Below are 144179 nucleotides of genomic sequence, written 5' to 3'. Positions count from 1 at the left end.
AATTATAAAATTATATTTAATCATGATTTGATTGGAAAAAATATATGGGATAAAATCTTAATTAAACCTAATAATAGATTTAATTGTTATGCTTAAGATTAACTTCCAAAAAATAAATATACTCAATAATTCAAACATATTTATTAAAAACATCAAAAATTGAAAAAAAATATCGATCTAATTTTTTTGTTCTAGCTAACATATGATTTTTATTATATGTATATATATATATATATATATATATATATTTTATGTTCTAAATGCACATAGTTGATATACTGATTTCAGCGATAAATGTGATCTTCTACACAGAACATTTCCTATTGTGATTCATTTTTACACACGTCTCAACCATGTCACCAATCCTTGCAAAATTCATCAGCACATTAAACCCAATCCACGTCTTCAAGTGAAAACCTCGTTAGTCGCTGGCAAGCAGAAAACACATACACACAAAACACTGTTGTTAGTGCGAGACAAGACGCATTGAAAAACAAAACCACGTATCTCGGATAACATTGAGCACACGTACACAAGACTCCAAAGCAGGGGTTGGAAAACGTCACACAGCATGAAACATGCTCGAGGAATTAAACAATTGTGGTTTCAACAAAACTGAACTGGTGAGCGTAAAGGAAGCTTCACAAATTTGACTCCGGTGACGTAAAAGCTGCTCCTTGACTTGGTTTATCTCGCTGGATCCCCTTTTTGTCTGCTTCCCTCAGCCAGAAATAATTACACTTGTGCAGCTCGTGAAACAGTGTTCCAAACAACTCTCTTTCCACCGCCTACGTTGGCTAGCATGAAGACTGAGAGATCAGGTAACTAGTCAACATCTGTGCTCGGCGTTTGTGAGTGCATTCGGAGGTTTTGCTGTGATGGGACTGTAGTGAACAGTCCTTGGATCCTGCGTTGAACAGTGCCGAACTGTTGTGCAGAGAAACGTTTGTTGAAGGGGTGAGTGCATTCTGGTGTGGAGGTTGTAGAATGAAGGACTTGAGAAGTTATTGAGAGAGCCAGCTTGGAACAGCACCGTCTGTATCCATGGCGGCAGTTGATATCCATCAAGAATCGGAGGTTGAGCTCGGCGGAAAGAGAAGATGTTCGAACGGGTTTGGAGGATGGGGTTTGAAAGGACTGTTGCAACCCACCAGCGTTGTGGCGAGTGCGTCAGCGTTCGATGCTTGGCTTGTTGCTGCAGCTGGGCAGGTACTGGAATCGTCATTTCGACACTTGCACTCCGTTATTTTGCTTTACATCGGAAAATGTATGCAGAAGGATTTCGTTTCTGAGTACAGACCGAACGCCATAGTCACTGTCGTTCTCTCATGGAAATAACTATTTGCTGTACCCACAGATAGGCCAAGTGCTGGTTACCCTACCATATACGATGGCCCAAATGGGAATTGCCCTCGGTGTGGTTGCTTTCATTTTATACGGAGCTTTGGGTGCCTGGACTGTGTACCTGCTTGTGTGGCTCTACTTGGAGCACAAAGCCAGATATGCCGCCGATGGAAAGGTTCAACCAGAGAGGCATATTCTTCAGGTATGTATGTATATATGTATGTATGCAGCTCAGCTGTTTTTGGTATCTCATTTACCATCAATCTCATGATAAGCGTTCTGTAACCTTACTCTTCTATAACCAGACCATTGAAAAAGATGTTGTCAATGTTACAAAGATTTTATCTACCTGTGCAGTATCATGAAATCATAACAGGTCTGACGGGAAAGTTGGGCGGCAACATAACTTACTTCTTCATCGTTTTTACAATGTTCCTAATATGTATCGTTCAACTGGTTGCATCATCCAGGTACCAACAATGAGAACTCTCATGTAACTCCGTTTTCTTGCTATTATTATTACAGCACCATTGAATTGTCGAAATGGCTGGAATGCAAGAATCAAATTCCTTGTTGACAGGATTTTTAATAATGGCTGCAGTGATCTCTACTATGCAAATGACAACCTGAACAAGCGAGAGTGGCAATATATTGTCGGAGCAGTGGCATTCTTAACCGTTTTTGTCCCAGATTTCAAACACTTCCGTTTAGGTTCCCTAATTGGCGTCTTGACAACCTCCATCACGTCCGTCTACATGCTCATTGCAGCGATCTCTCAAGGCCAGGTCATTCTTATACATTGTGTGAAGCTAAGGTTCTACTTCTTATGTTATCAAGCTGTGAAAAAAGTAAGTGGTCCCTCGTATTAAAACTTTTGAGCTCAAGACAAAATTGTTGTGTAAATCTCTGAATGCCTCTGTCCACTTTTGCTGTACACAGGGAGCTGGAGTTACCCACTCAGGTGTAGCCGACAAAGTGGAGTTCTTCACCGGTGCCACGGTTATATTAAGTGCGTTTGGAGGTCACGGAATCACCATGTAAGAAATTCATATCAAGTTTCACTTACTCCATCGATGGACCACTAATACTGACAAGGTTGACGATATACGCAAGTCTGCGATAGAATCTCGAAGCATTTGTAAGCCTTAGTGAATACACTTACATGCTATGGAAGAAAAAATTGAGTTTCCAATCTAAGGCCCTATTTACACATTCTCAAGAGCCCTCTCAATTGTGTCGGGGGCAGCGAGATTCTGGAGTCCATGAAGCGGCCAGCGTCATACAAATGGGTGTGCATAGCAGTGACAGTGTACGCACTGCTGGTGACAGTCCCTAGCGCCATCGCGGTCTACTGGTCCGCCGGGGATATTCTACTTGTGCGCTCCAATGCGTTCGCCGTGCTGCCTCCAAGCGGCTGGCGCACAATGGCAGTCGCATCGCTCGTCATCCACCAAGTAAGATGCGCCAACAGTCCGGCTTCCAAAACCTCTCACAACACAATCAACACCCAACTTTTCTGAAACTCTCTTCTCTACTTCTGAGAAAAATTCAACACTTAGGCAGCCATTTCATTACATGCAGGCTGCAGGCTTTGTACTCTTCTCGCACCCAGTCTTCCTGCTCTGCGAAAAGGCAGTCGGAGTGCACACCAAAGCGTTCTTTCTACGAATCCTTGCCCGCATTCCAGTTGTCGCTGCCATGTGCTTCTTCGCCCTACTTCTACCATTCTTCGGACCCATAAACTCCATCATCGGGGCATTCGGGGTCGCCATCGGGATGTACATAATCCCCTCCGTGGCGTTCCTCTTCACCTACCGCTCCAGCTTCGCTCGCCAGGTACGCCCCCACCCATGTCATCGAATCTCCACCTTAACCTTATCCATTTCTCCGATGTCGGTACTAGCCTATCATGCTCGCAAAACACAAACACGGCCTTCAAAATGAGACTTTCGCATTTGTCTGTTTGAGTATGTGTGTCTAGATTTCGGCTGCATGATGATACTAGTATTTCAGAAGAACTCACGACCATGGCATGTGTCGTGATTGTGTGTGCTTTTGAGGTTCTAGAATTCGGCTGTGCGATTGCCAGCACTTCTTCCGAGCTGGAAGCTCCTGTTTCTTGTGAACGGGACCATCATCGTGTGGTGTTTAGTGATCGGCGTTGGGTTCGGCGGATGGGCTTGCATTGTTAACCTAGTGCGGCAGATCAACAGCTTTGGTTTGTTCGATAAGTGTTACCAATGCCCTCCTAATCCGTAAACAACATTTAATTCAATGAAGGTCCTACTTATATATATATATATATATATAATTTATATCACACTTCAAATTCTCATATGCCTGAATCATACAATCATCTTTGAAGAAAAGACAGTCTTCATAGAAAAAGATTAACATGACGTATTTAAATGTTTTATATATCAAATAAATTATTACTTCAAAACAAGGTTTTATAACCAAATTGACAATGATATCTTTTATCAGTAGAAGTGATATATATATATTCATTCACATTCACAAAGTTTGCATTAGTCAAAATGAAGACCATGAAAAAGGGTGAAAAGGTAACAGTTTTAGAGATGATAGGAGGCCAAGTTAATAATTGAATCCACTAACCAAATATCTCTTTGTGGTCAATAAATTCAATATATGTTGCATTTGGGAAGCCAACAACAATTCACATCTGACACCTCAATTAAAGTGTGCTTTTTGTAAACATATTTTATTTCAAGGGATCTTTAAAATAATAATTTTATGAATTTTAAATTAAAAGAGGTACAACTAGGAAAAGGGCTGAAGAATAAAAAATAAGAAAAAAAATAGAAAATCGCTAAAGATTTAGCAGGCTCAGGATACAAAAGTTTGATTCAATTCATGCAAAAAGATTTTGTTTTCTGGGACACATTATTTGGACAGCTATTGGAACAATAGATACAATGGTTTATTCCACAATAAAAATAAAAATAAAAATAAATATTTTCTGGTTGAATGTATATTTTTTTCATATTCTAGCTTTGTATTTTATTTTAATGTTCAAAAACTAAGTGGTCGCTGTCATCTTTCTTATGGAGTTATGGCTTGTTTGACCAATAAAGTCTTGAAACTGACTTAAAGCTCAAAAACTTTTTATGAAGAAATTGGATCTCAATGAAGTAGAGGTATGAGGAATGTTTAATGGCATGTTTGACAATGTTTAATTTAATTTGATTTTAAAAATAAATTAAATTAAAACCTTGTTCATTCCTCTATAAATTTGAGGTCAACATGACAAGATTACATGATGTACATATTGTTAGAGGATTTGTTAAACGTAAGTCAAACAATCAATATTGATATAAACATTTTTTCTATACATAATTGTACCTCCCAAAGTCAATACATAAATAAATATGGGTTCTTGTCTATCAATTTGGTTCTACAATTGTAAGTCAATATTTTTGATTTCTTTTACTTGGTATTCTAAATAGTGATTATCAAGTTACAAAGGTAATCTTTTATAAGAAGGGTAGTAGATTTCATTGTCTAAGCTAATTATTTAGAGTAGATTTTCTAATTTTTACAAGTACAAATATTATATTAGAGACTTTGCCTTTGCAAGACTTGATGACTTCTATTACAATAATCTGTAGGTAATTGATAAGTTGAAAAATTGGCCAATAAATTGGCCAACAAATTGGCTATATATTGCACATGTTGGCCACTTGTGATACAAGTTAGTCATGTGGAAAACATGTTAGAAACTTATTTTGTAAGATAGACACGTGTTAAATAATATATAGAATGTCACCACATAGCTTTTTTGTTAGATAGTATGTACAAAGGCAAGATTGGGGTCATCCTCACTCTTGTCAATGTCTTTCTTGTTTTCAATTTTTTTTCAAGAATTTCTAGCCTTCTTGTCTTTGGCAATAGCCATTCTAATTTTAATATTATAACTATCTTTAAATAAATATTTAATCATTTCTAATGACACAAGAGTATATAGTGTCATGGACATACTCATATAAGCCAGTAATTACATATATAAATATACAAAAGTAAGTTAATTCTATAGTATTTGGTATGGAAGCTTCCTAAAAGCTTCATAGATGGTGCTTTGACTTTATAGGTGTCTTTAATTGACTTTTTGGATTAGAAACGTGGTCAAGAAGTTAGCCATGTGCCACATATGTTGTTAGCTTGAAGACTAAGCTAACAATGTGGTCCACACATAGAAAAACTTGCCTTGTAAGTCAAAGCATGTATCCTACAAAGTCAACACATATTGAAGGTTCTATAGAACATCGCCACGTAGCTCCTAGTTAGATAGTATATATAGAGACAAGAGTGAAGCCTTCTTCACTCTTGTCAACTCCTTTCTTATTTCCAGTCTAGTTTCAAGAGTATTCATGTTTTCTAGTATTTGGCAATAGCCATTCTAGTTTCTCTTTCAATATACATACTTGTTTATTTATATTTTGTTACCTTTCTTTGAGTGAAGGCTCACTTGTGTGAATTGCTTTTTTCATCGAGTTCTTGCCATTGACATATAGACTCTTTAGTTGTTTTGTGATTAATGTTATTAACACTTCTACATTAACTTTGGAGATTCTTTAATTTGATGTCATGTTTTAAGATTTATACCTTTTTATGAATTAATTTTGAATTAAATTAGCTAGTTTGAAGTTCTCCATATATTGAATTTGAACCTAGATAATTAATTTGTTGTTACTAATTAAACTTCAAAAAATCCAAAAAATATAAGAAAGATGAGACAAAAAGTAAAAAGAAACAAGATTAGAGGGCACAAATAGTAAACTAAACCATGTCTCATTTTTAGATAAAAGTTGGACTTTATGTTTAAATTTTATGATATTTTTGTAAAAAAATTGAAAAATAAAAGACCTAATCAAATAGCATAATGTTAAAAAAATTCTTATTTGTCTCACACTATAAATAATTATTTTAAGAATAAAAAATAATTCTATAAGATTTTTTTCAAAAAATAAAAATATAATAATTATTATGGATTTTTTTGAAAAATAAAGTGTATTATTATTTCAAATTTTTAACTACTATTATATTAATAAATATTTTAAAACTTAAATCACTAGTATATATTGTAGATATGAATATATATAGATATATATGAATATATATATATATATATATATATATATACAAAAATATTTTGAATTTAATATGGATAAAACGATTAAAAAACTATTAGTTTTTATTAAAATTATTATTTTAACTATGCTAAATAAAAAATTTCTAATAGAATATAATCTTCTTATGTAAATAAGAAGTAATTTATAAAATATTAAAATTATCCAAAAATTCATGAAATTTTCGATAAAAGGAATTTTAAAAAAAATGAAATATAAAACATACTAACATCAAAATAAATATTAATAGAAAAAAAGCTATTATTGTCATTTAGAGTACGAACATGAAAACATATAGACTTCAAAACACCTTAACAGCATTGAAAATATTATGAATATTATTTCAATAGATAGAGTAAATTACTCTATATTTACTCTATATTTTGAAGTAATAAGTTTTAGATGATTTTTTTCTTAAAATAAAAATATACTTTTGATAAGACATTTTAAATAGTTAAATTATTGAAGAAAAGTGATAAGATGATGCATCTTTTATTAGGATCTTAATATAAGGTGCATCACCTTCTGATTTATTCATACTTTTAGTATAATAAAGTGGTTGTGCTTATATCAAAAATCTCTTTAATTTGAATTTTTTTTAAAAAAGTAGAAGAAAACCAAATTAAATGCCTATTGATTTTGAAGATTTTGAAATAAACAATTGATTAAAAATATTTCTATGGTATTGCTAAAGGTAGTAAATAGAATAAAGTAATATTGTAAAATGAATTTAGATTAAAAAATAGAGGATTAAAACGTTAAAAGTTTTGTTTGAAGTATAATTATATATATATATATATATATATATATATATTTAAAAGATCATAAATTCAATTCCAGTAAAATAACACAATATATTAATTAATGACATAATAATTAACAAAACTAAAAAATTAGTTCGATATTAGCCTTACGTGTTATAATTATATGTAAAATTGGAGATATGAAAAAACTACTAAAGTGCAGTATTTATAGTCTGAATAATATTTCATCACGTTTTGATGCATTAAAAAATTATAAAATATAGATACAAAATTAAAATTTTGGGCGGCAACAAGTCTATTAACTCTAAAATGTGTTCTAAAATTATTAAATCATTGTTTACTATTGTCTAATGTTGTCTATATTTTCTTCTTAATTTTCAAATCAAGAAACTATCAACCAATTTATCTTGTATTGTATATATTTTATTTAATCGGCATTGAAAAAAACTTGGTACTTAACTTATAAAACATAATTTAATAGAATAATGATCAATTTATCTAATATTAATTTATTTTTTATTATATATTTTTTATTTTATGATTATATAGTACATATATTAAAAAAATTATTATAATATTATTTATTTTTGAAAAATATTTTAAATAAAGAAATATATATTTAACAAGTTTTATCAATATAAATGAGATTAAAATTTAATTTAATATTTATATTTAAAATATTTTAAATTTAATTTAAAGATATTATATATCTATATATTTTTAAAATATTACATAATTTTTGTTTATTAATGCTACATCTCCAATTGATATTGCTACATCCTACATGAATTCTTTGTAGACAACTAGTTAATAATACGCATTTTTCTTTTGCTTATTTTTTTCTTTCTTTTCTTTTACAAAAGGTGAGAGTTAAAAGAGAGACAATGAAATTTTATAAAAAAATAGATAGAAATATTTATTTTTAAAGAAAAAAATATTTTCCTCAAATATTGTCTAATTTTATTTTTTTCTTAATATTATTATTTGACTATCAAAAATACAAAAAAAAAAAAAACTTATTTTTTGATTTATTCTATTTTTTGGATCAATAATGGAATTAAATATTGGGCTACCAAACCCACCTTAAGCGCAAAGATGCACTTTTTAGTCAATTTAAGTTGTGTAGAGGTCATATGGGTGTAGCAATATTAATTGGAGATGTAGCATTAATAATTCTCAAAAAGACACAATATCAATAATATAAAAAATAGTACAAAAAATATAGATACAATTTTAAATGAGGTTTTTTAAGCATGTCATAATATGTAATATTATTTTATTCAATGTGAAATAAGATAAAAAATAATTAAGCAATAAGATTTATTTAAATTTAAATATATAGATTAATTTTCATTTTACTGTAAAAAGTTATCAAGTTTTTTATTTAACAATCTCTTTACAATAATTCTAATACAAACATTCTTCAAAAAGAAGATAATCCTTTTAGCTTCCAAACTCTAGACAAGAAAAATCTCATATACTAAATCTCCAAAAAAAAACCAACATATACCATCATGTAAACATTAATTGAATGAATATTTGATGCTCTAAATAAAGATACATGATACGACTAGATAATGATTCCAGTAAATATTAATTCTACAATTTTTACAAGAAAAACAACAATAGTGTGAGGTTCAATGTGCAACCACCGTTAATCTTCTATAAATTATGTTCGGCCTTCTTCCATCCCTTCAGCAAATTATATACTTCAATGAATTCTATAATGACACAGTATTAGTAACCCCCTATTTCTCTAAAAAAAACTTTCACTCATGAATTTTCCTTAGCTCCTTAATTGATGCTTATTCACATCACACCTCATTAAACAGTTTTATACTCTGCATCACATTGGTTTCCATTTGAGTTACATACAGACAGAGCTCTCCTCCCTCATCTCCGAGCATATATGCTCCTTCACAAGGGTCTGGTATGCAGTGTAAACGCATCAGAAGGAACCTGGATACTAGTGAGAATACAAAGATGAGTGACTAAATCAGGTTCACAAAAGATTATTAATTTTTCAAGCAGTTATCCCATGGTTGATTATTTGTTAACCAGGGCACCTGATGGGTCCTCATCACAATCTAAACGTTCACATCCTTGTGATGGAACTGCCCAGTGCATTGCAAGGTTTGTAGTTATTTGATGTAGGAGCAGTGGCATTCGGAAAAACAGCAGTTTTGAGCAGTGCATGCCTCGTTTGGGTTCGTTGAAGAGGTAGTGAAGATTGCTGCTTTGTTTTTGATGGTGTGAAGAATGGCACCCAAGAAGCCCAAATTGTCGCCGAGGAAGTTGTCGGTGACGTCGCAGAAGTCGAAGCTGACACAAAAACCAGATGGAGCGTCAGTCGGTATCTCCCACAGCCCTATTGTGGAACCTCCCCTTGAGAAACCGAACCCTATCGTGTTCATTGACGTTAAGATTGGTGGACAGGAAGTGGGTAGATTGTTCGTGGAGCTTTATGAGCACATTGTGCCGAAGACAGCAGATAACTTCCTGAAGTTGTGTACGGGAGTGAAAGGTTTGGGGAAGCAGGGGATAAAACTGACATACAGGAGGACAGTGTTCTTCCGGATAATTCCCGGGGTGTATGCTCAAGGGGGTGATATAATAAAAAACGATGGAACAGGAGGGGAGTCTACTTTCGATGGAATTCCGTTTGAAGACGAGAATTTCAGGGTAAGCAATGCGAGGATTGGATCCCTGGCGATGTGTAACACGGGGCCAAATACGAACGAGAGTCAATTTTTTATCAATCTTGCTCCGAATCCAGACCTCGATGGTAGCCACGTCGTGTTTGGCCAAGTGAAGGAGGAGTGCAGGCCTGTCTTGAAGGCCATGGAAGCAGCAGGCTCATGGACTGGAAGGACACACCAGAAGGTGTCGGTTAAGAGCTGCGGCTGGGTAAATAAGCCATCCAAGGAGCTCTCAGGGATGTCTGAGGAAACAGCAGAAGCAGTAAGACTGAAGACAGAGGTGGCAGCAGTCGGTACAGCGGACGAGCACTAGAAGGTTGAGATGTCGGGCAGGGAACGAACAGCGTTGAAATCTGACGCGTGACTGTCACTTCAATTCGCCAGACCGAAAAATTGAGCAACATGTTCCTCTCAAATGTTAGTGCTGCATGGCCTGGTTAAGTCAAGATAATTACAGGATGACAGAAGTCTTGATATGCCTGTCATGGCCAAGCAGGAAAGCAGCCCTAACTACAGGTGGGAGAATAGGTCTCCTTTTTCTGCCTTAAGCAAGAATTTCTTCACATCATTCTCACAAGTATTCCAAATAGTGAAGGGGCGTCGTGCCCTCTTCACGCAGTCACTGCTTTGACGCGGAAGGGAAGGATTCTTCTCGCATCTATAGATACCCTCTAGAGAAGAGTGTGAGGGCGATCAGGCTCACTTATCTGTATGTGATATTTAATATTAAACAATTGCAATAGTTTTTAAGTTTCAGAAAGCAATCAGATTTGAAAAACACCACTTACAATCCACATCATGGACCTCCTTGTGACGCCATAAAACTGAAGGAGTCAGCATCGTTATCCTACATGCATATCAGATACAAAAAAATCAACCAGCAGACAGTCATAGAACCACAACCAAAGATCAATGAGAGAATCCATTTGCACAGCAATGTAGCTCACAGTTTCTCATACAATGAGTACAGAGTTCCTCTCTGCTTCTGGTTTTCTTGACTATCTGTTACGTTTGAAAGAGACGAAAGACGTATTGGTTTGCCGAAGTTCGAGTTAGACTCTGCCATCCATGCCGTCAAAAACACCCCCCCAAATACCCTTGATGGGTGGTAACTGCACAGACATAGCTTTCCAAGAAGGAATGCCGATTCCACTTCCACGGACCCTTCCATCTAATCGTAAGGATACATATCTGCAGAAAAAAATTGAATTTGAATGATTGTTGTTACAAGCCGTGAAAAGAAAACAAAATTGAAACCTCTCTTTTATAACACCCTGGTAAGAAGTGTTTTAGTATCGTAGTCTCTCTTCGATGATTAAGTCCGACTGAAAGTGTGTTTCTTGTTCAAATTTGACAAAACAAAAGCAGGACCTAATTCAGCAGACATTTTGTTTTAACTACAAAATCTGAGTGGATTCACAGGTCCAGGCATGAGATCACAAGGTGAGAACAACCAAAGTTATTGGGTTTAACACTTACACTGGTTGGTCAGGTGGAACGTTCGCGAGTTTCTTCTGATCATCTATCCACCTGCAAGATGTGCTCGCACACGTAAGAATCCTACGTACTGTCTGCTTAACTACATGGTTAAAAAGTGCGCAACCTCATAGCCATCCCCTAAACAATGCTGACGCAGCGTACATATCTCGAATGACATTATAAGGGCACTAAACTAAGGCGGGGATAAAACGAAACCGAAGTCTTATGTGCTTAAACCCTGCTTTCAGGACAACAGATAATTTTTTTTATCAGTGCCAGGAGAAATTCAGTGAAGGATGATACACTTCCAAGTCACTATATAGGTTATTTTAAACCTCCATGTGATAGGAGAGTGTGCAGTCATGACAGGCTGAAAAATAAAAAAAACAAAAAAAAAAACACATCGAGGCTCCTGGACAGCCGTGATGCCTACCTCCCCCATTCCGATGTATAAATCGGTGTTGCTCTCCATTTTTTCTCAAGGTCAGCTACAGCAACCGATTGGTTTGACTCGCTTGAATCTTGTTTGTTACCTGCACAAAAGAAGAGATTTTAGCTTCAACAATCGGCGGGATGAAGCTAGGACGTCGTCAGGTCCAGATAAAGACGCCCTGCGTTGTCCGTGAGTCGGCACTTCACTGTCAAGGATGTTATCAGAGTGAGTCACTGAGTTGAACTGCATAACATTGATAACTAAAAGTTTGTCCAGAAGAGACTAGTCGCACATGGAAGAAGTGAAATTACGAAGATAGCATCGTTCAGAATTGTAGAGATTTTTTGCAAAAATATCTCATCGTGCCTCCAGCAACTACGTAACCGCTCTCATCAATCTAGTGTTACTATCACTCATTCACTCGAGCTCATCACACAGTCACAGTATAGGAAGAGCAAGGTCTCAATGGATGAGCAGTACAATTGTGAGATTAAAGTCAGTGGTTTAGTAGTTGATGCAGCCCCAATGATCCGGTTCGAAGATATACATCGGTCATAGAAAAAAACCAAATGTTAAAAATGTTCGAAACAGTGGAATTTGAAGGCTTAAATCACATTCTAGATCTCGCCTCCTAGAGACCGACATGATCATAGTACTCGGGTAGGATGGATTTAAAGAATAAAAAGAACATACTGGATGAGACAGAGCTATAATCTGCAAAAGAGGCCCCATCTGTTGCATACGCAGCCACCAGCACCCCACGATCAAGAAGTTCCTGCTTGTAAGGCTCGCTTTGTTTGAATGCTTCCTCAATGTAGGAACCTGGACCAGCAAGAATGACAAGGCGAGCAGTTCCTCGCAGTTCCCCAATGGTCACTACTCTTCTATTGCTTAGTTCAAGTCGCAAATTCGATAAATTCTCTTCCCTGGCAATCTTGGCTAATGATTTATCTCTCGCCTTCGAGTCTGACCTGCAAATATAAGCTATGTGAAGGACTTGAAGGATCGATACGGGGACATATGAAATCAGCAAGAAACCAGTTGCAACAAGAGCGCCGTAAGAAAGGTCATGACGGATAGGAAACATGAAACGGATTCAAGTTTGCACAGGGGTTATCAATTGACCTGTACAGCAATGCAAAGATAAGTACTGCTCCGAAGTCAATTGCTATTCCCTTGGCGATCTCAATGGGATCCCCTGAACCTGGTGCGTTGTTCAAAGCTGCAATTAGACGAGTAATGGCGATCAGACCACCAACACCCCCACTTGCCATAAACGCGCCATAGAAAAACATCCGAAGCGCACGAAATGGGGCAATGACCTCGCTTCGAATTTTTGCGTCAGAGCTGCAATTCAAAAGGTGGACAACGTATGCTTAAGAATGATTCTCAGACACAACTTAGCCCATGATCCACTACCTTAAAAGGACCAGACAAACTGATTTACGTGAGTCTGATTCCCTTAAATCATTGCTTCTCAAATATAGGGACAGCATTTTCCTACCATCAGATACAGTTTTCAACAAAACATCCAGAGGCCATGACCCTGGAAAATGAAAGACACACTGACACCAAACAGAAGCAACTGCCAAGAAAAATACCTGTATTCAGGCCGAGGAGGTCCATTGTCGCTACCCTTAGCGCAGACGACTCTCACTAGTTTCCCATTCAATTTCACACCTCGCGCGCCACCGCCCCTACAAGCCAATTCCAATCTGTCGCTTCTCCTGACGTACAAAGAACTTTGAGACGAGAATTCAGCGAGTCCGCGCGGCAAAGGAAGCGACCTACGCGAATGAAAGCGGGACGATTTTATTACAGCATTGTTACAAGAGGAGAAGCTGGGGCTGTGTGAAATTGCAGAAACCATGTCCGGACAAATGCCCACGCCCCCCATTCAATACACGGCCTGGGACAATCGGCTAACACCCCGCGCTACGAGCAGAGTCCGTCTGGCTGGGTCTCCTCGCACAGGAAAGAATCCCAGATTCTCATTTAAGAATTGCAGAATTGCTTTGATGGGTCGATAGCTCGGAAGTCTAGGTAGGGTGTGCTCTGAATCTAAGAGACGTTCAACGTGGTGGCACCGAAACCCACGCTCGCAGGGTTCCCAATCGCTTCACGCCTTCGAAGCTCCATCGCCACTCTTGAGGCTCACAGACTTCGACAACAGGGCGCTGTCCGTGTGGTGCCAACACGGCCTCGGATACAAGATGGAGTTCCCCTCCCCCGTTCCCCTTGTTCCCTCCGCGCGAACCAGTTCCCCTTCCATCTCGGAATCCGGAATCTGGGGAACTAACTTCTCATTCATTCATCCAGCCAAGATTCTGGATAATTGCTTGAGTGTTTGTGAGCATCCTTTTATGCGCTTTGTTATTTTTTTCATCCATTTCAAAGCAAAAAAATAAAATAAAATAAGAATTCTTTCCATAGACTTGTGATGCTGAATGTGTGTCATTGATGGTTTTGTGAGGGTAAAGTATGTGCAAAGTTACCTGTCTTTTAAAGTTTTTTTTTTTTTTTTTTTTTTTTTTTTTTTTTTAATTTTGATTTATTTGGAATGGTTGAAATTATATTTTATATTAAATTTGAATATATGAATATGTGTTTATATTCATATGCAGGGATACTTTTTTCAAATGCTCTGCAACATTTCATAGGTTGTAAATCTTTGTTCATGAATTTTGTGCCTTATTTTTTTGTATGAATGATTTCAAATTTAAGTTGAAATGGAAGATAACTTGGTATTTATATTATTAATTTACTGATATTAATTAATTTTTTTTATTTAGAAATATATTCTTAAATATTTTATTTTTGTTTTATTAGGCTTATTATAGGGTGTTGCTAATGCCACCATATCTTTTGCTATTGCCATCATAACCATTTCTTACTTGTTTGATATATATATATATATATATATATATTATTAATTTTTTTATTGGAATAAAAAAACTAAATAAGTATATTAAGTAGATGAAAAATTATGGTGGCATTAGCACAATTCTTATTATATTTTATTATAAAATTTTCAAATCATATTTTATCCAAAATTGGTCTAAAATTTTGTGGGGTTTTTTTTAGCTTAGTTTAGAATGCTGTTGAATAATATCTTATAATTCTAAAAAATTGCTAATAGTGCTTCTTAAATATCACATAGGAACTTGATTGTAAAAATAATCTCTTATGTGTTGATGGATTAATTAAAAAAAAAAACCGATGGAGATTATAATAAAATATTTTAGAGAATTTTAAAGATATTTAAAATAACTCTTTGAGCACCTTTAATAGACTAAAATACTCAACTTGAGAATATTTTAGTAAAATTTAAATAATTCTTTTATTAATTAAAATTAAAAATAAAATAAGAAATTTAGTGAAAAGTAATAATATGTTAAATATTTTATTAGAATGGTATTAAATTTATATGTCACAAGATATGAATAAAAAAATTCTTAGCTTTGTATTATTTATGTAAAATTTAAATATTTATTAATTTTTTAAAAATTTATATATAGAAATTATTTTTGAATCTTAATAAAAGTTTATAGATTTATACAAAAAAAAAAAAAAAAAAAAAAAAAAATCCACTAAAACATTTACTTAAAATCTAAGTTTTTATGTATGCCAAAGATACTTATGAATTAAATAGATTTATGCTAATTTTTAAGTAAATTACTTCATATATATCTATATATGTATATATATATATATATATATATATATATATATATATACATAGTTACATATGAAAGATCACAAAAAATATAAAACAATTCTACTTGTTTATTGAAAGCAATACTCATATATTTATTACTTTAATAGAAATTCAAGATCCACTAAGTTAGTCGTTGTGTTTTCAAAACACTTTTATTTAAATAAATAGCTTTACTATATCTTAGAAACACATATTTAGTTAAAGTTACATACAATTGGTTATAAATAAATAAAAAGGTATAAATGTTTATAGCTACATCTTACAATGGTTGGTGTTAAGATTTATTAATGGATATTGAATATGTAAGATTCATTAGAAATTTCTACCATTGGATTTTAAAAACGAGTTTTTTGTCAAAAAAAATATACTCTTTTTTGAAAAAATATTAATTTGTTTTAGTCTCATGTTTGTAGTCTTATATTAATAAAAGAATTATAAACCTTGTAAAAACCAAACAAGAATTATTAAAAATGCAAAAAAGTCAAGAAAATATTTTTTATCATTATTAGATGACATCAAACTTTGAGTTCTAAATTTGATGGAGGTATTTCATTAGAATTTAACCCAATAAAAAATTCTACTGGATATAAACTTCTATTGTTTGATATATCTTTTGTTTGGATTGTATTTTTTAATTTTTTAATTATCAATATTTAAGAAAATAATAAAAACACTAATTGATAGGTATCATCAGTATTTTTATTTTTTAAAGATAATATTAATTAATTTTTAAATATCTAATTTATAATTCAAAATAAGTAATTCTATTTAAACATTTCACAGTTAATCGTATATGCATATGACTTGAAAAAATTACTTTGTTTGGTAATTGATTATTTATAATTGAACCAATTTTAATTTTTAATCAATTGGTTTTAAGATTTATTGACTATATAATTATAAAAAAAAAATATATATATATATATTTTACTATTAAAAAAGTGTAGCCAAAATATCTTTTAAATATTTTATTTGAAGTTGTGATCTTCTCATGTTTCAAATTACTTTAGTTTTTGCTTAATCTTGGGGTAGATAATAAATAAATTAAAAAATTATATTAAATTAAAATCAAAGTAAATTTAAAGATATTTATTGATAACTATAATGTTTGATTATAAGTTTAAAAAAAACGTTTTAATAACCAAATTTGGCTTTTTTTCAACAATGAAGGAAAGATGTGACAATCTACTTCAAAAACAAATTATGTTTTATAATATAAATATATCAATGTAATGTCTTTATGGTCTTATTAAAAGATAAAAACTTTTTTTATGTTCAAATGTGGTTTTTCCAAAGAGGCAACCAAAGAGTGCAAAGTAAGAATATTTTTCTTGAGATTGAGTTTAGAAAGCTAAATTTTGAGAGATTAAAATGAATGGAGTTCGAAGTGTACAAAGATTTTGTACAAATACAAAAATTATTGTAATAAATATACTGATAAATCTGATGGATCTTCTTGGCTCATTTAAATTGCATAAGGAATCATATCATTTACTCTTAAAATACTTTTTTCAATATAACTGTTATTTTATAAAACCAAAGGTTTTTTTTTTTTTTTTTTTTTTTTTGTTTAAGGAAAAAAATTTAGAATTAAAAAACAAAAGACCACAGCCAGTATTTTGTCAGTTTCTACAGAGATGTCTTGTTATGATTATATGTATACATATTAAGCTTTTACCGACCTAAAAAAATGAAGTATTTATAATCAAGTAGTAGTCATCTAATAACGCTTATAAATTTCTTTCTGTTGGTGCATGAAGAAGGTATAAATCTGTGCCCTATTTCATCACCATGAAAAAAAAAATCATTTCAAGGTTTGTCACAAGAAGCTATATATATATATATATATAAATATACTTTGATCTTTTTCATGAAGACGACAGTTTCTAGATTAGAATTTTCTGATTAAAAAACAGTACGGATTCAAACAACAAACATGTAAATAATAAACTTATCGCTTATTATTAATTCAATGAAAGCCCACTTCGTTATCAAAACATTCAAAGGTTTTTAAAACAAACCTGATCAATTCCACTAAACACTAACATTCACAAGCAAGTCTGAAACATCAGTCGGTAGTGAAAGCACTGATCACCGATCCATCAGCACATCATCGATTTAGCAGCAAACGATAAAATCAGTCACTGGAAGCATTCTTCAAAGGTGCGGTGGATTGCCAAACACAGGCGGCGCAACATGAATGAAGCAAGATAAGACTGATGTAATCAGCATCATGTGATAAGATTTCAGCACAGAAGTTAATATGTACACACACACACACTCTTATGGTCTTCTTGGTCTGCAGTATTTATAATCTGAGATCAGACTAAGACACCACCGACTAGCATATATGCTCGCTGCCTTTTGACATCTCCCACTTCGACGGTACCTTCACAACTTGTACTCTAACCTGCTCATAACTTCTTCTCACTGATAATCTAGTTCTCAGACACCGTTTCGTGATTGTGAATTTTCAGTCTAGTAATTAGTCGTGGTCCTGCGACGGCGCCCAGCTCCGGTCAGGCTGTACCTGATGCGGCGGAGGTAGAACATGGGGTTGATGTAGCTCAACATTGACCTGGTCCTCGTCCCTGGATACCCCACCGGGCAAGCCACTCTGCCCCTCCTACCGCGCAAGCCGGACATTGGGGTGCTCCGGCAGCATCACCAACACAAAACCACGATCAACAGCTACACTTGAGAGATGCATCCTTGCCAGCGCAGGCAAACGTCTAATCAGGAACGGAAGCGATATTTGGAAACGCAGGCAATGCGTCCGATGCATCACATGCCCAACCTCCAGGTAAGAGAGAAGTTCCTTCCCAATCTTCCAACGAAAGCTCAGCGTTGACTTTCAAGTGTTTCTTCGAATGAGGAATTTGAATAATTATTGCTTCTCTTATGCAGAATCCTGGTTCCTTCGATGTGATCAACATTCAAATTTATGAGTAGGTTTGCCAGTCACCTTCCGTCTTGAAGTACCTAATTTTTTTGTAAGATAACTAAGGTTACTGATTGGGTTCGGTTTGCCCGAGTCATGCGTTGTGCAAAGGTGGCTCACACTGATCCTGCTCTAAAATCGTATGAACTGAATGGGGGCTAAGACATCCACTCATCGTCCCTTCGAAGAGTTTTCGTATAATTTAAGTCAAGTAGCTGGATCTACCGCACTATGGAAGGTGTGTAGATATTTAGCCTTGACGCCGAAAACTTTGTGGTGTGTTGTTGCCACTTGTTATTCTGTTCAAATTTCAGCATCTTGCTCTTGCCCGCTGAAACTTCACTTGCATCCATGACTAGATTCAAATACTCGATAATCCTCAGGGAATGTTCATCACTCATTTCGCTTGTATCTGGTTTTTAGAAAATCTATCATTAGTTAAGTTTTTCTTTGCAGTGTTCATCTCCACGTTTTGGAAAGAGTTTAGGTAGGCTGATCGGAGTTGCAAAGTCTAGTGCCTTTATTGTGCGACTGAAGTTTCGTAAGCCATGAATACCATGAGGGGTGATAACACGAGAGTGAAGCCATGGGTCGACCCCGGAGGATGACCAGGTGATGCATCGGACGCATTGACTGCGCTTTCTGATGTCGCCTTTATTCCTGATTAGACGTTTGCCTCTACTGGCATGGAAGCATCTCGCAGGTTTAGCTGCTGACCTTGGTTTTTGTTGGCGCTGCTGCAGATGCAACCCAATGTCCTACTTTTGCTTCAGGAGGAGGAGCAGGGAGAGGACCAGGACAAATCTGAGTAAAATAAATCCCATATTCTACCTCCGCAGCATCAGGTACAGCCTGACTGGTGCTTGGCGTCCTTTCAGAACCACGGCTGTTTACTACAATGAACATTTGCAGTCGCCAAACGACTGTAAATGTATGTGAAAACTAGATTGTCAGAGAGGAGAAGTTGTGAGGAGGTTGGAGTGCAAATTGTGAAGCTATCGCCGAAGTGGGCGATGTAGAATGTCAGCAAGTACATGTGCTTGCCGGTGGTGTCTTGGTCTGAGCTGAGATTGTGAGATTGTAAATATTGCAGATCCAAATAACCACCACAAAATGTAAACATATGTATACTTTTCTGTAAACAGATATAAAACTTGAATGTATCATGATTTCTATTCGTAGGTTACCTCAAGTAGTTTCAAGTAGCTTCCAAATAGCCTGCAAAACGCTATAATTCGCTACAATATAAAATAAGCTAAAATTTTATAAAATAAAAATATTTTATAATATATTAAAAATATAATATAAAATTTTATATAATTAAAAATATTTATGTTTAATTAAATTAGGAAAAGGCACTTATCTTGGAGATCCATACAAAAATTTCTACAAAGAATTGCATCTCCACAACTAGCATATATATATATATATATATATATATATATATATATATTTCCTATTTATCTAAGACTTCTTACATTAATTCACACAAAATTATGATATTAGACACTATAAGTACAATTGTTTTCCTAAACTCATAAATAAGTCAATTTTGTGACTTCCATATTGTTTTGAAAAAATGATATTTTTTATAAAATCTTAAGACTTTTTAATGATATAAAATTTGAATAAAATTTGTCTTAAGATTTTTATAACAAACATATCACATTTAAAATATTTTTTAAAGAAAAAGCTTAGATTTTGGTACAAAGTTGTTAAAATATTAGATTCTCTTAACCTTATGTTCATAATCATAACTTTGTTTCTTTTTTAAAATATTTGTGAAATATTAATAATACAATAAAATAAAATAAAATAAACTCTGAGATTACGTTGATGTGACGAAATTAATACACAAAACTGTGCTCTTTGCTGTTGAAGAGGCGACAACTCTGAAAGGCTGCAAATGAAAGATCATTCATAACTTTGCTTCTGTGTACAATATATCTATATATCTATATATATATATATATATATATATAAATTTATGCAGAAGAGTGTTGGAGATTTCTGAAAGGATGATAGTGGAAAAGCGCTAGTGTAGCAGCTACGTGGTCAATTGAATCCTCTTCGAACACTGGAAGTTATAATCTCTCAACAAATGGATCTGGACATCTGTACTGCTCCAGAAGAATGTGCACACTAGTATACTTATCTTTGAAACTACTGATTTAGACTGTCAAAAACTGAAACATAGGTGATGATCTCTTCATCAATATTGACGCTTACAAATCGCGCTCCAAGTAGACAGCTTCTTGACAAAGGAACGGCTTGAACTTATAAATTAGGGGCCGAGGATTGTCTATTGAGCATGAGTCAACATCAGTCTGAATGCAGTCAAAAGCATGGATACCTGGCAATCACGCCAAATACAGTTATGTCTACAGCAGCGTAGTGCCGATGACAAGTTTATTAGTATTCATATAACAGTGGCATCGATACCAATCGACTTCCAGTCGAAGAGTTCCAGACTCCAAAAGTGCATGACCGGAGACGAACTGTGTCGTTTACACACAACACAAACGCATTTTCAACCAGGTTAACAATCCAAGTTTTGAGTCAATGCCAAGGATTCCAAGGTTCAACAAAGAAATAGTTGGCAAAAAGGGCAACACAACTAGATGTTAATTCTTGTAAAATTATTGATACACCATAGAAGTATATTGCATTTTTGCTGTATACTTATATTTCTATAGTCACATATACTTCTTTTAGATTTGTATATCACAAGATAACAATCTCTCAAGACTTATATATTAATTAATGAACTATTTTTTATGTAGTATGATATGCAAAATTATCATTTTTATAGTTGTAACTTTTATAACAATAATCATAATATTTTCATTTTTTTTAACTAAAATAATTAGAATTCTTTTGAACAACATATTACATACATATAAAAGATCTCTAAATTATTATATTTAAAAATAATTTGACATTAAAATTTCTTTATAATATATATATATATATATATATATATATATATATATATATGATAAGTTTTATTGGAAAAATAATTTAGGCCAATAAAAATGTCATTTTGAAGATAAATCTTGTATAATTACCACACAAATTACAATAATTATGTTTAATTAATCAGATTAAGACATAGATGGATGAAGATTAGAATGAATGAAGTTTTATTGGATGAAGATTAAAATGGATATAGATCCTATTAAAGCTGAAGTTAAGATTTGAATGGTGGCAAGGATTTGGAGAAGGATTTTAAAGGCTTTTAGTCCATTCTCTCTTAAGACTCTTATATGTGTCATTGGTATTATTTGTATTATTGCTGTTGTTAAAGAATTGTAGTACTGTATAGGATTTTTTAAGCTAAGAAAGATTTGCGATGCTAGTTTAAGGCCAATGTGTATTATTTATATTAATATATGTCTAATGTTGCAATCTTTAGTGTTTAAGAAAACAAAGCCTTATATTATTAGATCTTATATTGTATGGATAATTTTGGATAAATCTAATCTATGGGTATTATAAATTAGATTGTTGTAGATGAGAACTTGTATCAAATCTAAATAAAAAGGTGAAATTTGGTTGTAAATTAGGAATAGTGCCTAAGGCAATAATTCATTATTATGAAGGTTTGAAGGACAAGTAGTTGCTTCCACACTCTAGAAAGATAGAAAAAACTTTTTTTTTTTTTTTTTTTTTTTTACAATAGTAAAAAATTAAACTAAATCCTAAATCCTAAACTTTAAAATCTAATATATAAAAATATTCAAAATCAAATAATTGATTCATATAATAATTAAATTAATAAAGATAAAATTATATATATATATATATATATAGTATAAATTATATCACATAGGATTATAAAATAATAATAATAAAAATCATAAATTTATATAAAAAAATATTAAAGTGATTGAGGCTTTTATTAAAGCAACCCATTCCTATAGTAACTATTGTTATAATCATCCATACTTCCATTGTACTTAGTTTCTACTCCCTTCATTCCTAGCTTTTATTTCAACTCCCCTAAATTCTAATCCCTAAACCCTAAACCTGGTCTCAAAAACTGGAGTTTGAAGGTCAGTGAGAGTTACTAAGATCTATAATAATTTGTTAGTTGGATTGAAGTGAAAATTATTTGTATGGGTAGTATATTTAATTTTTAATATTTATGTAAATTTTACAAGAAATTTAATGGTTTAAAAAGGAAATATTGGCATTAGAAAATTGGCATTAAGGTTAGAAAATGAGATCCCTCAATATTCAAATAGATTATCTTACATTTCTCTCAATTGGTATATGCAATTGATCTCATTTTTCTTGTACTTATTTTTAATTGATTTGTTGAGAATTGTGCAAATTTTGAGTTGATATCAATGGTTTGATTATTAGTTTTTGAGGCTTCAATCTACTATTGAATTTATTAAGAGTTTATTTAGGTTTGATCTATGATTTAGGATTTATTTAGGATTTATTTAAGATTTGTTTAGGACTTGTTTAGGATTTGTTAGGATTTTATTAGGATTTGATTAAGGTTCATTAGAATTTCAATTAGGATTTCAATTAGAATTAAATTAAAATTTAATTTAGATTTAATTAAGATTTGGTTAGGATTTCATTAAGATTTGATCTAAGATTAAGGTTTTGGATTTCATTAGGATTTGGTTAGGATTCATTTAGGATTTTTATTTTTAAGATATTTTTTTAAAATATTAGATATTATTTTAGAATTTCTTTATTATATATATATATATATATATATATATATAGGATTAATTTATGATTTCTTTATATTTCTTTTGTAAGTATTTAAGACTCTTTTGGAATTTAATTAAAGATTGATTAATATTGTTATAATTTAATTAAAATTTATTTAGGATTCTATTAGAGTTGTTAGGATTTCTTTGTTGCAAGTTCCATTTTATCTTCCACAATCAAGTGCTTGGTGCAATTTCAAGAAAACTTCATGAAATACAACATAATTTGATAAAATCGACATGAAAAGCTTAAGGTGGAAGGTTTTTGGATTTTTTGGTTTATTTGAATTATAGAGAAAGAAGAAAAAATAATGGAAGGAGAAGCTTTTGGTGGTATTTCAATTAGTGCTTCAAGTGGAGTTGGAAGTAGAGCTATAAGTAGAAGATTAGTTATGTATTTTGATCCAAATTTTGCAAGCATGTTCAAGGCTTTTGCTCTATTCATACAACAATAATATATTAAAGATTACAAAGAAAATATGGCAAATAGGGCTTTACAAGTAATTTTTGATAAAATTGATTAATTTAAAGGAAAAGATATTATAAGGTATGTAAGTTATTATGTTAAAGAAATAGAATTGAAGCATATTTTTGAAAAGGAGGTGATTCAATTATTTGGATTAGTTTCTGATCCAAAAATAAGAAATCATATAAAATCCATTATAAGACATTTTGGAGGATTGCGGGAGAAATTTTCTCAAGCATTGAAGAATGAATTTTTCTTTGAAGATAGTGAATGAATTATAAAGAAGTTATTTTTTGAGTAGATTGAAAGATCTAAGAAGGATCTTTAAACAACAAAAATATTGAGAGAATTTGAAAGATAGTACTCTCATTTATCAAAGAAAGAAAGGTAATTACTAGATTCAAGCAAAGTGGAGCTTTTTTTTTCAAGTGACTGATAGAAAGTTACAAGTAAAGATGGAAATTTTACTTAAGGACAAAGAAGAAGAAGAAGGATTAATAATAAATTGGAAGAAAATAAAAGAGGCAATAAGACTATTTACAAAAAGAAAATAAAAAAATAAAAATAAAAATAAAAAGACAAGATAGGTATTTAAAAACCATTGCAAATATCTAAGATAAAAATACCTACTAACCATCTTATATCTATGGTTTAATCTTCAATAGCTACATAAAAAAAATGAATAATGATGAAATTATATGTGGGATGAAAGATTTGCAAATAAAATTTGTAAAACTTGAGGAGAAGGATCAAACATCAAGAGCATCAATAAGACAAAAATCAAAACTAATAGAAGGTATAATACATAAATATATGTAGTGTGATAGTATAATTCATTCAAGAAGGGTGTATAAAAAATTTACAAAGACACTACATAAAGGAGTTTTTTTTTAAAGATGGTATGATTGACTTAAAAGAAAGTGAAAAAAAATTAGAGACGAATTTTGATAAAAGAAGGTATTTGTGGGATATGCTTTTAAAAAGCATTTAGTCTCAAGCAATGAAGTATCAACATATTGGATGGAAGAAAATCCTAGTAAATGTTTAAGCATAAATCTTAAATTTTTAGAAGAATCTAATTTTTTTTGGTTAAATGTAATAAATTATACTAAATTATTTTTACTAAAGATGATTTAAAATACATTGGCAATAATATTCAATAAATTATTAAATGCAATGATCCAATAGATGGATTATTGATTCATGCTCATATTACAAGGAGTCAACATGAAGCATAAATAGAAGAAAAACAAAAGAGACATGAAAATAGTGAAGGGCCATTAAAAAAACTATAAGGGGACAAAAATCACGATAACAAAAAAATCCTATACATGAAAGAAAAATAGAGAATATTTCTAATATATATATTAAAGAAAAAATAAAGGCTCATACTTATAAATTACATTTTGATATTGAAGCTACTACAAATTTAAAGAAGATATTAAAAGAATAAATTTTATGTAAAAAATTTAAATTTATATAGATAAAATTTTAAGAATTATAAAACATAAATTTTATGAAGTTATTATTAATACAATAAAGAAAAAAAAAACAATCTATATGAAATATTATGATATCAAATGCACAAAAAGCAAAAGCAATGAAAAGTAATATAGATGAAGAGGATGAAATACAAGATTTTGGAGATGTTTCATGAGTTAGATTTACAAAAGAAGAAGATTAAATTTTAGCCTCTAGTCATTATTCTTAAAAGTTTTGGACAAGGCCTACTACAAAAACTTTGGTAAAATTAAAAAAGTTAGAAGAACCAATTGCAACATTAATTGATGATGGTTCTAAAATCAATTTGATATCAAAAGTATTATATAAATTAAAAAAAATGGCCTTTTAATATTGAAAATGGATAGGTAATAAGATCAAAAAATAATCTAAAGGGAGATTTATATAGAACATACTCAAATATTAAAATAATAATAAAAGATGCTATTTATGAATAAATATTTTTTTACAAGATATGTCTATATATCCTATTATATTAGGAGAATCATATATTATTGCCACACAAATAGAAACAAAGGTTATGGATGATGATTTGGCTTATGTAAAAATAAGAAGTTAAGACGGAAAAATAGCAATGCAATTTTTAACTTTTGTGCAAATCATGAAAGAAATTGGGATAGTTTAAGGGAGCATATTTTACCAAGGATACACAAAGAATTTAAAGAACTTGATGACTCGAAGAATTTTTATTAGAAGCCATTGTAAACCAAGGTTGCAATGGTAGAAGGAATGATAGCTTCTCACCTAGTAGAAGAAATGAGGCCATTACAAGATTATCATGGGATGCATATATTTTATTCAAAAATATAAATAACTTAAGAAGAATAGAGAAAAAAAGAGTCAAAAATATAAAACATAAGTTGAAGAAATGTAGAATGTTTGATGAAGATGAATACATATTAGAAATTTTTGAAGAATATTATTTTAGTGATACTATGGATAATTTAAAAATATTATTGGATTTAGATTTTGAAGGTAGTGATAAGATAATAAATGTGTATTCTAAGCAATTTTATAATAGGATGAAAGAATATTTGGATAAGTATGAAATAAAAGTGAATACAAAATATAAGATTGTTACAAAGAAAGTTAAACTAATGGCATTGTTACTACCATTAGATTTTGAAAAAAGAGTTGGAAAGGCTTTTATGCATTCTAGTTTAAGAGATTTAAGAAAAATAAGTTATGAAAGATAGATGTGAAATTTTTTTGACAAGAGATGAAAAGAAATATTTCAAAGAAATATTTTTATGACATAGTAAGATATTTGTATTTGAATTACATAAGATAAGGTGCATTGATCCAAATATTATAATATTTATGGTTATTTTTATAATTTTATATGAATCATGGAATCTAAGACCAATTCTAATTCTAAAGGCCCATTTGTCAAATCTAATTAAATCACTCAATGAAAAGATTAGAATGAAAATTTTTAAACCATCTATTAAACTATATTCTAATCAAAGGTTCACAATATTTAAGAAAAATAAGACATTGAGGTTTATTCAAGATATACAACTAATAAATAAAGTAACTAATAGAAATATGGATTTAAGTTCAATAATGGATAAATTTATAGAATCATTTGTATAGAGAGAAATTTATTCTATAGAGGATCTTTATTTAGGATATAATCAATTTTAATTTCAATTTTAATTGGCAATGCAAAGAAGAGATTTGAGAACTATGAAGATATCATTAGGATTAGTCAAAATGTGTACATTAGCACAAGAAGCGACCAATTCTATGCATACATGATGAATGGAATGCGTAAGATATTAAGGGATTTTATTTCAATAATAATAATATCATTTTTAGATAATGAGCCAATTAAGAGATGTAAAGAAGAAAAAAAAGATGAGACATTGGATTGAAAATAATGTTAGTAGTTTGTTGGAGATCATATTAATGATTGTAAGAGGATTTTGAGAAGGTTAGAAGATGTTTATATGACCTTATTAGAAAAAAAATGAATGTTTGGAATAAAAGTAGTTTTAGTGGTGAGACATATATGTGAATTATATGAACTTAAGTCAAGTATAAAAAAAGGTAATAATTTAAAAAAAATAAAAGAATGTGCAAATACAACTAAAGTTAAAAGATATCTAAGAGCATAAATTTTCTATCATATATAGATATATAATTTTTCATATGTAATAGATCTATTATATGAGTTGTTAAGAAAAAACCAAAGAATTTAATAAAATATAGAAAAAAGAAAAGCTATAGAAAAATTGGAATAAATTATTTTTTTCACCTCTAATTTTGAAGGAAATAAATTATGAATGTAGAAGGCTAATGGTATTAATAATTGATGCAATTACAATTGGAATAGATTAGACAATTGGACAAAATGATTAACATGAAATTAAATATGTAGCAAGATTTTGAACAAAGATTTTGAATACAAGCTAGAGAAAATATGCACAAATCAAAAAATAATTATAGCATATAATAATAGCTATAAAAAATAAAAAATAATAATTAATTGATGCATTGATAGTTATAAAATAGATTTTTTTTTTTTTATTGAGCATAATTATAAATTGTTCAATTCTTGATATTATTATGTTAAGGTAGATAGTATATATCAAATCTAAGATTTTAAAATTTAAGAATATTGTAAGAAAATATAATCTAATCATAGATATGTTATCAAAAATAAGATATTATAATGAAGAAGATATAATTGATTTAGAAGATGATGTGGATAAAAAAATTTACATTAATGCATTATAAAAGAAATAAGATTTATGTTTGAATATACTATTAGAAACATTTTTAAGAGATTTATATGAAGATGAATAAAAAGATGTTAAAAATTATTTAAATACATCAAAGTGATAAGAAGATTAGATAGATTAAGAATTTAAGAAAATCCATAAATAAGCCTATAAATATTTTTTTATAATAGATATTTATAGAAGCATTCAAAAAAGAAAAGAAAAATACCACAACAAATGATATGTGGTTTAAAAGCTCAACAAATGATTGTTAAGAAATTTTATAAAATTTCATGGATATGATATAAAAGAATTTGGATAATTTTTATTAAATTAAAGGAAAAATATTGATAGAAAAGTATATACAAAGATATTGCGGATTTTATAAGTTCATGTGAGATTTTTCAATTTTATTTTAATATTTAACATTGAGATGGATTATATCCAAGTCATCTTTTAATACTATATTATAAGTGGATAGTGGAGTAATGCCTATGGAAATTGGATAAATAAAGTATTTGGTACTTGTACATGAAGATTCATAAAATATAATTGAAGGACAAGCATTAAGATTAAAAAAATGTTGAAAGTATATGTCAATTTTTTTTAGAAGACATTATTTGTTGCTATACTTGCATTGAAAAAATCATTGCTGATAGAAGTAAATTGGATGCAAAAGAAGAAAAAAAAATAGTAGAATAAAAATTAAACTTTCTTTGATAACAACATCTAATCTAAAAAGTAATAGGAAGGGTGAGCATGAATATTCACCTATTATTAAGGCATTAGTAAAAGCATGTAATAACAAAGTATATCAATAGCCTAGACTACTACCATTTGTATTATGGAAAGACTAAACAATTCATATTATGGCAATTGGTTATATGCCTTCTGAATTAATATATAGACAATAGCCAATTATGCCAATAGAAAAAGTAGTACTTATATAAAAATATTGTCTTAAAAGGATGATCTTAATAGAGAAGAGTTTTTAGTATTAAAAATTTAATAATTAGAAAGAAGACTTGACGATATTGAAGTAGTAATAAAAAGGTTGAAAGAGAAAAAAAAATAATAATAAAGAAAGATTTGATAAAATGCATTGACTATGACTTGAACCAATTGAAGAAGGTGATTGGATCTTAGTCTATGATAATAGTTTGGATAACCAACATAGTATATTACAAAAAAATTCTAAGTATTGATTAAGACCATATGTTGTGATAGTAATCTATGATAATGATACAAACTTATTATAAGAACTTGAAAGAATAAAATTGAAAACACCTATAATAGGGAAGCGAGTCAAATTATTTAAATAAAGAGGTGTATGCAAATATTTTGGTAAAGAACAAAATCTACTAAGTGATATTGAAATGAGAGTAGAAGAGAAAATTAAAGATCAAGAATTTGACCAAGTTGAAGAGCGTCTTATATCAACATATTGAAGAATCATTGGTACATGTTAAAGGATGCACATATTTAAGGGAGGTAGATATCTTGTAGTAATAGAGCCATAAAGTGAAAGTATTTTATTATAAAAGAGTGTAATTAAAAAATATAATAAAAAATATAAATAAAAGATAGGCACATAGTGAAATCTTAGTATTAAAATTAACTTTTATAAAAATAGATTCTACTTATTTTATATAGCCATAAATAATCCAATATAAGATAGATTAAAAAATAAAGGATATAGGAATATATATATATGAACAAATTAAGAGTTAATTTTAGAAAAATTACCTCAAGAAAAAAAGAATTGATTTTCAAAGAAAATCAATTACAAACCAAACTTGATATTAGATCTCAAGACACAAAACCATGCACCTATACTATGTTTGAGATTCTTTGGCAAATCAAAGAGTGATGTTTGAGAGCAAACTAAGTTAACCTAATTTGAGCATTAATTTTGAAAGATTTGAATTTGTAATGACTTTGTAAGAGCTTTATAAAGTCAGGGTTGTTTTGGGTGACTCTAATTTTTATGAAATAAAATATGGTTGATATTTTAGGCAATTTTATAAATTATGTAATAGATTTTAAGTAAAAATTTGAAGATTCATGAATATAGTTGTGAAAAATATGTACTATGAATTTGAGCTTAATCAAATGGTTGAGTTGAAGATTATTGAAGTTCAAGTAGATTGAGGTCTCAAAAATTAGAATTTGAAGGACCATGAGAGTTTCTAAGATCTACAATAATTTTTTAGTTGGATTGAAGTAACAATTTTTTATATAGGTAGTAGACCTAATTTTCAATATTTGTGTAAATTTTGCAAGAAAATCAATGGTTTGAAAAGAAAATATTCGTACTAGAGATTGGTATTAAGGTTAGAAAAAGAGACCCCATAATATTCAAATAGATTATCTTACATTTCTTTCAATTTGTATGTGGAATTGATCTCATTTTTTTTGTACTTGTTTTTAATTAAGTTGTTGAAAATTGTGCAAATTTTGGATTGATATCAATGGTTTAATCATTAATTTTTGAGGTTTTTATCTACTATTGGATTTTTTAAGAGTTTATTTAGGATTTCGGATTTGATTAAGTTTGATCTAGGATTTAGAATTTTTTTAGGATTTATTAAAGATTTGTTTGAAACTTGATTAAGATTTGTTAGAATTTCATTAGGATTTGGTTAAGATTCATTAGAATTTTAATTAAGATTTTAATTAGAATCAAATTAAATTTTGATTAGGATTTACTTAAAATTTATGTATGATTTTTATTTGTAGTTTTTTTTAGGATTCTTTATTATATCTTAATTTTTAATTTTCAATATATTAAAAATATTAATTTTATTTCTTTAAATATATATTTTTATATTTCTTTAGGATATTTATTATTTTTCTTTAATATTAATTTATTACTTTATTTTATTTCTTTTGTAACTTCTTTTAATTTTATTTTGAATTAATTAAAGTTTGAATAGGATTATTAAGAATTACTTTAGGTTTATTTAAGACTTTATTAGACTTGATAGGATGGCTGTTATTTTCTACTTATTTTCTATAGCTAAGTGCCTAGTGCATTTTCAAGCAAGAATACATGTAATATGACATAAGTAGTAAAAGCTTGACATGGGAGATATTAGAGTTTATTTATTTTTATTTTTATTTAATAAAAAATGAGAGTAAGAGTTTTGAAGGAATTAAAGAAGGAGCTTTAAGTAGAGCTTCTAGTAGAATTACTATTAATGGATAAGATATGTAAATGGGTCCAACTATTACAAGTAAGTTTCAAGCTTTTATATTGACTTTGCAGCAACAACAAAGCAATGTTTGAAAAGATGCTTTGGCAACCAAAGCATTACAAGTAGTGGTTAATAAAATTGACTAATATGATGGAAGAAATATTTCAAAGTATTTAAGATATTATACATAGAAAATAGAATTAAATCAGGTTTTTGAAAAAAAAATCATTGAATCATTTGGACTTACCACAATATCAAAGAAAAAAGAACATGTTATATCAATTATAAAGCATTATAAGAGTTTATGGAAGATATTTTTACATATATTAAAAGAAAAATATTTCTTGAAGGATATTAATCATGTTACTAAGAAATTATTTCTAAAATGGATTGAGTAGCCTAATAAGAATTTACAAGTAATAGAGCTAATAAAGAAGTTTGAAACATAGAATTTTTTATTATTGAAGGTGGAAAAGTTGACATTAGAGCTAAGCAAGGCTGATTTATTTCTTCAAGTTACTAATGGAGAATTACAAGAAAAATTAGAATTTCTTCTTGAAAATAAAGAAGAAAATGAAGGATTGATAATAAAGTAGAGAAATATTGAAGATGCAATGGATTTGCTTGCACAACAAAAAAAAAAAGAACAAGATAGGATTAATATTCTAAGAATAATACAAGCACCTAAAACTCAAGTACATACAATACAATCAATAATACTTATTATTCAATCTCCAATATCTACATCAAAAAAAGAAGATATGAAAGTTGAATAGATTATATATAGGATATAGGATCTTCATATCAAATTGACAAGACTTAAAGAAAAGACTTCTATAAATAATTTGAAGACTAATTCCAAACAAGGGTATTGAAATAGGACTAGACTATGTCAAAAACTCAAGATCCTTCTAATCCACAACAACATAAAGCCTTATTATAAAATAGGATAAAACAGACTAGAAAAAATTAAACAAAATAAGACATGAAAGACAAAATTGAGCAAACAAAAATAGAATAGAACATATCTGAATAGAAAGATGTAGAACCAAACTTTACTAAGAAAAAGAATCCAAAGCCATATCTGACCAAATGCCTCAAAAGTCCTTGTCCAGTCCTATTTATACTTTGTCCTATTTATACTTTGTCCTACTACTTTAGACTTTTTAGAATATTCTTAGGTAATAGGCTCCACTTAGATAACTACCTTAAATCTTTTTTAGAAGGTTCTATGGTGGACCTTATCTAAATAATCATCCTAAATTCTTTCTAGAATATTTTATGGTGGATCCTACTTGATCTACTAACCTAATCCCAATTCTAAAAACTTCTATGGTTCTAACTATCTATACAATTATCTTATCTATACTCTGTTACAGTTAATCCTCATCCACTACTATAGAACGTCCTTGTTTTATTCCTGATAGTATCTCCAAATTATCTTTTGGCAATGGGTGACATTTTATGTACGTTCTTATGTTGCATCATAAATAAGATAACCTTTTCAAAGAACTGTGTACTAAAGTTGTAGACATCTATTGCCACAATGAAGGTAACAATGCTCTAAAATATTGTCTACTTCATATTTTTCTTGGTCATCAACTATGATTAGTAGTAGTGGTAGTTGGTGTCAATCTAAAAAGTATTTTGGCTTTGTATGAAATTCTTTCAGTTGCAAAACATGAAAGACTGGATGGATTCAAATATGTGGCAGAAGTTCAAGATGATTTACACCATCTAAGCCACCGAGATAATAGTTTATGGATTTGGATTGATATAGCAAGTGGCAAGTTGGCGTTGATGAGTAACACTTAATGATTGTCTCAAATGGTCTTGTATTGCTCATGGTTATCCGCATATTACTTCTATCAATTTTGTATAGTAAGAAAGTGGTATTGTGCCTCTTGCAAGGCCATTGTAAGCCAGTATAAATTCTTCTATTGTCAAGTTATTGGTGCTGATGGAACAATGGAGAGTTGTTAGCATAATTGGATACTGACTTATATTAAGGAAAAATGGTGAATGATTGATACTTTCTTGAATACTATCATTATAAGTAAACTCCAAGGGCGTCAAGTATTCATCCTAATCACAATGATGAACTACTATAAATGCCCATATCATATTTTCCAACATCCAATTTATACGCTCTATTTGCCCATCTGTTTAGGGATAGAAGGCTGTACACATGACAAGTCATGTCCCTAGTAGCTTGAAGAAAGCTTGCCAAAAATTTCTTGTGAAGTATAGATTCCAATTTCAAATGATGACACAAGATAATCCATAGTGACAAAAGACGATATCAAAGAAGATTCATGCAAGTGTTTGAGCATTTATATCCAAACGCACTATAGCTAAGTGAAGTTATTTTGAGAGTTGATCCATAAAGATGGCAACTATGGTATGATTATGAGGCGTCTATTGCAAATACGTAATGAGATCCATAATCACTTGCTCTCAATGTGTCATAGGTAGTAAAATTGACTACAATAGTCTAAGAGATGCTGCATTATGTTGTCGTAATGTAATACAACTATATAGTGAAATTATAATCAAAATTAAATTTTTAATTAATATCTAATTATCTTAGTTCAATTACAATTTGAGGTATCTAAAAATGGCTTTTATAAAAGCCTCTTAGATTATTTTTTATCTTAATAGTTAGTAAGTTGAAGGTTAATTAATAATTTTACCTTCTAGGTTGTAGAGACTCTTCTACTACCTTAGAAAGATCTTAAATTAATAAAATCAAATTAAAAGAGGTCAATAATTAGTATAGCTGATACTAAGATTAAGTTGAGAGTAGGATTGGGCTAAAAAATCTTTAGGATAGGTTAGATTGATACCCTAGGATTGGCCGTTTGTAAGGCAGGATTGAAATCAGACCTCTGGCCACAAAAACGATGGCCTAGGACAAAATAGGGATTCATTTAAAGATCGAAGGATAGGGTTTGAGAGCTAGCTTAAATTTATTTTCAAAGGCATAAGGATTGTTTTTGGAGGATTTTTTAAGACTTAAAAATTGTTATTCGAAGTCAAGATTTGAATCAGTGATTTGGGTTTTATATAATATAATTAGGGCTAGCAATTTTGGCTATTTCATGCAATTGGTGTAACATCTATAGTTGAAAATTTAACATTTTTTGGATTATCCAATGTGCTAAGTTTATACAAAATTTTGTGATAATCTAATGATGTGGTTTAGAGATATCTAGTTTTTAGGACAAGTAGATTTTGGAAGGTGGCAGTTTGAAGTTGAATAGGTTTTCTATAATATCTAAAGATCTATCAGTTGGATTAAGGTGAAAATTGGCATGGTATTGTAGGACTTAAAGATCAAGCTACACACCAACTTTGAAATAAAGTTAACGATTGAAAAGGGAGAAAACACTACTATAATTTTTGCTTTACTTTTCAAGTTGGCAACCGAGTGACATTAGTATTCTTTTTGGAGGTTTTCTCACAATCTTTAAGTTTGATTGGATTAAAACTTCTTGAGCATATAGAAGACTTATATTGACAATTGCATGAAAATTTTTACATCAAGTGGATTGTTGGATTGGATGTTACAGCTTGTTAAAGCTCACTTATTAGGATTGGAGCTTACAAGAAAAATCTAAATTGCTTAAATATTAAAGTAACAAGGTAATTGGGATTTATGTATGGTTAAGACTACTAAGAAGAGTGTTTTTAGTACTTTTGAATTGAAATTCAGATTATATTCTTTTCATATGGGTGAAACCTATTAGGATTTTTGGCTACTTGTGAAACACAATCTCACCTTCCACAACTAGGTACCTGGAGCATTCCTGAGCAAGACAATATGTAATATGACAACGTGCTTTATTATGTTGACATGATTTTTAAGAGCATAGAAAGGTCCAAACATCACAATCCAAACTTAAACAAAATCATGTCCTTAAGATTCATTTCAAAGTCTTCTCTCGTCCCAAATGTCCAAATATTGGGATGCTATGTCCTTTTTGAAGCATGTGCATTTAGAATATAGTATTGTCAGGTACATAAATCTTCTTCTTGAAATATATGAAGCTATCACTAAGAATGTAAGCTTGATATTGTATATTGTCCACCATCAGCCAATTGCTAATCATCTTGAAATAAATATCTTGATGCATAGCTTCTTTTTATTCTACTTCTTTAATTAAATCTAAAATAAGACTACTAATAGTAGCAATTTTTGCCTTATCTTCTAATTTGTTATTCAAGTTTGGTCTCCACAATAAGCTTTCTAGCACAATATATTGTCGCCCTTGCTTGCACTCAAGTTGGATATCAAAAAGTTGCAACTATTTTTTCTAATGATGATGCCGTAATTTCATATTTTTCAAATACAAATCATGTAGCAAAGATTGATGGTTAGTCTAAACAACCACTAGCTTCCTCAATAGATAGTGTCGCCATACCTTTGTCGCATATATAATTGCTAATTGCTCTCAATCACATGGAGAGTAATTGTGATGTGCTCTTTTAAGCTTGTGTGATTCATATACCATAGATTGAAGGTTCCTACCAAAGTCTTATTGAAGGACTACTCCAATAGCAAAGTCAAAAGTATCAGTGTCAAGCATACAAAGAAGATTAAGATCATACAATTGTAATATTAGAATAGTAATGAGTGCCTCCTTTAATTTATCAAAAACACTTTGCTATTCCAGTTTCTATTCAAATGGAGCACCCTTCTCCTATAGGTTTGTCAATGAAGCAGCTATGTGAATAAATCACCAAATAAAACAACGATAGTATTCAGTAATGTATAAAAATGAGCAAACCTCAAAATCATTATTGGAAGTTGGCCAATCCTCCAGTGTTTTCACCTTATCTTGTTCCATATACATGCCTTCGGAGGACACCACATACATCAAGAAGATGACTTCTAACTTCCAAAGTTTGTATTTTGATTGCTTGCAATAGAAGTGACTATCTTGTAGTTGACACAAGACTTTTCATATGTATTGGTAATACTCTTTAAAGGTTTTAGTATATACAAGGATATGATTAGTGAAGAAAACTACATACTTGTCTAAAAGATCTTGAAACAATCTATTTATGTGACTTATAAAAGAGGCTGGTGCATTGGTGAGGCCAAAAGATAAAATCAGCCATTCAAAATATCCATATATGTACAAAATGCCATCTTTTCTACATCCTTTCTTGCAATAAGTGTTTGTCAATAGCCACTTCAAAGATCTAATTTATTAAAGATAGTTACACCTCAAAATTAGTCAAGAAGATCATTGATGTGTAGAAGTGGATATGCATTGTTAATAGTGTGCTTATTGAGGCTTTGATAGTCGATGCAAAGGTGAAATCTACCATCCTTCTTGAATGCAAAGAGTATAGGTGCTTTCCATAGTAATGTGCTTTTTTTAATGAGGTCTTTCTCCAAAAGTTTATCTATTATCTTTTATAATTCTTCAAGTTCTTTTGATATTAGATAATAAATTGGTGAGCTTTTTGATTTAGTTCTAAGTAAAAGTTCTATTTGAAAGGAGGCACCTTGATCAGGAGGCATGCCACTAGGTAGATCGATTGAGAGGATATATTAATATTCTCATATGAATTCATCTGTTCATTCTACTCCTTCAGTTGTCTTTCTTACTATTGATGCAAGATTTGGAACCACCATATATATTAGTTGCTTATGTTATATTTGTTTCTTCATAAAAGTTGTTCATATGCATAAGACTTTGGTTGCAAATTGTCTTTTCTCTTCACTTGATGCGGAGGTACAAAGAGTCACCTTGCATCTTCCATCTTTAAAAGAGATTGTCCTTGCTATCTAATCAACTTACTTATTTTTCATCTTTAGCCATAGTATACCAAAAATAACATCATATCTTAGTTTTATGACCTTGAACCTCTCTCTTAAGATGTAGGTGTCAATCAACTTCAAGATTTCTTCTTTACATGATTCACTTAATATGTTCTCTCAATGATCTGTAAGGTATATACTTCCAACCTTGTTTGCCTTAGTTTCCAAGCCAGTTGATAATTTCAATTGAGATCCAATTTTTTATAGAGCCACATTCTATAAGCACTTGATATGGTTGTCCTCTCAGTAGTTTCATTAGATGTATTAGTTAATTCTTTTTATAGTTATCTAAGGCCATGCCATTTATCTTTGAGAGACAGTAGCTATCCCTAGTATTGGCCCTCGATGCTTTTATTAGAGAGTCTTATTTTTTTATTCTATTTCATTGTCGACTTAGAGAGTTTCAAGACTATGAACCCGACTTATCTTACTATTCTTTAATTTTGATGTTTTAGACAACCTCCAATTTCATGGCTTAGCTTTCAATAATAAAAATACAATCCCTTTTGTACAAATATTTGTCATCTTTGTGGTATCAATGATCCTTGTAGGGCATTAATCTCTATTGGTATTAATTGTTATACCATAGTATTAGATAGTGGCATAGGACTTCGTGCTATAGGTCATGCTCTATGATTTTTGAAATCTATAGGATCGATCTTCTCTACAATTTGAATTGCTTCTTCAAATGTTTGTAGATCCCTTAGTTCTACTTCTCACTAGATCTTAGGTTTTAAACTTCATAGGAATCAATCCATCATCTCTGCCTTTGAAACATTGCCAATTTGGAGATATACAAACTTGAATTGAAAGACATAATCTTGTACCAAATTAGATTGTATAAGATTTGTCAACTAATCGTGCGCTATCTTCTCTCCATAGATAGATCAAAATTGATTTCTAAACTCAGTCTCAAACTCCTCCTAGTCACAAAATCTACCTTGAGTTTCATAACTTTGAACTTGATATTACCACAAAATGGCTATTACATCTCTCAAATAGCTGGCTGCATATATAATTCCTTCAGTGGTATTTGTTCTAAATAGTTGGAGATATTTTTGGATGTTGAAGAGCTATTGATATATATATCTTCTTATCTTAAAGTCCTAGAGTATGTACTAGGCTTACTCAATTTCAACCTAGGAGATGTCAATTTTTTTGTCATTGAGGCTTCTATTTGTCCTTATAAAGTAACTATCTAGCCTAAAAGGTATTGTATTTGAGCTTCTATTTAGGATTGCTTTGCCATATCTTCTATGCTGTAATTTCTTTATTGGACTCCACTATTGTAATGGCTTTGCACCTCTCAATTGATTTTTTAAGAGTAGCTCGTGGTAGTCTCAATATAATATCTAGTATGACTACAACAACTACCGTTGAACTAGACAATGACTATTGACACACTACCAAAAGTATATACACTAATATTCGCTCTGATACCAATGAAACAAGACTAGTCTATCTCAAGTCTTCAAGACCCTTCTAATCTATAATAACATAAAACCTCATCACAAGATAGGACAAATTAGATCAAAACAAAACTGAACAAAATCAAACAGAATAGGACATAGAAGATAAAATTGAGCAATTAGAATTAAGATAGAATAAAATAAAATAGGAAGATATAAAATCCAATTATATTAAAAAAAAAAAAAAAAAAAAAAAAAAAAACAATCCAAAGCCATACCTGATCAGATGCTCTAAAAGGCAGTAGCAAGTCCTATTTATACTTTGTTCTATCACGCTAGACTTTCTAGAATGTTTCTAGATAGTGGACCTCACTTAGATGACTGCCTTAAATTCCTTCTAGAAGATTCTATGGTGGGCTCTACTTAGACAACTGCTCCAAATCTTTTTTAGAAGGTTCTATAGTAGGCCCTATCTAAATAACCACCTTAAATTCTTTTTAGAATGTTCCACAATGGATCCTATGTGGTCCACTAACTTAATCTCAATTCTAAAAACTTTCGTAGTTCTAACTATCTATCCATACATAAATTTCTTATCTATACCCTATTATATCGGCTGTCAATCTGGATCAAAATCAAATTCCAAGGTACAAAATTGCTTATTTATGGCAATTCTAGGATTTTTTTTCAAATTAGAAAGTGGAATTTGAAAACAAACTTGAAGAAAGATTTTTAAATATTAGTTTTATATCACTTAGATTAATATTAAGATTTTAAAGAATTTTCAAAGTTAATAATGTATTAAGTGGATTTAGATTTTGTGAAGTATAAATACATTTATAAATTTAAAAATTTCTTGAATTTCATAATAAATATATAAGTGAAATTTTTGCAATTTATTTTTGTACTTATTATAAATATGTTTGAAAAATTTGAGGTCAATTGAGCAATCACATTTAAATATATGAAGGTTTTTGTGGATTATGGTCTCGGAAATTTGAGATTTAGAATCAATAAGTGATTCCAAGATTTAGAAATATTTGCTAATTTTATTGAAACAAAATTTAATAAAATTAAATTAGACTTAAATATCTACATACAATCTAAATTTTGGAGCAATTAATTGGTTCAACAAGGAGAAATTGGTATTGAAAGATCAACATTTAAGTCAAATAAGGGAGGTGACCAATGACCAAGAAATTTTGGAAGCTTTACTTGTTATTTGTATGTGCAATCTTCTTCAAATTTTTTATACTTATTTCTTAATTAGTTGGTGGAAGGTGTGCAAATTTTGAATCAAAATCAATATTTCAATCATTAGTTATTGAATTTTTAATTTGCTATAGGATTTTTAAGAATTGTTTAAAATTTAGAGGTCGATTAAGAATTGATTAGGATTGATTTAAGATCTAAAATTTAGTTAGAATTTTGTTTGAATTTGATTAAGATTTGACTAAGATTTGATCAAGATTTCTTTAGAATTTTACTAGGATTTATTAGAATTAGTCTAAGATTTAGGATTTTATTAATTTTTGATTAGGATTTTATTAGGATTCATTAAAAATTTAATTAGGATTACAATTAAGATTAAATTAAAGTTTGATTAGGATTTATTTAAGATTTGTTTAAAATTTCTATTTTTAGTATTTTAAAAAGATTCTTCATTTTTTCTTTAAAATTTTCTATTACTAATATCTCTTTAAGATTATTATTATTTCTTTAAAGTTTTATTTTTATATTTTTTTAATATTTCTTTATTTAATTTTCTTTTTTTGAGATTAATTTAGGATTTTATTGTATTTTTTTTATAAATTTATTTAAATTTATTTTGAATTGATTAAAATTTGATTCAGATTATTAAGGATTACTTAAAATTTATTTAAGATTCTATTAGACTTAGTAGGATTATTTTTGTATTTTTACTTACCTTCTACAACTAGGTGCTTGATGCATTCTCAAGCAAGAACATACATAATACAACAATGTAGTATAACAGGTTGAAAAGCTCATATAGAAGCTCTTTACATTCATTCATATATTGCTGAAAGCCAATATAAAGCTTTGATGGAAGAAAATAAAAGAAGAAATTTTGATGATACAAAAGAAGAAAATTCTTCTAAGAGGCAAATTTGAAAAAATAAGGCTAATGAGGCACCTTCATAAGAATTGCCCACAAAAGATACTTCAATAATATTAGTAGAAAAAAACAAAGGAGACAAAAGATAAAAATAAATCAATAGCTTATAAACTACTTTCTAATATTAAAGTAGCAATTGATTTAAAGGAGGTATTGGAAGAACATATACTAAATTTTAAAGTTGAATTCACATTGAAAGAGATTTTAAGAATTGCAAAAAAAGAATTTCATGATATTATTATTGACAATATCAAAAAGAAGAGACAATTAATGGATGGAGTGAAATAAATCATGCTATTGATATAAGGATATAAAAGATGAAGAAGAAGAAGTTGATAATTATTACAAAAAATTAATAAGTAAAAAAATAGTTATAATCAAGAAGTATATATTGAAGATTATAGTGACAAGAAAATAGAAGCTTTAAGCTATTATACTTAAAAACATTAGGCAAGGGTAACTATAGAAGTATTGGTAAAGGTGGGAGATATAGAAGAATTGATTGTTACTTAAGTTGACTATAATTTCGAGATAAATCTTATGTCTAAGCATCTTTATAAGAAACAAAGGTTGCGAATTGATATGGAGCATAGATGAGAAATATGAGCAACTAGCAATATACAAGATGAACTATATGGAGTCTATCCTAATGTTAAAATCTAGATTGGAGATGTTGCAATAGATCAATATTTTTTTGTATAAGATACAACATCTTTTACAATGATTTTAGGACAACTATATATTACTACAATATAGATGGAAATAAAAGTGTTTGATGATGGTTCAATCTTTACACAAATATATAGTGAAAATGGAAGAAAAATAGTATATTTTTTAACTATGCCTTTTAATCATAAACAAAATCAAGATGGGTTGAAGAAAAAGCCATTGCCAAGAATTGTTGAAGAATTTAAGGATTTTGATGATGTACCATTGTGAAGTAGAATTATAAAGGTACAAAAAGAGAAGTAATCTTGCAAGATGTAGGTGCCTTTGATGCAAGTTTTATTGATGTTTTTAAAAATAAAAGTATTATGTACAAGAAAGTTGAAGATTTAAATATATATATATATATATTTATATATATAATATTAAAAAATAATTATACTAGTATAAATAATTATATTAGTTAAAAAAAATAGATTGGAAGATTTTTTGGAATAAATTACATTTATTGAATTAAGAGATGATGATAAGATTGTGGAAATTCATTTAAGAGAGGTTTATTCTTTATTTAAGTATTTTCAAGCACCAAAAGTTATTATAGAAACCAAAAAAAGATACTAGGATGCTACAACAAGTAATAGGAAATAAAGAAGAGTAACAAAAATTACTAAAATAATTTCATGATAGTTTATAGGTAGAATATAGAAAAATTTGGGCTATACTTACTAAAATTAAAGAACAATATTGATGAAAAAATATATATCAAGATATGCTTCATTTATAAAATCATGTGAAATTTTCCAAATGTATTTTAATATTTGACATCAAGATAGTCTACATTTAGCATATCCTTTGATTATTCATTTTAAATGGATTTTTGATTTGATTGTTATGATAAGTGGATTATGGTAAATGAGATATTTAATCTTGGCTTGTAAAGATTTATCAAACTTTATAAAAAATATATATCTTTTAAGAAAATAAGATGATTTTGACTTAGATAGAAAAATTAATAAAGAAGATTTGAATGAAGATATAAAAAGCATAATATGAATCAAACAAGATTTCGATTATTTGGTACATACTAAAGGATATACAAGTTTAGAGGAGGTGGATGTCATGTGATAATATGACTTAAAAGTGAAAAATAAAAATATGGATGTTATTATAAAAGAGACTAGTAGAAAGATATAATAAAAAAATAAAGATAATTAATAAAAATGTAATAAAAACTTTAGTCTTAATCCTACTTTTTTATAGAAGAAATTTCTTTTAACTAAATAGAGGCATAAATAAGCCAAATTAAAGTAAAAAAGGATTAATATTTTGGAATATTTTATAAATTTTATAATAGATCTTGTAATAAAAAAATTTCTATTTATAAATATAGTTTTGCAAAATATATGTTATAAATTTGAGCTTCATCAAATGGTTGTGTTGAAGGTTATTGAAGTTCAAGTGGGTTGAGGTTTCAAAAATTGGAGTTTAAGGATCAATGGGCATTTCTAAGATTTGCAACAATTTATTAATTGGATTGAAATGATAATTATTTGTAGAAATAAACTTTATTTTCAATATTTTTGTGAATTTTGAGAGTAATTTAAAAATTCAAGAAGGAAATATTAGTACTAGGAGCTCAGCATCAAAATTGATGAAGGAGTTCATCTAAGACTTGAATGGATTATCTTACATTGGTATGTGCAATTGAACTAATTTTTCTTGTATTTGTTTCCATCTGAGTTATTAAGAAGTATAAAAATTTTTAATTATTGATATCAATAGTGAAATTATTAATTATTGAAGTTTCAACTTACTATAAGGATTGTTGAGAGTTTGTTTAATATTTACCATTCAAAGCTAGGTGCCTAGTACATTTTTAAGCAAGAATATACATAATAGAATAGAGGATGAGAATTTACCATTAGATAAAAATAAAATATTAGATAATAATTAATACTAAATAAAAATTAAAGTTAAAATCTTATGAAATTAAATTAAATCATGTAAAAAAATATTTTTTAAGTGTATGTTTCTTTTGAGCTATTTGAGTGCCTTGTGTTATTTTTGTAGGTATATGAGACATGTTTTTAACTACTTAAAACAATTAAAAATTTATGATGAAGTAAAAAATAACTTAAGCAATCAAATTAGAAGCTAATTAATAGTTGTGAATTAAAATAAATCACTTACAAGAGTGTCTTATTTTAGATCACAACTATAAAGTTCTTAAAGTTGTTGGACATGAATCAAATGCTAATAAAGAAGTACTAGGTTATTTAGATGATGAAATCATGATAAATTAGAATAGACTTCCAACTAGTGGAGATTTATTTTACTTCATATATGGAGATCCAATACAACTTGCTATAAATCTCAATGGTTTTGTGAGGATAAGTAAGCATGTGCAAATAAATGGAATATATGTGGAGTTACATACCATCTTCTATCAATCCTGCTATAATTCATGTTAATAAAAGGAACTCTCAACATTTAGATTCATCTTAAAAATATATTTTTGGCTTGTTTTATTCTTGGTTGTGGATCATCATTGCCTTTGGCTCTTAATTCAAACTTATTTTAGTTCTCTTATTGAATGACAATTGGTGGCAGATTTGCTTGTTTTTTGGAATAATTTTTATCTCTACCTTAGTGGTAATTCTTGTTCATCTTCAATGGAATTACTAGACTATTTAGTTGTTGTTGATTTCGAATTGTGTTCTTCTAGTGGTCCAATTGTAGAGTGATGCATAGTAATCATGCTGCCGATATGATTTCAAGACAGATTGGAGTAGTGTGGCGAAGAGTTGAGATGTTGACAAGAGTGGTTGAGCTTGGAAAATTTAGCTTCTACATGTTGCTGATCTCTTGCTACTGCTCTTGAATCATCTTCATATTTTAATTAAATCACCATCATTAATAATAAGGTAGATTAATAGTTCAATACCAAGTCTTTGTTTGTATTGACCATTTGCAAGAAAAAGCTGAATTAGCAAGTGTAGATAGTAGTTTAGACAAGGTTGAAAGTTCCAAGGATATTCATCTCAATCCTAGTATTCCTTAAACAAGAAGCCAAGAACTTGTGAAATTCCTTGTACAGAGATTACATGAATTGGTTATTTATTGCAGAACCAACATTCCTTGCTACCTCATGTACATTAGTGAAGAACAAGATTACACTAACCAATTCAAGGAATGATTACACTAACCAATTCAAGAGCAAGGTGATGGCCGTAGTTAAATTTTCACATTCAATAGTATCGAATACAAGAAATTTAAGAGCCCTTCTTTGAAGCATATTAACATGTTGTAAAATATTTTTTTAAATTTTGTGTAAAAGAACATTTTTTTTATTGGAAAAAATCTTGATTAAATGAACTTAAGATATAAATGAAGTTAAATTATGTTTGGATGATTTCTGAAATTGGATGATTTTTTATTTAAAAATAAAAAATCATTTATAAATGAAAAATTATTTGTTGATGAGAAATTATTTTGGATGATTTTTTTTATTAGATAATAAATAAATTTAAAATTATTTAATAATAAAATAAAATACTCAAAGAATAATTGCTTTCAAGTGTGAGTATGGTTTTTGTATTGTTAAGTGGCTTGATTGTAGATGTATAAATATGAATTTAACTAGTAAAAAAATTAAATTTTATTTTCATAAGAAGTATAAAGAAAATTTTTATAATTAATTAATAAGTTATATAATAGTTTCGAACTAGAATAAATCACCTATTTGAGGATTTGTTTAGTTCATAATTAGAGAGTATTGGAATTATTGCATACAATTCAAACAATAATCAAGAATTATTAGAATATTTAGATAATTAAATTATTATGAACTGGATCAAATTTCTAATTAATAAAAGTTTATTTTTGTTCACAAATGTAAGACTATATGCCAAGATAAAAAAGTGTGTATTTTACACTATTTAAGTTGATTTTTTATAATACATCATTTCAAATAATAGACTTATGATGGATTTTAAGAAAGTTTAACTATTATGGATTAAAAGATTTCAAAAATAGTAAAAAATATCTAATATTTTTTAGAATTTATAAATTATTATTGGATTTTTTATTAAGAATTTTTGTCAAGTTATAATTCAACTTATACATTTGACTTGTAAGGACAAACTTAAGTAGAATAAAGAAGCTCAATAAGTATTTGAAGCTTTGAAGAAAACTTTTATTTTTGTACTAATCTTATTTTGCTTCAACTACTTCAAGATATTTTCTATTGAAACAAATGCATTGGACTTTGTCTTAAATGCAGTATTGTCACAAATGTCATAAGTTACAAAATTTCATATTGTTGCTTTTCATTCAAAAAAAAATTAGTAGTGGAGATCAATTGCAAGATCCAAAACAAAGAACTTCTTATAATTATTGCTTTATTTTAAAAATAATGCCATTATCTAAAAATTACTTTAAATCTATTGATTATTTATATAAATTATAAGAACCTTAAATATTTTATATTAATATGTATTTTAAATCATTGCCAAGTCCATTGGAGCATATTCTTGTCAAGATTTAAATTCAAAATCACATACTAATGAAAAAAAAACAACAAATTTTGTTTAATGATCTTTCTAGATGTTTTTATCTCGTGCCAAAAAAAGAAGATGCAACTTTTGATCAACAAAGAATGATTCTTCTAAAGTTAGATTAATTTCATCTTTGAGAAATAAAATCAATATTAATTGTTGATTCATCTTTATTTAAGTAAGTTTAGTCAAATATGTTCTCTGATCTTTTTATTGAAAGTTAAGTACAAAAATATAAGATAAGATGATTGAATAACGAATGTCATCCAACAGAGGTGACTAATTGTAAATCAGCAAAAACACAAAAAGATATTGTTTAAAATTTGCAAACAAATTTTATTCTTCTCACTTATTGATGAGAATTGCATCACCTTGCATACACTCTAGCACAAAATCAACTACAAAGCTTAGCTTCAAAACACTCAAAAGAGATTGGATTTTGATTTGATTTTAGCAAACCTTAATTAGTTCATGGACAAGACTTCCGTCGACGAGGCTTTATGGACGAGACTTCATGGCGGGGAGACTTCGCAAGGGAGACACATCAATCGGTGTTGGATCACGATCCTCTATGCACATGGATGTCCTCGAATGCTGCAAGATTATCACACCCCTCACCCACAATTTGAGAGATGAAGGACATCCTTAAATGTAACACACTGCGCGGGGGGAGAGGCCAGAATCTGCGGCGAATTCATGAGGTGGTGAGAATGGAGACCCTTTTTTGTCAACTTGCATGATGAACTTCTGATCCATAATGGTTGTGGAGATAGAATTGAGTGTCGCGTTTTCGCCATGCGCTCCAGTCTTTTCAGGAAATTCCCCTCAATGACATTTTGATGTGGTTGGGTGCCGTGAATCCCCTCACTCCTGTAAAGATGTCCAGCCTAGGAAGGAATCCTGTCACATGCCACACCACCTGAATGCGATCCATGTTACTGAGTTCATAGCTGTGGTCACAACAAATGCGAGGTCAAATCTGGGCATTGAGAGACGCCTGCTAAACGCTTTCCGCACGGCCGCCCGTAACTGGAGGACGTTTGTCAGACGTCCTTGGCTGGCAAGAACTTTGCCGGACCCAACCTGCTGTGCGATGAAAATCGCCCTCGGTGCGAGAATATACTCTAAAAGCCCACGCTCGAAGAGGAATTTTTGCATCTGAGTAAAAATATTGAAGGCTTCTAAAATTTGTCACCCTATCAAAGAGACGTGATCTGGTATCTTTTTGACCCTTTGAGGAGTCCATGTGACGGTAGCAATCACACTCCCTTTGAGGAGACGCAGCTCATAGAACCTGCGGTAAACCATGAGCATGTTATAACTCCTATGAGAGCTTAACGAGCGCAAACTCCAAGCCAGTCGACATCACAACCGTCATATCAAAAGTGCCGGCCAGAAGATTTTCGTTCCCTATCAGATCTGTAAGTCTGGTGGTATCATACAAGTGAGACGTGAGGCTTTAGTGGAGTATGCAATCTAGACGCCTTGGGTGCATTCTTCCCGGTGCTCGCAATTGGAGTTGTCTTCCTGTCGTTGAGCAAGGTTTGTATAACAGTGGCAATCGTCTAGTGTTGTTCCACAAATGTAGGTTCATATCTTGGTGGGGGGTGTTTCTATAGTGGGCAAGTGGACAATATCCAATCACGTTACTTTTACACCTTCCTTGCGTGTATGTATTCCAAAACTTAATACCAGACATTGTAAGCTTGGAGGAAGACATACAGGTGTGGTGTTTAACCACATATATATACCGTCTCAATGAACTGATTGTCGTCCAAGTTGAAGATCTTGCCGTAATTAAATTAAATTAGAACTTAAACCCGGAATCTAATTTAGATGTAAAATAACTGAAGCATTGTTAACCTGATTGGTGATTCGGGATGTGTCTTTGCCAGCTGCAGAAAACTGATAAGGCAGTGATGGCGCCTAGAGGAATGAATGGCAGTGAGGAGGATGTGGTGGGGAAATCCGGTTGGAGCCGCAATGCAAGTGCTAGAAAGTTCAGTATCGATGCAACCAAGCTCATGGTAGCTCAAGTAAGAGAGTGCTTTCATAAGCAACACCAACCACCATGACTGCCAAATTTTGATACTGGACATTGACCACTGACAGTGAAATCGATTTTTGTGAAGATTCAAGGTTGGTCATCTCGGTTCAGACTACGATGAGTGGGTGCATGAGCCTGTAATGCGCAAGGAGAGTTCTAGGATCTTCGAAAGCAGTGTGATAGAGGTGCAATTGCGATCCCCCTTTCTCAGACCATGTGAACAGAAATGACATTGAATGTCTTCAATGATAGATTCAGAGAGGTAGAGGATTGTGAGAAACAATATTTATGTTACGAATTGTCGGTGCAGATAATAACCAGATGCAAATGGTGGATGGTCCCTACGGTGTGGGGACCCGTGGTGGTGTGGTGCCAAGTGAAGGCAATGGAACAGGGCTTGCCGACGAGTGCGTTGCCTGTGGCCCTTCTTGTGGGTTTCATCTTTTGGACGTTTTTGGAGTATGTCATTCACCGATTTTTGTTCAATGCGAAATCCTCCCCCGCCTGGTCCGTGTGTATGACTTGCCTTTCAACCTAGTTTGCATTTGATTGTAGTTATTTTGAAGCTAACAAGATTTAATAGATTGTTGCATTCAATGTCATCTTTGCTGCCAAACTTTCTCAAAGGCTTTGGCTATGGCTGCCTCCTATTACTCTAAGAATGGTTAGGCTTTGCAATCAAGAACTGAAACTCGATGACTAGATGTGGTGTGACAGGAGAAACCAATTGCACTATGTCATTCATGGATTTCACCTCAAGCACCCCATGGACGCCGACCGGCTTGTGTTTCCGCCAGTGCACACTGCAGCTATCGCCATGGTTGTACATACCAAAATTTCATTGGTGTCTGAATCTCTAGCACTTAGGATTTCAAACTGCATAGGATATCGAATGGAATCCCAGTTGCAGGAGATTTATGCGGCTGCTTACAAGCCTCAGAGTGTCGACTGATAGCTGTCTTCCGGGGCTACTCGAATAGTCAACCTTGATAAAAACATATTGGTCACCTCACGAAACACTGTTGCCCTCTGTGTTCTTTGCGGCACATCCGTGAACTGCGAGATCAGGGAGGTTGAATTTATGAGTGTGCTGTTGGGTCTTATGCCCAGATATGGAAGCTCATGGAGTTTGTGCTGACGCCCACATGGATGCCTTCCATTTTTGGAGGGGCACTGTTTGGGTACATCTGTTACGACCTCACACACTATTTCCTCCACTTAGGGATTGCGTTTACAGATTATCTGTACAAGCTGAAAGTATCAGTTGACGCTACTTTCAAACTTGTTCTCACTCTCAACTTGCTTATCTGCACCACTTCCACAACCGTGGAACCGTGCAAAACTCTAACGAAACGATAACGAACGAGGCGGAAGAAGGTACCTGCGCTTCGTTGGTCGATGATACTCACCGTACATTGTGATGGGTTTTGCAGAAGGATCATTTCAACCACCACTTCAAGAGTGGGATGCACAGATACGGCTTCGGCGTGACCACTTCCTTCTGGGATGCTGTCTTCGGAACGCTTCCTCCAGCCAAGGACACTCAGCACAAAGGCTCAATGATTGCCGGCCAGGCTATGGTGGAATCCACCTCTCCAGCGTGGAACAACGGCATCAACTGCGCACTCAACAACAATAATTCTCAGGAATGAGGGCGACTGTGATCCAAAGAGCCAAAAACACGCCACAAGTGAGCTGGTTTACGTCTGTTCCATTCGCTCTGTCCGGGCACCTTTAGAATGTTTTTGGAACTTGGCACCTCATCTACCCTACCACCACCCAAATGATTATAGTAATGCATTAGCTTTTCGCTGACCTTCCCTTGCACACAGACTGCTTACGGCGCCACCCGGGTTGAGAATGGTTTACCATATAGCCGACGCTCGGTGAACAAAATTCTGACCTGCCCTTGATGCGGTGTTCTCATTAGGCCTTCTTTACGAGGTTGAAACTTTCTGCGAGGAAAACGATTTGAAATTGAATCCCCACCATAGGACCGTTTACATTGTATAAGGTAGGAGGACCGAATCTAGATTTTCCGATGCTCCGTCCGGCGTGATGATGGAAGAACCATTCTTGTCGAACTCGACAATTATTTTGCAGGAATCCTTTTGCTGATTCCCGTAGCGTGCTTTCAATGAGGAACTGACTTTGCTCATCACAGCTTATTGAAAATCAGAGTATCCGTTGCATTGCAGTGGCCTCCAAACAAAAAAAATAAAAAAAAATAAAAAATCGAACAAAATATTTTAGAATAAATGGACGAAGAATTCCTTGATCGATCATAGTTGCGTGTGCTAAAATTATAAATAACGGAAATGTCGAGATTGAAAACTGGAATCAGTGTCTGTGGAATGAATGAAATCTTTCTGGCAAACTACCACTAGGTTCCTCGCAATCATTGAGGCTTCAGCTGACTCCCTAGGTCTTGTGGCCTACGGCAGCGCACCAAGTTTGCAAAACGGAAACGAAACATGAAAAACGATCTACCTAACAGGGGACATCCATCCACAACAGGTGTTGAGAAACGGCCAGGCTGAGGACAAACCGGCCGCGCTTCTCCAGGGCGACTGTCAAATTAGAGCTGGATTCATGCACAACCCAGAGCCTTCCGTTTGGAGTGGGTCAAGTCAGGGGCTGTGCGGAACGTCAGCTCCATGTCCACAAGTCACTCTGTTTCCACACTTTTCTAGGTTTCAGGGCAAACCCGCAAGGGTACTCGGAAATAATCGAGGGAACTCGCCTTTCTGCCCACGCTGACACTCTTCAAGTCGGCCACGCGCCAACGATAAAGTGTGAACTGGGCGGACCCAGCAGGATGAGGGCAAGTCTGCCACTCCTTTATATCAGATTCGAGCCTCCGCTTCCCTCACAATCACAGCAGCTCCGAGAGCCTCATTCGGTCTTGCTCATCTCGCGTACTTCTCCTGCGCTACACATAAGCGACTACATTTGTGAGGTTCTGCAAAAGACTCGATAACGAGAAGACCCCCTCTGCCGATTCGGTATGCACTTTGAACTGCTTTTCTTGACAGGTTTCTTGTATGTTTATGGGATGGGTGGGAGTTGTGCATAGGAGAGTGGCGGGCGAAGTGAAGTGTGTTGCCTAGGGCGCATCTTAGTTTTTGTGCGCCGAATAGCTTTACTGGGTACGAGAGTGCGGTCTAGCCGCAGGAACTCCAGCTTTAAATTTCTAGGCATCCTTCTTTACGCAACACTTTTAACTGTCCGGTGTGGAGTCCGTCTTCGGAACATCTGATGATCGGTCGTTTTTAGTGTCGTGCCCCTCTTAATCTCTGACTTCTTCGAAAAAGTACACATACATTGTATAATAACTATCTTAGGTACATTTACCAATGTGTATATTCCCGTCCCCAAATTGTGAGCTCAGAATCTTATGGCCCAGCATAATGGAATCGAATTCTTTGTGTTGCACTGCTAACAGAATACTGCAGTATTTCTCCTGCTTCTCCCGCGTTGTACTGACCTGTGAGTTTTTCTTGCCGTCCAGACCCTCATCAGCAATTAAAGCAATGGCTTCCAGGACATTCGTGAGCTCCGCGGTGACCATCCTCGCAGTCATGTCGAGTGTGGCAGCTGTTGCGAATGCCCAGGCCGTTTCCCCGGCTCCTGCACCAGATTCTGGTGCCTTTTCGTTGGTCCCTTCCATTGTAGCCCCTGCCATTGCAACGATCGCCACCATCTTCGCCACCCGTATGTTCTGGTAAGCTTGCCGAGGGCATGACATTCCAAGGGTGATGTCACACTCTGCTATAGAGAATAATTTTTGTGTCCTAGGAGGCAGCGAAAGTGGGTACCATTGAAATTGTTTCGCACGGCAGAGACGCTACGAAGCCATGTCAGACCAATGATTTTGTTTGTTGCACGAGGCATGCTATTTGTGCTCTAGGTGTGTGTAAGTTATAGGCATCGTGTACAGATTTGAAGTGCAATTGAGGCACAGCCAGCGGGTTTCTAGTTCCGAGTAGAAAATACAGTGTACTGATTTGTCGTTGAGCTTTCTTCCGAACTGCAAGGTCCCAGTGAATGCAGAGGAAAGAAGGTTGATCATTATCTAATAAAGAGGAAAAGTTAAGCATTTTTTGTCCCCGAAATTGTAATCTACTTTGCATGTCCGAATTCAAATTGGTGCTACAGTGATCCCTATCTGCGTCATTTGAACAGCGTGTACAACTCCAATTGTTAATTAAAACATCATACTCTGGCAAAAAGCACCAATCTTAACTCGATTTCAAACTGTGGAAAGATTCATCGTCATTTAAACGGATCTGGCTTAAAACTCTTCTACTGGCATATCGAATGAGAACTTTACTACAGTTGTCAAATTCTTCATACCCCCTTCCACTGTGTGATGCTTGCGTATCCTGCGGATACGGCTTGACGCACTTTTCGCAATAAAACCATACTTGCCACCCCTGGGTAAAGTCATCTGTAGAGGCAATCCCCGCTCTCGTTGATGTTAAATTTGACACATCAAGAGTAAACTGGTACACCATGCAGAACTATTAACAGTCAGAGAAGCTGGCACCGCCATGGTTAACATCCCAGGATAATTGAATCGGCAGAACCTCCCTGGGTGCCCACTCAGCACCTTGAAAGTGTGCATTTTACTGCTGGAGCCAGAGAGAGCATGTAGGACAAACCACCAGAATTCCCGTTGCACGTTCATTGACGCACTCGGGTTCACCCTAACCGTCGGTCTCGGACCCTTTGGACCAGGTGCAAACAGAGCCACAATTATCGCCCAGCCCTCCGGGATCTACAACGATCTCGAAACCGGTGATCTCCAGTGGAAGCAAAGCATGTGTAATGCGCAAGTCGGTAATAGAGGGAAGCAGCTCAAAGGCTGCAGAGGAACATGTACCCAGCTTGTATGCCGGTACTTATTTCCTTCATCCATGAATGAATGCCGGGCATTTTGAACAATTGTTTTTAATATACCTGCCTCCGCTAGACTGAGAAATTTAGAACTCGGGGCCAGGTGAGCGCAGATCAAGGAGGGGTCGACGTACTAGCACTGAGGAGCGGTCATAACATTAAAAAATTAGGATAAATATTCTATTCTACCCTGCAGAGGGTCGGAGTTGGACTTTGGACCTGCCGAAAGCCACTAACCCTCCCTATTAGCCACTGCCACCAACATACAAAGATAGGGCAGTAATCTCACAATATTAATTATACCATTCGCAGCGGGCTGGGCAGAACTCACATACTTACCTGGGATGGATGAATTTGTGCTACAACGAAGCGAAGTATTCGCTCCGTACCTAACCCTCGAACCGACGCGCACATGGTTGATCGGTACCGACTTTGTAAAGGAAAAAAGATTAGCGCAGCGCAGCTTGGACAACATTGCCTCCGCGCAAGCCGATCCACCGCGTGACAATTGCCGCGACCTCTACTTCGTACATTGACCGGTCGGAGAGTAGCAAACTCTTGAAAACCCTCCGCCCCAACCCCAGAGCTGCACCCAGTCCACTCGCTCCCTACTACAGCTGTCCCCATTGCCTCCGCTTGCGCCCGCGTTGTTGCTCGCATCGGTGATCACAGCTCGAACTGCTGCCCTTGGTATTGCGCTTCCACATTACATCGGAGGAGATCTTGCGGTGGCTCAGGCGACCTTAGGCCACCGTCGACCGTCACAGGTGGGTGCCCAGTTGTGCGCTTCATGATGTGTTGTTGCGTGAGTGTTGGTTGTGTAGATGGGCATCGGATTGGAAACCGCTGGAGTCATGGTCGTCATGGTCGTCATGGACACCGGTAGTGTGGGTAGGTGGGTAATCGGCTCTGTGGCGGAGTCGGAGCTGAGAGTGGAATCCTGTGACGCCAGAGCCTGAATCGGTTCGGAGTTTGTGGGACGTGGTGGTGTTGGATTTCAGGAGTTCTTTGCATGTCGTGAAATGGAGTTGTTGTTGTTGTTGGTAGTTTCATAGGAAGGCGAGTTGTGCAGGCAAGAGGCCAACGTCGCGCTGTTAGGTTGTTCTGGCGCCGTGGTTTAGTTTTGGCAGCCTTCGTTGGAGAGCCGAGGTTATCCTGTGAGCCGAGTTTGACCGAAAAAGAGCAATTGTGACGAGATAGGGTATTTGGTCGCGCAGGCGCAGGATTGGTTGCGGGCCAGATTGTTTTGCTTTGATGGGCACGTACGAGATGAAGGGGGCCGAGGAATTCATTGTGATGGACTTGCTCTAACACTTGGCGACTGATAGTTACCCAAGTGTGGGTGAATTAGGTTGTAATTTATGGGAGTGAGCGTGCGTCGTGGAAAGAACGTTTCGGAATGTCGTGAGAGCACAGTCGTAACCTGGTTTGTGCGTTGATTGAACAGATTCAGATTCAGATTCAGGAAGATGGCGTCCGCAATGTTGAAGTCCACAGTGACCATTGTTGCAGCCGTTTTGAGCATGGCTGTGTTGGCCAATGCGCAGGCGCCTAGTTCTGCCCCAGGACCTGAGAAAGGTGCCGGGGTCCTTACAGTGCCGACAATGATTGTGCCCGTGGTTGGGATGATCCTGTCTTTGGTTGCGGGGCGCATGCTGTGTTGAACACACGTGAGCTATGAGCTATTGTAAAATTGGATGCGTAGATTATGTAGTGCTGTGGAAGTGCTATCAATTCAATTCATGAGGTTAGGAAGATTTTGAAGCGGAGAAGCCGGTGGGACGCCAAATGATAGGGTGCAGAAGGCGACGACCAAGCGGGTTTTCAGGACGAGAAGTCTGGCATTGGCATGATGTTGTACAAGAAGCAGTGATTACCGTAGCGGTAGTTAGGAAATGAATGTGGAGTTTGAGACATTGAGGAACAAAAATCATCAATATGAGTTTTTGGCTACATGCACAAATCTTGGTTCTAATTTGAATGCATAATGATTTTTATTACTTATTGATTTGTTTAATTTTTCAATGTTTTTTTTTTTTTTTTTTTTTTTTTTTTTATATATATAATGATATAATGCTTCAAAGTTTTTGTTTAAAAATCTATGATAGGATGTATTGGACAAAGGTGTCAAGTGGTTATTTTTTCGAAATGAATCAATACTATTTTGTAAGATGGTGTATGAAATGTAATTTTGTTGAAAGAAGATTAATTGATGTTAAAGTGATAGTATGAAAGGATGGTTTTATAGACTGCTTTTGAAGCCAAGAGTTGCAAAAGTGAATTGATTAAAATAGTTTGGTGAGTTTAGATGATTATGTTGTTAGATTTGAATTAGAAACTATAATCAAAGATCAAGTAATCTTTATGTCTTCAAATTATACATGTTTTTTATTTTATTTTATTTTATAGCAAATATCACTTGGTAGGAGATTAAAAAATATCATGGTTTTTTTGGAAGCCAATAGATACAAACTAGAAAAAAAAAAAAAAAAAAAAAAAAAAACTTGTTTTATATTCCCAAGTTGTTTATTATGATTTATATTCCTAAAAATCTACTAAAATAGGGCTTTGTATTTTTTTGATATCTAAAATAAATAATGAATATTGATTTGAAGGCCTAGTTTTATCTACAAAGATTGACTGCTATCACTTTGTCTTGGATGAGATAAATTAAGGTAGACTATTTTTTTTTAGCTTTATTTTAGTTTTAATTTATTATTTATTTTTTTCTTTATAAAAAACTAAAGGCCAAGATTTCCCAATTTGTTTAGTATGTTGAATAGGTGTTGAGGAAATATGGTCTTAATAGAGTTGGACCTAATTATTTGAAATGCATTCTTGTAAATTATATAGATTAAGATATAAGAAATTAATAGAGGCTAAAGTTAGTTTGAATAAAATTTTAAAATATATGAATGGAAGTTGCATTGTTAATGGTTGGTGTTGCTATTCTATAAATTTAGATTTGAAAATATAATAAATATAATTAAATTTTTATTTTTTTAAATCTAATAAAGATAATTTATATTTTTTAAGATCAATTTTTTTATATTTATGCTAGCTTGTTTTGCTACTAGAATTATTTTTTTAAATTATTCATATTCAATTCTTAATAAGATTATATACATCCATCCATATTATTTTTTAATAAATATTTAAAATAAAATCCATGCCATAATGTATCAAAGTAAGAAAAGACACCTATCTAATTATTTGTTTTTGATGTTATAGTTATTATAAAACTAGGTAAGAGATTAGATGAGAAATTTGATCTTTATTAGATGTTATACATGATTTCCACCTCAAGGTTCTTATTCCAGCCGAAACAACTCGTTTTCCAACACATTGTCTTTTTTGGCAATCATGCTTCTCATTTTGTAATTGTATTGTTTTTTTGGGCAATGTTGAGTAGTATTTTTAGCCTCTCCACAATATAAGCATAAGCCCTCTTGACATCGTCAATTTTTTTCTTACTCTATGAAGCATTTAAAACATATCGTATTAATTTGCATTGGTTTTGGCTTTGATAAATATGTTTTTAAAAACTTAAGAGTTAATGTCATTATTTGATTTGTTCCTCTTTAGCCATGTCTTTGTTCTTGACGTCTTTCAAATAATCAATTATCACATGCAATAGCTTGAGTAATAAATTATTCCAAAGAGTGTATTTTTGATATTATTAATAATAAGTCTTTGACATTGTCCTTAAATCTATATCAAAATTGATTGATAAGGGCTTTGTCATTCTATTCCACATTGCAAGTGAGGTTTTGGAATTCAGTAGTGTATATGATGGCTGACCGTGATCCTTGTTGTAAAGATAAGAGCTTGGTCTTTGCTACTCTTACTTGATTACTTTCTCCAAATATGGTTGTAAACACATCTAGAAATGAATTCAAATTATAAAAGAATTACAAATCTTTTTCCATTAAAGGTACAAAGCAATAAAGAGCACTTCTTCATAGAAGTGCATCTATGAATTCAATTTTAGTAAATCCTTTGAGATATTGGAAAGAGAGCAATTTTAGATAGAGCTTGACTTATTGCAAAAATCTTCAAAATTTTGATCTTATTCTATCAAACTTCTTAAGTATATTAATTCTTATCCTCGTAATACTTGTAGAAACAAAACTCCCTAGATTTGGTTGTGAGGTCAATCTACTTGTTTCTCTTAAAAGCATAACTTTTTGATGTAGACTCTGAACTTCTTCCATAGGTGTAGGTATAGTATCTTCATGATTAACATTGGAAATACGTGAGATTTTTACTCTTAGAGTCTTGACAAGCTCATGAAGATCTGCAATAGTTGCAAATCTATTCTTGCTTTTGCTAGGAGTAGCATCCATAATCTTTCCTTTGATAGGCAATTTCAAACAAATTCAAAAAGTTAAATTAAGGGAGAGTAATTTGCAACCTCTAATAAAAATTTCCACAAAGAGGGATAATCCACTCTCTTTAAAGAAAATATTAGTATTTAAAATAAGATATTTTATTTAAAGGTGGATAATCTACTAACTTTAAAATATAACAATAGAAGTAGGATAATGGACTCAGTTCTAAACGAAGATAGAAATAGTAAGTTAGTATTTTTGTCAAACTATTAAGGACATGAATCTTGAAGTAAGAAAATCCTCAATACATTCTTGTGTCATTGAAAGGAACTAGAAAGTCACTCAAAGATGATATAATATTGAATTAGAATAGCTATTGTTATAAACAAGAAGACTAAAAAGTCTTAGAATAAGACTAAGGACCAAAAAGGTATTGATAAGAGTGAAGAAGGCTTTACTCTTACATCCATATATACTTTATAACTAAGAGCTACATGGCGATATTCTATAGGACCTCCAACATGTGTTGACTTTGCTAGCTACATGTCTTAACTTACAAGGCAAGTTTTCTATATGTGCACTGTCGTATTGTAAAACAACTATATGGTGAAAGATGAAAATATGGATCTTATTATAGAAGAGCTAAGTTAAAAGATAAAGTAGAAAAATATGGATAAAAGATAGGAAGGTAATAAAACTTTTAGTAGTAATGCTGCCTTTTTAAAAAAAGTGACTTCTATTTATTTTGTAGGACCATAAATAAGGAAAAAGAAAGTAGATTGGAAAAAAAAATCATATAAGCATCTTTAGGAAGAAGTTAAGAGTAAATTCTAGCAAAAATTATTTAAAGAAATTAGATATTGATACCCGAAAAGAGCCGGTTATGAACAAGGGTTGAAATCAGACCCCAAGGCACAAAACTGAGTCTTGACGACGACTCCAGGATTCTTTTGCAAATCAAAGAGTGGGGTTTAATAGCAGATTGAATAAGGTTTCTATTAGCATTGGTTTTGGATGATTTGGAGTTTTTATGACTTTATAAGAGCTTTACAAAGTCAAGATTGTTTTTGGATAACTTGGGTTTTGTCAAATAAAATAGGATTGATATTTCTAGTGATTTCAAGAGTTTTGTAATAGATCTCTAAGTGAAATGTCGTGGATTAATGGTCATAGGTGTGCTCAATATGTGTTGTGAATCTTAGCTTGATCTAATAGTTGAATTGAGGGTTATTGAGGTTTAAGTGAGTCAAGGTCTTAGAAAGTAGAATTTTAGGTCTAGTGAGGGTTTTAAGATTTATTGAAATATACTTGTTGGATTGGAGTAAAATTTAAGTGAAAAGATATAAGACTTGTTTTTCTATGTGTATGAGAATTTTTAAATCAATCGAATGGTGAAAAAGAGAGATATTGGCTTTGAGAGATTAGCATCAAGGTGTCAAGGACAAGAACTCGATGAAAGCTAAAGAGTAAGTGAGACTTTTCTCAAGAAGAAATAGGACAAAATAGAAATATGTATATTAAGAAAGAAACTGGAATGGCTATTGCCAAAATACAAGAAAACTAGAGACCCTTGAAACTAGACTAGAAGCAAGAAAGGAGTTGACAAGAGTGAAGAAGCCTTCACTCTTGTCTCTATATATACTATCTAACTAGGGGCTACGTGGCGACGTTCTATAGGACCTCCAATATGTGTTGACTTTGTAGGACACATGCCTTGACTTACAAGGCAAGTTTTTCTACGTGTGGGCCACATAGTTAGCTTGATCTTCAAGCTAACAACATGTGTGGCACATGGCCAACTTGTTGACCACGTTTCTAATCCAAAAAGTCAATTAAAGACACCTATGAAGTCAAAGCAGCGTCTAGGAAGTTTCTAGGAAGCTTCTATATTAAATATTATACAATTAACTTACTTTTATCTACTTTTACTTACTTCTACCTATTTCTATATGTAATTATTAGCTTACATGATTATGGCCGTGACATTACCCCCCCTTCTAGAGACGAGTTCTACGAGGAGCGGTCATCATATGTTGAGGAAATCTATGATGCGACGAATTATATTCGCCACATACTCTGATCTCTATTCTCTTCGAAGATGATTGATAGGGCCTCTCAACCATAGGTAGTGTCCCATACCAGGGCGGGAAGACCACCCAGTTATTTGATCATTATTGAGGCCTTCATAACTTCCTTCGAATAGAATATTCGGAACACCATCAGGAGTTGTTCCTACCTCTAGCAAAATCACCAAACATCGAGAGTCCCTTCCCAAATCGTGATACCAAACGCGTTGTATCTCACCATCTCTTCGAGGAAGAACATGTCGTTCTTGAAGATCTTCATCTCGATTGCGTCGTCTTGAAGGTTGTGACAATCGTAATGTCTCGTCCGGCAGGTCAGCAAACGAAGGTTCTTGAGTTGAATCCGCTGGTTGTTGGCTCTCCATCTAATTAGCGTCACAAATGTAAAGAAGTTACAAACAAGGATAGGAAATTGAATGTTATCTTGCCTCAATCTTGTCTCTTTTATAAGAGAGATTTTCATCTTGGTTTTGATGGATGTCGTTGATGAAAAACTTTGACTTTAGCTGATGCATTTGCTAGATTCCTGGATGGCTCCCATGTGCGTTCACTAATATCATATCCGCGCCAATGAACAAGATATTCCAGCTTATTTCGGCACCGCCTTGAGTCTAATATCTCTTCCACCTCAAATTCTTCATTATTATCTACTTCTATAGGAGGCGGTGGCATTTGTCTTCTTCCTTGTATATCCACTGTCTTATATGGTTCAAGAAGAGATACGTGGAATACAGGATGGATCTTCATTGACTCCGGTAGATGTAACCGATATGCAACTCGGGTGATCTATTCAGAAACAGAAAAGGGGCCAAGCCTACGATAGTCCAACTTGTCACAAGGTCGAGTAGTCTTGATATTGCGACGAAGTAGCCATACCTTATCACCCACGTTGATTTGTGGTTGCTCCTTACGATATAGATCTGCATTTATCTTTTGTCGTTCTTGAGCTTCCTTCAATTGTGTCTTCATTATTGCATGTAACTCTGACAACCGATTTGCCATATCTTCTGCTGCAGGATTATCAACTTTTGAAAAATCAAAAGTATCAAGTCGTGGATGATAGCCATAATTGGCAAAAAAAGGTGTTTGTTGCATGGAAGAATGTACCGTATTATTATAAGCAAACTCTGCCAATGGCAGAAGGGTTGTCCAATCATCTTGTTGGTAGTTGATAGTACACCTTAAATATTGCTCCAAGACTTGGTTTACGCGCTCTGTTTGTCCATCAGTTTGAGGATGGAAAGCCGAAGATAGCTTTATGTCCACTTTTAAAATCATGAAAAGGATCCTCCAAAATCTTGACACAAATTGAGTTCCCCTATCCGATATGATATCTTTAGGTAATCCATGATAGCGATAGATATTATCAATGAAAAGCTTAGCTGTTTCTTCACCTGTGATAGATTTTGTACATGGCACAAAATGTGCCATCTTGGTGAAACGATCTACTATCACAAATATAGAATCATAAGATCTTGAGCTTGAAAGATCTGTGATGAAATCCATAGAAACAGAAGACCATGGTTGTTCTGGTATAGGTAATGGCTGAAGAAGTCCGTAAGGTCGATGACGAGGAATTTTTGATCTTGAACAAATATCACATGATTGTACAAAGTCTTTGACTGACTTCCACATTTGTGGCCACCAAAAATCTCTTGATATGAGTTCCAAAGTCTTATTATATCCAAAGTGCCCTGCTGCTAGAAAGTCATGACGTGCTTGAAGAACACGTAAACATGCTTCTCCTTCTTGAACATATAGGCGTCCTTCAAAATATAATAGATTATTCTTGAACTCAAACTTAGAAGGATCATGAAACTTGGAAGAATTATTCTCGATATCATAAACAAGAGGGTCTGAGGACATATTGGACTGGATTTGCTTGAGAAAAGTTGAATCAACAGTCAATGTTGATTTCATTGCTCGGAGATGAAATTGCTCTGGTTTCAAGAGGACCGTTCTTTGTTGCTCAATAGCTGCATCTCCTTCTTTTGGTGCAAAATAAGAACGTCTAGATAGGGCATCGGATAAACCTTGTTGTTTTCCTGGCCGATAAGTGATAATGAACTCGAATCTTAACAAAGACATACTCCAACGAGCTTGACGACGATTCAACACGCGTGCTGACATGAAATACTCGAGGTTCTTGTGATCGGTATACACAGTGACTGAACTAGAAGCGCCTTCTAGATAATGACGCCATTCTTGAAAGGAATCCACGATCGCAAGAAGTTCTTTATCGTGGATCTCATAATTGATCTCGGCTGCTGAGAATTTTCTTGAATGAAAAGCTATCGGATGGAGTTTGTCATCTGTTCCCATTTGTGATAAAACTGCACCCAAGGCAAAATCTGATGCATCTGTTTCCATAAAAAATGCCTTGGAAAAGTCAACACGATATAAGACTGGTGCAGAGACAAACGATGTCTTCAAGGCTTCAAATGCTGCTTCCGCTTCTTGATTCCATTGAAATTTATCTTTACTAGTCAAGCGTGTAAGTGGAGCTGCAACTCGTGAGAAATCTTTGATGAAGATCCGATAGTAATTGGAAAATCCCAAGAAACATTGGACATCTCTTACCGTCCTTGGAATCATCCAATCCACGATTGTTTGGACTTTCTTAGAATCCATCATGAGACCATCATTTGAAATGATGTATCCTAAAAAGTCAACTTGAGTAGTGTGAAATACACACTTTTCCATCTTGGCGTACAATCCTGCGTCTCTAAGTTTTTGTAATACTTGACGAACATGTATTTCATGTTCTTCGACGTTCTTGGAATAGATCAGGATATTGTCTAGATAGCAGACGACAAAATTGTCTAAGAATTCACGAAATACATCATTCATGAGATGTTGAAAAGCAGCTGGTGCATTCGTGAGTCCAAAGGGCATGACATTATATTCGAAATGTCCATACCTGGTTCGAAACGCAGTCTTCCATTCATCTCCTTCTTTGATCCGTACTAGATTATATGCTCCTCTTAGATCTATTTTTGTATAGATCTTAGCTTGATTCAATTGGTCAAGGAGTCCTGATATCAAAGGTAATGGATACCTGTTCTTGATTGTGATCTTGTTGAGTCCTTGATAATCAACTACATTCGTAAAGATCCATCTTTTTTCTTTACGAATAGAATTGGAGCTCCTGCTGGAGATTTTGAATGGCGTATGAAATTCTTCGCTAAATTCTCGTCAATATATGTCTTGAGTTCAGCCATCTCATCTTGCGATAAACTGTAAATTGGTCCAAATGGTGGCTGAGTTCCTTCCTTGAGGTCGATTGAACAATCATATGGGCGATGCTCAGGAAGAATATCTGCATTCTTTTTCTCAAAAACGTCTTGATACTCCTGATATTGACTTGGAATGCCACTTGAAGTCTTTACGTTTTCAGAAATAAGTGCAGCATAAATAGCAAAAGTTGATCCTTCTTTTGCTGCGTGTATAAATGCTTTTGCACCTATCAGTACGGGTTTTACTATACTAGACTTATAATTTTTTACTTGGTTCGTAGAACTATTAATAACGCTTTTGGAAAAGTCAAGTTTACGCGAATTCCAATCTATTTGAGGGTTATATTTTTCTAGCCAGGATAAACCTAAAATAACTGGATTGGACGGGGATTTAATTATGTTAAAAGCTATGTAGCTATCATGACCGTCTATTGTTACTTTTATAGGATGAGTTTCATGAGTGACATCTCCAGAAGACAAGGGACGACCATCTATGACTTCTACATGTACTGGTTTAGGTTTTTGTACAAAGGGTATTTTACGACTTTTAACAAATTGTTCATCTAAAAAACATGCTGAGGCTCCCGAATCTAATAAAGCAGAGGCTTTGTAATTCTTAGGTCCTAAATATAAGTCTATTATAAAACAAGGAGAGGGTTCTGAGGAGAGGATAGGACCTTCATTAGGAGTTGTACAAGGTTCCAGCTGCACGGTCCCTATTGTAGCTGGACGAATCCGTTTTCCGACATGTTGTCTTCTTTGACCGTCGTACCCCTCATTTTATAGTTGCGTCGTTTCTTTGGACAATGTTGAGCAGTGTGCTTAGGTTCTCCGCAATATAAACATAATCCTTCTTGATGACGACGAATCTTTTCTTGCTCAGTTAGAGGTTTAAAACGTATCGCGTCAATTTGCATGTCTTCTACTTCCGAATGTACGTTTGGCAAAGATGTTGATGTTGCCATTGAGTAATAACGTTGAGGTTCCCGTGAATGATTCTCAGATCGAAATTCAAAAAGTCGATTATCACATTTTACCGCAAAATCGATTGCTTGACTCAAAGTTTGAGGATCAGGTAAGTTGAGCATCAATTTCTTTACTTCGTATTGCAATCCATAAAGAAATTGACTGATGAGTGCAGCATCATCCCACTTGATGTCAATTGCAAGTTGTCGAAATTGTGAAGCATATACTGTTACTGAGCGATTTCTTTGTAGCAGAATTCGGATCTTATTTGTTGCAACACGAGTTGCATCGTGTTCACCATACATAGATCGAAACTCCGCCAAAAAAGCTTCCAAATTGTCCAATATTGGATTTTGTTGTTCAAGAAAAGACGAAAACCACGATAATGCAGAACCAGAAAGTAGAGTGCCAATAAACCTGACTTGTGATCCTGGAGTTGGATAGCTTTGCGGTTGAAGTTCAATTGCCAATTGTACTTGATTGATGAACCCTCGAAACTTTGATCTCGTACCATCAAATTTCTCAGGTAAGGCAATTCTTGGTTCTCTAGTGCTTATAGGGTGTTGTACAATTGGAGAAGGAACGTGATTTGTTGTAGATGTTGAAGCAGCTCCGATCATCTCTATATCTCCACTTTCTACTATTCTTGTTCTTTCATGTGTTGGTGAATTGAGTTGATGCATCGCAAGCATTAACTCCCTCATTTGCTCTTGCATTTGTGCCATTGCACTCTTCATTTCAACAAGCTCTGCCATAATGACACTAAGAAGAAAAATTTGTTTGATATTGCTCAAGACAAAAGAAAAGAAAGACTTGATAACAAAGAAGATACTAAGAACAATATCAGTTTAGAAGTGGGTAATCCGCAAACTTCTAATATGCTTATGTCTTGTCAAGAGAAAGGGGTAATCTACTCTTACTCAATAAAAAACAAAGCTCTGATATTGTAAGTGTACTCTTGTCAATCTGTCAAGGACAAGAACTCGATGAAAGCTAAAGAGTAAGTGAGACTTTTCTCAAGAAGAAATAGGACAAAATAGAAATATGTATATTAAGAAAGAAACTGGAATGGCTATTGCCAAAATACAAGAAAACTAGAGACCCTTGAAACTAGACTAGAAGCAAGAAAGGAGTTGACAAGAGTGAAGAAGCCTTCACTCTTGTCTCTATATATACTATCTAACTAGGGGCTACGTGGCGACGTTCTATAGGACCTCCAATATGTGTTGACTTTGTAGGACACATGCCTTGACTTACAAGGCGAGTTTCTCTACATGTGGGCCACATAGTTAGCTTGATCTTCAAGCTAACAACATGTGTGGCACATGGCCAACTTGTTGACCACGTTTCTAATCCAAAAAGTCAATTAAAGACACCTATGAAGTCAAAGCAGCGTCTAGGAAGTTTCTAGGAAGCTTCTATATTAAATATTATACAATTAACTTACTTTTATCTACTTTTACTTACTTCTACCTATTTCTATATGTAATTATTAGCTTACATGATTATGGCCGTGACACAAGGTTGGAGAAGGAGGCCGGCCAATACCCAAGCACGTTTTTGAGGTTATCGTCTATTTGATAATTCCGATCCTTTTCAAAAATTTTGTGCTTGTTTTCAACTTAGTTTTTAAGAAGTTTGCAAAATTTGAATTAAGATCAATGGTTCATTCTTTAGTTTTTGAGGTTTAGTTTTGTTGTAGAAATTACTAGAGTTTGGTTAGGATTTGGTTTAGGATTTAGGATTAGGATTAGGATTTGATTAGGATTCGGTTTAGGGTTTAGGATTAGGATTAGGGTTTGATTAGGATTTGATTAGGATTTGATTTAAGGTTTGATTTAGGATTAGGGTTTGATTTAGGACTTAGGGTTTGGTTAAGGTTTGATTTAGGATTAGAGTTTAGTTTAGGATTTAGGATTTGATTAGGGTTTGATTTAGAATTAGGATTTGGTTTAGGATTTAAGGGTTGGTTAGGATTTGATTTAGGATTTAGAATTTGATTTAAGATTTAGGATTTGGTTTAGGATTTAAGGTTTAGTTAGGATTTTATCAGAATTTGATTTAGGATTTAGGATTTAAGTTTTAGTTAGTTTTTGACCTAAAGTTTGAATGAAGTAAGATTTCAACTAGGATTAAATTAAGATTGAATTGAGATGTATTTGAAATATGCTTGTAATCATTCTAATATTTCTTTAAGATTTCTTATTGTTTCTTTGGAATTCCTTTGAAGTTTCTCTGAATTTGATTAAAGCTTGTTTAGCATTGTTATTATTCTATTAGAATTAGGATTTTGTTGTTGCAATTTCCATTCTACCTTCTACAGCCAGGTGTCCGGAGCATTCTCAATCAAGACTTCTCGTATTACAACAGCGCCACATAATTAGCTTGTCCCACAAGCTACTACACGGAGTTAACTTGTTGCACAAGCTAGTAACATGTGGTTAACTTGTTGGCCAAGTTTCTAACCTTCAAACACATCTCAAATCAAAATCATATCTATAAAGCTTCTAGGAAGCTTCTCTAAAAGACTTTATATAATTAATCTATATTTATCTACTTCTACCTAATTATATATAAGTAACTATTGGGATAAATGTATATGTCCATGATACATAGTATAATCAAGCACAATGTTTCATTTTTTGATAAGACAAGATCTCAGTTACAAAAAGAGGTTTTTTCTTACTATGTTGTTAAGATACAATGGTGTACTTGGATTTTCTTTTTTGTGGGTTGCTACTCATATTCGTGAGCAATGGCAATATTTAAGACAAGATCATCTCATCTTAAGATCAATGTACGATATTGTTGAACCTTCATTTGATTAAGACTTAAAGATCGGTTTGTAACAAGTTGCAATAAAAAAGGCTTCTTGGACATCTGATAGTTGCTATAGTCAATTAATCTAAATGTGTTAGGCAAGTAATGAGCATCCATTTGGTTGATTAGTAATAGTATTTTGCTTATAGTTGCACCAAAGTTATCACTTGTCACAAATTAATGTTAGAGGAAGAGAAAATTAATGACCTTAGGTAGTAATATTGACCATTGTATCTTCTTACAACAGTGGTAGTTTCATAACAAGACTCCATTTCAGGAAAGGCGACTTAAAGCCAAGATTTTATGAATTCTACTATATAATGATACCTTTTGATTTAATTTTTAAGTTGATTATATAGGATATAAACTCAATAATTAAATGAAAAATAAGTTAGAAGTACCTAAAGTGGACTTGGACATAGTTAATGAAGAAGGTTAAATTGGATGAATTTAGATCATGTATAGATGAAAATTTATAAATAAAGTTTGATTGAAGTAGATGAATTTTTATTTGTGAATGAAAATCCATTTATAAATGAAAAATTTTCTTAGTTAAAAATTTAGATTTTAATGATAATTAATATTAAAAATAAATAAAAATAAAAATTATATGAAAATAAAATAAAATCATATGAAAATATCTCTTTTGAATGTACATGTGTGTGTATTTTTATTTTATTTTAATTTTAATTTTGAGTTGTTTGAATAGCTTATATACTTGTAGAAGTTGTATGAGTGCAAATTTAGCTAGATAGAGAATTTAAGTAGCTTAATAAAAAGTATAAGGAAATTTAATTCATTATTTAATAATTTAATTAATGGTTATGAATTAGAATAAATTACTTACTAGAGTGGTTTATTTTAATTGACAATTGGAATGTTATAAGACTTCTTGGATATTAAATCAAATGCTTATCATAATTATTAGAATAGATAAATAATGAAATTGTTGTAAATTAGAATAGACTCCAATTAGTGGAGATTTGTTTTAGTTTACAATCTTATAAGTGAAATGGAGATCTTTTATAAACGTATTGAGGATAGCAATCTCATAAGAGCTTGGAATTTGTTTGTAGGTGTGATGTAAAATAAATCCTCATTAGTTGGAAGTCTATTCTATTTCACAATGATTTCTTCTACTTTGTCTTAAATTCTTAATTTTCTTAACTATTTGAAAACTACTCTCACACAACCACAAAAACAACATAAGGCACTCAACTAAATAAATAAATAAAAAAAATACACACTTGGAAGACATTATTTTTATATAATTTAATTTCACACAATTTTTATTTTATTTTATTTGTCCAATATTAATTATCATCCAATTGTAAATTTTTATCCAAAGCAAATTTTCATCTACAAATAAGTTTTCGTCCACAAATGACTTCCATCCATAAATAAAAATTCATCCATTTAAACCTAATTCAACCGAATCTACTTCAATAAACCAAATTTAACTTCAGCCTTCCAAGAACCTTACCGGTCGGAGGAATTTGACACACAAGTCGTGTTGCTGCGAATCAAAATCTAGATCAGCCCATGTTGCTTGATCACCCCAATGGTAGAAAGAAAATCATTCTTGTCGTTCATACCCCCGCCACTGTAAAGCTCTGCACTTGGATTCAACGTGGATTGAGCTCTGCAGTTGTGCTTCAACTGCCCCTCTTCGATCAGAGTCTGGATGGCCCAACAGGATCCTTCCCTAGTTGTTGTAGTTCCCAATATTCCAGACACAACTTCTGAATAAGAAAAAAATACCAGATCAGTCTTCATGCCTTCAAGAAATGTAGACAACCCTAATTTGAAACAATACCGCCACTGTGACTTCTACTGATTCTCCCTAGTCGCTCACCCTATTGTTGTGAAGTCCTCAGCCTCTATTTCCCTCTACAACAGGACCTCGTGTTTTTTTTTCAAACAGACTTTCCTCACAGATTGTCATTCTCCGAAAGCTCTAATAACGGTCTTTCGAATATTTTAGATACTAGTTTACAATACGGTTGTACCAAAACAATGTGAAGTTTGTCAGAGCCATGTAAGAACTCCAAAATTCCACAAAAAATCGCAGTCTCAACGTTACCCCAATTGGTTACTAAATCGCATACACTAGGGCTCAAATTCATTGTTCAACAACGAAACCATTGAACAAGAGAGGAATGTAGTTTCTTGATAGCATTGAAGGTGATCGAAAATTCAAAGATGTGTACTAGTTTTTGAGCTTTGTTTGCGACTAAAATTGATTTGATCAACTATAAAACTAGCTAAGTCTTGCAATCACGACCTTGGAACTGAACCTCAAGTATCAACTGTGTAATGGGACGCTAGTAGATCCTGCAAGGCCTCTATGTAGATCTAGAGTTCAGATCTGTCTATAACAATTGATGTATCCTACAAAAAAAAAAAAAAACAATCTGAGATAAAATTTGAAGCTGATCGGCGAATTGAGCACTAGACAGTATTTTGGAATGATGGCTTCTACAGCACACTCCACATAATTCTCATGACCACACAAACACTTGCTGGACCATTTCTACAATGCAATCTACTACAGAATCTGTGCTGTTGTCATCCAAAATTGCTCCAAGTCGATCTTTGACTAGATGTTATTGTTGTTGCTGCCTTTGTTTCCAGGATTTCCAACGATGATGTCTGCACTTGCGCTCAATGACAGTGGACTTGGACCTGTTCTTTCTTCCGGAACAATGAGAGTTAATCTAAGCGGATTACAACTCCACCTCGATTGCGTATTTACTTGCACATTACTTTCCTTCCGCCACAACGATGACTTCTTCATTCTAGAGATAACGTCGTAAAGACTGAGAAACACCAGCACTATAAAAATAGAATCAGAACCAACCAAAGCACATCGCGCTTTAGTGTCCAATACTCTTATTGCTGTCGTACCACAGCTGCCGCATGTAAACCGCCAACACACAAGTGAAGCCACCTTATTCTAGCCGCAACACATAGCCCTCTTAGCAATACACTTGGATGGCTAGCTTCTGCCGCCACCTAGAAAAGGAGACAAAACCAAGAATAATATGAATCCAACTGGGTATGGATTCTCCGTACAGCCATGGCACTTTTTTGCACATAGAAGAAAAAAAAAACAAGAGGACACTACTGCACCGCAGTAGTCTAAAAAAGAAAAGGCAAAAAACTTCAAACCCAATTGCTTTTGCTTTCCACACTATCTAATACAAAAATAAAGGATGAGAAGAAGAGGGAGACCAACGCCAATCCAGATCCATCTAGATGCTGCCAGCACCACTTTGGTCTCATCTGCTCGGATGTAAAGGGTCGATTTCCTTGAAGCTTGATACCTACTTTGATACTCGAAATTGTTACTCGCTTCAATACCCCTGAGAGCGTGGTACTTGGATACCCTCACGCTGCCATATACTATAATGTATATTATATTTTGTATTCGTATGATACTTATAGAAATATTGTCTTCCCACCATATTGTATTCTATATGCTGCACATATTGTTTAGTATTTATATTCCATATGTATTGTCTAGCCTTATACAGACTATATCCAATTGGTATTTTGATTGTATTCTGCCAGATTTGTATTATTTTCATATTCTCTAATAGCTCATATTAGAAAGATCTTATATTATGTATAGCCTTCATACAATATCCGTTACATATTAAACCATATATCATATATTGTATAGTAATTGGACCTAGATTATACTAAAATTTTAACTATTTTAGATTCTTTTTAGATGCTCCAATGATATTAAAACTAGGACAATTGCATATCTTCCAAGATACCTTCTAAAATTGGGATTTTCTATAAGAATTCCTACACAAAATTAGAATTAATCTACTAATTCTATTTTTTTTTTCATTTGGCATCCTCTGCACTCATTTTCAATTAACAACTACTAATTGATATTATTTTTACATTCTTTTGTCCTAAAACGACATGTGAGTCATTTTGGTGACTTATTGTAGGATTTGAGAGCAATATGCATGAAGCTCCTTTGATCTTAATGCCTCAAGCTAGATCTAAAATCAACTTGGAGCTCTTGACTAGTTTCTTGACAAATAGAGGAGAATTTACATGTTTTATTGACTACTTCCATCATGTTCTTCCTTAGAATCCACTACAATTCTAACAAGTAGACCACATGAGTTTTATTATAGAAATAAGAAACATATATTGTATTGATATCTAATGGTGTAAGTTGAGAGATTTTTGACATTGCTATGGTAATATTTATATAATACAACATATTTTAAACCTATTACTTCAACAAATATTAATAATTTAGTAGTGAATTTATAATATAAATAGTAAATTTCTATGAGTTTTTATAGCCTAGGAGTAATATGTGAGGTTTAGTGATAATACATTAAAAGATTATTTTATAGTAGATTAATGATTATTTTATGAGATCCTTCTCATGGTATCAATTCTAGGTACTGAAAGTTCTATTGAGTTGTAATGTGCTAGTCTAGCTATGATTTCTATGCTACCTTAATTTATAAAAAGGTTGAAAAATTTGAACTTGTATATACTTGCAAATCATGCAACAAAGATGCAATTCCAACAAAGGTTATCATTCTTGTTGAAATGGATAATGTGGCCAACTATCATACAAACTTAAAGGATCATTGCTACATTTTTTTTATTTGTAGTTTTTAGCTATTGATAAAAAAGATATGACTTTGAAGGAGAATTTTTCTAGCTTTGTCACACAAATACAATTTTTAGTCATGAGAGGAATTGAAGGAAGCATATAAAAGAATACCTTAAAAATAATCCTTACTTTAGATTAAGAATGAAGACTTACTACTTTTTCTATGATCTACCTCAACATGCTCCAAAGACCTTAAAGACTAGTGTTAATGATCACTTGGTAGATATACTTGATATCAATGAGGTATAAAAGAAAGAACATTAAGAATGATAAAATAAAGCATAAAATATATTAACAAAATAACTTAATTACATGAAAATAATAAAAGCCTTATATATTTTTATATGGAAAGAAATAGTTATAACTTCTTTGTAACTACTCAATAATAATTCTATATTTACTAAAATATATTGACAAATCTAACACCTTTTTTTAATTATCATAAAAAAAACTACATTTGAATTATTAATATTGATTAAATCTTTTATAAAGTTGTGCTTGGGCTTTGGAAGTGACTTTGTCATTATATCTACTTTTATATCATTTATAGGTATAAACTTCAAAACAACTTCATTTGTTTTTATTTTTTTTCAAATATAATGATACTTGATCAATATGTATCATGTGATCATTGAAACTTGGATTTCGTATCATCCTAATAAATGATTAATTATCACAATAAATTATACTTAATAAAGTTCTTTAATATTTAATTTCTTTGAAAAGAGTTTGAAGCCACATCAATTCTTTTAAAGATGTTGCTACCACAATGTATTCCGCTTCTATACTTGATTGTACTACCACAACTTGTTTACTAGAATGTCAACTCAAAAGAAATGAGTTGAGGTAAAAAAAATATCTATAAGTAGATTTGTAAGTATCTAGATCTCTTATATTATCTACATCACTCCAACCATAAAGTTGTGGTAGAAATGAGGAAGAGAAACTTGAATAATATAATCTAAAATAATGATGTATGGCAAAGGCTTATTCATATCTAGTATAAGTGACAAGGTATTGTACACTTCTAATAATATGTACAAATAGAATTGATGCTATAAATTCAGCATCCGTCCTTGTAAGGTCAAGACCAAGAAAAAAGCAAATATTGGCCTTGAAAAGAGTAGAAATAACATAGCAATCATTCATAAAAAAATAATTTAATATATCAAATATATATTTATCTTGAGAGAGAAATAAACTGAGAGTGGCACAATCAAGGTAAATTTGAATACCTTAGATATATTTAATTTTGTTATTATCTATTATAAAAAAATTAAAAATTAAAAATACTTTAATTATAATAAAATAAAATAATTTATTTGATATTAAATCTAGATCATCAATATAAAGTTTAAAGTACATAACAAATACAAATATTTATTTATAATAAACATTGATATCAAAAATATATTTTAAAAATACATTAATAATTAGAAAGTAACCAAAGAAATCATAAATTACGGATATACATAAATATTCTAGTAAATAGTTATATGATTAGGTAGAAATAGGTAAAACAAGATAAAAGTAAGTTAATTTTGTAAGAACTTTAAGAAAAGCTTCGTAGAAGCTTCTTGGCTTTACATATATTTGTAGTTAATTGATAGGTTAGAAACTTAATCAATAAATTTATCATGTGTTGATAGCTTGTGGAATAAGCTAACTATATGGTGTACATATAGAAAACTTACCTTGCAAGTTAAGATATGTATCTTCCAAAGTCAACATGTTTTGGAAGTCCTATAGGACATCGCCACGTAGCTCCTAGTTAAGATTATATATGGAGGCAAGAATGAAGCCTTTTTCATTCTTGTTAACTACTTTCTAGTTCTTAATCTTGCTTCAAGTTTTTCTAGTCTTCTTCTTTTTGGCAATAGCTATTCTACTTTAATATTATATCACCTTTTGAGTGAATTTTTAATTCTCTTTAATGACACAAGAGTGTATTGTGGATTTCCTTACTTCAAGATTCATGTCCTTAACAACTTGATAAGAGTGCTAACATACTATTATTACCTTGTTTTAGAAGTGAGTGGATTATCCCACTTCTACTATTGTATTTTGAAGTTTATAGATTATCCACCTTTAAACAAAATATCTTATTTTTTAATATTAATATTTTCCTTAAAGAAAGTAGATTATCCTTCTTTGTAGAAATTTTTATTAGAGGTTGCAAATTACTCTCCCTTAATTTAACTTTTTGAATTTGTTTGAAATTGCCTATCAAAGGGAAGATTATGGATGCTACTCCTAGCAAAAGCAAGAATAGATTTGCAACTATTGCAGATCTTCATGAGCTTGTCAAGACTCTAAGAGTAAAAATCTCACGTATTTCCAATGTTAATCATGAAGAAACTATACCTACACCTATGGAAGAAGTTCAGAGTCTACATCAAAAAGTTATGCTTTTAAAAGAAGCAAGTAGATTGACTTCACAACCAAATCTAGGGAGTTTTGTTTCTACAAGTATGACGAGGATAAGAATTAATATACTTAAGAAGTTTGATGGAATAAGATCAAAATTTTGAAGATTTTTATAATAAGTCAAACTCTATCTAAAATTGCACTCTTTCCAATACCTCAATGGATTTACTAAAATTGAATTCATAGATGCACTTCTATGAAGAAGTGCTCTTTATTGCTTTGTACCTTTAATGGAAAAAGATTTGTAATTCTTTTATAATTTGAATTCATTTCTAGATGTGTTTACAACCATATTTGGAGAAAGTAATCAAGTAAGAGTAGCAAAGACCAAGCTCTTATCTTTACGACAAGGATCACGGTCAGCCATCATATACACTACTGAATTCCAAAACCTCACTTGCAATGTGGAATAGAATTGATTGATAAGGGCTAAAGAGGAACAAAGCAAATAATGACAATAGCTCCTAAGTTATAAAAACATATTTATTAAAGCTAAAACCAATGCAAATTAATACGATATGTTTTAAATGCTTCATAGAGTAGGAAAAAAATTGACGATGTCAAGAAGGCTTATACTTATACTGTGGAGAAGCTAAACATACTACTCAACATTGCCCAAAAAAACAATACAATTACAAAATGAGAAGCACGATTGCTAAAGAAGACAATGTATTGGAAAACGAGTTGCTTCAGCTAGAATAAGAACCATGTGGCTAAAATCATGTATAACATCTAAAAAAGGTCAAATTTTCTCTTCTAATCTCTCACCTAGTTTTATAATTGAAGTCTATTTAGGATCAAAAAATCACAAAGTCTTAGCCTTGTTGGATTTAGGGGACGTAGTTTGTTTTATTGATGAAGACTTTGTCAAAAAATAAGATATATCTTTAGTTAGGAAAATCAAACTCGTACATGTAGACATAATAGATAGATGTTCATTATCTACTAGATATATTATACATGAAACTATTCCTATAGAAGTAGTAACTAGTGGTCACAATAAGTTAGTAATATTTAATGTGATTAAGTCTTCTTCTAATCTAATTATTTTAAAATTATTGTGGTTAGAAAGATATAATCCTTAGCTAGATTAGATTTTTTATAATCTTGATTTTTTCCATAGTTTAATTTAAGGTTGTACTGAGCAAATAAAAATCCATAAATCTAGTATATCCAAACCATTGTTGATAAGAGTAAGAGCTTTTATACATTTTGCAAATGAAGGGCCATCTTTTGCTATATATACCACATCCATTGTTGATGGTGAGAAGTTATCAAGTGATATTTCTAGCAAGTATCAAGATTTTTATGACATTTTTGAAATGATGATTGTAAATATTCTTTCAAAGCATTGTGCTTATGATTGTATCATCCATCTTTGAAAAAGAACTCAACCACCATTTGGATCAATCTATAGCCTATGACAAAATGAATTAGTTGCACTCAAAGAATACATTGATGAAAACTTAGCTAAAAACTTTATACACCATACTAAATCTCCAGTCAAGACTCCTATCTTATTTGTAAAGAAAAAAGACGGATCCTTACATATGTGTGTGGACTATTGAGGACTTAATAAGATTACCATCAAGAATAGATATCTTCTATCTTTAATTTTAAGATTTTTTGATTGACTAAATCAAGCAAAGATTTATACAAAAATAAATCTAGGAGGAGCATATAACCTAGTTGGCATTAAAGAAAGAGATGAATGGAAGACTGCTTTTCGAACAAGATATGGACATTTTGAATATAATTTCATGCCTTTTGGATTCATGAATGTACCAACTGTTTTTCAACATCTAATGAATGATGTCTTTTGTGAATTTCTTGATGATTTTATCATTTTATATTTAGATGATATTTTAATCTATTCTAAAAAGATAAAAGAATATAAAATTCATGTTCATCATGTATTATAAAAACTAAGAGATGCAAGATTATATGCAAAGTTGAAAAAGTGTGTATTCCATACTACTCAAGTTGACTTTTTGGAATACATCATTTCCAATGAAGGCCTTATGATGGATCCAAAGAAGGTCCAAACTATCATAGATTAGAAGATCTCAAGAACAATAAGAAATGTGCAATGCTTTTTGGACTTTGCCAATTATTATCAAATCTTTATCAAGAATTTTTTTTAAGTTGCAACTTTACTTGATTTGTAAAAAAAAACTTGAGTGGAATAAAGAAGCCAAAGCATCATTTGTTGCTTTCAAGAAGAAATTTACTTTTGTACCAATTTTGTATCACATTGATTTTTTTAAGGCATTTGTTATGAAAATAGGTACATGAGACTTTGCTTTAGATGCAGTATTATCACAAATGGAAACAAATGATAAACTCTATCTAATAGCTTTCTATTCCAAGAAATTTTTAATAGTCAAGATTAACTAAGAGATCTATGACAAAGAACTTCTTGCAGTTATGGATTCATTTCAAGAATGGCATCATTATCTAGAAGGGGCTTCAAGTCTAGTCATAATATATACAAATTACAAGAACCTCAAGTATTTCATGTTGGCACACGTTTTGAATCGTTACTAAGCCTGTTGGAATATGTCATTATCAAGATTTGATTTCAAGATCACATATTGATCTAGAAAACTATAAGATTTATGAGATGTTCTTTCTAGATGCTCTTATCTTATACCAAAAGAAAGAGACATATCTTTTAATCAACAAAGAATAATTTTCTTGAAGCTAGAGCATTTTCATCTTTCAGCAATGAAATCAAAATTGATTGTTGATTCAACCTTTCTCAAACAAATTCAATCAAGTATGTCCTCTGATCTTCTTATTCATGATATCAAGAATCTTTCTTTTAAGTCTCATGATGTTTCAAAGTTCAAGTATAAGAACAATCTTTTCTATTTTAAAGGATGCCTATATGTTCCAGAAGAAGAAGCATGTTTACGTATTTTTCAAGCATGTCATGACTTTCCAACAATAGGATATTTTAAATACAATAAGACTTTAGAGCTTATATCTAAAGATTTTTGGTGGTTGCAAATATAGAAGGTAGTAAAAGACTTTGTCCAATCATGTGGTTTTTATTCAAGTTCAAAAATTCCTTGTTAATGATCCTATGGATTTTTTCAACTATTACCTATATTTGAAAAATCATGGTCTTCTATTTCTATGGATTTTATTATAGTTCTTTTAAGTTTAAGTTCATATGACTCTATATTTGTAATTGTAGATTGGTTCACAAAAATGGCACATTTTATTTTATGTACAAAATCTATTTCAGGTGAAGAAACAGCTAAGCTTTTCATTGATAATATCTATTGCTATTATGGATTACCAAAGCATATTATATTAGATAGAGGGACTTAATTTGTATCAAGACTTTGAAAAATCCTATTCAAGATTCTAAAAGTAGATATAAAGCTTTCTTTGGCTTTTCATCTTCAAACTGATGGACAAGCGGAATGGATGAATCAATTCTAGAGCAATATTTGAGATGTACCATCAACTATGATTAAGATGATTGGACAACTCTTTTGCTATTGGTAAAATTTGCATACAATAATTTGATACATTCTTCTAGACAATAAACATCTTTTTTTGTCAATTATAGTTATCATCCATGATTTGATATTTTTTACTTTTCAAATGTTGATAATCTCGCTAAGAAAGATTTAACAAATCATTTGTCAGAGCTACATGCAACAATGAAGATACAATTAAAAAAAGTTGAAGAATGAAAAAAGATCAAAGCGGATGCCTATCGCAAGGAGTAACTACAATTCAATGTGGGTAACAAGGTATGGTTACTTCATCACAATATTAAGACTATTTGTCCTTGTCATAAGTTGGACTATGATAGGTTGAGACCTTTTCCTATTTATAAACAAATCATTCCTATTGCTTATTGATTACATCTACCAAAGTCTATGAAGATCCACTTTATATTTTACATATCTCTTCTTGAGCCATATAAGATAGTGAATATTTTGGGAAGAAGATAAATGCCACTTCTTCCTATAAAAGTGGATAATGATCAAGTATTTGAAGTGGAATAAATCTTAGATTCAAGGCAGTACCAAAATAGATTAGAATATCTTGTTCATTCGCGCAGATATGATAATAGTGAATACACATAGGAGCCAATAGAGAATCATGCAAATGTAACAAAGAAGGTTGAAGCCTTTCATTGACAACATCCATTCATACTAAGATGAAGAATTATAAGATCCATGTAATATAATGACTGCTCCTTGTGGAATTCGTTTCTAGAAGAGGAGGTAATATCATGGACATATACATTTATTCCAATAATTACTTATATGATTAAGTAGAAGTAAATAAATAGAAATTAATTTCATAAAGTCTTTTATAGAAGCTTCATAGATATGGTTTTGACTTTAGATGTGTTTATAGGTTAGAAACTTAGTCAACAAGTTAATCACACGTTGGTAGTTTGTGGAATAAGTTAACTCCGTGTAGTAGCTTGTAGAATAAGTTAGCTCTGTGTAGTAGCTTGTGGAACAAGCTAACTATGTGGTGCATATATAGATATCTTATCTTACAAGTTAAGATATGTGACTAACAAAGTCAACACATGTTGGAGGTTCTATAGAATATCGTCATATAGCTCCTAGTTAGAGAGTATATATGGAGGCAAGGATAAAGCCTTCTTCACTCTTGTCAATACCTTTTTAGTCTTTAATCTTGTTCTAAAACTTTTTAGTCTTCTTGTTTTTAACAATAGCCATTCTAGTTCAATATTATATTATTTTTGAATGACTTTTTAATTCCTTTCAATGACACAAGAATGTATTGAAGATTTTCTTTCTTTGAGATTCATGTCTTTGATACTATGTTTATAGCTCCCTAGTACTCTATCCTTAAATCTAATAACTAGCAATAATTAGACCTATTCTAACCAATTAACATCAATCCTTGAAGTATTGTTACTTCATGTAGCGACAACCTTGCAATAAACTGTATTAATTTTGATTCATATCCTTCATATATTATAGATATTAAAAAAAGAGCCAAACACCAAGGACCTTTGGCATCCACTGACTTTCTAGGAATACAAGCCAAATTGCAACAACACCACCTTTCACACACCATGCAAGAAGATGCCACATTAATATTGCTCACAAAAAAAAATTAGACATATCAAATAAAGCTAGAAAAGAAAACAATACATAATAGATGATCTTATTTTTTTAATGATAATACAAATGCAATTTGAATATTTCATATAAAACAAAAATATAGAAAAAATAAGAAAATAACCACATTGCTCCCTAAATTTTGAAGTTCTATGCCACTATATTAGAAAAAATAAGAAAGAGAGAAAAAGATAGCAAATTTGAGTCAATTCCAAATCCTTATTGCAGTAGCTCCATTCTAATGGTGGAGACTAATAATATGCAAATTTCAATACTTCGTATCAATAATTAGTTGATGATATCTAATATCATTTTATAATCGCTTGGTACCATCTCTAGTACTGTATCCATATTCTTATTCAATACATATTCAAACTATATTCATACCATATCTAGTATATCATAACTCCTATCATATTAGGATTATATACAAATTATTTCTAGATTATAAATATATATACTATAAAATATTAAAATCTTAAATATTTTAGATTTTTTATAAATATTCTTAAAATACTAAAAATATACATATTTGATGCTTCCAAAATATCATCTATATAAAAAATTCTACTAGATTTTCTATACTAATTATATTTTCTCTACTAATACCATTTTTCCTATATTTAACTTCTTTCAATTAATCTTCACCTAACAATTGTAATGTTGGTACTTTTAATGGATTCTTTTGTTCTAAAATAACTAATAAGTCAACTTAGTGACTCATATGGATGCTCAAAGTTTACAAAACCCAACACACTAACCTTATCTTCCAACTCCAATAACACCTTACAAGGTATTGATCTACTAAGAAAGGTAAATTGAATCTATATTCAAATTAGTTCATGTATCTCAACAACTAAAATTCTTCCAATTCCAAAATTTGGCCTCATATCAATATTGCATGCAAACAAACATTACAAGTTATTCAATGAAAGTTACCAAATTTATATGGCAAATTTTGCAATATCATACAATAATTCAATCAAGAGTTTACTACATAATTTAGCCATCTTTTAATAAGAAAAAAACGGCCATAATATGCAATAAAGGAATCCACACTATAGAGAATTACTAGATTGCAAACCAACACTATAGCCTCACATGCAATTAAGCTCAAATCAAATTTAAAATGATAACATTCAAAAACACAAAAAGAACACCATTAACTCTACCACACATAACACCTTCCGTGAGATCCTACACATAGATTTTAGAATCATATTTCAAATTTTAAATTGTAATATAAAATGTAATATAAAATGTACCAAATTTAAAAGTATAAAATCATATATCCGATAATTATTAACAAAAAATATAAAACATAAAAAATACTAATTTTTAAAAGTTTACAAATATTTTTTTATTTTTTAAAAATATAAATACACAAGAAATAGATAAATCTTTAATATTTTTATGAGATACTTATCAAGAATTATTTTTTTATATGGAATTATCTAAAAGTTATTTTTGAAATATCATGCCATATCTTTTAATTTTAATATCTTCTATTTTTTTATATAAAAAATAAAAATATCATATTTAAATGCATAGAAAATAATTATAAAAGCTTCAAAGTTGTAAAAAAATGACTTGTGATACACAATATCAAAAATTTGTTTTTTTCTTCTTTTTTCTACTTTGGTGATGGAAAATACTTATAATTAATTAATTGTTATATTTTTTTAATCCAAAGCTAATGCAATTTTTTTACATAAAAAAACTATTAAACACATATATCATATATGGTGCCATGAGCAATAATTTATCTTAGAATAGACAAAAATAAGAAAAACAAATGATACAACTTAGGTTTATAAGAGATCCTTATAAATTCTATTATTTAATAGAGTTCTAACCTATAGATCTAATTATTACAAAATAATCTAATAACATCAAAAACAAATAATTAGATAGGTGTCTTTTCTTACTTTGATACATTATGGCATGGATTTTATTTTAAATATTTATTAAAAAATAATATGGATGGATGTATATAATCTTATTAAGAATTGAATATGAATAATTTAAAAAAATAATTCTAGTAGCAAAACAAGCTAGCATAAATATAAAAAAATTGATCTTAAAAAATATAAATTATCTTTATTAGATTTAAAAAAATAAAAATTTAATTATATTTATTATATTTTCAAATCTAAATTTATAGAATAGCAACACCAACCATTAACAATGCAACTTCCATTCATATATTTTAAAATTTTATTCAAACTAACTTTAGCCTCTATTAATTTCTTATATCTTAATCTATATAATTTACAAGAATGCATTTCAAATAATTAGGTCCAACTCTATTAAGACCATATTTCCTCAACACCTATTCAACATACTAAACAAATTGGGAAATCTTGGCCTTTAGTTTTTTATAAAGAAAAAAATAAATAATAAATTAAAACTAAAATAAAGCTAAAAAAAAATAGTCTACCTTAATTTATCTCATCCAAGACAAAGTGATAGCAGTCAATCTTTGTAGATAAAACTAGGCCTTCAAATCAATATTCATTATTTATTTTAGATATCAAAAAAATACAAAGCCCTATTTTAGTAGATTTTTAGGAATATAAATCATAATAAACAACTTGGGAATATAAAACAAGTTTTTTTTTTTTTTTTTTTTTTTTTTTTTTTTCTAGTTTGTATCTATTGGCTTCCAAAAAAACCATGATATTTTTTAATCTCCTACCAAGTGATATTTGCTATAAAATAAAATAAAATAAAAAACATGTATAATTTGAAGACATAAAGATTACTTGATCTTTGATTATAGTTTCTAATTCAAATCTAACAACATAATCATCTAAACTCACCAAACTATTTTAATCAATTCACTTTTGCAACTCTTGGCTTCAAAAGCAGTCTATAAAACCATCCTTTCATACTATCACTTTAACATCAATTAATCTTCTTTCAACAAAATTACATTTCATACACCATCTTACAAAATAGTATTGATTCATTTCGAAAAAATAACCACTTGACACCTTTGTCCAATACATCCTATCATAGATTTTTAAACAAAAACTTTGAAGCATTATATCATTATATATATAAAAAAAAAAAAAAAAAAAAAAAAAAACATTGAAAAATTAAACAAATCAATAAGTAATAAAAATCATTATGCATTCAAATTAGAACCAAGATTTGTGCATGTAGCCAAAAACTCATATTGATGATTTTTGTTCCTCAATGTCTCAAACTCCACATTCATTTCCTAACTACCGCTACGGTAATCACTGCTTCTTGTACAACATCATGCCAATGCCAGACTTCTCGTCCTGAAAACCCGCTTGGTCGTCGCCTTCTGCACCCTATCATTTGGCGTCCCACCGGCTTCTCCGCTTCAAAATCTTCCTAACCTCATGAATTGAATTGATAGCACTTCCACAGCACTACATAATCTACGCATCCAATTTTACAATAGCTCATAGCTCACGTGTGTTCAACACAGCATGCGCCCCGCAACCAAAGACAGGATCATCCCAACCACGGGCACAATCATTGTCGGCACTGTAAGGACCCCGGCACCTTTCTCAGGTCCTGGGGCAGAACTAGGCGCCTGCGCATTGGCCAACACAGCCATGCTCAAAACGGCTGCAACAATGGTCACTGTGGACTTCAACATTGCGGACGCCATCTTCCTGAATCTGAATCTGAATCTGTTCAATCAACGCACAAACCAGGTTACGACTGTGCTCTCACGACATTCCGAAACGTTCTTTCCACGACGCACGCTCACTCCCATAAATTACAACCTAATTCACCCACACTTGGGTAACTATCAGTCGCCAAGTGTTAGAGCAAGTCCATCACAATGAATTCCTCGGCCCCCTTCATCTCGTACGTGCCCATCAAAGCAAAACAATCTGGCCCGCAACCAATCCTGCGCCTGCGCGACCAAATACCCTATCTCGTCACAATTGCTCTTTTTCGGTCAAACTCGGCTCACAGGATAACCTCGGCTCTCCAACGAAGGCTGCCAAAACTAAACCACGGCGCCAGAACAACCTAACAGCGCGACGTTGGCCTCTTGCCTGCACAACTCGCCTTCCTATGAAACTACCAACAACAACAACAACTCCATTTCACGACATGCAAAGAACTCCTGAAATCCAACACCACCACGTCCCACAAACTCCGAACCGATTCAGGCTCTGGCGTCACAGGATTCCACTCTCAGCTCCGACTCCGCCACAGAGCCGATTACCCACCTACCCACACTACCGGTGTCCATGACGACCATGACGACCATGACTCCAGCGGTTTCCAATCCGATGCCCATCTACACAACCAACACTCACGCAACAACACATCATGAAGCGCACAACTGGGCACCCACCTGTGACGGTCGACGGTGGCCTAAGGTCGCCTGAGCCACCGCAAGATCTCCTCCGATGTAATGTTTTTCTTGTCTATTATTTAAATCCAAGTTTTAATAAGATTCTATCAATAATTTTTTGAGTAATAGTTTACTTCAAATATCTTTTAGATTTTTTTTTGTACATAGTTTTTTTTTATTGATAGATCATCATACTAGTTAATTTGTTTATTAGTATTATATTCATTATTATATATCATAAATTTCCATAATTTTTACTATATCTACTTTAATAAGTAGAAATAAGTAAAAATAAATAGTAGTAAGTAGAGATAGATTAAATTGTTAATATCTTGCTAAGAATCTTTTTATAAGCTTTATAAATGTGATTTTGATTTTATAAATGTTTTTAGATGATTGTTTAGTTAAATAAGTTGGCTCTATGTTGCTCATATTGGCTACTTGTATTACAAGTTGGCTACATAGCACTCATATGAAAAATCCATCCAATATGTTAATCAAATTTCTTGTAAATTGGACATACATCATGTAGTCACATAACTCCTTGATTAGATAGTATGTATAGAGGCAAGAATGACGCCTTCTTCAATCTTATAACCATAGCGGTAGTTATAAAATGAATATGAAATCTTCAAGTCTAAATAATGAATTATTAATCACTAATCAAGCTTATCTTTTAACCTTATATTTTTCAATGTATAATCACAATTATTAGTGAATATTTTTACTTTGTTTCTTATAACAATTGATTAATCTTCTATCTTCACCTTATGTTTTGTGAAGTATAGATAATTGCTATATTTAATGAGAGAAATTGAGTGACTTGAGTAACTACATTTTAGTTCTAATGTCTTCTCCTTTGTAGAATTGTTTTATAGAAAGTATAACATGCTTCAAATGTTTGATTTAAGCTAATAGAAGGTCATGAAATTATGAATTATACAAGATTAAAATAAAATCAAGAATAATAAATGCATATGAAGAATAATTAATAAAATCATATATAGGTGCTACTGTACATTACTTAGATATGTTGAATCTAAACATTATGGACAAATACAAGGTTGTGAAAGTCAATTTAAAGAACTTTATAATATAGTAAAAAAATTATAAATAAATAAGAAGTAAAAAATATATATATATAGCAAAGAAGATGTCAAGGACAAAATTTCAATGAAAGTAAATAATCAAATAAGACTTTTCTCAAAGAAGTATGACAAAATAGAAGTAAGGAAATATGTATATAAAAACAAAACTAGAATGGCTATTGCCAAAAGATAAGAAAACTAAAGACTCTTGAATCTAGATTAGAGCAAGAAAGGAATTGACAAGACTAAAGTAGGCTTCATTTTTATCTCTATACACATTATCCACCTATGAACTATGTGGCAATATTCTATATGACCTCCAACATGTATTGACTTTGTAAGCCACACATCTTAATTTGCAAGGCGGGTTTTCTATATGTATGTCACATAGTTAGCTTGTTTTACAAGCTATCTATACATGTAATATGTAGCTAACTTGTTGACCAAGTTTTTAATCTAAAAGTCAACTATAAATACATGTAAAGTCAAAATCATATCTATAAATCTTTTAAGAAGCTTTTTTAGAAGATATAATGAAATTAATCTATTTTTATTTATTTTTACTTATTTCTACCTAATCATATAGGTAATTACTAGAATAAGTATATATGTTTGTGACATTATTCTCCCTTCTAGAGAGAAGTTCCATAAGATGCGGTCATCATATGTTGAAGAAATCTAATATGTGACAAATTGTGTTTGCTACATACTCTGATCTTTGTTCTCTTTGAAGATGGTTGATACATCTTCTCAGCGATTAATAATGTTTTATACCAAGGCAAAAATACTACTCTTACATTTGATCATTGTTGAGGCCTTCATAACTTCCTTCAAATAAAACATTTAGAACATTATCAAGAGTTGTTTCTATCAATAAAATCACCAAACATTGAAAGTCTCTTCTAAGGTTGTAATACAAAATATATTATATTTTGCCATCTATTTAAGGAAGAATATATCATTTTTGAAGTTCTTCATCTCAATTACATTATCTTAAAGATTGATACAATTGCAATGTCTTATCCAATAATTCAACAAATAATAGTTCTTAAGTTGAATCTATTGATTGTTGTTTGTCCATCTCCTTAATGCAAAAATATACACAAAAGCTTCAAATAAAGGTAGAAGATAAAATATTATCTCTTTTTAATTTTGTTTCTTTTATAGCAAAGATTTGTTATTTTTCATCTAAGTTTTTATTGATGTTCTTAATGAAAAGCTTCCATCTTCTTTTGAAACAAGACTAGACTATTTCAAAAATCCAGGATCCTTCTAATCCACAAGAACATAAGGCCTCTTCACAAAATAGGACAAAACAGACCAGAACAAAACTGAACGGAACTAAAGAGAATAGAACATGAAAGACAAATTTGAGCAAACAAAAATAGAATAGAAGAGATCTGAACAGAAAGATGTAGAACCAAACTTTACTAAAAAAAAAAATCTGAAGCCATACTTGACCAAATGCCTTAAAAAAATCCTAGCCAATCTTATTTATATCCTATCCTATTATCCTAGATTTTTTAGAATGTTCTTAAGTGGTGGATCCCATCTAAATAATTGCCTTAAACTCTTTTTTCAAGAAGATTCTATGATAGGTCCTACCAAGATAACCACCCTAAATCCTTTTTAGAATGTTCTATGTTGGATCCCACCTGCTCCACTAACTTAACTTCAATTCTAGAAACTTCCATGGTTCTAATTATCTATATAATTATCTTATCTATACCTTATAACATCTTCATTGCATTTACAAGATTCTTTGTTGGCTCCCATGTGCATTCACTAATATCATATCTTTGCTAATAAATAATATATTTTTATCTATTTTGGTATCGCTTTGAATCTAAGACTACTTCTACCTCAAATTCTTTATTATTGTCTACTTCTATATGAAGAGGTGATACATGTTTTTTTCTTAATATGTTTGTTTTCTTGTATGATTCAAGAAGAGGTACATGGAATATAAAATGGATCTTTATTGACTTTGGTAAGTATAATTGATAAGCAACTAGATTGATTTATTCACAAATAAAAAAAGGTCTAAGCTTACATCATTTCAATTTGTCATAAGGGTAAATAATCTTGATATTATGACAAAGTAATCATACCTTATTACATACATTGAATTGTGGTTCTTCCTTGCAATAGGCATCTATATTTATCTTTTTTTTGTTCTTAAGCTTCTTTTAATTGCATCTTTATTGTTGCATATAACTTTTATAAATAATGTGCCAAATCTTTTGTTATAAGATTATCAATTTTTAAAAAGTCAAAAGCATTAATTTGAAAATGATAACTATAATTAATAAAAAAAGGTGTTTGATAAATAGAAGAATATATTATATTATTATAGACAAACTCTGCTAAAAAAAAAAAGGTGTCCAATTATTTTGTTGGAAGTTGATGGCACACCTCAAATTTTGGTCTAAAACTTGATTAACATGCTCTGTCTATCCATCAACTTAAAGATAAAAAGGTTAAAGATAATTTTATATCTATTTTTAGAATCTTAAAAAATATTCTTCAAAATCTTGATACAAATTGAGTCTTCCTATCTGATATAATATCTTTATGCAATCCATGATAGCAATAGATATTTTCAAAAAAAAACTTAGTCATTTCTTCATTTGTGATATATTTTGTATATATTACAAAATGTGCCATCTTGATAAAATTATTTACTATTAAAAATATAAAATTATACAAATTTGAGATTAGAAGATCCATGATAAAATCCATAGAAATAGAAGACTATGATTGTTCATGTATCAACAATGGTCAAAAAAGTCCATAGAATTGATGACAAGGAATTTTTGACCTTGAACAAATATCACACGATTAGAGAACATCTTTCACTACCTTTCACATTTAAGGCTATTGAAAGTCTTTGGATATAAGCTCCAAAGTCTTATTGTATCCAAAATGTCTAGCTACTGGAAAGTTATGACATGCTTGAAGAACATATAAACGTGCTTTTCTTTTCAGAATATATAGGCATCCTTCAAAATAGCGTAGTTTGTTTTTGAACTCAAACTTAAAAATATCATGAGATTAAAAAGAAAGGTTATGAACAAGAAAACCAGAGAACATACTTCATTGAATTTATTTGACAAAGGTTGAATCAATAGTCAATATTGATTTCACTGTTCAAAGATGAAAATGCTCCAACTTTAAGAAAATCATTCTTTTTTTTTATCAAAAGATGCATCTTCTTCTTTTGGTGCAAGATAAGAACATCTAAAAAGGATGTTTGATAAACCTTATTGTTTTTTAGGTTGATAAGTGATCTTAAAATCAAAACTTGATAAAAACATGTTCCAACGAGCTTGGTGACAATTCAAAACATTTGTTGACATAAAATATTTAAGATTCTTATGGTATGTATAAATAGTGATTGGATTAAAAATTCCTTCAAGATAATGGCACCATTCTTGAAATGAATCCATAATTATAAGAAGTTTTTTATTATGAATTTTATAATTAATCTTGGCCATTAAAATTTTTTTGAATGAAAAGCTACTAGGTGAAGTTTATCATCTATTCTCATTTATAATAATATAGCATCCAAAGCAAAGTTTGATGTATTTTTTTCTATAAAAAATAGCTTAGAAAAATTGATGCAATACAAGATTGGTATAAAAATAAAGGCTGTCTTCAAAGCTTCAAATGTTGCTTCCACTTCTTGATTCTATTGAAGTTTATCTTTATAAGTTAAACGTATAAGTAGAGCTCCAAATTAAGAGAAGTCCTTCATGAAGATCTAATAGTAGTTGGCAAATTCTAAAAAATATTAGACATCTCTTACCATTTTTGAGATCTTTCAATCTATAGTAGTTTGAACTTTCTTAAAATCTATTATAAGTCCATCATTTGAAATGATGTATCTTAACAAGTCAACTTCAATAGTGTAAAATAATAAATTTTTTATTTTAGCATAGAGATCCACATCTCTTAGTTTTTATAACATATGACTAATATGAAGTTCATATTCTTTTATGTTCTTAGAATAGATTAAGATATCATTTAGGTAATAGACAACAAAATCATCTAAAAATTCTTAAAAGATATCATTCATTAAATATTAGAAAGTTGCTAATGCATTTATAAGTCTAAAAGATATGATATTATATTAAAATTATCTATACCTAGTTTTAAATGCAATCTTCTATTCAACTCTTTCTTTGATGAATACCACATTGTATCCTTCTTTTAGATTTATTTATGTATAGATCTTAGCTTAATTCACTAATCAAAAAATCTAGATATCAAAGATAGCAGAGTACCTATTCTTGATGGTAATTTTATTGAATCTTCAATAATTGATATCCATTTGCAATGATCTATCTTTTTTGTTCACAAATATAATTAGAACTTTTGTTGGAGATTTGGAATGGCATATGAAGTTTTTGGCTAGATTCTCTTAAATATACTCCTTGAATTTATCCAACTCATTTTTTGATAAACTGTAGATTGATCCAAATAATGATTGAGCTCTTTCTTGGAGGTTGATTGAGCAATCAAAGGAATAATGTTTCAAAAGAATATTCATATTTTTTTTCTCAAATATATCTTGAAAATCATAATATTGATTTAGAGTACCACTTGAAGTCTTTCCACCATTAGAAATAGATGAGGCATAAATGACACAAGATAATCTTTCTTTTGTAGCATGAAAAAAAGTTCTTATACCTACAAATATAAGTTTAGTTGCACAAGACTTATGACTTTCTACTTGATTAATTATACTTTTAGTTATACTTTTAAAAAATTCAAGACTATAAAAAATCAAATCTATTTTAGGGTTATATTTTTCAAGCCATTATAAACTTAAAATGATTCGATTACAAAGAAATCTAATGACATTAAATATTACAAAGCTATTATGTCTATTAGTTGTTACTTCTATAAGAAAGATTTCATGAATAACATTTTTTGAAGGTAATGGATGACCATCTATGACTTCTACATGAATAAGTGTAGTTTTCTTTACTAAACGTATGCTATCTCTTTTAGCAAATTCTCCATCTAAGAAACACACTGAGGCTCTTAAATCTAATAAGGCACATGCTTTGTGATATTTAGGTTATAAAATAATATTTATTATAAAATAAAGAAATAATTCTAAAGAGAGAATATGACCTTCACTAGGTATTGTACAAAGTTCCAACTACTTGATTCCTATTGTAACTAAACAAACTTATTTTTTGACATACTATCTTTTTTAATATTTATATTTTTTATTTTATCATTGTATCTTTTCTTTAAAAAAATTTGAATAGTGTGCTTAGATTCTCTACAATACAAGAACAATTCTTCTTAATAATGACAAGTCTTTTCTTGCTTAATAAAAGATTTAAAACATATTGTATTAATTTATATATTTTCTACTTCCAAATATATGTATTAAAGAGATGTTAATATTGCCATTGAATTATAATGTCAAGGATAAGAACTTGATAAAAATAAATAAACAAGTGAGACTTTTTTCAAAGAAAGATGAAAAAATAGAAATAACTAAATATGTATATTAAAAAAGAAACTGGAATGGCTATTGCCAAAAGACAAGAAAACTAGAGACCCTTGAAACTAGACTATAAGCAAGAAAGGAGTTGACAAGAGTGAAGAAGGCTTCACTCTTACCCCTATATATACTATCTACCTAAAAGCTACATGGTGACATTCTATAGGATCTCCAAAAGCGTGTTGACTTTGCACAACATGTATCTTAAATTACATGGCAAGATTTCTATGTGGGCACCACATATTTAGCTTGTTCTACAAGCTACCAACATGTGTGGTACGTGATTAACTTGTTGACCAAGTTTCTAACCTACCAATCAAGTATAAATATATATAAAATCAAAATAATATCTATAAAGCTTCTAGAAAGCTTCTCTAGAAGATATTATGAAATTAATCTATTTTTACCTACTTTTATCTATTCATATCATCTAAATAATAATTATAGTAAATATATGTCCATGACATTATCCCCCCTTCTAGAAACAAGTTCCACAAGGAGCGATGATTACATGTCAAGGAAGTCTAAGATGTGGCAAATTGTATTTGCCACATACTCTGATCTTTATTCTCTTTGAAGATGATTGATAGGGCCTCTCAACCATCGATAGTGTTCCATACAAAGGCAGGAAGAACATCGAATTATTTGATCATTGAAGCCTTCATAACTTCTTTCAAATAAAATATTTGGAACACCGTCAAGAATTATTCCTACTTCTAATAAAATCACCAAACATCGAGACTTCTTTCCAAGGTTGTGATACCAAATGCGTTGTCGTGTTGTAACACGAGTATACAGTGAAAATAAAAAGAAAGGGTAATTTTATTAATATTCAGTTACCTCGAATATTGGGAGCATCGACCAACTCCAGTGCAAATACTGAGTGGTCAGGTTCAGTCACTCCGTTACAGTCAGCCAAGGCATAATGAAATGCTCCATTCGATTCCAATAACGGCAGTCAGCAGGAAGAGAAGGACCAATTCACACGACGGGTTCGAAGAGCCAATTGGATCCAATTTCGAGAATCCAATCCGGGTCCTCTTATCCAATATGAGACCTGAATTGGCCGGTCAACCCAATGCAGTCTAATTATAGAAAATCCAGGTCTTACTACGGGTCTTAGCCAATCTGACGTAAGGACAAATTTGACCCAATTACGGAAACATCCAGGTTACTACTGGACTCTTATCCAATATGACATCTAAATTGGTCGGGCGACTCAATGTGGTCCCGATTACGGGGTTCGATTCTGTTTCAAGCTGTCCTGTTCTCTGTGCCGTTTCAGGGAACGTTGTTTTCGGTAAATGGATTTCTTAAAGGTAAAAACGGAGGAGAATGCTCTGACGGCGAGAGCCAATTTTGGATCCAAGCTTAATGGTGGGAGCCAATTCCGGATCTAAGACGGAAGATTGAAGAAATTCAGAGGATAAGGTTAGGGGGGATATAGTTTTGAAGAGGGGGGTTTTTTTTTTTCTCTGGGAATCGGGGGGAGCTAGTTTTCAAGCTTTTGCAAGGTTACCAGTTCGGTTTTCATTGGAGGTTTTTGAAGATCAAAGGAATTAGAGAGAGGAGCTTCATGCTTCGGGTCGGGGAAGGAAAGATAGAGAATTTGGATTTTTCTTCTTTGTAGAGTTTTGGGAAGGCTGAGGCAATCGCTGCTGAAGTCAGTATTGTAATGGTGAATCGAGATTTTTAATGAAGTGGGTTTGAATACTCTTGACTGTTTTGTGAAATCGAGTTACGTTTGTGATTGAAGGATTAAAAGGGCGTCTATAGGATTGAGTATGCGGAGTGAATGAAATTTATTGGGTTAATCTAACAAGACAGTCAGTGGATACAAGATCGTAAGTACAAAGCGGTATTGAAGATTAACAGTTTGGGTTGTTCGGGGTTCTCTGTAATGTCTAGAGACCTACCGGCTGGGGCAAAAAGGACTTCGACAAGCAGTCGAAGAGCATCCGTATAGATTTACGGTACATTGTTGCAGTCGTTTATATTCCAGCAGTCAAAACTGATAGACTGCTTGACTATCGACGAATCTCCATACTACCTTCTACAGCCAGATGCCCGACGCGTTCTCGAGCAAGAAAGCACGTAATACGACAGCGTTGTATTTTTCCATCTATATGAGGAAAAACATGTTGTTCTTGAGGATATTCATCTCGATTGCATCATCTTGAAGGTTGTGAAAATTGTAATATCTCATCCGACAAGTCAGCAAATGAAGGCTTTTGAGTCAAATCCATTAATTGTTGGTTTTTCATCTCCTCAATGTCACAACAACAAAGAAGCTACAAATAAGGATTGAAAGTAGAATGTTATCTTACTTAGATCTTGTTTCTTTATAAAAAAGATTTTCATCTTAATTTTCATAGATGTCATCGATGAAAAGCCTCCACTAATTTTTTTGCATTTATAAGATTCTTTACTGGCTCCCATGTGTGTTCACTAATATCATATTTGTGCCAATGGACAAGATATTCTAATTTATTTGAACGCCACCTTAAATTTAGGATTTCTTCCACTTCAAATTCTTGATTATTATCTACTTCTATATGAGGAGGTAGAGCTTGTCTTCTTCTTAATATATCCACTATCTGGTATGGTTTAAGAAGAAACATGTAGAATACTTGATGGAGTTTCATTGACTCTAGTAGATGTAAAGGATATGCAACTGGATCGATTTGTGCAGAAATAGAAAATGGTCCAAGCCTTCAATAGTCGAACTTGTCACAAAGACGAGTGGTCTTGATATTGCAACGAAGTAACCATACCTTATCACCTATGTAGAATGGTGGTTGTTCCTTTCGATAGACATCCGCATTGATCTTTTCTTGTTCTTGAGCTTGTTTTAAGTGCGTCTTCATTGCTACATGTAGCTCTAACAAATGATTTGTCAAATCTTTTGCCATAGGATTATTAGCTTTTGAAAAGTCAAAAGTATCAAGTCATGGATGATAACCATAATTGACAAAGAAATGTGTTAGTTTTGTAGAAGAATGTATCATGTTATTATAAGAAAATTTTGTCAATGGCAAAAGAGTTGTCTAAACATCTTGTTGATAGTTGATGGTACATCTTAAATACTGCTCTAAAACTTAATTAACAAGCTCTATTTATCCATCAATTTGAGGATGGAATATTGAAGATAGTTTTATATCCATTTTTAGAATCTTGAAAAAAGTTCATCAAAATCTTCATACAAACTGAATTCTCCTATCTGATATAATATCCTTAGATAATCCATGATAGGGATAGATATTGTCAAAAAATAGTTTAGTTGTTTCTTTACCTATGATAGATTTTTTACATGGTACAAAATGTGCCATGTTAGTAAAATGATCTATTATCACGAATATAGAGTCATAAGAACCTGAGATTAGAAGATCCATAATGAAATCCATAGAAACAAAATACGTTGGTTGTTTTGGAATGGGTAATGGCTGAAGAAGTCTATAAGGTTGATGATGAGGAGTTTTTGATCTTGAACAAACATCATAAGATTGTACTAAATCTTTAACTACTTTCCACATTTAGGGCCACCAAAAATTTATAGATATTTGTTCTAAAGTTTTATTGTATCCAAAATATCCTATTGGTGAGTGTCATAACAAGCTTAAAGAACACGTAATCGAGCTTCACCTTTTGAAATATATAGGCGTCCCTCAAAATATAGTAGATTATTCTTGAATTCAAACTTGGAAGTATCATGAGACTGTGAAGGATTTTCTTTAATATCATAAATAAAAGAATCAGAAGACATTCTTAACTCAACTTACTTAATGAAAGTTGAATTAACAGTTAGTGTTGATTTCATTGCTCAAAGATGAAGATGCTCTGACTTCAAGAGAATTATCCATTGCTAATGAAAAGCAGCATGTCCTTCTTTTACTGCAAGGAAAGATTTTCTAGAGAGTGGATCAGACAAACCTTCTTTTTTTTTCATTCGATAAGTGATCTTGAATTTATATCTTGACAAAGATATACTCCAATTGACTTGGCGACGATTTAAAATATGTGCTGACATAAAATATTCAAGATTCTTGTAATCTGTATATACAACAATTAGACTGGGAGCATCTTCTAAATAATCATACTATTCTTGAAACAAATCCATGATTGCAAGAAGTTCTTTGTCAAGGATCTCGTAAATAATCTTGGCTGCTGAAAATTTCTCAAATGAAAAGCTACTGGGTGAAGTTTATCATCTATTCTTATTTATGACAATACAACATCCAAAGCAAAGTCTAATGTGTCTATTTCCATAAAAAAATGGCTTAGAAAAATCAACGTGATACAAGATTGGTGCAAAAACAAAGGTTGTCTTCAAAGCTTCAAATACTACTTCCGCTTCTTGATTCCATTGAAGTTTGTCTTTACAAGTCAAATGTGTAAGTGGAGTTGCAACTTGAGAGAAGTCTTTGATGAAGATCCGATAGTAATTGGCAAATCCCAAAAAGCATTGGACATCTCTTACCATTTTTGAGATCTTCAAATCCATTATAGCTTGAACTTTCTTAAGATCCATTATAAGTCCATCATTTGAAATGATATATCCTAAGAAGTTGATTTAAGTAGTATGAAATACACACATTTCTATCTTGGCATAGATTTCCGCATCTCTTAGTTTTTGTAATATATGACGAACATGAAGTTTATATTTTTCTATGTTCTTAGAATAGATTAAGATGTCGTCTAGGTAACAGATAACAAAATCATCTAAAAACTCTCAAAAGACATCATTCATTAGATATTAGAATGTTTTTAATGCATTTGTAAATCCAAAAGGTATGACGTTGTATTCGAAATGTCCATACCTTGTTAGAAACACAATCTTCTAGTAAACTCCTTCTTTAATGCGTACCAGATTATATACTCCTCGTAGATCTATTTCTGTATAAATCTTAGCTTGATTCAACTAATCAAGGAGTTCAGATATCAAAAGTAGCGAGTAAATGTTCTTGATGGTGATTTTATTGAATCTTCAATAATCGACACACATCCACAAAGATCCATCTTTTTTCTTCACAAATAAAATTGGAACTCCTGCTGGAGATTTGGAATGGCATATAAAGTTCTTAGCCAAATTTTCTTCAATATACTTCTTGAGTTCATTCAACTCATTTTGTGATAAATTGTAGATTTGTCCAAATGGTGGTTGTGTTCTTTCTTAAAGGTCAATTGAGCAATCATAGGAAGGATGTTTTGGAAGAGTATCCACATTTTTCTTCTCAAATAAATCTTGAAAATCTTGATATTGGCTTGGAATGCCACTTGAAATCTTTCCATGAATAGAAACAGGTGCACTATAAATGATACAAGGTGATCATTCTTTTTCACGATGCAAGAAAGCTCTTATACTTACAAATACAAGTTTAATTGTACTAGACTTATGACTTTCTACTTGATTAATTACACTCTTAGTTATACTTTCAAAAAAGTCAAGACTACAAGAAGTCCAATCTATTTTAGGATTATATTTTACTAGCCATGATAAACCTAAAATGATTGGATTAGAGGGAGATCTAATGCTATTAAATATTACAAAGCTACTACAACCATTAGTTGCTACTTCTATAAGAAGGATTTCATGAATAACATCTCATGAAGACAACAAATGACTATATATGACTTCTACATGAAAAGATTTAGTTTTCTTCACTAAAAGTATGCTATGTCTTTTAGCAAATTCTTCATTTCAAAAACATGCTAAGACTGTCACGGACACAGAAATACAGACTCGAGTCTAACAAGAAGTTCAAGAAGAACTGGCAAGAACTAGATTAATCAGATGAGAACAACACCAGAGAGGTGAGCTAGAGCTCCAAGAGATGTGTTGTCGAGACTGAAGAACTCTTCAGCCTCGATCCCAATATATACTTATATTTAGGAAGCTTTTCAAGCAACTTCTATCAACAAGGAAGCTTCTAGAAGGTTCCAGAGACTTGCTTCTAGAAGGTTCTAGAAACTTATCTCTAGAAGGTTCTAAGGACTATGTCCCTAACATCTTCTATCAACTAAGAAGCTTCTAGAAGATTTCAAAGACTTGCTTCTAGAAGGTTCTAGAAGCTTGTCTCTAGAAAGTTCTAGAAACTTGTCTCTAGAAGGTTCTAAGGACTATGTTCCTAACATCACCCCCTCCTTTAGCTTCGAGGTCTCTGAGAAGCAATGTTGTTCTCAATCAGTACCAACGCAAGAAAATGAAGATCTGTCGCATAACGTCTGCTATGAACTCCAATTGTTGTTCGTGAGGTAAGTAGTTCATCGGCCCTTAAAGCCAACGGTAGTGGCCCACTCCTTCAACTTCTGACCAAGCATGAACTTCCGTTGTCGTGTTGTAACACGAGTATACAGTGAAAATAAAAAGAAAGGGGAATTTTATTAATATTCAGTTACCTCGAATATTGGGAGCATCAACCAACTCCAGTACAAATACTGAGTGGTCAGGTTCAATCACTCCGTTACAGTCAGCCGGGGCATACTGAAATGCTCCATTCGATTCCAATAACGGGAGTCAGCAGGAAGAGAAGGACCAATTCACACGACGGGTTCGAGGAGCCAATTGGATCCAGTTTCGATAATCCAATCCGGGTCCTCTTATCCAATATGAGACCTGAATTGGCCGGTCAACCCAATGCAGTCTAATTACGGGAAATCCAAGTCTTACTACGGGTCTTAGCCAATCTGACGCAAGGACCAATTTGACCCAATTACGGGAACATCCAGGTTACTACGGGCATCTTTTCCAATATAGGACCTGAATTGGTCGGGCGACTCAATGTGGTCCCGATTACGGGGTTCGATTCTGTTTCAGGCTGTCCTGTTCTCTGTGCCGTTTCAGAGAACGTTGTTTTCGGTAAATGGATTTCTTAAAGGTAAAAATGGAGGAGAAAGCTTCACGGCGAGAGCCAATTTCGGATCCAAGCGTTAGGTGGGAGCCAATTCCGGATCTAAGACGGAAGATTGAAGAAATTCAGAGGATAAGGTTAGGGGGGATATAGTTTTGAGGGGGGAGGTTTTTTTTTTTTTTTTTTTTCGGGGGAATCAGGGGGGGAGCGAGTTTTCAAGCTTTTGCAAGATTACCAGTTCGGTTTTCATTGGAGGTTTTTTGAAGATCAAGGGAATTAGAGAGAGGAGCTTCATGCTTCGGGTCGGGGAAGGAAAGACATAGAATTTGGATTTTTCTTCTTCGTAGAGTTTTGGGAAGACTGAGGCAATCGCTGCTGAAGTCAGTGTTGTAATGGTGAATCGGGATTTTTAAATGAAGTGGGTTTGAATACTCTTGACTGTTTTGTAAAATCGAGTTACGTCTGTGATTGAAGGATTAAAGGGGTGTCTATAGGATTGAGTATGCGGAGTGAATGAAATTTATTGGGTTAATCTAACAGGACAGTCAGTGGATATAAGATCGTAAGTACAAAGGGGTATTGAAGATTAACAGTTTGGGTTGTTCGGGGTTCTCTGTAACGTCTAGAGACCTATCGGCTGGGGCAAAAAAAAGACTTCGACAAGCAGTCGAAGAGCATCCGTATAGATTTACGGTACATTATTGCAGTTGTTTATATTCCAGCAGTCAAAAACTGATAGACTGCTTGACTATCGGCGAATCTCCATACTACCTTCTACAGCCAGACGTCCGGCGCGTTCTCGAGCAGGAAAGCACGTAATACGACATAAGTGGTGAACCCAACATGAAAGCTTGAGGTGGAAGGTATTGGATTTCGGTTGATTTTATCTTTATTTTTATGGAAAACGAAAATAAAAATTTTGAAGGATTTTTGGAAGAAGTTTCTAGTGGGGAGTCTTCTAAAGGACAAGGTATGCACATGGATCCGTCTATTGCTAGTTTGTTTCAAGCCTTCTCATTTTCAATGCAGCAACAGCAAAGCAATGATCGAAAGGAAGCTTTGGCAACCAAAGCATTGCAAGCAGTGGTCAATATAATTGATCAATTTGATGGGAGGAATATTTCAAGGTATTTAAGATGTTATGTTCGTGAAATGGAATTAAATCGGGTTTCTGAGAAGAAAATGGTTGCACTATTTGGACTTGCCACAATACCGAAGATAAGGGACCACATTACATTGATTACGGATCATTGTGGGAATTCATGGGAGGATTTTTTACATGCATTGAAAGACGAATATTTCTTGGAAGATGCTGATCGTGTTACTAAGAAGCTGTTTCTGGGATGGATTGAACAGCCCAATAAGAATTTGCAAGCAACAGAGCTACTAAGGGAATTTGAGAGGCAGTACTCTCAATTATCGAAGGTAGAAAAATTGACATTGGAGCCAAACAAAGTTGATCTATTTCTTCAAGCTGCTGATGGAAAATTGCAAGAGAAATTAGAACCCCTTCTTGAAGACAAAGAAGAAGATGAAGGATTGACAACGAAGTGGAAGAACGTTGAAGATGCAGTGGGGTTGCTTACAAAAAAAGAAAGGAGGAAGGATAGGAGAAATATTCCGAAAACAGTACAAGCACCCAAAGCTCCAGTACGTACAACACCACCGACAATGCCTACAGTTCAACCTTCGACATCCTTGTCAAAGAAAGCAGATATGGGTATGGAAGAAATTATACGAGGAATGAGAGATCTTCAAATCAAATTGGCAAGACTTGAAGAGAATACTTCTATAAACAATTCGAAGAATGTTTCAAAACAAGGATATGTACAAAGATGCATTTGATGTGATGATGCTTCACACACTAGAAAAGATTGCAATGAATTTAATAATATGATACGGCAGGGAATTATTTGCTGGAAAGATGGGAAGATAGCATTGAAAGATAGGAAGGATCTTCTTCAAACCAATTTTGGCAAGGGAGGAATGAGAGCATTGGTTCAAGATTACTTAAAAGAGCATGAAACAGTAGTACGAGAAAGTGCAAGTTATGGTGCTAGAGTAGATGATGAAATTGGTGGAAGTACGGAAACTAGTGAGTTTTGGGCTTCTGCCGTTTCTACAATGCAAGAAGGGAAATTACCTCGAGAAGCGTTATTGAGAACTGCAGCTACAATACGAGGAAGAACAGGTTGGGAGGATCCTGTTGAGTCTCTTTCAGTTCATGCATATATTGCTAAGAGCCAACATGAAGCTTTGATGGAAGAAAAAAGACGAGGAAATTTTGATGATACTAGAGAAGGAAATTCTTTTAAGAGGCAAACTCGAGGAGACAAGGCTCGGGAGGCAGCTTCACAAGAATTGCCTGTAAAGGATACCTCAGCATCATTGGGAGAAAAAACAACGGAGACAAAAGATAAGGGCAAATCAATTGCTTATAAGCTACTTTCTGACATTGAAGCGGCAACAAATTTGAAAGGGGTGTTGGAAGAACGTATATTAAACGCTAAGGTGGAATTCACATTGAAAGAAGTCTTGGGAATTGCAAAGAAGGAGTTTCATGATGTTATCATTGACAGCATTAAGCGAAAGAGGCAATTAATGAGCGAAACTGGAATGAGTCATGCTATTGATGCAAGAATATGTAGAGATGAAGAAGAGGTTGATATTGGTTATAAGCAACCAACAAATGAAAAGAATAGATATAATCAGCGAGTACGTTTCGAAGATTCTAGTGACAAGGAAATGGAAACTTTGAGCCATTATACTCGAAAGCATTGGGCAAGGGCAACTACTGAGGTATTGGTGAAGGTAGGAGATATAGAAGAACCAATTGTTGCCTTGGTGGACCATGGTTCTAAAATAAATCTCATGTCTAAAGATCTTTATAAGAAGCAAAAATGGCCAATTGATATGGAACATGGATGGACAATACGAGCAGCTAATAACACACGAGGCGAATTATATGGAGCTTGTCCAGATGTCAAAATTCGGATTGGGGATGTTGCGACGGAGCAACATTTCTTCGTTCAAGATACAACGTCTTATCCGTTGATTTTAGGACAACCTTATATCACGGCAACACGGATGGAAACAAAGGTACTTGACGATGGTTCTGCTTATGCAAGGGTACGGAGCGAAGATGGGAGGAAAGCTGTACAATTTCTAACAGTACCTCCTAACCATGAACGGAATCGAGATAGGTTGAGGGAGAAACCATTGCCAAAGATTGTTGAAGGATTTAAGGATTTTGGGGAGGTACCACTATAAAGCGAGATTATGGAGGTACAAAAGAGGAGGTACTCTCGCGAGATGAAGGTGCCTTTGATGCGAGTTTTATTGGTATATTGGAGAATGGAAATATTAGGTATAAGAAAGTTGATGATTTTAAAAGAAAAGAAAGAAAAAGATTATATGATATTGAAGGACAGTTATGCAAGATATGTACATTGCAAGATGATGAGAGGATTTTGGGTGCTTATGAAGAAAATGGGCTAGAAGATTCATTGGAATTGATTACATCTATTGGGTTAGGGGATAATGATAAGATTTTTGAGATTGATTCGAGAGAGGTTTATACCACGCTTGAATCTTTTCAAGCACCAGAAGTCACAGTAGAGACGAGATATAAAACGGCAGATAAGAAGGTAAAGCCTGTTGTCGGACCATTACCAGAGGATTCTAAAGAACAAATGGGAGAAGCATCAAAAGAAGCAAGTTTAAGAGATCCAATGAGTATTGGACATCAGTTTACTGAAGAGACTTTTGAAGAATTGAAGATTGGTTCTGATGGTTCTTTATTGCCGGAGGAAATTACTTGCTTCAAAAAGATGTTGGCTAAACAAGGTAGATCGTTTGCCTTCAAATCTCATGAAATTGGGTGTGTGGATCCAAATATTATAACACCTATGGTTATCTTCACTGTACCGCATGTACCTTGGAATCTAAGACTGATTCCAATACCGAGGACATATTTACCTAAATTGGTTGAACTATTAAAGGAAAAGATAAAGATGAAAATATTAGAACCTTCATTTGCGTCGTATTCTAGTCGATGGTTTACGGTACCTAAGAAGAATGGGTCACTACGGTTTATTCAAGATATGCAGCCGGTGAATGCAGTAACTGTCAAGAATGCAGGAATTGGACCTATTGTGGATGAATTTGCTGAGGCGTTTTCTGGAAGGGCGATCTATTCAATGGGTGATTTGTATTTAGGTTATGATCAATTTCAACTTGTCGAAGGAAGTAGAGATATGACAACGATGAGAACACCACTTCGATTGGTTAGAATGTGCACTCTTCCTCAAGGCGCGACCAACTCAGTTGCGCATATGATGAATGGGATGAATAAGGTATTGAGAGATTTTATTCCGGAAAAGACTATGCCTTTTCTGGATGATGTTCCAATAAAAAGGTGCAGAGAAGGAGACAAGGATGAAACTTTAGATATGAGGGGGTGTCACAGATATGTTGTTGATCATATACAAGATTGTGAAAAGATTTTAACTCGGCTTGGAGAAGTTCATCTTACATTATCGGGTATGAAGTCCGTATTTGGAGTGCGAGAGGTTGTAATTGTTGGACATTTATGCGGATCTTACGGAAGAAAACCAGATCCGACTAAAGTTGATGCAATTGGAAGGATGAAAGAGGATTGTGGTTCTTTAACAGAGGTTGGCAGGTTTTTGGGTGCATGTGTATTTTATCGAATCTGGATCCCTCATTTTGCTCACATAGCGGATCCATTATATGAACTGTTACGCAAGGGTTACCGATTTGAATGGGAAGAAAGGCATATTCAGGCAATGCAAAGATTGAAGAAATTATTGATGTCACCTCCAATATTGAGGAAGGTTGATTATAAGTGCAATAGACCAGTGATTCTTACTGTAGACGCTAGTCCAATTGCCGTTGGATGGGCTGTTGTCATGGACATACATTAGAAGATTCTTCAAATATTCTTCTAGAATATTCTCTAAAGATTCTCTAAAGATTCCTTTAGAAGATTCTAGAAGATTCTTAGAATATTCCCTAAAGATTTTCTTAGAAGGTTCTAAAATATTCTTAGAAGGTTCTAGAATATTCTGATAGATTCTAGGAAGTTGCTCGAGAAGTTTCCTAATTAGTAGAAGTTGTTGGAGGAGCGTCCTAGTTAGCGGAAGTAGCTCGAGAAGCTTCCTATTCAGTAGTATATATAGGAGTCGAGGCTGAAGGGTTCTTCAGTCTCGACAACACATCTCTTGGAGTTCTAGCTCACCTTTCTGATGTTGTTCTTGTACTCATCTGTTTAATCTAGTTTTGCCACTTCTTCTTGAACTTCTTGTTAGATTTCAAGTCTGTATTTTGTGTCCGTGACAGTTTGTCGAGACTGCATTTTCACTGGTATCAGAGCTAGTTCCTTCTTGTTAGAGAGTGGATTACCCCTCTTCTTGAAGGTGTGCTAGTGTTTTAGAGGTTGCGGATTACCCTCCTCTAAACTGATATCTCTTCTTTCTCAATATTGGAGCCTTATTCTTCTTGGAGAGAGTGGATTACCCCTCATCTTGGAGTCTTAAGGCGTTTTAGAGGTTGCGGAGTATTCTCCTCTGAACCAATATTGTCTTCTTGTCAAAACTCTTTTTTCTTCTTTCTGAAGGTTAGCCGAAGGTTAAGACGTTAAAATGGCTGAAAGTTTGGAATCCAAACTAGACGCCATCATAAATGCTCTTGCCTCGTTGTCACATAGGACAACAGAGATCGAAGGAGTCATGGTAGGACTCCATAACAATGGAGCATCTGGGATAGCGCCATCTAAAGCATATCAGCCTCAAACTTCTGCGCCAGAAGAAGCAGTTCTACCTCCATTTCAACAAGATCGAGTAGTCCTACAACGAAAGGAGCCTCGAGTTAGTCTTCCGGATAAGTTTGATGGAACTCGTTCCAAGTTTCGAGGTTTTATCAACCAAATCAGGCTGATAACAATTTTACAGCCCGAACGTTATCCGACGGAGGAAGCGCGTGTTGGGCTTGTTGGAACCTTGCTTACAGCACAAGCTCTGTCTTGGTTTACTCCCTTGTTTGAGAAGCGATCGCCAATCCTGAGCAACTTTGAAACGTTCTTGGAGGCGTTTGCAGAAGCATTTGGCGAGCATGATAAAGTTCGATGGGCTACAACAAAGATCCGATCGCTACGACAAAGAACACGCTCTACATCAGTCTATGCCTCGGATTTCAGACAATTGGCAAGTGACATTAATTGGGGTGAAGAGGCGTTGGTGAGTCAGTTTTATTGGGGCTTGAAAGATGATGTGAAGGACTTGCTGTTATCTCTTCCTGATCCTCAAACGCTCAACGAAGCTATTAGCCAAGCTGTAAAGTGTGACAACCGCCTATTCCAGCATCGCCAAGACCAACGTCCAAGACACCAAATGACTCGTTACGACGTGACTATGTCTGCAAATAGCTTAAACTCACATTCGGAGGCAACAGACATGCAAATCGACATGGCGCGTGTCCGATCTCTTACTCCAACAGAGAAGAAACGGCGTATGGAGGAAGGGTTATGTTTGTACTGTGGAGAAGAAGGTCACAAGGTTGGAAATTGCCCAAAGAAGCAAAATTGGCACCCTGTCAAGACTAGAAGTGCGATGATTCCGGAAAACGACGATGCCCAGCCACAGTAGGAACCGTGCGGCTGGACAATCTAATATCACGACAACAATCAGGTTCCTCCTTCTCTGTCCAACATGCCCGTTATTTTACAATTCCTTTGTTTTTAGGCCCTCAAAAACAAAAAACTTTAGCTTTATTGGATTCGGGGGCATCTACTTGTTTTTTAGATGAAGAGTTTGCTAAACTCCACAAGATCCGTTTAGTACAGAAGTCCAAACCTGTTCATGTAGAGGTGATAGATGGACGACCCTTATTGTCAGGCAACGTTACCCACGAATCAGAACCTATAGAAGTGGTGTTTAAGGACCATAGTAGTCACGTTATTTTTAATATTATTAGAACCCCATCAAGCCCTGTTATCCTTGATCTTTCTTGGTTAGAAGATCATAATCCGTCCATTGATTGGAGGCTACGAAGGATAACATTTCCTGAAAAAAATAATAATAAACCTGTTGGTAGAACCTACATGAAGAAATCCATGTTTATTGGAGCGAGAGCGTTCCTAAGATCGTCCAAGGAAGGCGCACCATTTGTCATTTATGCAGCTCCAACTAGCGGCGAGAATATCTCAACATTGAATATACCAGAGCAATATAGAGATTTTGAAGACGTGTTTCAGAAGAAGAACGCCGATATACTGCCGGAAAATTGACCATATGATTGCGCCATAGACTTAGAGGAAGGAGCGCAACCACCTTTTGGTCCAATATACAACCTATCGCAGACGGAGTTGGCAGAATTGCGGAAGTACATCGATGAGAATCTAGCCAAGAATTTTATTCGACATTCAAAGTCGCCAGCTGGAGCACCAATCTTATTCGTGAAGAAAAAGGATGGCTCACTGCGGATGTGCGTGGACTACCGAGGACTCAACAAGGTGACCAAGAAAAATTGCTATCCCTTACCTTTGATCTCCGGCCTCTTAGATCAACTTGGACGTGCAAGAATTTTTACAAAGATTGATTTAAGAGGAGCCTACAACCTTGTGCGAATCAAAGAAGGAGATGAATGGAAGACAGCCTTTCGTACAAGGTATGGCCATTTTGAGTACAATGTCATGCCTTTTGGTCTTACCAATGCTCCAACGGTCTTTCAGCATATGATGAACGACATCTTTCGGGAGTACCTCGATGACTTTGTTGTCATCTATCTGGATGATATTTTGATATTTTCCAAGAATGAAGAAGAACATGAGAAGCACGTTTGTTTGGTTCTTGAAAAACTACGCGAACGAGGACTCTACGCCAAGTTGGAGAAGTGTCAATTTCACCAGAATGAGATGGAATTTTTGGGCTTCATTGCGACTACAGAGGGCTTGAAGATGGATCCAAAAAAGGTAGAAGCAATTATATCTTGGGAAGTTCCGAAGACGGTTAGAGATGTTCAGTGTTTTCTTGGATTTGCTAACTTCTATCAGATCTTCATCAAGAATTATTCTCAAGTTGCTACACCACTCACGCGTCTAACAAGCAAAGACAAGCTCGAATGGGGATCACAAGCAGCAAAAGCATTTCAAGATCTCAAGACGGCATTCACTACGGCTCCAATCTTGGTACACCCTGACTTTGCAAAGGCTTTCTATTTAGAGACCGATGCTTCAGATTTTGCTTTGGGAGCTGTGCTTTCACAGATGGGCATAGACAAGAAGCTTCACCTAGTTGCGTTCTATTCACGAAAGTTCTCTGCTGCTGAGATCAACTACGAGATCCACGACAAAGAGTTGCTTGCTATAGTGGATGCCTTCCAAGAGTGGCGTCACTTCCTCGAAGGAGCTGCACATCCAGTGACTGTTTATACGGACCACAAGAATTTGGAGTACTTCATGACAGCTCGAATTTTGAATCGTCGTCAAGCTCGATGGAATATGTCTCTATCACGATTTGACTTTATTATCACCTACCGCCCTGGAAAACAGCAAGGATTATCTGACGTATTATTGAGGAGATCGTATCTTGCGCCAAAGGCTGGAGAAGCAGCGTTTGATCAACAATGTACAACATTGTTGAAACCAGAAAAATTCAGGATTTTTGCTACTGTTGCAACTATCGATGACGGCTTCCTCAGCGAGGTACGTACTGCGACCATTGAGGATTCTATAGCTCTTGACATCAAACAACGTGTCGATAATGACAAGTTTAAGGTGGAGGGAGATCTTCTGTATTTTGAGGAGCGGTTGTATATCCCAAAAGGACCAACTCGACTCCGAGTACTTCAATCTCGCTACGACTTTCCAACTGCGGGACATTTTGGATTCAACAAGACTTTGGAGCTCATTTCACGAGATTTTTGGTGGCCCCAAATGTGGAAGGATGTGAAGGAATTTGTCCTTTCTTGTGATGTTTGTTCAAGATCCAAGATCCCTCGACATCGTCCGTATGGACTTCTCCAGCCATTGCCTATTCCGCACCGACCATGATCTTCAGTTTCTATGGACTTCATTACAGACCTACCGCCATCGAATTCATTTGACAGCATCTTTGTTGTGGTGGATTGATTTACAAAGATGGCGCATTTCGTGCCTTGCAAGAAAACATCGTCAAGTGAAGACACCGCAAGACTCTTTCTTGATAACATATATCGTTATCATGGCCTACCAGATGATATCGTGTCGGATCGAGGTACTCAGTTTGTATCCAAGTTTTGGAGGTCCCTCTTTGAGATATTGAAGGTGGATATTAAGCTCTCTTCGGCTTTTCATCCTCAAACTGACGGTCAAACGGAGCGGGTGAATCAAGTTTTGGAGCAATATTTACGATGCACCATCAACTATCAACAAGATGATTGGACTGCATATCTACCGCTTGCTGAGTTCGCATACAACAACACTCTTCATGCGTCAACTCAACAAACACCATTCTTCTCCAACTACGGATACCACCCCAAGCTCGATTTATTGAGTTCTTCAGCAAATAACAACCCAGCAGCTGAAGGATTTGTGAAGCAACTATCGGAGCTTCAAGCGACGTTGAAGCTTCAATTGCAATCTGCCCAAGAGAGTTACAAGGCATTCGCAGATAAATATCGAAATGAAGCGCCTACTTTTAAAGTTGGAAGTAAAGTATGGCTTCTTCGACGGAATATCAAGACCAAGCGGCCATGTGACAAATTGGACTATCGGAGATTAGGGCCATTTGTTATTGGGAAGCAGATCAATCCGGTGGCATATCGTCTGGAGTTACCAGCTACTATGAAGGTACATCCAGTCTTTCACGTGTCTTTGTTGGAACCTTATCGAGAGTCAGCTTTTCCCCAAAGAGTACAAAGTCCGCCACCAAGTATCGAAATTGAAAACCATGAGGAATACGAGGTGGAAAAGGTACTAGATTCACGGCGTAATAGAAGAAAATTGGAGTATTTAGTGCATTGGAGTAGATACAACATCGATGAACGAACGTGGGAGCGTGCCGAAAATCTTGCCAATGCGCCAAAAAAGGTACAAGAATTTCATCAACGATATCCTCATAAACCTAAGCCGATTCAACGATAGCTTCTTGCTGAAGCTTGCTCATCAAGTAGCATAAAAAGGGAGGAGGGCACCTCCAAAATCCATAGTTCGATAGTGTAGAACTTTGTTAGCAACTATAGTTTGCTCTCATCATTTTAGCCTTTAGACATGGATAGTCAAGATACTACACTTGTTATGTCATCTCAAGCGACTAGCTCACGAAGACGATCGCGAGATGAAGAACCGCCTGCACCACGACGACGTCGGAGGATACCGAGCAACAGATCGCTAGTAATTGTATTTGAGGTCGAGCCTACCTACGACGGTCAGCCAGAAGGTGTGTTTGGAGGACAGTTTCACAATGAAGACACAGAAGTCCACGCTTGGTCAGAGGTTGAAGGTGTTGGTCACTACAGTTGGCTCCAAGGGCCGATGAATCATTTGCCTCGCGAACAACAATTGGAATTCATAGCGGATGTGATGCGACAGATTTTTATTTTCTTGCGTTGGTATTGACTGATAACAACATTGCTTCTCGGAGACCTCGAAGCTAGAAGAGGAGGTGATGTCATGGACATACATTGGAAGATTCTTCGAATATTCTTCTAGAATATTCTCTAAAGATTCTCTAAAGATTCCTTTAGAAGATTCTAGAAGATTCTTAGAATATTCCCTAAAGATTTTCTTAGAAGGTTCTAAAATATTCTTAGAAGGTTCTAGAATATTCTGATAGATTCTAGGAAGTTGCTCGAGAAGTTTCCTAATTAGTAGAAGTTGTTGGAGGAGCGTCCTAGTTAGCGGAAGTAGCTCGAGAAGCTTCCTATTCAGTAGTATATATAGGAGTCGAGGCTGAAGGGTTCTTCAGTCTCGACAATACATCTCTTGGAGTTCTAGCTCACCTTTCTGGTGTTGTTCTTGTACTCATCTGTTTAATCTAGTTTTGCCACTTCTTCTTGAACTTCTTGTTAGATTTCAAGTCTGTATTTTGTGTCCGTGACAGCTGTGGGTCAAGATGATTCGAATGGGAGTAGATTTGCAGTTCGATTTGGGGCTAAAGTTTTAAGTATTCGTCAGCGTGCATATTCGCAAGTCAAAAGAGAACTTTGGGGAGTTGTTTCGGCTATGAAAGCTGAAAAGGACTATTTGATTGGGGCAGTAGTAGTAATTGAAACAGATTGCTTGCCATTGCTTGGAATGATTATTAATTGTTCAACGCCAGATATTGCAATGTTGAGATGGATTGCTTATATTAAGTCACTAAATCCAGAATTCAAGCATATCACTGGAAATGACAATTTAGTAGCAGACATGCTATCTCGAGCAAGATACGAGAAGGAGGACGAAATGGTTGAAGACATTGATGATGTCGGATTGAAATTCTATTCAATATCAAATCTCAACAGAGAAGACAAGCTATTTCTTGAAGAATCTTATGAAAGAGAATTATTGGATATTGGTCATTATTTGAATAGTTTGTCTTAGCAGGGGAATTGGTCTACAGAAAAATTCAAACAAATAAGAAAAAAAGCATATGGATTTTTACATCGAGATGGTCTTCATCCTACGTATCCTCTAGCTATTCATTTTAAATGGGTTGTTGATTTGGTTATTATGCCGGTTGGGTTATGGCACATGAGATATTTGATTTTAGCTCGTGAAGATTTATCAAATCAAGTAGAAGGAAGAGCATTGAGGACAAAATCTACAGAGGGGATTTGTAGGTTTTTTCTTGAAGATGTCATTTGCCATTACGGGTGCGTAGGAAAAATCACTGCAGATCGTGGAGAATTAAATGCACAAGAAGCTCGTAAGTTCTTTGAAAAATGTGGAGTTAAACTATCACTGACTACTGCTTATAATCCGGAAGGGAATGCAAAAAGCGAACATGGTCACCCGCCGATTGTGAAAGCATTGGTTAAAGCTTGTAATGGGAAGGTTAAAGAGTGGCCACGGCTTTTGTCATTTGCATTATGGGCTGATCGAACAACACATAGTTCGGTGACAGGATATATGCCAGTAGAACTTATGACAGGTCAAAAACCAATTATGCCGATTGAAGAAAAGGTACTTACTTGGAGTATGCTACCATGGGAAGATGGATTGACAAGAGAAGAACTTCTGGCTATTAGGATTCGACAATTGGAGCAAAGAACGGAAGATGTGCAGATAGCATTGGAAAGGTTAAAAAGAGCAAGGTTACAAAACAAGGCGCGATTCGATAAGCAACATCGATTGAGACCAAAAGCAATCGAGGAAGGTGACTGGGTACTTGTTTATGACAATAGTCTGGATAATCAACATAGTACTTTGTGGAAATTTTTAAAACGTTGGTTTGGACCATATGTTGTAACAACTGTTCATGATAATGCGACTTACTCATTACGGAAGTTAGATGGTACAAAATTGAAAATACCAATTGCAGGGAAGCAAGTAAAAATATTTAAATGAAGACATGCAGAGATGAATATGGAAGACCTTAATGAAGGTACAGAGATTCCGCAGCAAGAAGATGAAAGTGATATGGATAATGAAGGTGATGAAGACGAACTGGACAAAGACGTAGGAGATATATTCTGAATCAAACAGCAATTGGATAAATTGGTGCATACCGGAGGATGCACAGGTTCAGAGGGGGTAGATGTCGTGTTGTAACATGAGTATACAGTGAAAATAAAAAGAAAGGGGAATTTTATTAATATTCAGTTACCTCGAATATTGGGAGCATCGACCAACTCCAGTACAAATACTGAGTGGTCAGGTTCAATCACTCCGTTACAGTCAGCCGGGGCATACTGAAATGCTCCATTCGATTCCAATAACGGGAGTCAGCAGGAAGAGAAGGACCAATTCACACGACGGGTTCGAGGAGCCAATTGGATCCAATTTCGATAATCCAATCCGGGTCCTCTTATCCAATATGAGACCTGAATTGGCCGGTCAACCCAATGCAGTCTAATTACGGGAAATCCAGGTCTTACTACGGGTCTTAGCCAATCTGACGCAAGGACCAATTTGACCCAATTACGGGAACATCCAAGTTACTACGGGCATCTTTCCCAATATAGGACCTGAATTGGTCGGGCGACTCAATGTGGTCCCGATTACGGGGTTCGATTCTGTTTCAGGCTGTCCTGTTCTCTGTGCCGTTTCAGAGAACGTTGTTTTCGGTAAATGGATTTCTTAAAGGTAAAAACGGAGGAGAAAGCTTCACGGCGAGAGCCAATTTCGGATCCAAGCTTGAGGTGGGAGCCAATTCCGGATCTAAGACGGAAGATTGAAGAAATTCAGAGGATAAGGTTAGAGGGGATATAGTTTTGAGGGGGGAGGTTTTTTTTTTTTTTTTCGGGGGAATCAGGGGGGGAGCGAGTTTTCAAGCTTTTGCAAGGTTACCAGTTCGGTTTTCATTGGAGGTTTTTTGAAGATCAAGGAAATTAGAGAGAGGAGCTTCATGCTTCAGGTCGGGGAAGGAAAGACATAGAATTTGGATTTTTCTTCTTCGTAGAGTTTTGGGAAGACTGAGGCAATCGCTGCTGAAGTCAGTGTTGTAATGGTGAATCGGGATTTTTAAATGAAGTGGGTTTGAATACTCTTGACTGTTTTGTAAAATCGAGTTACGTCTGTGATTGAAGGATTAAAGGGGTGTCTATAGGATTGAGTATGCGGAGTGAATGAAATTTATTGGGTTAATCTAACAGGACAGTCAGTGGATATAAGATCGTAAGTACAAAGGGGTATTGAAGATTAACAGTTTGGGTTGTCGGGGTTCTCTGTAACGTCTAGAGACCTATCGGCTGGGGCAAAAAAAAGACTTCGACAAGCAGTCGAAGAGCATCCGTATAGATTTACGGTACATTGTTGCAGTCATTTATATTCCAGCAGTCAAAAACTGATAGACTGCTTGACTATCGGTGAATCTCCATACTACCTTCTACAGCCAGACGTTCGGCGCGTTCTCGAGCAGGAAAGCACGTAATACGACACCGTGTCTTCATTGTGATATTGTCCTGCAAATATGCCTTCTGGTTGACTATCGTAAGCAGGCTCAGACTCAAATACAATCACCAATGATCGGTTACTTGGTATCCTCCGTCGTTGTCGTGGTGCAGGTGGTTCTTCATCTCGGGGTTGCCTTCGTGAACTAGTTGGTTGAGATAATCTGACTGGCATAGTATCTATCTCTTGGCTATCCATATCAGAAGACAAAACTATGGCTACTGAAAAAATTCTATTTTATCTTGGAGAAAATAACTACATCAACTACGAATTTTGATGGTGCTCTCTCCCTTTCTTATATTCTTGGGTGAGCAAGCTTCAAAAAGAAGCTATTGTTGAACCGGCTTAGGTTTATGAGGATGTTGTTGATGAAACTCATGTACCTTTTGTGGCACATTGGTGAGATTTTCAGCTGGCTCCCACGTTCTCTCATTAATGTCATAGCCGCACCAATGAACAAGATACTCCAACTTGCCCCACCTTCGCCGAGAATCCAGTACCTTTTCAACCTCGTATTCCTCGTGGTTCTCGATCTCAATACTAGGTGGCGGACATTGCAGTCTTCCAGGAAAAGATGACTCTCGATAAGGCTCCAACAAAGAAACATGAAAGACTGGATGTACCTTCATAGAAGCCAGTAATTCCAGACGGTACGCCACTAGATTGAATTGCTTTTGGATGATAAATGGTCCCAATCTTCGATAGTCCAACTTATCACATGGTTGTTTGGTCTTGATATTCCGTCGAAGAAGCCATGCTTTATCTCCAATTTTGAAAATAGGTGCTTGATTCCGAAATCTATCTATAGACGCCTTGTAGGATTCTTGAGCGGATTGTAATTGAAGCTTCAATGTATTTTGAAGCTCTGATAGTTGTTTCGCAAATCCTTCAGTTGCTGGATTGTTATTTGTTGATGGACTCAATAAATCAAGCTTTGGATGATATCCATAGATGGAAAAGAATGGTGTGTATTGAGTCGACGCATGGAGGGTGTTGTTATATGCAAACTCGGCTAGTGGCAGATATGTGGTCCAATCGTCTTGCTGATAGTTGATGCTGCATCGTAAGTATTGTTCCAAGACTTGGTTCACCCGTTCCATTTGACCGTCAGTTTGAGGATGAAAAGCTGAAGAAAGCTTGATATCCACCTTTAGTATCTCAAAGAGAGATCTCCAAAACTTCGATACGAACTGGGTTCCTCGATCTGATACAATATCATCTGGTAGTCCATGATATCGATAGACATTATCGAGAAAGAGTCTTGCTGTGACTTCACTGGATGATGCCTTCTTGCAAGGGACAAAGTGTGCCATTTTTGTAAGCCGATCTACCACGACAAAGATGTTGTCAAATGAGTTCGATGATGGCAGGTCTATGATGGAGTCCATGGAAATTGAAGACCATGATCGACGTGGAATCGGCAATGGCTGTAGGAGTCCATAAGGGTGATGCCGAGGATTCTTGGATCTTGAACAGATGTCGTAGGAGAGGACAAAATCTTTCACATCCTTCCACATTTGGAGCCACCAAAAATCTCGAGAAATAAGCTCCAAGGTCTTGTTGAATCCAAAATGTCCCGCAGCTGGAAAATCGTGGCGAGATTGAAGAACTTAGAGTCGTGCTGGTCCTTTTGGAATATATAACCGCTCTTCAAAGTATAAAAGATCTCTCTCCACCTTGAACTTGTCGTCATTGGCACGCTGCTTAATATCAATGGCTACTAAATCTTCAATGGTTATGGCACGTACCTGATTCAGGAAGTCAGCATCAATTGGCATAATAGTAGTGCAAAGCTGAAATTACTCTGGCTTCAACAATGTCGTACATTGTTGATCAAACGCTGCTTCTCCAGCCTTTGGTACAAGATACGATCTCCTCGATAAGGCATCAGATAGTCCTTGCTGCTTTCTAGGTCAATAAGTGATAATAAAATCGAACCTAGATAGCAACATACTCCATCGAGCTTGACGTCGATTTAAAACTCGAGCCGACATGAAATACTCCAAATTCTTGAGATCTGTGTATACGGTCACTGGATGTGTAGCTCCTTCAAGAAAGTGACGCCATTCTTGGAAAGAATCCACTATAGCAAGAAGTTCCTTATCGTGGATCTCATAATTGATTTCAGTAGCAAAGAACTTTCGAGAATAGAATGCAACCAGATGGAGCTTCTTGTCTTCTCCCATTTGTGAAAGTACAGCTCCCAAAGCAAAATCCGAAGCATCAGTTTCTAAATAGAAGGCCTTTGTAAAGTCTGGATGTACCAAGATTGGAGCCGTAGTAAATGCGGTCTTCAGGTTTTGAAATGCCTTCTCTGCTAGAGGTCCCCATTTCAGCTTATCTTTGCATGTCAACCGAGTGAGAGGAGCAGCAACTTGAGAGTAATTCTTGATGAAGATCCGATAGAAGTTGGCAAAACCAAGAAAGCATTGTACGTCTCTAACCGTCTTTGGAACCTCCCAGGACATGATTGCTTCCACCTTCTTGGGGTCCATCTTCAAGCCTTCCATAGTCGCAACGAATCCCAAAAACTCCATCTCTATTTGGTGAAATAAACACTTCTCCAACTTGGCATATAGTCCTCGCTCGCGTAGTTTCTCCAATACCAAACGAACGTATTTTTCATGCTCTTCCTCATTTTTGGAGAATATCAAAATATCATCCAAATAGATGACAACAAAATCGTCAAGGTACTCTCGGAAAATGTCATTCATCATATGTTGAAAGACCGCTGGAGCATTGGTAAGACCAAAGGGCATGACATTATATTCAAAATGGCCATACCTTGTACGGAATGCTGTCTTCCACTCATCTCCTTCCTTGATTCGTACAAGGTTGTAAGCTCTCCTTAGATCAATTTTTGTAAAGATCTTTGCACGTCCAAATTATTCTAAGAGACCAGAAATCAAGGGTAACGGATAACGATTCTTCTTTGTTACCTTGTTGAGGCCTCGATAGTCCACGCACATCCGCAACGAGCCATCTTTCTTCTTCACAAATAAGATGGGTGCTCCAACTGACGATTTTGAATGACGGATGAAGTTCTTGGCTAGATTCTCGTCGATGTACTTCCGCAACTCCGCTAACTCCATCTGCGATAGATTGTAAATTGGGCCAAAAGGCGGTTGTGCTCCTTCCTGTAAGTCTATGGCGCAATCATATGGTCTGTGTTCTAGTAGCATGTCGGCATTTTATTTTTGAAATACGTCTTTAAAATCCTTATATTGCTCCGGTATACTTGTTGTCGAGATCTTCTCCCCGGTAGTTGGAGCCGCATAAATGACAAACAGTGTGCCTTCCTTGGACAATCTTATAAACGCTCTTGCTCCAATAAATAAGGATTTCTCTATTCGGGGTTTTCTACTAGGCTTGCTCTTGGGTGGTTTTGTGGGAAAGGTCATCTTCCGCAACTTCCAATCTATGGATGGGTTATGCTTTTCCAACCAAGAAAGACCAAGAATAAGAGGATTTGATGGAGTTCTAATAATATTGAAAATAATATGACCACTATGGTCCTTAAACGTCACTTCTATAGGTTCTGATTCATGGGTGACACTACCAGACAATAAAGGTCGTCCATCTATGACCTCAACGTGAACAGGTTTGGATTTTTGTACTAAAGGGATCTTATGACGCTTTGCAAATTCTTCGTTAAAGAAACAAGCAGATGCTCCTGAATCTAATAATGCTAAGGTTCTCAGTTTCTGAGGGCCAATAAGCAAAGAGATTGTAAAACAAAGGGCAGGTTGAGCGGAAAGAAAGGAACCTGGTTGTTGTTGCGATATTTCACTGTCCAACCGCACGGTTCCTATTGTGGCTGGGCATCCTCGTTTTTCTGAATAAATGCACCCCTAGTCTTGATAATATGTCGATTTTGCTTCTTGGGGCAGTTTCCAACTTTGTAGCCTTCTTCACCGCAATACAAGCATAGACCTTCCTCCATACGTCGCTTTTTTTCTTCTAGAGTAAGAAATTTGACACGTACCGCATCAATTTGCATGTCTTCTACCTCTGAATGTGAATTCACGCTGCTTGCCAACATAGCTGGGGTGTGGCGAACCGTATGTTGTCTTGAACGTTGGTATTGGCGACGTTGGAATAGGCGGTTATCGCACTTCACAGCTTGGCTAATAGCTTCGTTGAGCGTTTGCGGATTAGGAAGAGTTAACAGCAAATCCTTCACATCGTCCCTTAAACCCCAATAGAATTGACTCATCAATGCTTCTTCATCCCAATTGATGTCGCATGCTAATTGCCTGAAGTCCGATGCATAGACTGATGTAGAACCGGATCCCTTGTCGTAGTGATCGGATCTTTGTTGTAGCCCATCGAACCTTGTCGTGTTCACCAAATGCTTCCGCAAATGCCTCCAAAAAGATTTCAAAGTTGTTTAGTATGGACGATCATTTCTCAAACAAATGAGCAAACCATGATAGAGCTTGTCCTATAAGTAAGGTTCCAACAAACCCAACACGTGACTCCTTCGTTGGATAGCGTTCGGGCTGTAAAACTGTTATCAACCTGATTTGGTTGACGAATCCTCGAAACTTGGAACGTGTACCATCGAACTTGTCCGGAAGGCTAACTCGGGGTTCCTTATGTTGTAGAACCAGTGGTGCTTGTCGAACCTGAGGTAAAGTTGCTTCTCCAAGTGTAGAAGTTTGAGGCTGGTATAACCTAGATTGTGCCATCCCAGATGCTCCATCATTATGAAGCCTTGCCACAACTCCTTCAATCTCTGCAGTTCCTTGTGATAACGTAGTAAGGGCATTCATGATAGCATCTAACTTGGACTCTGAACTTTCCATCATACTAATGTCTTGGCCCCCGACCATTCTAAGAGAAGGACAGAAATGACTCTACAAGAAGACAATAATGGTTTAGAGGAGGGTACTCCGCAACCTCTAAAATGCCTTAAGAGCTTCAAGAAAAGGGGTAATCCACTCTCTCCAAGAAGAATAAGACTCCAATATTGTAACAAAAGAAGTACCAGTTTAGAGGAGGGTAATCCGCAACCTCTAAAGTACTAGTACACTTCCAAGCAGAGGGGTAATCCACACTCTAACAAAGAAGAAACTAGCTCTCATATCTGAGGTGAGTGTAGTCTCGACAAACTGTCACGGACATAGAAATACAGACTCGAGTCTAACAAGAAGTTCAAGAAGAACTGGCAAGAACTAGATTAATCAGATGAGAACAACACCAGAGAGGTGAGCTAGAGCTCCAAGAGATGTGTTGTCGAGACTGAAGAACTCTTCAGCCTCGATCCCAATATATACTTCTATTTAGGAAGCTTTTCAAGCAACTTCTATCAACTAGGAAGCTTCTAGAAGGTTCCAGAGACTTGTTTCTAGAAGGTTCTAGAAACTTATCTCTAGAAGGTTCTAAGGACTATGTCCCTAACATCTTCTACCAACTAAGAAGCTTCTAGAAGGTTTCAGAGACTTGCTTCTAGAAGGTTCTAGAAGCTTGTCTCTAGAAAGTTCTAGAAACTTGTCTCTAGAAGGTTCTAAGGACTATGTCTCTAACAAAGACTCCTAAATCTAACAAGGCAGAGGCTTTCTGATGTTTAGGTCCTAAAATAACATTTATCATAAAAAAAAGAGAGGATTTCGAGGAGAGAATATGACCTTCACTATGTGTTGTACAAGGTTCCAATTGCATGCTCCCTACTGTAGTTGGACAAACTCGTTGTCGAGATAGAAAGAATTTGCTTCAAGAAAACGTTGGACTTCTGGCTATCACTAATCATTCAATCAAGCTTCAAAATAAGGGAAGCCCTAAGTTTATATAAATTTTTCCTTTTGAGCAATTACACCAAATACACAAGCCTCAAGTAACCAGTAACATCTAAAATATGATAAATCCTTTAAAACCTTATATATCCTTACGTAGAAATTTTTCTAAACTTCAATAGCTCATATCTCCTAATCCGACCGTCCAAAAAATATCAAATTTTATATGAAGTACTGATGTATTCTTATTAACTTTTACAACAAATTTCAACTACAAATTCATTACGAATCTTGAGATATCTTGAAAATCCTAACAGTCACTTCAAACCCTTGTCTTTATACATCCGCTTGCAATTTTCTTTATATCTCACAAAATATAAGCTCAAATACCACGAAATTTATATGTATAGCTTCTTAACACAAAATTTTATATTTTCTAAAAAATTTGAGCCAAAAATTCGTCAAAAAACTCAAGTTATGGCTCCAATCATTACTATAAATAAAACCGCTCACTTATTGCCTTTGATTTAGAAGTGCCGCCTTCAACTCCTTATAACTCCTTTACATGAACTCCAAAAGAAATAATTTTTTTTGTGAAAGATGTATATCTTAAAATCACCATTCCATTTGTATCTTTCGATCTTCAAAAGTTGCTGTACAACTCCTCGTATCCTCAAAAGAGTAACACTATGTCTTAAATTAACACCTTAACTTCAAACGGCTATAACTTCTTCACTCTAACTCCAAATCCTCTAATTTTTATACACAAATTGTACCTCAAATCCTAAACTTTACAACCTTAGCTTTTAATCTCCGAATCCCTCTTTGAAGTCGCGAAAACCCTTGTTAAGGTCGTAGGCAGCCTCCTCAAAGCCCATTGGACATGGTATTCGACCAATAGGGATGAAGTTTTCCATTCCTTGCCTTCATCCGACCATGCCTTGCTTTCGTCCCTCCCAATTAGCCTCCTACTAGTATAGATTTTTATCCTTAGGCTTCCACCTTCTCCCAAGGCTTCATACTAAACATTTAGGTCCTATATATATATATATATATATATATATATATTTAATGTCAAAATCAAAACAAATAAAGAAACAAAGTAAAGTTTCTTACACCAACTCTTTTTAATTTAATCTACTATCTACTCTAACACACATCTAGATTTATTAACATATAACATGTTTTAACTAATTTTTACATATTGTAAGCATTTATAGTACGACATCGTTTTCTGACATATTATCTTCTTTGATAGCCGTACTCCTCATTTTATGGCTGCATTGCTTCTTTGAGCAATGTTGAGCAATGTGTTTATGTTCTCCATAATATAAGCATAATCCTTCCTGACAACAACGAATCTTTTCTTGCTCAATAAAAGATTTGAAACATACTACATCAATTTGCATATCCTCTACTTCTGAATGTATGTGTTGAAGAGATATTGGTATTGCCATTGAATTATAGTAACGTTGAGGTCCACTTATATGGTTCTCAGATCGAAATTCAAAAAGACGATTGTCATACTTCATAGCAAATTCAATTGCTTGATTCAATGTTTGAGGATCAGATAAGTTGAACATTAATTTTTTTACATCATATTATAATCTGTAGAGAAATAGGTTAACAAGTGCAGCATCATTCCACTTGATATCAGTTGCAAGTTGTCAAAACTATGAAGCATACAATGTTATTGATTAATTTTTTTATCATAAAATATAGATCTTGTTGGTTGCAACACAAATTGCATCATGTTCTCCATACATGAATTAAAACTTTGCCAAAAAAGCCTCCAGATTATCCAATATTGGATCTCGTTGTTCAAAAAAAGATGAAAACCATGATAATGTTGAATCTGAAAGAAGCGTATTAATGAATCTAACTTGCGATCTTGGAGTTGGATAGCTTTGGAATTGAAGTTCAATTACAAGTTGTACTTAATTGATAAATCTTCTAAACTTTGATCTGGTGCCATCAAACTTCTCGAATAGAGCAATTATTGGTTCTCAAACATTAAAAGGGTGTGCCACTATAGGAAAAGGGACATGATTTGGTGCAGATGTTAAAGGAGCTCCGATTATTTCTATATCTTCACTTCCTGTCAATCTTGTTGCTCTTTGTGGTAGTAAATTGAATTAATGCATCGCAAGCATTAACTCCTTCAATTGCTCTTGCATTTGTGCCATTGCACTCTTTATTTCAGGAAGTTCTATCATGATAATACTTTAAAAAAAAAAAAAAAAAAAAAAAAATGTCTAATATTGCTCAAGACAAATAGAAGAGAGGACTTAAGAATAAAGAAAATACTAAGAATAATATATGTTTAGAAGAGGGTAATCCGCAACTTTTAATATGCTTATGTCTTATTAAGAGAAAGGGGTAATCTACTCTTAATCAAGATTATACAAACCTCTGATATTATAAGTGCACTCTTATCAATCTGTTAAGGACAAGAACTTAATTTTTTTTAAAAAAAAAAAAAAAAAAAAAAAAAAAAAAAAAAAAAAAGACTTCTCTCAAAGAAAGATGACAAAATAGAAATAGCTAAATATGTATATTAAAAAAGAAACTAAAATGGCTATTACCAAAAGATAAGAAAACTAGAGACCCTTGAAACTAGACTATAAGCAAGAAAGGAGTTGAAAAAAGTGAAGAAGGGTTCACTCTTGCCTCTATATATACTATCTACCTAGGAGTTACATGGTGACGTTCTATAGGACCTCCAAAAATGTGTTGACTTTGCACAACATGTATCTTAACTTGCAAGGCAAGATTTCTATGTGGGTACCACATAGTTAGCTTTTTTTACAAGCTATCAACATGTGTGGTATGTGGTTAACTTGTTGATCAAGTTTCTAACCTATCAATTAAGTATAAACACATGTAAAGTCAACGCAGCGTCTATGAAGCTTCTAGAAAGCTTCTCTAGAAGATATTATGAAATTAATCTACTTTTACATATTTCTACCTATTTATATCACTTAGGTAACAATTACAATAAATATATGTCCATGACATATAATAACACTGATGCACACTTGTGCAACTCTTAGATTAAAATTCAAAAAATTGATTTTCATATTTCATAGATAAGTCAATTACTTTATTCAATATTTGAGGATCAAACAAGTGGAGCATCAATTTTTTTATGTCATATTACAAACCATAGAAAAATTGGCTAACAAGTGCAACATCATTCTACTTGATATTAATTGCAAGTTATCAAAACTATGAATCATATAACATTATAAATTAATTTTTTTGTCACAAGATATAGATCTTGTTGGTTACAACAAAAATTGTATCATATTTTTTATACATGGATTAAAAATTTGTCAAAAAAAACCTCTAAATTATCGATTATTGAAGCTCATCATTCAAAAAAAGATGAAAACCATGATAATGCTAAATATGAAAGAAGTATATCAATAAATCTAACTTACAATCTTGGAGTTGGATAGCTTTGGAATTGAAGTTCAATCATAAGTTTTACTTGATTAATAAATCTTCAAACTTAAATCTTATACCATCAAACTTTTCAAGCAATTCAAACCTTAGTTTTTCAACATTAAAAAGATATTCTATTATAGAAATAATGATATGATTTGATGCAAAAATTGGAATAGCTCCAATCATCTGTATATTTTTATTCCTTCCTATTTTTATTGCTCTTTGTAGTGGTAAATTGAGTTGATGCATTGCAAGCATTAACTCCTTTAATTGTTTTTGTATTTGTACCATTACACTTTTTATTTTAAGAAGCTTTGCAATCAAAGCACTTAAAGAAGAAATAATATCTAATATTACTCAAGATAAATAGAAAAAAGGACTTAAAAACAAAAAAAATACTAAATATAATATCAATTTAAAAGAGGATAATTTAAAACTTCTAATATATTTATGTCTTATCAAGAAAAAAAGATAATTTATTCATAATCAAAAAAAAAAAAAAAAAAAAAAAAAAAAAAAATCTAATATTATAGGTAATCCTTATCAATCTGTCATGGATAAAAATCCAATGAAAGCAAATAATCAAGTGAGACTTTTTTCAAAGAAGTATGAAAAAATAAAAATAAAAAAATATGTATATTAAAAAGAAATTAGAATGGCTATTGCCAAAAGATAAAAAAACTAAAGACTCTTGAATCTAAACTAGAATAAGAAAGGAATTGACAAGAGTAAAGAAGGCTTCATTCTTGCCTCTATATATATTATCCATCTAAAAGCTATGTGACGATGTTCTATAGGACTTCTAACATGTGTTGACTTTGTAAGCTATATATCTTAACTTGCAAGGCAAGTTTTTTATGTATGTGCCATATAATTACTTAGTTTTATAAGCTATCCCTGCATGTAATATGTGGCTAACTTATTGACCAAGTTTTTAACTTAAAAGTTAACTAAAAATACATATAAAGTCAAAACCATATCTATGAAGTTTCTAGGAAGGTTTTTTAGAAGATATCATAAAATTAATCTACTTTTATTTATTTTTACTTACTTCTACCTAATCATATAGGTAATTACTAGAATAGGTATGTTTGTACGTGATAATATTTTTGTAACAAAAGATTAAATCCATAGCATTATCACTATTATTGAATTGAAAAAAAATATATTATAAATATTTTGATATAATCAAATTTAATGAATTCAAGAAAAAAATATATATTAATTTATAGATACAAAATTTGATGGATTAGAAATTAGATGTAATGATTTCTTAATAAAAGAAATATGCTTCTAAAAATATATTAACACATCATGATAAAGTATTTTTATTTAAATTTTAGAAGATTATTTGTATTAACCTAAATATTCTAGCTTTAGTTTTATTTTTTATTATTTTAAATGTATTATAAAATTTATAACTAATTTTAATAATAAATATCCATTTGTCAAAATTATAGAATAGTTTAAAGAAAATAATAATATATGTATTTTATAACCTTATATAGTACCATATGCTAAACAATAGACTATTATATCTTAAAAAAATAAAACATTTAGATTTATTTAAGACATATAAATAGTGAATAAATTAAATATTAGAAATATAAATTCTAATTTAATAATAGATGAGTTTTCAAAGAATTTGGAAGAAGATAAGTTTATTCTATAAGTAATACGTATTTAGATTATCATTGATTTTAATTGGCAATGAGAAATAAAAAAACTTATTTATTATAAAAATATTATTATATTTAATAAAAATATATATTGCCAAAATAAACAAAAAATTTGAAAGCATGGATGAAAAATTTAATTAGTAAGATATTATAAGGTTTTATCTTGTAATAAACTAATTCATTTTCAAATGATGTACCAATCACATAATATAAATATGAAGTCAAAGATAAAAAAAAACGACTGAAAATAAATATCAAAATTTTCTTTTAATCATGTAATTGACTCTCATAAGATATTTATAAGGTTAAAAGAAATTTGTTTAATATTTTTTTAGGAAAAAAATCATATTTAAAACAAAAGTACATATTTGATTTAGAAAGGTGAATAATATTATTAGCTAATATAATTTTAATAAGAATTGGAGGAACAATTAAATAGATGATGATAAAAGAAAATGATATGTAATTAGATTAGAAGTTAAGGATTTAAATTTTGATACGAAGTTTAGGATTTTATAAAAGACTTTTAAATAAAAGAGTGTGATAATACAACAAATTGTATATGGCATTAAAATCCAAAATTTTAATAAATTTTTTTGTAAGATTTTACAATCCAAATATTATATCATTTGGATAATATTTATAAAGATAAAAGAGAGATATTACTGAAAAAGTATAAAGAAAGATGTAGCATATCTTAAAAGATCTTAAAAAAACTTACTAAGTATATGCTAATTTATGGCATTACAACATATTGTATCTAAATTATCTATTGAAAATTTATTAAAATTGCACATATAATTTGGTTGCACTACAAATTGACCTTTAATAAAAGAAATAAATGGTGTTTCTTAAAAAAAAATTATTTAAGTAAGTAAAAGAAAATTAAAAATATAAATTAATTTTTATTTTAAAAATAAAAATTATTAATAATAGATAATTAAATACTAAAATAATAAATTAAGGAATTTTTAATAAAATAGACTTAAAAATTACACTTATATAACCACTCATGATACAAAAATTAATAAGAATAAATAATAATTATGAATTATGAGGATATTTTCAAGACATATAAAAATAAGAACATTTAATTGATTCATATACATCATAAATCATTTTATTTGTTCCAAAGTCAATAGCAAAAAGCATATCAAATTATTTTGGTAGAGGTAGCAATTGTGTTTTATTATAAATTATTTTGACTAAAACATGAAAGTAATTATTCCAATCACATATACAATAAGGACTTTCTATAAATTAACAAAAAAAAAATTTGAAGATAGCAAATATTATAGAAGACTAAGAAAATAACCATTCATTGGTGCCAATAAGAACAACCAATAAAAGAATGCCATGGTGTTAAAGACATGAATTTCAAAGAACTAAAAGATCAATAAATTCTCAAGTCACTCAAACAAACTAAAAAATCATTCAAAGATGGTATAATATTAAACTAAAATGGCTATTGCTAAAGACAAGAAGACTAGAAAGACTTGAAATAAGACTAAGGAATAGAAAAACATTGATAAGAATAAAGAAGGCTTCTTTCTTGCATCCATATATACCATTTAACTAGGAGCTATATTGTAATGTTCTATAGAACCTCTAATATGTGTCCAATTTGCAAGACATGTGTCTTAACTTGTAAGGCAAGTTTTCTATGTGCATGCCATATCATTAGTTTATACTATAAGCTATCTACATGTGCAACACATGGCTAACTTATTGGCCAAGTTTCTAACCTATCAATCAATTATAAACATATATAAAATCAATTATGCATATATGAAGCTTCTAAGAAGCTTTGCTAGAAGATAATATTAAATCTATCTATTTTACCTTCTACTAAATATTATTTATTTAAATAAATATGTATATCTAAGACACATGATGTTATGGCGCATAGATTAAGGCATCTATGATGTAGTCTCTTCCTCTACCAAGCAAGGTGGCCAATAGCAATCAAGCCCAGCATCTATATGTATGCTCCACATTAGCTCCCTAAGGCCTCTACTCATAGCCTTCTTTCTTTTGAGAAGTCCCTCTTACAAATAAAAGTGGCTTCTAACAACTACCCTCCCTTAATGATTACTAAAAGTCAAGTTTGGTACCACGTGGTTGCTAAACATGTACTTTATTAGAGCTCCACTACAAAATCAGTCCTAATAAGAAAGAGCCATTTTCTTAGGAGGCTACAAATGAAACATCTCATTTTGCCAAAGTCAGCCTTATTGGGACTAATAATTGGACTCCAATAGGACTTGATACAAGATGAAGGAAGCCTTGCCAACTATTGGTGCTACTATTAGCCATATTTTGAGGTTAATCTAAGATGTTATTCAAATTCTACTACAAAAATTTGATATGCTTTTCATTGTGGACTTTAAAATAAGTGGATTAATTTAAGACTTTAAGACTTAGGTGAATTGACTTAATATTCTTTCAAAAAGAAATTTAATTATTAGCCACTATTCCAGCCATTTGTATATTTAACAAATTTTATCACTTGAAATATGACTACTATTCACATCATTTAATAAGTAGCAACAATCTTTTGATTTGCTAACTTCTGTTTTTTTATTTATGTACTTTTTGAAACATAAGAAGTATATTGCTTTGGTATTCATTATATTTTTTTTCAACTTACTAAAGCTCTATAAATACTTCTTGCTCATTGGTCAAGGCAAAAAATTATGGGTCATGTTGACATCACAAGTCATACACCACATTGCATTGCAGATTTCTCAATTGACATGAACAATATTTAAGGCATTGCTTCACACTATTAAGAAAATTCTACATACTCCTCTTGTAATATATCTAAAACTTAGGCAACTTTCTATAGATGCAAATTTTTTCACTCCCTAACTTGTATACAAAGAGAAAGAGAGAAGATAAATAAGTTCTTTCACTGCATTTTAAACAATGTAGCTACATAATTGCATAATTTTCTTGCTTCTTAATTGTTGGCTAAATTTAGTGTTCTCAACATTCTTCCTCATTTATCATAATATTTATTTAACATAAAATTTTCTTAAAATTATGATCTATATTTTTTTGTAATATTCTAAGATCAATAGTTGCTACCTTATTAAAACCTTATTTAAAAAACCTTATTGTATTCAAGGGCAAAACCATAGATGAAAATATATATATATATATATATATATATATATATATATATATCATTTTTTTTAATTATTTAAAGACTTCATTAACTTTTTTGCTCAAGAAAAGAAACTTTCATATGCCAATGCTATAAGTAAGTCAGCAATGGTTGCACAAAGAAAGAGTTATGGTGAAGTAATCAATAACATTATTTGTAGATTCAATTTTTTTGATATTAAATGCTTCATCAGTAACTAAGTTATGGATATAACTAAAATACTTTGAAAAAATATGCTTTATCTTATTACCTTTAATGAAACCAACTTGCATCTGTGTAATACAAGTGCTATTGTCTTCATTTAAGATAATTGAAGAATCATCATATGTAAGTTTTTTGGTTGATTGAATGAATTTATCAATTGATTGCAATTAAATACATTTCCGAGGTACTTCATGTAAGACAATAATTTTTGCATGGTTGGATGAAGTTGAAGTTATAGTTTATTTTACTGATTTCTATGATATTGCAGCTCTATGTCTTAAGAATACATGGCATGTTAGACATTTAGCTCGTATAATATTAGATTTATATCTTGTATCACAATATTCAATCAATTTTGGATCTATTAATTGTGTGTAGTATAATTCTAAGTCTTTAGTGCCTTTCAAATAATATAAAAAATGTTTGATGTCATTTCAATGTTTTAGTGTTGGACGTGCATTGTGTCTTATAAGAACACTAACTACAAATGCGATATCTAATCTTGTAGATGTAGCTAAATATTAAAGTACTCCAACCACTACAAAATATATATATATATATATATATATATTAATTTTTTAATATTACTTCTTTTTCCTTACATAGATGATATAGATCATTACCATAACAATCATGTTCAACCATTGGTATTGATAAAAGATAAGCATCAATCATATTGAATCTCTATAAGATTTGTCTAACATATGTTAGTTGATAGAAAAAAAATGCTACCATCTATAAGATGCAAAATCTGAAGACCAATGCAAAAAGTTGTTTTTCCTAGCATTTTCATCTCAAACTCATAGATAAGTAGGTTAGTAGTTGCAACAAATGCAGATCTAGTATCCACTAAACCCTCCGCCCCAGCCCCAGAGCTGCACCCAGTCCACTCGCTCCCTACTACAGCTGCCCCCATTGCCTCCGCTTGCGCCCGCGTTGTTGCTCGCATCGGTGATCAAAGCTCGAACTGCTGCCCTTGGTATTGCGCTTCCACATTACATCGGAGGAGATCTTGCGGTGGCTCAGGCGACCTTAGGCCACCGTCGACCGTCACAGGTGGGTGCCCAGTTGTGCGCTTCATGATGTGTTGTTGCGTGAGTGTTGGTTGTGTAGATGGGCATCGGATTGGAAACCGCTGGAGTCATGGTCGTCATGGTCGTCATGGACACCGGTAGTGTGGGTAGGTGGGTAATCGGCTCTGTGGCGGAGTCGGAGCTGAGAGTGGAATCCTGTGACGCCAGAGCCTGAATCGGTTCGGAGTTTGTGGGACGTGGTGGTGTTGGATTTCAGGAGTTCTTTGCATGTCGTGAAATGGAGTTGTTGTTGTTGTTGGTAGTTTCATAGGAAGGCGAGTTGTGCAGGCAAGAGGCCAACGTCGCGCTGTTAGGTTGTTCTGGCGCCGTGGTTTAGTTTTGGCAGCCTTCGTTGGAGAGCCGAGGTTATCCTGTGAGCCGAGTTTGACCGAAAAAGAGCAATTGTGACGAGATAGGGTATTTGGTCGCGCAGGCGCAGGATTGGTTGCGGGCCAGATTGTTTTGCTTTGATGGGCACGTACGAGATGAAGGGGGCCGAGGAATTCATTGTGATGGACTTGCTCTAACACTTGGCGACTGATAGTTACCCAAGTGTGGGTGAATTAGGTTGTAATTTATGGGAGTGAGCGTGCGTCGTGGAAAGAACGTTTCGGAATGTCGTGAGAGCACAGTCGTAACCTGGTTTGTGCGTTGATTGAACAGATTCAGATTCAGATTCAGGAAGATGGCGTCCGCAATGTTGAAGTCCACAGTGACCATTGTTGCAGCCGTTTTGAGCATGGCTGTGTTGGCCAATGCGCAGGCGCCTAGTTCTGCCCCAGGACCTGAGAAAGGTGCCGGGGTCCTTACAGTGCCGACAATGATTGTGCCCGTGGTTGGGATGATCCTGTCTTTGGTTGCGGGGCGCATGCTGTGTTGAACACACGTGAGCTATGAGCTATTGTAAAATTGGATGCGTAGATTATGTAGTGCTGTGGAAGTGCTATCAATTCAATTCATGAGGTTAGGAAGATTTTGAAGCGGAGAAGCCGGTGGGACGCCAAATGATAGGGAGCAGAAGGCGACGACCAAGCGGGTTTTCAGGACGAGAAGTCTGGCATTGGCATGATGTTGTACAATTAGAAGTGATCCGCATAGTGGTAGTTCGGAAAGTAACCTGGCGCTTCAGGCGTTCAGGTACAAATTGTTAATCGGCTGTTAGCTTCTTTTTTCGAACATTTGAGTGGTGATGCCATGAAAACACAACGTTGTAGTGATAATGTCGCTTTACCTGACTGTGGCAGTTGTACTACATTTGTATTCTATGCTTGTTTCAATATCATTTTTCCATTATGAAATTATATTTTCGAAATTTGTTCGGGGCGTTGATGCGTAGAAGACAGCTATGTTATGTGAAAGCTACAGATGTCCTTCAAACCCGAACGACATTTTACATAATTTATTAGCATATATGCACCTCAAGACTGAGGCTGGGAAGTTTGATAAACCAGCAGTTCTTCCCCTTCACAATCATTCATGACAAGAATTCACGATTCATTGTTCAATGCCCAACCCTTCTCCGTGCTGTTAAACCAGAATACCAAACCAGCTTAGACAAGTGTTATTAAAGTACTGATAACTACTGTCATGGTTCATGGTACATAGGGTGCAAGGAAATTTTATTTGCACTTTCTAAATATTGCAGATTGTAAATCGTTCTGAAACGTTTACAAGTTTAGGAATTGTGAATGATGTTTTAGATATACTTTCTACGACTGGAAAAAATTCAATGGAATCAGTAGCTTCGTTTGAATAGTTTTACTTCCTTCTCTCCACCTCATCATTTTGCTGCTAATCCTTAAAAGTCAATGATTCATTACCCACAAGTCATTCTTAAAAATGCATTTAATACCACAAAATTCCACGTCGTCGCCAAATCCTCCCTACGTAGAGACCTTTATACAACGCAAATGAAATGTAAAATTTTCGAAACTGCGTTACCAACGTTTCCACTAAGAATCAAGATTTCAATCTTTTGTCTTATCTGGGCCGTTTTGTTCAGAGGAATTATGTATATTGTGAATAACCTTCACAATACACAGCAAGGGATTCAGACAAATACAGCGGGCTCGTAATGCACAACTACAGTAGGTTCATCCAGGCGACCAGAAGTAATTTCTAAGATGCAGTACAAACATTGATTTGTAAACCACATCATAGCAGAGATGGATAAATGAGGATTTATGTACCAAAATACAAATATAAATGCTTTGTGCTACGCTACCAGATTAATTAGAAAATAGGTTAGATACCAACTGGCCAACTCAAATTTGGTGGCACCAATAGGGCCACTGATGAGATCGTTCATGAGAAAAATTTGTCAGTTTCAATAAGTGCTGTCCCTAGAAAAAAGGTTAGGAACAGTGAAGCTAAGAAAGGCCACCTCCTAGCACCCCAAAACAGAAGGTGAATATTCTACAGTCAAGAACAATAGAATGAGAAGGTGACCCTATGAGAGAATTCTCTCGTAACCATCAAAGAGCATTCGATCATCAAAGCTATCTAGCAGCTTCAGACTATCATACTTCTCGATCTGCTTCTCGTACTGAGTCTTGTCCTCGTAACCTTGTGATATCTTTGCATCCTCAAAAGCTTGTTGCAAACTTCCATCCTCGAACGCTACCAAACTCCCATCCTCGTACACTCCTAAGAGCTTCCGAACCTCGTTGGCAAGTTCAATGATGTACTCGTCCTCACAACCTGGAGCATTCATGCCCAAGCACCTTAAGCATTCAATCTTAAATCTAAGCATGTAAGTGATGGCACAATAGAAGCCCTTCCCTAGAGTCAACTAAATCCTGATCTCACACTTAGGAAATAAAACCAGCATAGATTCAGAAAACTCCCCCCAACCCACAATACACAAGATAGCAAACTACTCACTATAGGCCTGTATGCTGGATGGTTGTTCAATAAAGTTCATTTGTTTACATGGGCATTACAGTGAACGAATGAGTCAAATTCAGAAATGACTTTCAACAAATTTAAAAGAGATGAAAGGCTCAACCAAAATCCACTTCAACAAGGACTTACCAATTTCATAAAGTGCTTCTTCTAGCCGGAACAAGTACTCGTAATTTGGACCAGCAGGACCTCTAGCCGTTGCTATTTGGCTGCCACGTTCAACAGCAATGATAAGGAGCTATTCGGGCCCTACGCTTGTCCGTGTAAAAATGAAATGAAATGAAAACAAAACAAAGCACATAAACAGACGCATGTAATCGCTCGCGCTTAAAAAAGAGAGGCTCTAATATGGTTTACTATCAACCGACAAACTTAAAAAAGAAAATCTCACCTAGCCATATTCTGGAGAGAAGCTGGCCCCAAATAGTACTGGTTTTTCAACCTATTTGGGGATCCAATATACACCAAAACCCCAGTAATTGCTGGCTCTTCCGGTGATTCTTCCTACAAAATATGAGCAACCAGTTTTAAACACTGATCAAGCACTATGTAATTTAAAAGCGAGAAGTCGTAGTGCCAACAGTCCCAGACCAAGTCACAAAGTAGAGCAACGTAAAATTTGATAGATGAAGCACTCACTGTGTAGAAGTCAACGAAAGCCCGCACGTCATACTCAAACTCTCGTAGCTCCAGATACTGCAGAGAAGAGTTGAAGAATCAGCACCTATGAATAGCGAATTACACTATGAAAGTTGCGCAACACCAAATCCAAATTCCATTCCTGCTTGGAGTTGAACGTCATGGAACTTACAGAGAGTACTAGTTGTTCAGCATCATAGCCTGATACTCGATAGGCACAGCCCGATACCTGTGCACCTTTCTCAGGCTCAAGAGTGACCGTCCGTCCAGGGTACTCGGGAGTCCCACGGTGATCAGTGCTAGCTGGAGAATCACAACATAAGCATAAGAATTAACTCTGAATTATCTTCTGAACAGCCCACGTAACAACTATACCATCCTAATAGCCGCAGTCAAGCAACCCGAATCTACTGGTAAACGGTGAAAACTACCAGAACATTCAAAAGGTGAAAATTGTGCTCGTAGTGACCATCTGACAGAATTACGAGAAATGCCACTTAAAAGGACTGCGTAGTATACATAATGTGTTTCTCAAATTACCTTGATTAAACACACGTCTATAGCCCTTGATGAACCCTACAACACGTTCATCGTACTCAAAACCCGCCTTCCAAATTAGAGAACCATAACCAAATACCCATAGCACCATATTTCTAAACCTGTAGACATTCGCAATATACATAGCGTCAGAGATGTGGAGATAAGCCAATTCAAAGGTGGCAACAAGGGGAGGAGCAAGGTAACGAACACAATGCTGGAAGAAGAAAAAGGAGGTCCTCGTGCATCTTTGTTGACCTATCTCCAGACAATGTCATCTACTTCCTAATATGAGGTTTCCTCAGACCCCTTGAAAACAACACGAAAGAGAAGAAACCAGACTCTAAGTGCAACAACTCCAACCACCAATGTGCATGAGACTGAGCCTTGGCTTCCGCAGTTCGCACACATGAGCTGAGCGCTTAGTAGTCATAAATTAATGGAGCAACTAGAAGAGGAGATATTTTAAAGTACCTGTCGGTTGATTTGGTAGCGTTTCACAGGCTGCACTGGCGTGTTTAAACTGCAACGGACCTGAATTGTGTTTCGAGAAACTATCTTACACTCGGCAGCAGCACTGCTCTTCAGAGAAATGACTGACGGGCTTTGGGTAAAAGTGACAACGACGGTTGCGATACTCCTCAAAGGTGCCCGGTTCGCTCCCAGCAACCTGACGATCACTCTTACGGCCCCCCAATAACTCACACTAAACAATGAACCTCGGAGATCAAGAGAATGAAGGAATGGAAGGGGATTCAGCTGTGTAAGCACCCGGAGTGATCAGATCTGCTGATTGATGTCCTCAGGGTTACCGAGCACATAATTCGACTCAGTGAGAAGGAAGGCAATCAGAATCGTGTGGTAGTTATCTCCTTCTCGATTGTAAGCTGCGTGAGTGATAGTGATGTTTCGCTGCAAGCGGTAATCTCACCATGGTCACGAGATGACCTCTGAGTATGACAAGCAACTGCTGGAGAGAGAACGAGACACAATAGAGACTGGAAATGGTCGCAGGACTTATATGGCCGAAGCTATGGCAACTCCCAAAATCACTTCATGCTTGGGAGGTGGATTCCGCCGGGCCCGACTACCACTGTACTGCCTCCCACTACGGTACTGCATGAAAAATCCGCTGGCTACAGGGCCTCCCCCGGAACAGATCCCTCAATGACTGCACCCCGAGTGGGCCAGCCACATCAGCTACCCGAATGCTACAATCGCAAAATCGAAACAAGCAAAAAAGCAAACTCTCAAAAGAAATTTGTCTACTCGCCAGCCACCGGCGATCCCTCTTCTTCCCACAAGGCCCGCCACCCTGGGAAGAATCAGAAGCTGTTGATTTGCAATGCACATCCGGAAGCTTTCGCGAGTGCAGGCAGACGAGGGTCAGGCACAAGCTCTGTCTTCCAGCGTCAGCTTCTGCGTCGCAGATCGGACGCCTATACCATGCTCGTTAGAAACACAAGCCCAAGGGAGGCGAGGAAAACGATGTCGCTTTCTCCGTCGACGAAGCCCGGACGATCGTCGAATGAGGATGGGGCGGAAATAGGTCTCCTGGACGATAACCGTCGGACGGTGGTGGTGGGCATGGGGTGAGATTCGAGGCACGCGTTTGTAGGGCTGTCCAGCTCGGTCGTTTGGAGGCGACAAAGAATCCACCACACACCAGAGATGACACAGATGAAAAACGTGATTGTGGAAGGAATAATGGATGAATGAAACTGAATGAGTTTTTTCATTCTCTGGTGACGCATCTAAAGCCCAATCGTCAGCCACCACTTTCTATTCATGACAGAACCAACACAATGATCGTTATCCCCAAAATATGTAAAGGGCGAAACATCCTACTTTCTGCAACAAGTGTGAACCCTAACCTCAAATTTCACATTATGCTTCTCCTTTTTCTTTTCATCATCTTCTTTCTATTCACATCTTTCCGCATTTTATATCTTAAATATATTTTTTTTACCAATCATGACTGCAGCAGTGAGCTTCAAAGGAAATATCTCCAAAGCATAGCAAACCGAAAATTAAATCAAATCTAAAATCTGAAACATGTAAATTAGAGCGTGTTCAATCTGTTGTTGGTCTGGTTCATTCATTTGGAATGTTTTGAGTACATTCTTGACAAGTCTTCTTCTAAAACATTCTATATACCCTCAGTTGGAACCCATCTGTGGAACAAAGCAAAGCCTTTGCATGAGGGCTTACTGAAAATCCTCTTTTTTTCCTCAGGCAGAAATGCTGCTCAATTCTTGGGTACTTGCTCTGCCTTGCTATCCCTAATTTCAATCAATAGTGTTAACTTGCCTTTTTGTAGTTAATCCCCCTATATTAGGGTTTGGGGCATCATGAACTGCCCTTTCCAAGGCAACATGCATTGAACTGGGTCTGTCCTTTAAACCACCAATAAGAACATGATACATGTTCCATTGCTCTGAACACCTCCACACACTCAGTGCAGTCTACTTAATCAGGGTTCATGAACCTAGTCATTGTGGTACAGCAATACTTGAATGTTTTTAGTCATTACTACTTTATTTTTTCTTACTTCACTCAATATTTTTGATTTTGTGGGTGCTTCACACTGACCAGGTTCATTGAATGTATACCATTGTTGGAGAAGAGCTTTTTCTGCATTAGAATGGCACTCCATGTCTTTAAAGTCACTTTGGTTAGTTCACTACAATGACCATGGATCCTCCCAGTGCTTTAACTTCTACACACAAGAATTGCTACAGTAAACTGTTCCTGGACGATAAAATGGCCTTGTCAGAATTTTCTGGGCTGGCACCTTGGACCCCTTTCCTTTCTGGGTCATTCAAATAAAACACACTTAGACACCATCACCACAACAAAACAACAACAAACAAACACAACACCATTCTTGGTGTGGTGGCATTGCATCCCATGAGTTGGGGTCAGGATCAGTCACAATGTGTTTTTGGAGTGCAGGTCCATAAAGCTAAGTGGCTTTTGGTCTGGGAAACCTAAGAAACTCTATAACATCTTTTTAGGTGTGATTTACAGCTTCCATAGCCCAAATGAAGTGGAACTTACACAGTAATAATGTGATTAGGCAACTGGAAGTAAAATTTCCAAGGTGGGTATCAATGAACATTTTCTTATTAGAAGTTTCACAAGAAAAAAAATTTTAACATATGTTTTTGCATATATGTTTGAATGGTAATGAATTGCAATCTGGTGTCAAGACATACAATGCACTTAATTATAACTCTTTTTTATCATGACAATCCAGTTTTTTTAGTGCAGTTTGAAGGACTCATGTAGAGAGTCATGGCATCTAATAGGATGTGTTCCAAGTATAGACTATTGCCATTATATCCAGTGTCATTGTTAGACATATTGGCATGGGCAAGGAGAGTCCAAAAGTGCACAAATATCAAGTACTCAAAACATAGGGTCACCACCACTAGCCTGCCCTAATGGTCCTCGTCTGACGTGGCCAAAACAGTGATCCTATGTGGCAGTGCCCTATCCAGCATCTGACAGCCACAGATCCATAGAGGAGAGGGCTTTCCCTTCACCTGCATCTTGTGATGCATAAAAGGACCTGCATGCTTCCAGAACTGCATGTTACTCTTCACTATTCCTCACATGGCCTATTGACACCTCACCAGCATTCAAAACGTTTAACATTTTGAATTCTGAATTGGTACAACGGTCCATAAAACAAAATAGTTTCAAATTTTCAAAAAACATTTGACATAAACTACATGGAGGTCTATGACATAAATTGTTAAACAAAATGTACTATACTCCTGGAATTATCCCCAGAATTTGTATCTTGTGACTGTTAGTTAATGTAAATTTGAAATTTGGTAAAAAAAATATGCAATTTTTATTTTACTTTATTTTTTTTTTTAAAAAAAAAGTGAACATACTACTTAAATTTCATATTTGACATTTGATTTTTTTTTTTTTTTTTTTTTTTTTTTGCTCGTTTACTTGATTATTGTAATGTTTTTTTTGGGAACCTTCTTATTTCATTCAGTTTCTGTAGGTATTTATGTCTGTACATGATCAATTTATTTTTAGTAATTCAGCATTGCAGTGTCATTGTTTCTCTCATACATATTTGAAACCAACAAACAAAGAAACAAGAGAGTGGACAAATCATACTTACCCATGTAAATTGTGTTTGTGTGTGTGCTCATTTCTTTATTTTTTATTTTATACTTCTCCTTGCTTTTAAAGTTACATGTATATTTTGAAAAATTAGTTTTACATGTATTTTTATTATCACTATTATTTGTATGCTTCCTCTTTTTTTAGCTTTATTTTTTCTACATATTTTTTTAATAGAATTGCATTTGCACACTTTTTAGTTAAATTATTTGCATCGTGATTTTTTTGGGTTATATATATATATATATATATATATATATACTTATCACCCTCGCAAAAAGAAAAAAAAAAAAAAAAAAAAAAACTAATGACAAGGGTTTTTAGTACATCATTAAACTTGACCCATAAATGAAAATTATCTAGTTGATTAACATTTTTTGATTAATATTTGCTTAGAATTAAGTCTAGACAAATAGTTTTGCTACCTCAAACTTTGGAGACAACACGAGGATAACACATGGAACCATATTTTAAAATAAATGTTCAAAACCTAAACGAGTATACCATGTGCCATGAAGACTCCATTCATGACAAACGTGGACAAGTGTCTTGAGGTGGTTGTGAGTTTGATATCAAGTGTCAGCAACAAGTTCAACCTATTTTAGGTGTATCAATGTGTCCGCACTCTCCTTTTGGATGCACAAATGTGGGAAATCGTGTTCATCCTTAGTAGCCAATTTGGAGTTGGATTCTTACTGACCCCAATGCTACTGTGTGTGATATTTGTATATTTTCATGTGTTTCGCCTCGACAAAATAGATAGAAGACAGTGCACCAGTAGTAATCGAGGCCTGTGTGGCTTACACGGACGACCTGCATCATGTTGCAGCACCAGCGTGGGCCCGAACTGGAAGAAGGCAAGGGTCGCCAGCAGAGCTCCACGCAGAACAATCTTCACGTGGTTCCAATCACCGACCCGTATCTAAATTGGCAAATTGCCGCCACTGTCTCAAATCTACTCACTTCTCCTTGCTTTCGACGGTCCAGGATCCCTTTTTATCTGCACGGAATTTGATACCGACTTCGACAAATCGGGTGGGAGGTGAGACTGGCTGCTGCCTGCTTTCGTTTTAAATTTAGCTATGGCCCTTCCGGTGTCGTAGAAACCAAAGTCCACTCCCAATCCCTCGGTGGATAGACGCTTTCTGACCAGTCCACAACTGCCAATGCTGATCAGTTCCGCAACGCGTCCAAAATTAGCAGCGGTCCGCGTTCTCAAATTCTTAATCTATGTGTCACTACAGTAATCGGAGATAGGTCTTGCTTTACACGTTGTTGGGTACCACAGTGTTGCAATGCCTTTTAGAAGTATTGATTTCAACGACACACTCTTTACAAGATATGAGATTAGACTTGTCAGTAGAAGCTTTGAGCTTAGGCTCATTTTCCTTAAACAAATTCAACACCCAAGACAGTGAATCACCTTCCAAATTGTTAGGTTGAAATAACAATCCGCCAATAATATTGTCAACAATTGGTTTGTTTAGACTAAATTTCAAAGTTCCACTTGAGCTTTCAAAATGACTCTGAATACGGTTGACAAATAGCACGTTGACCTTCTTGAAGAATGTTTCTTTCTCTTTGGCCATCATCCAGCTTCTAATATTTGTATTCATTGTAGCTTTAATGGTATTGAAAAGACAAGCTGTAATAATAATAAATAAAAAAAAAAAAAAAAAAAAAGAGGAACTCCAAAAGAATATTGGAAACACCCTATTCCATAAAAATACAAAGTGCATAATCAAAATTTTCTCCCAACGGCTCTGTCCGAAAACCTCCTGCATAGGCCCTGCCCCTTGACCCTGCCCATTTACTGACCACCGGGGTTGCCGCCTCTCCTATCCCTCCGGTAGTTGTCACAAGTATATAGGCTCCATACATCAACAATCTCATTTAGAGACGGTGGCCAACTTTTATTTTAGAGAATTTAGGGAATCATTAAACAAATCCCCTATTTAAAGTGGCTTGATGATCAAGACTTGCAGGTTTCTTCTTCAAACATGTCTGTGGGTGGATAAACCTGTCGGATGCATTAATCTTAGTCATATATTTGCTGGAGAAGCCTCTCTCTGTATCAAAATATTTAGCACCGATGTCTGTCTCTTGACCTGGACACGCAAAAATTAAAACAGGGCGATTGTACAAGTGCTGGAAAGTCTGCATAAGACCAAGTACGAGAAACGTCTTCGTGGTCACAATCTATGATAAGAGCATTTTCTCGAACTGTTTTAATGAACATTGACAAACCTGGAATTCTATACATCTTTAAACACATGATATCATCAATATAGTGCAATGAAAGGTTTCAAGTATATGACCAAGAGAGAAACTTCAAGGAAGCCAATGAACACTGCCTTCAGAAAACACTGGCAATAGGAATAGAAAAAAGCCTGGTATATGGGTTCATGTCCTCCTACTATGTGTGAGGGATTGCCTCAACGTAGACTGCTAGAAGTAGAGATCTTTCAAGCTCTCGCTCATACCTTACAAATATTACAACTCTCTCCAGTGACTTGCATAAATTGAGGCCTAAGGCCAGATTATCCACCTCGAAGTGCTGAACAAGAAGACCAGAATTGAATCTATAACCTCTACATTTTAATGAATGGTCTCTCAGCCAGAGATCTTGATGTAAGCATCAGGAGACCGTGAAAGAGAGCACACCCAATACTATCTTCGGATGAATCCTTCTGCAACTCGTAAGAAGCAGCTTCCAGAAAGTCCTTCCGAACTTCGACATATGCAGCTGTTAAAATGCCCTTAATTCAATATGAAATGAATGAAAAGATTGGGAAAACAAGTATACCAACAAACATTCTGAAACACTAGAATGTGATCTAAGAATATAAAACGATGTATTTTCGGATTCTGAAGAGGTAACCCAGAATCTCTTCCACAGTCGTTCTGCTGCTGAATGCAAAACATCCTCCGAAGCAAGATTAATGATAGCCATTATTAGTAGCAAAAACAAAGTTCACTGGCCTTGCTAGCCCTGAAATATTATTTCACTTTACATTGATAATCCTTCTAAGACCATGCTTGAATCCCATTGATAAATTCATCGATATCCACCAATTTTTGAGAAAATTCCCAACTATTCTGGCATGACCAAACAAAGGTTATTAGTCGTCAACTCTTCGCTTATCTCATATCACAAAATTTAATACCTCATTCAGAAAATACCTTATTCAGAAAATTTGATCACAGAACAATCACTTATCACATTCCTAAACATTCCGTGCTCTAAAAATCAATTCTAACCAATCTCAACAAATGGAAACCTCATTTCTGAATGTGTAAACCAAGGTTCTTTGTCCCTGCAAAAATAAGCGCGCGCAGCAAAGTTTGGTAGCGGGAATTTTGATGATTTTTACTGGCTTTCTAGTTTGACCATTACTCGACTAGATCATCTTCAGGGAGAACTGGAATTGTAAGAGTCTAAATGCAGTATCGTTTTATTATCATAAAGCATCAAGACAGCTCTATAAGCTTGGTTCTACACAGTGAGCCTATAATATGCCTTTGCGAATTACTCAGGAACCATGAAACCTAGAACTTCACTTGTGCACTTCATGCACGACTTGTAAGTTATTTGCCGTTATGCTTATATTGACATTGGAACTAAAAGAATCTCGCTCTCATAAGCTTCTATTGGATGAGACATGAAAGGAAAGACTGAGATAGTACAAGAGGGGTGTGCGGCATCGTGTACAGGATCCCATCTTTAGAAACTAGGAGACACCTTTTCATGCCAAAAGACGAACCTGAAAACCATACGTTTTGCATTCCCAAGACGAGAAGTGCTAGTAATAATAAGTTATCTCCCAAACAATCTTCTTGGCAGCTGACAGTTTATCCTGCTTTCAGCCACAATTCTAAAAAGGTCACTTCTCAAGATTCAGAAGTTGATATATAAGAATTTCAACAATGTTACTTAGGCTTACTTGTCCCTCACTGAAGGCAGAGAGATAGATCACCATCCAAACCCGTTTAGAAACCTAATCTTGGAATAGACCAAGTTGTTAAAGAAGGTGCAAAAAAGCTCCAAGAAGCAAGTCAATGTTGGAAACTACAAAGTGGAGTGTAAGGTAGGCCAGAAGGTGTTGTTGGCTGAAGAGCTTCACCATGCCTAGAGACCATGTCAAACTTCATGTCTAAGTTTTTCAATCCCTATTCCTTTGTAGACCATGACAAACTTCATTTCCATTGTAGACCATTACTCAAAGAAAATACCTTGTGACAAAATCGCAAGTGATTTGGCTTTAATCAAAATTAGTAGATGACTATCTAAAATATGAAGAAGTCTTGAAAAAAGATTAATGACTAGAAAGACATTGACAAGAGTAAAGAAGGCTTTTCACTTGCCTCCATATACACCATCTCACTAGGACCTACATAGCAACATTCTACAAAACCTTTGACACATATTTAATTTGCAAGATACATGTTTGAACTTGTAAGACAATTTATTTTATTTGTGTGCCATATTATTAGCTTATATCACAACCTATCTATACATGCAATACATGATTAACTTGTTGGCTAAGTTTCTAATTTATTAATCAACTAAAAACATGTATAAAGTCAAATACATATCTATAAAGCCTCTAAAAAGCTTTGTCATAAGATATTATCAAATCTACCTATATTTATCTTCTACCTAATACTATTGATTTAAGTAAATATGTATGTTTGTAATATTATCTTTCTTTTTAGGAATAAGTTTTATGAAGAGTGGTTATTATATGTTGTGGAAGTTCAAGATGCAACAAATTAAGTTTGCTACATATTCTAATCTTTGTTTCTTTTGAAGGTGGTTAATAGATTTTTTTTTAGTCATTGATAATATCTCATTTTAGGATAGAAGGTCCACCCTATTATTTGATCATTGTTGATGTCTTTGTAACTTTTTTCAAATAAAACATTTGAAATACTGTCAAAAGTCATTTTTATCTCTAATAAAATCACCAAACATTGAAAGTCTTTTTTGAAATAATAATATCAAATACATTATATTTTGCTATTTATTTAAAAAAAGATATATCATTCTTAAAGGTCTTTGTTTCTATTATATTATTTTAAAGGCTAAATTATATTTATTTTATAATAAAGATTTAATATTCTTCATCTTGGTTTTAATGGATATTATCAATAAAAAAATATCAATATATTTTGCTTTATTTGCAAGATTCTTGCTTAATTTACATGCACATTCACTAATATCATATCTGTACCAATGAACAAGATATTCCAACCTATTTTGGTAGTGCCTTAAGTCTAAAACTTCTTCTATCATAAATTCTTTATTATTATCTACTTCTATAAGAAATTATGGCATTTGTCTTTTTTTTGAGATATTCACTATCTTATATGCTTCAAGAAGAGACATATGGAATACAAGATGGATTTTTATAGACTCTAATAGATATAATTCATAAGAAACTAGATTGATTTGTTCACAAACAAACAATGATCCAAGCCTATGATAATCCAACTTGTCACAAAAGTAATTAGTCTTGATATTATAACAAAGTAATTACATCTTGTTGCTAACATGGAATTGAAGTTATTCCTTACTATAGGCATTTTCATTGGTCTTTTATTATTCTTGAGCTTCTTTTAATTATGCTTTTATTATTATATGTAGCTTAAATAAATAATTTATTAAATATTTTGTTGCAAGTTTATTAATTTTTAAAAAGTTAAAAATATTAAGTTATGAATCAATAATTATAATAAACAAAGAAAGATATTTATTATATAGAAGAATATATTATATTATTATAAGCAAATTTTATCAATTTCTAAAGAGTTGTCTAATTATCTTATTGATAGTTAATGGTATATTTCAAATACTACTCCAAAATTTAATTTACATACTTTATTTGTCTACTAGTTTAAAGATGAAAAACCAAAGATAATTTTATGTCTTTCTTTAGAATCTTAAAAAGAGTTTTTAAAAATCTAAATAAAAATTAAATTTCTTTATTCAATATAATATCTTTAAGCAATCCATGACAATGATAGATATTGTTTAAAAAAATCTTAATTATTTCATTACTTGTAATAGATTTTGTACATGGTATAAAATATGCCATCTTGATAATAAGATATACTATCATAAATATGAAATCATACAAATTTGAGATTGAAAGATCCATAATAAAATCAATACAAACAAAAGATTATAATTATTTTAGAATAGGTTATGGCTGAAATTTTTTATCAAGTCAATAATAAAGAATTTTTGATCTTAAATAAATGTCACATATTTTTACAAAGTCTTTAATTGCCTTCTAAATTTGAAGCTACCAAAAATCTTTACATGTGAGTTTAAAAGTCTTATTGTATCCAAAATATTATGCTGTAAAAAAGTCATGACAAGCTTGAAGAATATATAAGTATATTTTGACTTTAAGAATGTATAAGCATGAGACTTACAAGAATCATGAGACTTACAAGAATTAGTTTCAATATCATAAATAAAAAAATTAAAGGATATATTCAATTGAATTTGCTTAAAAAAAATTGAATCAATAATGAATACTAATTTTGTTGTTCAAAGATAAAAATATTATGGCTTCAAGAAAATTTCTCTTTGTTGATCAAAGAATGCTTCTTATTATCTTGGTGCAAGATAACAACATGTCACGGCCATAATCATGTCAGCTAATAATTACATAAAGAAATAGGTAGAAGTAAGTAAAAGTAGATAAAAGTAAGTTAATTCTATAATATTTAATATAAAAGCTTCCTAAAAACTTCCTAGACGCTGCTTTGACTTCATAGGTGTCTTTAATTGACTTTTTGGATTAGAAACGTGGTCAACAAGTTGGCCACGTGCCACACATGTTGTTAGCTTGAAGATCAAGCTAATTATGTGGCCCACACGTAGAAAAACTTGCCTTGTAAGTCAAGGCATGTGTCCTACAAAGTCAACACATATAGGAGGTCCTATAGAACATCGCCACGTAGCCCCTAGTTAGATAGTATATATAGAGACAAGAGTGAAGGCTTCTTCACTCTTGTCAACTCCTTTCTTGCTTCTAGTCTAGTTTCAAGGGTCTCTAGTTTTCTTGTCTTTTGGCAATAGCCATTCTAGTTTCTCTTTTCAATATACATACTTATTATTTATATTTTGTTACTTTTCTTTGAGTGAAGGCTTACTTGTCTGAACTATTTTTTCATCGAGTTCTTGTCTTTGACAGATTGACAAGAGTGCACTTACAATATCAGAGCTTTGTTTTTCTTGAGTAAGAGTGGATTACCCCTTTCTCTTGACAAGGCATAAGCGTATTAGAAGTTTGCAGATTACCCACTTCTAAACTGATATTGTTCTTAGTATCTTCTTTGTTATCAAGTCTTTCTTTTCTTTTGTCTTGAGCAGTATCAAACAAATTTTTCTTCTTAGTGTCATTATGGCAGAGCTTGTTGAAATGAAGAGTGCAATGGCACAAATGCAAGAGCAAATGAGGGAGTTAATGCTTGCGATGCATCAACTCAATTCACCAACACATGAAAGAACAAGAATAGCAGAAAGTGGGGATATAGAGATGATCAGAGCTGCTTCAACATCTACAACAAATCACGTTCCTTCTCCAATTGTACAACATCCTATAAGCACTAGAGAACCAAGAATTGCCTTACCCGAGAAATTTGATGGTACGAGATCAAAGTTTCGAGGGTTCATCAATCAAGTACAATTGGCAATTGAACTTCAACCGCAAAGCTATCCAACTCCAGGATCACAAGTCAGGTTTATTGGCACTCTACTTTCTGGTTCTGCATTATCGTGGTTTTCGTCTTTTCTTGAACAACGAAATCCAATATTGGACAATTTGGAAGCTTTTTTGGTGGAGTTTCGATCTATGTATGGTGAACACGATGCAACTCGTGTTCCAACAAATAAGATCCGAATTCTACGACAAGGAAATCGCTCAGTAACGATGTATGCTTCACAATTTTGACAACTTGCAATTGACATCAAGTGGGATGATGCTGCACTCATCAATCAATTTCTTTATGGATTGCAATACGAAGTAAAGAAATTGATGCTCAACTTACCTGATCCTCAAACTTTGAGTCAAGCAATCGATTTTGCGGTAAAATGTGATAATCGACTTTTTGAATTTCGATCCGAGAATCATTCACGGAAACCTCAACGTTATTACTCAATGGCAACATCAACATCTTTGCCAAACGTACATTCGGAAGTAGAAGACATGCAAATTGACGCGGTACGTTTTAAACCCCTAACTGAGCAAGAAAAGATTCGTCGTCGTCAAGAAGGATTATGTTTATATTGCAGAGAACCTAAGCACACTGCTCAACATTGTCCAAAGAAATGACGCAACTATAAAATGAGAGGTACGACGGTCAAAGAAGATAACATGTCGAAAAATGGATTCGTCTAGCTACAATAGGAACCGTGCAGCTGGAACCTTGTACAATTCCTAATGAAGGTCCTATCCTCTCCTCAGAACCCTCTCCTTGTTTTATAATAGACTTATATTTAGGACCTAAGAATTACAAAGCCTCTGCTTTATTAGATTCGGGAGCCTCAGCATATTTTTTAGATGAACAATTTGTTGAAAGTCGTAAAATACCCTTTGTACAGAAACCTAAACCAGTACATGTAGAAGTCATAGATGGTCGTCCCTTGTCTTCTGGAGATGTCACTCATGAAACTCATCCTATAAAAGTAACAATAGACGGTCATGATAGCTACATAGCTTTTAACATAATTAAATCCCCGTCCAATCCAATTATTTTAGGATTATCCTGGCTAGAAAAATATAACCCTCGAATAGATTGGAATTCACGTAAACTTGACTTTTCCCAGAGCGTTATTAATAGTTCTACCAACCAAATAAAAAATTATAAGTCTAGTATAGTAAAACCCGTACTGATAGGTGTAAAAGCATTTATACACGCAGCAAAAGAAGGATCAACTTTTGCTATTTATGCTGCACCTATTTCTGAAAACGTAAAGACTTCAAGTGGCATTCCAAGTCAATATCAGGAGTATCAAGACGTTTTTGAGAAAAAGAATGCAGATATTCTTCCTGAGCATCGCCCATATGATTGTTCAATCGACCTCAAGGAAGGAACTCAGCCACCATTTGGACCAATTTACAGTTTATCGCAAGATGAGATGGCTGAACTCAAGACATATATTGACGAGAATTTAGCGAAGAATTTCATACGCCATTCAAAATCTCCAGCAGGAGCTCCAATTCTATTCGTAAAGAAAAAAGATGGATCTTTACGAATGTGTGTTGATTATCGAGGACTCAACAAGATCACAATCAAGAACAGGTATCCATTACCTTTGATATCAAGACTCCTTGACCAGTTGAATCAAGCTAAGATCTATACAAAAATAGATCTAAGAGGAGCATATAATCTAGTACGGATCAAAAAAGGAGATGAATGGAAGACTGCGTTTCGAACCAGGTATGGACATTTCGAATATAATGTCATGCCCTTTGGACTCACGAATGCACCAACTGCTTTTTAACATCTCATGAATGATGTATTTCGTGAATTCTTAGACAATTTTATCATTTGTTATCTAGACGATATCCTGATCTATTCTAAGAACGTCGAAGAACATGAAATACATGTTCGTCAAGTATTACAAAAACTTAGAGATGCAGGATTGTACGCCAAGATGGAAAAGTGTGTATTTCACACTACTCAAGTTGACTTTTTAGGATACATCATTTCAAATGATGGTCTCATGATGGATTCTAAGAAAGTCCAAACAATCATGGATTGGAAGATTCCAAGGACAGTAAGAGATGTCCAATGTTTCTTGCGATTTGCCAATTACTATCGGATCTTCATCAAAGATTTCTCACGAGTTGCAGCTCCACTTACACGCTTGACTAGTAAAGATAAATTCCAATGGAATCAAGAAGCGGAAGTAGCATTTGAAGGCTTGAAGACATCGTTTGTCTCTGCACCAGTCTTATATCGTGTTGACTTTTCCAAGGCATTTTTTATGGAAACAGATGCATCAGATTTTGCCTTGGGTGCAGTTTTATCACAAATGGGAACAAATGACAAACTTCATCTGATAGCTTTTCATTCAAGAAAATTCTCAGCAACCGAGATCAATTATGAGATCCACGATAAAGAACTTCTTGCGATCGTGGATTCCTTTCAAGAATGGCGTCATTATCTAGAAGGCGCTTCTAGTCCAGTCACTGTGTATACAGATCATAAGAACCTCGAGTATTTCATGTCAACACGCGTGTTGAATCGTCGTCAAGCTTGTTGGAGTATGTCTTTGTCAAGATTCGAGTTCATTATCACTTATCGACCAAGAAAACAACAAGGTTTGTCCGATGCCCTATCTAGACGTTCT

At 33.6% G+C, this 144179-nt stretch overlaps 6 protein-coding genes and 2 long non-coding RNA genes across 14 annotated transcripts; 4 read left to right on the top strand and 4 right to left on the bottom strand.

The window, feature by feature from the left end:
- The first annotated feature begins 733 nt into the window (after positions 1 to 733).
- Positions 734 to 3664, top strand: LOC112289353 (auxin transporter protein 1). 2 transcript variants are annotated; one of them, XM_024534506.3, is made up of 9 exons: positions 734 to 821; positions 939 to 1209; positions 1358 to 1546; positions 1702 to 1814; positions 1946 to 2129; positions 2284 to 2381; positions 2591 to 2798; positions 2926 to 3180; positions 3412 to 3664. In XM_024534506.3, the coding sequence occupies exons 2-9, from the start codon at positions 1045 to 1047 to the stop codon at positions 3601 to 3603; spliced, it is 1404 nt and encodes a 467-aa protein (XP_024390274.1). In that variant the 5' UTR covers positions 734 to 821; positions 939 to 1044; the 3' UTR covers positions 3604 to 3664. The 2 variants fall into 2 exon arrangements, with proteins under 2 accessions (XP_024390274.1, XP_024390273.1); XM_024534505.3 differs by lacking the exon at positions 734 to 821 and having other exon boundaries at positions 822 to 1209.
- A 7183-nt stretch (positions 3665 to 10847) lies between these two features.
- LOC112290032 (protein LOW PSII ACCUMULATION 1, chloroplastic) lies at positions 10848 to 14040 on the bottom strand. Its single transcript, XM_024535916.3, has 6 exons — positions 13468 to 14040; positions 12992 to 13213; positions 12560 to 12837; positions 11867 to 11966; positions 11434 to 11484; positions 10848 to 11145 (listed from the first exon to the last, which is right to left on the bottom strand). Exons 1-6 carry the CDS (start codon positions 13761 to 13763, stop codon positions 11007 to 11009), a joined length of 1086 nt encoding a protein of 361 aa, XP_024391684.1. The 5' UTR covers positions 13764 to 14040; the 3' UTR covers positions 10848 to 11006.
- Positions 14041 to 47101: 33061 nt separating this feature from the next.
- Positions 47102 to 51915, top strand: LOC112289945 (dihydroceramide fatty acyl 2-hydroxylase FAH1). Of its 6 annotated transcripts, none has more exons than XM_073537821.2 (7): positions 47121 to 47493; positions 47665 to 47805; positions 47902 to 48001; positions 48127 to 48323; positions 48534 to 48636; positions 48927 to 49005; positions 49250 to 49391. In XM_073537821.2, coding segments are annotated over exons 3-7 (426 nt in total). In that variant the 5' UTR covers positions 47121 to 47493; positions 47665 to 47805; positions 47902 to 47956; the 3' UTR covers positions 49252 to 49391. The 6 variants fall into 6 exon arrangements, with proteins under 6 accessions (XP_073393920.1, XP_073393922.1, XP_024391478.1 ...); XM_090254634.1 differs by adding an exon at positions 51328 to 51915 and having other exon boundaries at positions 47142 to 47493; positions 47665 to 48001; positions 48927 to 48997; positions 49250 to 50821; XM_073537819.2 differs by lacking the exon at positions 49250 to 49391 and having other exon boundaries at positions 47102 to 47493; positions 48127 to 48275; positions 48927 to 49232.
- On the bottom strand, positions 48392 to 49353 carry LOC141046034 (uncharacterized). The gene is made up of 2 exons (XR_012218701.2): positions 49226 to 49353; positions 48392 to 48872 (listed from the first exon to the last, which is right to left on the bottom strand). It is a non-coding gene; the product is annotated as an uncharacterized LOC141046034 (long non-coding RNA).
- A 1144-nt stretch (positions 51916 to 53059) lies between the features above and the next one.
- Positions 53060 to 54678, top strand: LOC141046042 (uncharacterized). The gene is made up of 3 exons (XM_073537870.1): positions 53060 to 53149; positions 53267 to 53482; positions 54163 to 54678. The coding sequence occupies exons 1-3, from the start codon at positions 53060 to 53062 to the stop codon at positions 54268 to 54270; spliced, it is 414 nt and encodes a 137-aa protein (XP_073393971.1). The 3' UTR covers positions 54271 to 54678.
- A 26842-nt stretch (positions 54679 to 81520) lies between these two features.
- LOC149988002 (uncharacterized) lies at positions 81521 to 82780 on the bottom strand. Its single transcript, XR_016505706.1, has 2 exons — positions 82717 to 82780; positions 81521 to 82036 (listed from the first exon to the last, which is right to left on the bottom strand). It is a non-coding gene; the product is annotated as an uncharacterized LOC149988002 (long non-coding RNA).
- On the top strand, positions 82619 to 126890 carry LOC112289735 (uncharacterized). The gene is made up of 3 exons (XM_073537869.2): positions 82619 to 82741; positions 125349 to 125561; positions 126242 to 126890. Exons 1-3 carry the CDS (start codon positions 82619 to 82621, stop codon positions 126347 to 126349), a joined length of 444 nt encoding a protein of 147 aa, XP_073393970.1. The 3' UTR covers positions 126350 to 126890.
- Positions 126891 to 127744: 854 nt separating this feature from the next.
- On the bottom strand, positions 127745 to 130637 carry LOC112289734 (gamma-glutamylcyclotransferase 2-3). The gene is made up of 7 exons (XM_024535234.3): positions 130133 to 130637; positions 129662 to 129780; positions 129294 to 129424; positions 129122 to 129178; positions 128874 to 128986; positions 128612 to 128691; positions 127745 to 128278 (listed from the first exon to the last, which is right to left on the bottom strand). The coding sequence occupies exons 2-7, from the start codon at positions 129768 to 129770 to the stop codon at positions 128028 to 128030; spliced, it is 741 nt and encodes a 246-aa protein (XP_024391002.1). The 5' UTR covers positions 129771 to 129780; positions 130133 to 130637; the 3' UTR covers positions 127745 to 128027.
- Between the last annotated feature and the right edge of the window lie 13542 nt (positions 130638 to 144179).

Source organism: Physcomitrium patens, chromosome 12, assembly GCF_059467195.1.
Source record: "Physcomitrium patens ecotype Gransden chromosome 12, ASM5946719v1, whole genome shotgun sequence".
Classification (NCBI taxonomy): domain Eukaryota; kingdom Viridiplantae; phylum Streptophyta; class Bryopsida; order Funariales; family Funariaceae; genus Physcomitrium; species Physcomitrium patens.
This window is presented reverse-complemented; position numbering and strand designations above follow the sequence as displayed.

Coding starts and splice junctions, on each gene's coding strand:
- LOC112289353 (XM_024534506.3), top strand. CDS start 1,045: ATGGCGGCAGTTGATATCCATCAAGAATCGGAGGTTGAGCTCGGCGGA. Junction 1,547..1,701: donor CAGAGAGGCATATTCTTCAG/GTATGTATGTAT, acceptor CTACCTGTGCAG/TATCATGAAATCATAACAGG. Junction 3,181..3,411: donor GCTCCAGCTTCGCTCGCCAG/GTACGCCCCCAC, acceptor TTGAGGTTCTAG/AATTCGGCTGTGCGATTGCC.
- LOC112290032 (XM_024535916.3), bottom strand. CDS start 13,763: ATGGGGGGCGTGGGCATTTGTCCGGACATGGTTTCTGCAATTTCACAC. Junction 11,967..12,559: donor TTATAGCTCTGTCTCATCCA/GTATGTTCTTTT, acceptor TCTTTTGTGCAG/GTAACAAACAAGATTCAAGC. Junction 11,146..11,433: donor GTTCCACCTGACCAACCAGT/GTAAGTGTTAAA, acceptor TTTTTTCTGCAG/ATATGTATCCTTACGATTAG.
- LOC112289945 (XM_024535710.3), top strand. CDS start 47,957: ATGCGCAAGGAGAGTTCTAGGATCTTCGAAAGCAGTGTGATAGAG. Junction 48,324..48,533: donor GCGAAATCCTCCCCCGCCTG/GTCCGTGTGTAT, acceptor GTGGTGTGACAG/GAGAAACCAATTGCACTATG. Junction 48,637..48,926: donor ACACTGCAGCTATCGCCATG/GTTGTACATACC, acceptor TCTTATGCCCAG/ATATGGAAGCTCATGGAGTT.
- LOC141046042 (XM_073537870.1), top strand. CDS start 53,060: ATGGATGAATTTGTGCTACAACGAAGCGAAGTATTCGCTCCGTACCTA. Junction 53,150..53,266: donor GGTTGATCGGTACCGACTTT/GTAAAGGAAAAA, acceptor GTCGGAGAGTAG/CAAACTCTTGAAAACCCTCC. Junction 53,483..54,162: donor GCCACCGTCGACCGTCACAG/GTGGGTGCCCAG, acceptor TTGATTGAACAG/ATTCAGATTCAGATTCAGGA.
- LOC112289735 (XM_073537869.2), top strand. CDS start 82,619: ATGACGACCATGACTCCAGCGGTTTCCAATCCGATGCCCATCTACACA. Junction 82,742..125,348: donor ACGGTCGACGGTGGCCTAAG/GTCGCCTGAGCC, acceptor ATGCAGATCTAG/TATCCACTAAACCCTCCGCC. Junction 125,562..126,241: donor GCCACCGTCGACCGTCACAG/GTGGGTGCCCAG, acceptor TTGATTGAACAG/ATTCAGATTCAGATTCAGGA.
- LOC112289734 (XM_024535234.3), bottom strand. CDS start 129,770: ATGGTGCTATGGGTATTTGGTTATGGTTCTCTAATTTGGAAGGCGGGT. Junction 128,987..129,121: donor CTTTCGTTGACTTCTACACA/GTGAGTGCTTCA, acceptor CATATTTTGTAG/GAAGAATCACCGGAAGAGCC. Junction 128,692..128,873: donor TCTCTCCAGAATATGGCTAG/GTGAGATTTTCT, acceptor TGAACGTGGCAG/CCAAATAGCAACGGCTAGAG.